Source organism: Pinus tabuliformis, chromosome 8 (assembly GCF_031772625.1).
Source record: "Pinus tabuliformis cultivar Carrire ecotype Pingquan chromosome 8, CPIR1, whole genome shotgun sequence".
NCBI lineage: Eukaryota > Viridiplantae > Streptophyta > Pinopsida > Pinales > Pinaceae > Pinus > Pinus tabuliformis.
The window spans coordinates 1,758,571,658-1,758,715,836 of NC_142294.1; the positions used below are offsets into that span (position 1 = coordinate 1,758,571,658).

General features: G+C 39.1%; 1 protein-coding gene and 6 long non-coding RNA genes across 18 annotated transcripts; all 7 read right to left on the reverse strand.

Annotated features, from left to right (window-relative positions):
- Nucleotides 1–6,870: 6,870 nt before the first annotated feature.
- LOC149243149 (protein TOPLESS-RELATED PROTEIN 2-like) lies at nucleotides 6,871–66,435 on the reverse strand. Of its 10 annotated transcripts, XM_089374442.1 has the most exons (24): nucleotides 66,354–66,435; nucleotides 66,189–66,251; nucleotides 65,838–66,032; nucleotides 65,451–65,697; nucleotides 64,772–65,320; nucleotides 64,305–64,665; nucleotides 64,096–64,158; nucleotides 63,096–63,171; nucleotides 62,313–62,389; nucleotides 61,314–61,370; nucleotides 60,874–61,205; nucleotides 60,654–60,735; nucleotides 40,538–40,646; nucleotides 40,289–40,397; nucleotides 10,197–10,305; nucleotides 9,987–10,094; nucleotides 9,201–9,433; nucleotides 8,985–9,102; nucleotides 8,387–8,720; nucleotides 8,068–8,230; nucleotides 7,733–7,910; nucleotides 7,554–7,644; nucleotides 7,289–7,459; nucleotides 6,871–7,061 (listed from the first exon to the last, which is right to left on the reverse strand). In XM_089374442.1, exons 21-23 carry the CDS (start codon nucleotides 7,799–7,801, stop codon nucleotides 7,356–7,358), a joined length of 264 nt encoding a protein of 87 aa, XP_089230568.1. In that variant the 5' UTR covers nucleotides 7,802–7,910; nucleotides 8,068–8,230; nucleotides 8,387–8,720; nucleotides 8,985–9,102; nucleotides 9,201–9,433; nucleotides 9,987–10,094; nucleotides 10,197–10,305; nucleotides 40,289–40,397; nucleotides 40,538–40,646; nucleotides 60,654–60,735; nucleotides 60,874–61,205; nucleotides 61,314–61,370; nucleotides 62,313–62,389; nucleotides 63,096–63,171; nucleotides 64,096–64,158; nucleotides 64,305–64,665; nucleotides 64,772–65,320; nucleotides 65,451–65,697; nucleotides 65,838–66,032; nucleotides 66,189–66,251; nucleotides 66,354–66,435; the 3' UTR covers nucleotides 6,871–7,061; nucleotides 7,289–7,355. The 10 variants fall into 10 exon arrangements, with proteins under 10 accessions (XP_089230568.1, XP_089230562.1, XP_089230560.1 ...); XM_089374443.1 differs by lacking the exons at nucleotides 6,871–7,061; nucleotides 7,289–7,459; nucleotides 7,554–7,644; ... (5 more) ...; nucleotides 9,987–10,094; nucleotides 10,197–10,305 and adding exons at nucleotides 37,847–38,026; nucleotides 38,184–38,347; nucleotides 38,504–38,614; nucleotides 39,318–39,550; nucleotides 40,075–40,182; XM_089374436.1 differs by lacking the exons at nucleotides 40,289–40,397; nucleotides 40,538–40,646; nucleotides 60,654–60,735; ... (9 more) ...; nucleotides 66,189–66,251; nucleotides 66,354–66,435 and adding exons at nucleotides 24,566–24,647; nucleotides 24,786–25,114; nucleotides 25,226–25,282; nucleotides 26,225–26,301; nucleotides 26,999–27,327.
- Nucleotides 66,436–67,341: 906 nt separating this feature from the next.
- Nucleotides 67,342–70,076, reverse strand: LOC149243150 (uncharacterized). Its single transcript, XR_016245777.1, has 9 exons — nucleotides 69,900–70,076; nucleotides 69,547–69,797; nucleotides 69,274–69,385; nucleotides 69,046–69,080; nucleotides 68,848–68,943; nucleotides 68,196–68,272; nucleotides 67,792–68,089; nucleotides 67,588–67,639; nucleotides 67,342–67,392 (listed from the first exon to the last, which is right to left on the reverse strand). It is a non-coding gene; the product is annotated as an uncharacterized LOC149243150 (long non-coding RNA).
- A 1,632-nt stretch (nucleotides 70,077–71,708) lies between these two features.
- Nucleotides 71,709–74,990, reverse strand: LOC149243151 (uncharacterized). Of its 3 annotated transcripts, XR_016245780.1 has the most exons (7): nucleotides 74,261–74,990; nucleotides 74,046–74,106; nucleotides 73,361–73,437; nucleotides 72,831–72,881; nucleotides 72,641–72,736; nucleotides 72,033–72,107; nucleotides 71,709–71,929 (listed from the first exon to the last, which is right to left on the reverse strand). It is a non-coding gene; the product is annotated as an uncharacterized LOC149243151 (long non-coding RNA). The 3 variants fall into 3 exon arrangements; XR_016245778.1 differs by lacking the exon at nucleotides 74,261–74,990 and having other exon boundaries at nucleotides 74,046–74,240; XR_016245779.1 differs by lacking the exons at nucleotides 72,831–72,881; nucleotides 74,261–74,990 and having other exon boundaries at nucleotides 74,046–74,240.
- A 72-nt stretch (nucleotides 74,991–75,062) lies between these two features.
- LOC149243152 (uncharacterized) lies at nucleotides 75,063–77,220 on the reverse strand. The gene is made up of 8 exons (XR_016245781.1): nucleotides 77,144–77,220; nucleotides 77,012–77,041; nucleotides 76,780–76,855; nucleotides 76,550–76,608; nucleotides 76,306–76,356; nucleotides 76,034–76,214; nucleotides 75,815–75,941; nucleotides 75,063–75,175 (listed from the first exon to the last, which is right to left on the reverse strand). It is a non-coding gene; the product is annotated as an uncharacterized LOC149243152 (long non-coding RNA).
- An 877-nt stretch (nucleotides 77,221–78,097) lies between these two features.
- On the reverse strand, nucleotides 78,098–80,580 carry LOC149243153 (uncharacterized). The gene is made up of 6 exons (XR_016245782.1): nucleotides 79,858–80,580; nucleotides 79,670–79,765; nucleotides 79,060–79,136; nucleotides 78,659–78,955; nucleotides 78,248–78,298; nucleotides 78,098–78,154 (listed from the first exon to the last, which is right to left on the reverse strand). It is a non-coding gene; the product is annotated as an uncharacterized LOC149243153 (long non-coding RNA).
- A 1,571-nt stretch (nucleotides 80,581–82,151) lies between these two features.
- LOC149243154 (uncharacterized) lies at nucleotides 82,152–84,267 on the reverse strand. The gene is made up of 5 exons (XR_016245783.1): nucleotides 84,017–84,267; nucleotides 83,797–83,855; nucleotides 83,363–83,603; nucleotides 82,753–82,829; nucleotides 82,152–82,647 (listed from the first exon to the last, which is right to left on the reverse strand). It is a non-coding gene; the product is annotated as an uncharacterized LOC149243154 (long non-coding RNA).
- Nucleotides 84,268–84,380: 113 nt separating this feature from the next.
- LOC149243155 (uncharacterized) lies at nucleotides 84,381–100,225 on the reverse strand. Its single transcript, XR_016245784.1, has 3 exons — nucleotides 99,920–100,225; nucleotides 99,700–99,751; nucleotides 84,381–84,457 (listed from the first exon to the last, which is right to left on the reverse strand). It is a non-coding gene; the product is annotated as an uncharacterized LOC149243155 (long non-coding RNA).
- Nucleotides 100,226–144,179: the final 43,954 nt, after the last annotated feature.

The following is a 144,179-nucleotide window of genomic DNA, read 5'->3' on the forward strand; positions in this document are numbered from 1 at the left end:
GATTCAATATCCAGAGAGTCTAGGAGTTTGAACTCGAAACTTCTTTCTTCATCGAAAACGATACCGGCTCCTGTGGATTTTTGCAAGAAGAGCTCCAGTTCTATTTAACTCCATTGCCTTCGACAAGCACATTGAAACCCCTAGACTCGAGCTCTGCAGCTGAAAGGACTGAGTTAGTTAAACTATGAATATTACTAAGATTGTTATGACACACCGCAATCTGTTGGAGCTTGAAGAGCTTCCCGCTTGCGCAGAGATCCGGCGACCTTGCATTTATTGGCGGAAACATAAATCTGGGCAATCTCCAGGTTGGGGAAATCGCTGATCCGTGAGGCATGCTTCCCCCGTTCAGATTAGTATACAGCAGGCTCACAAGTTTCAAAATCTTGAGATTAGAGAACCCCAAGGGAATCGAACCCGAGATCGTGTTGTTGGATGGATTTGTGTCGAACCCGAGATCGTATTGTTGGATGGATTTGTGTGTGGCTCAAAAACCAACATATTTCAAAGATATCCATAATGTTTCGCTTTGAGTGTGTTGGATTCCAGAACATTAAATATATCCACTGTTTTATGTTTATTTAAATTAGAATTTAGTAATATGAAAATGAAACCTAATAACAATGATTTTATTGGTCTACACATGTAGGGTGTTTATAATGTCTGTTTTGTTTTTTATTTTATTTATTTTATCAATTATTATTATTATTATTATTATTATTATTATATTTTTAAGAATGTTTATTATGTATTTTTTAAGTGTATAATTTTCTTTTAATTTTTATATTTTATTTTTCATTATTATAATTTAATAAATTAATAAACGGAGAAACTTTTAGCAAAATTTTCCAAACAAATAATTGACATATTTTTATCAGAAAATTTTATACTTAAAAAATGAAAATTTTGCCACTTGGCATACTTGCAAAACAAACAATTTGACTCTTTGATGCACACCATTTGGCATACTTGCAAAAACAAACAATTGGAACCTCTGATGGACACCGCTTGGCAAGATCTCATTAATATTCAAGTTATTATTGATTTGGAAAAAGATGAAAGAAAAATGTGTTTTGTGAAAGTCCAAACACTAATAAATTGTTTCGTATACTCCCTCTCCGTAGCCAAGCTTGTAAAGCTAGGAAAAAAATTGCAAGAATGAAAAAAGAATCTATAAATTTTATATTAATTAAAATTTTACTCTTTTTATTAAAAAAAAGAAAATTGAAGAATTTTATTGAATTATAAAAAAAATGAATCTCCAAATAAATTATTTTATTGAATTTTTGGACAAGTTGTAATAATTTTAAAGTTATCATTAATTAAAATTTTACTCTTTTTATTAAAAAAATAGATTTATTTGAATTTCCAAATAAATCGAATTTTATTGAATTATAAAAAAAAAATGAATTTCCAAATAAATTGAATTGTTGGACAAGTTGTAATAATTTAAAGTTATCTTTTAATTAGACAAATATTTTGTAAAAACTATTCACAGAAAACTATTATTTTCTTTTTGCTTAATAAAAATTACTTATAACAATAGCACAATTCAATTGGTTTGCATAACAGAAAACTATTCTAAATCAAGTTTTCTATTTTCTTTTTGCTTGATAAAAATTACTTATAACAATAGCACAATTCAATTGGTTTGCATAACAGAAAACTATTCTAAATAAGTTTTTTATTTTCTTTTTGCTTGAAAAAATTTACTTATAACAATAGCACAATTCAACTCACAAACATTCTAAAAACTTGCATGTATATTTTGTTTTCATGAAAAAAGGAAGAAAAGTTAATTTGCTTGTATATTTTGTTTTCATGAAAAAGGAAGAAAAGTTAAATTGCTTGTATATTTTGTTTTCATGAAGAAAGAAGATTGATATTTCATTTTCATGAAAAAAGAAAGAAAAGTTAATTTGCATGGATTCAATGTTTCATCAATTAAGATTATTTATCTAAACCACTAGAACACCACTCAATTAAGATTATGTATCTAAACCTGTAGGACATCCACTCAATTAAGATTATGTATCCAAAACCTCTAGGGACATCCACTCGAGGTGATGTATCGTATTTTCCATCTAGATTTATAGCCCCAAAATCATTAAAAATATGGTTCAAATGCAACATGGAATTCTCTCAGAAAGTCATAACCTCAACATTTAAAACCCTAGCCTAAAAAAATATATATGTTTACCGATATTAGTTACTCCTATTATGAGAGTTTTAAACCTAAATCTTCCTATTAATACAAACCTCAACTAGTTACTCCTATTATGAAAGTTTGAACCTAAATCTTCCCATTAATACAAACCTTATTACCTTGTTGGTAGTTACTCCTATCATGAAAGTTTGTTGATAAACTCTCCGAAAGTCATAGCCTCAACATTTAAAACCCTAGACTTAAAAAATACATGTTTACGGATATTAGTTACTCCTATTATGAAAGTTTTAAACCTAAATCTTCCTATTAATACAAACCTTATTACCTTGTTGATAACTAGTTATGAATGTTATGAATGTTTCGAACCTAAATCTTCCTATTAATACAAACCTCATTACCTTGTTGATAACTAGTTACTCCTATTATGAAAGTTTTGAACTTAAATCTTCGTATTAATACAAACCTTATTACTTTGTCAATAAACTCTATGAGGGTTAAGAGTTATTTTATTGTTTTTAAAATTATTAACACGTCCTGAATAAAGGTTATTTTATTGTTTTTGTACAAATTCATTATAGATGCTCATATATACATCATTAGCAATATGCCTCTTACCAAAATCAATTTAATAGTTACATATTTATACTTAATTCATTGTTTTTGTACAAATTCATTATAGATGCCCATATATACATCATTAGCAACCTGCGTCTTACCAAAATCAATTTTTTTAATAGTTACATATTTAGAATTTTTTTAGATAATATTAATGAATATTATTATTTTATTATTATAAGAGAAAATCAAATAAAATTCAAAAAAAATATCTATTTTTATTATAAAATAAAATTATATTTAATACATAGAAAGTAACTTATTAATACCTATCTCTTCCCTCGTTACTATACATCATTAGCAATATGCCTCTCACCAAAATCAATTTTTTTAAATCACTTTTTAATACAAACCTTATTACCTTGTTGATCTAAAACCCTAGTATATAAAAAAATATATGATTGAATAAATAAGTGTCCTATTAATACAAACCTTATTACTTTTATTACCTTCTTGATAAAGGAAAGGTAACATTTAAAACCCTGGCATATAAAAAAATATATGATTGAATAAATAAGTGCTTACCTACCATGTCTATTCATCTCTTCCCTTAATAAGTCCATAAAAGGGAAGCACATCTCTTCCCTTAGAGAGTCCATAGAAACAAAACACAATGGCTACAACAATGAAAAATATGAACATTATCCCATAACAAGTCCATGAAAACAAAACACAATCACAGATATCATAAAAAAAGTACATTACAACTTCTGTAAGTCCATAAAAGCGAAAAATATGAACATTATCCCATAACAAATCCATAAAAACAAAACACAATTACTGATATCCATAGAAAGGTACATTACAAATTCCGCAAGTCCATAAAATTCCACAAGTCCATAAAAGCAAAATATATAAACATTATCCCATAACAAGTCCATAAAAGCTATTCATCTCTTCCCTCAACAAGTCCATAAAAGGGAAGCACATCTCTCCCTTAAAGAGTCCATAGAAACAAAACACAATGGCTACAACAATGAAAAATATGTACATTATCCCATAACAAGTCCATAAAAACAAAAAAAAAATAATTATTGATATCCATCAAAAAGGTACATTACAAACTTTGCAAGTCCATAAAAGCAAAATATATGAATATTATCCTATAACAAGTCCATAAAAACAAAACGCAATGACTGATATCCATCAAAATTACAAGTTTCGCAAATCCATAAAAGTGAAGCACATCAAAGCCTTTAGATAATCCATAGAAACAAAACACAAAGACTACAACAATGAAAAATATGAACATTATCCCATAACAAATCCATAAAAACAAAACACAATCACTGATATCCATCCCTAAAAAAGATACATTACAACTATCCATCCCAAAAAAAAATACATTACAACTATCCATCAAAAAGATACATTACAAAAAAAGATACATTACAACTATCCATTAAAAAAAATACATTACAACTATCTATCAAAAAGATACATTACAAAAAAAAATACATTACAACTATCCATTAAAAAAATGTAGGAGGGAGAAAAATATGAAGATTATCTTATTAACTGAAAGATCTATTATCTCATTAACTGAAAGATTTTTGCTGAAAAATTTTGCTGCAAGATTTTTGCTAAAAATCTTTCAATATGAACATTATCCCATAATCCCATCAGAAAAATATGAAGATTATCTTATTAACTGAAAGATCTATTATCTCATTAACTGAAAGATTTTTGCTGAAAGATTTTTGCTAAAAACCTTTCAATATGAACATTATCCTATAATCCCATCAGAAAAATATGAAGATTATCTTATTAACCGAAAGATTTTTGCTGAAAGATTTTGCTGAAAGATTTTTGCTAAAAATCTTTCAGTATGAACATTATCCCATAATCCCATAAACAATATGAAGCCCGTTGTTACACTGATATCCATCAAAAACACACATTACAAGGAGAAAAATATGAACAATCTCATTAACTGAAATATTTATGGAAATTTTGCTTTCTATAGATATGGCTCAAAAATATTTTTGTCTCGATATGTTTAAACAATACGAGGTCTTGAGGTCTTGTTAAACTGATATCACATTATCCCATAAACAAATCAAAAAAAATTACAAATTCCAAAGGAAGAGAAAAATATGAACATTATCTCAAAAAGAGAGATTACAAATTCCAAAACAATACGAGCTCTTGAGGTCTTGTTAAACTGATATCACATTATCCCATAAACAAATAAAAAAAAATTACAAATTCCAAAGGAAGAGAAAAATATGAACATTATCTCAAAAAGAGAGATTACAAATTCCAAAACAATACGAGGTCTTGACGTCTTGCTAAACTGATATCACATTATCCCATAAACAAATCAAAAAAAAATTACAAATTTCAAAGGAAGAGAAAATATGAACATTATCTCAAAAAGAGAGATTACAAATTCCAAAAGTAAAAAAAATATGAACATTATCTCAAAAAGAGAGATTACAAATTCCAAAAGAATATGAACATTATCTCATTAATGGAAAGATTTTTGCTTTCCATAAATATGTCTCAAAAGATTTTTGTCTCAATAAGTCTAAACAATATGAGGCCTCCTGTTAAACTGATAATGTGACATTATCCAGTATCACACTATCCCACAAAAGATTTTTGTCTCAATATGTCTAAACAATATGAGGCCTCCTGTTAAACTGATAATGTGACATTATCCAATATCACACTATCCCATAAACAGGCCTCTGCCTCTTGTTGCACTGATATCCATCAAAAAGACACATTACAAATTCCAAAAGAAGGAGAAAAATATGAACATAGATTTTTGTCTAAACTGATATCACATTATCCCATAAACAATAAACAATATGAGGCCTCCTGTTAAACTGATATCACATTATCCCATAAACAATAATATCACATTATCCCATAAACAATAAACAACAATAAACAATATGAGGCCTCCTGTTAAACTGATATCACATTATCCCATAAACAATAACAATATGAGGCCTCTTGTTCCATCATTGTTCCGTTGATGGGCCTCTTGTTCCATTGATATCCATCTTGTTCCATTGATAGATATCCATCAAAAAGACACATTACAAATAGAAAAATATGAACATTATCTCATTAACTGTAAATTGTTGTAAATTGTTCCATTGATGGGCCTCTTGTTCCATTGATATCCATCAAAAAGACACATTACAAATAGAAAAATATGAACATTATCTCATTAACTGTAAAAGATTTATGAAGACACATTACAAATTCCAAAGGAAGGAGAAAAATATGAACATTATGTTATTAACAGAGATTTATGAAGACAACATTATGTCATTAACTGAGATTTATGAAGACACATTACAAATTCCAGGAGAAAAATATGAGCCTGAAAAATTTTTGCTTTCCGTGGAAAGACTTTTGTCTCAATATGTTTATTTTTGTCCCCATCAACTAAAAGATTCTTGTTTTCCATAGATATGTGTCCATATGTTTAAACAATACAATAGAGTCATTCAGTTGATAAATATAATATTCCCGAGTCTGACAATGACAAAGCTTCCGCATAAACCAGGCTGGTTTGAATGCACATGAACATATGGAAAAAGTTTCGTGGTAAAAAGAAGGGTTTTAAAAATACACTAAAACCCTTTGATAGAACATTCATGAATTATGCTCCAATGACAAATTTTCAATCTTTACACGACCGGAAAGAATGGTGACTAGGATTGCACCGAGATACTCATTTAGTATCATCTAAAGTGCTGAACAATATCCGATGAAAATTACTATCTTGATAGAATGCCTCAAACAACTGATTTCACTCACTCACAATACCATTATTCATGGTATTCTTGTAAATAAAGAGTCGGTTGACAGTTCCATTATCACTCCAACTGCACAATCACAGAAGCTCGCATAAACTAGGACGCTGTCACATGAGTATATAGCACTTAATAGGAGCAGAAAGTAAGTGACATTATTTACATAGAGCAAGCTTTCCAACTTGGAAGCATCATATATAGAAAGCTGGCTCTCACACACAACCAAGGTCATCAAATCAGATACAGAAGGTAAGTGTCATTACATAACTGTCTATGTTTGAATTGATCATTATGAAACTGTGTCCCCACTGGTGCTGATGATGGGCTGTACCGGTACAATTTTTTACTTTCGCTAGTCCCACCTATCTATGCCCCAGAGACAACTGCCAAAAAAACGTGGAAAGCCAGAAATATGGCTGCAGGAAGTGGTATGAAAGTTGTCATGACCTGCAGTGTATTACCAGAAATGTGGCTGCAGAAAGTGGTGTGAAAGTTGTCATGACCTGCAATGAATCACTAGTTAGCATTCCATCAAACCAGTAATTTAGATAACTTGGGAGCCTTTGAATTCTTAGCCTATAGTGAGGAACATTAGGCAAGAACCTAGAGTGATCCTGAAGTGAACCCCATTACGCTCATAATTTGAAAGTTGAAGATGAGACATTACAGAATAAACCCTAAGCAGAAACATTAAAATGAAACTGGTCTTTAGGTAAAAGGCTTCTCTTACCTTAAATGTCATCATATTGAATAAGGAGACCTTGCCACCGGACGCAGACATCACATAGGAATCATTCTCAGTAAGCTATACGAGCAGCGGCTTCTTCTGGATTTGTATCACCAATGTCATTATTCATAATAATCCCACTAGCTGGCTGCCACATCTGTGGTGGAATACTCGCTATAGATGGTGGAACAAAATACTAATTCTTAGTTACTCGTCAATCATTACTAAAATAAAAAGGAAATAAACAACAACTACTAAAGAACCCCACCTTTACGGATGGATTCCTGGCCTTTGAACTTAAGAACCCCACCTTTACGGATGGATTCCTGGCCTTTGAACTTTATTTTTACCTGTAAAACCTGTAAAAATTGCAGCAAGTTCAGAGCATGCCACAATGAAGGAAAAAGATAAGAATTTTAAATTCAAAGATATATTCGCAGGCAGCACCTTATCAACTCGAACATTGTATTTTTGAATTGATGAATCCTCCATGCCAATTGTTATCAACTCGAACATTGTATTTTTGAATTGATGAATCCTCCATGCCAATTGTAATGATGTTATTGCCCTGAGGGTGGAAAGCCAGAAATGTGGCTGTAGGAAGTGGCATGAAAGCTGTCATGACCTGCAATGAAAGTTGCCATGCCTTTGAATTCTTAGCCTATAGTGAGGAACATTAGGCAAGAACGTAGAGTGATCCTGAAATTAACCCCACTACGCTCATAATTTGAAAGTTGAAGGTGAGACAGTACAGCCCTAAGCAGAACAATGCCCTCTCTTACCTTAAATGTTATCATACTGAATAAGGAGACCTTGCCACCGAATGCAGACATCACATAGGAATCATTCTCAATAAGCGGCTTCTTCTGGATTTGTATCACCAATGTCATTATTCATAACAATCCCACTAGCTGGCTAGCTGGCTGCCACATCGTGGAATACTCGCTGTAGATGGTAAACAAAACACTAACTCTTAGTTACTTGTCAATCATTATTACATAAAATACGGCTGCAAATTATATATCCAAAATTATAACTATCAAATAAATTAATAAAACAAGCTAAAAAAAGAAACAAACCACTACTACTAAAGAACCCCACCTTTCCGAATGGATTCCGGTCACTCCCCGGCCATTTCCATAGCTTATGGAGAGCATTGGATGTCAGTGCTAAAACAACAACACCGGAATTGGTGTATATCAGTTTTACCACCTGCAAGAAATTGTAGCACATAAAATTGTAATGTCAGCCTTTAATGTTTTTTTTGTAATAAAAGGAAGATTGCATACCTTGCTCGCATGCATTGTGTTAGGCAACCTGAGAGACCTAACACTCACCCGAATCAGTGATCTCAGTCAATTTTCAATTCTTACTCTTGTCTGTGACCTCATTAAAAGCCTTGGTTTAACATCTGGGTCCTGCCGTCTATACTACTCTGCACACATGTTGTCTCCAGCGTCAGACAATCATATCATCTTATTCCTATAAAAGATATGCCAAAATAATGGCTAATAGAGCATTTGAAAGGGGAAAAGAACAAAATCCTACGCTATATGGAAACTTGAAAGCAACAATATCTGGACTCTGGAGTGAAAGTTTGGAAAATGATAAGATATGTGTAACAAACTAAACTGAAGAATATGACTGGACATAGCTCTTACAAAATTCTAAAGAAATAATTTTAGGAGAAAGCTCTTACACAATTGGTCATTGACAATGCAGGTGGAAGTCTATCCAAAAGTTCTATAGCACTGCTAAGGGAACCAAGAGCAGTGACTACAGGAGGCATGACAGGCATGACATTCACAATTTGAAGTCTGCATAGTAAAAATGATCTAGTTAGAGTTTAAACTTTGCTTTGCCATTAATTAGTAGTTCGTGTACATAGTAAATGTGCATGGAAGAAGCAATATACCTTTGTTGCCATTGTCTCTGGTGGCACCCTCCTTTCCTCAAAGGATCTACTCTCTAGCATGCGAATTAAGCGAAATCCCTCTATGTTGGCTAAGATATATTTGCCATTTCTGGTGGCACCTTCCTTCCCTCGAAGGATCTACTCTCCAGCATGCGAATTAAGTGGGATCCCTCTGCGTTGGCTAAGATTAAGATATTTTTGCCATTGTCATTTGTTGTGACTGCCCATCTTCACTGAAACGAAGGCGAAGATTATATACGTCAGAAAAGAGCCTAATAAAAATTGCAAATGATTATATACTTCCAAAAGGAAGTAGTCTTGACAAAGCAAATATGGAAAATTGGATAAAGTGAAACTCCGATCCACATGAAGGGACTTTACAAAGTAACACCATTAACATTTTACATTGTTCCATCAGTACCATAAGCTATTGTAGTGCATCAGAAGCCTGGAGCATTATAGTCCATCCTAGATCCCCCAAGATCATACAATTAGGGTTTAATCTTTCCATCAATAAGAGTACAAAAAATAAATTGTATTCGAACAAAGAATCATAATCCATCTATCTTTAGTGCAATAAATTATTTGTCATATGGCGAAAGATTCATAGGAAGCCAAACATCAAACAAAAATAGATTCGAACAAAGAATCATAATCCATCTATCTTTAGTGCAATAAAGTATTTGTCATATGGCCAAAGATTCACAGGAAGCCAAACATCAAACAAAATAGAATATGCAATGTAACTTCAAAACAACTAGAGATTAGAGATTAATGTTACTCAACTGCAATGCACATAAATTTTTCAGGTTTCAATGAACAAAGTACATGAATATTTTCTTATTCAAGAGGACAAACCGAACATATGGCTGCTTCATGACCTTCAAATGTGTACTGCACAGACAAAAAAAATCTTTCTTTTTTAAATTTTCATATACAGATAAATAAGCGACAACTATTAGAATGAGTCTTGACAGATATGATAAAGCGGATTACCTTGATGGTCTTATCATCCCCACGTGTAATTAATTATGAAGAGCTGGTAGAGCTGGTAGGTAGGGTGTGAAAAAACAATATCATTGACACCACCAACATATGCGTCGATCTGTTTAAATTACATCAATATTAATAAATATACTTTCCATAGAAACTTAAAATCTTTTCTTTTTTTTTAATTTTCATATACAGATAAATAAGCGACAACTATTAGAATGAGTCATGACACATATGATAAAGCGGATTACCTTGATGGTCTTATCATCCCCACATGTAATTATTATGAAGAGCTGGTAGAGCTGGTAGGTAGGGTGTGAAAAAACAATATCATTCACACCACAAACATGCGTCAATCTGTTTAAATTATATCAATATTAATAAATATACTTTCAATACAAACTTAATTTTACAGACCTACAAGAATATATAGGTTGGCCTTTAAGCATGCAAGCAAACAAGAATATATAGGTTGGCCTTTAAGCATGCAAGCAAACCTCTAGATGTTGTCTCAAATCGCCTACCACAGAATAAGAATATATGTGAACTATATGCTTGGAAAACGCAACTCCTATAACACAAAAGCCACAGAATAAAAATATATGTGAACTATATGCTTGGAAAACGCAACTCTTATAACACAAAAGCCTGCCACATAATAAGAATATATGTGAACTATATGCTTGGAAAACACAACTCTTATAACACAAAAGCAGGCATGTCAATATCTGAATAGAAGCAATAGCACACCATTGTATTGGTACGCAACCAAAAAAAACAGATGGCATTATTACAAATCACTCACATTGTTGTATAAAGAAGGAAATGATATCAAAACATCTTATTAATGAATACAGAGTATAGATTAAGTTACCAAGGACTGCCCCATATATAGCTGGATTTTTCACAAGAGCAACCTAAGAAAACATAATAAAACATTTATAAGAGTTTACACAAGGCCAATGCTAATGATCAACTCAGTAAGGAACCCTAAAATCTTTTCAAGATCAATTCATACATGTACATTTTTGAACTATTTTATGAAAAATCATCTACGTGGATGGGAATCGAACAGGCAAAAATTTCCCAAATCTTAAAGGTCCTGCACGCTAATTTTTGTCGAGATGCCACTCCCCAAATTGCAATGTCACCAACCGATCGAACCACTAGCCACTGTTTGTTCCAACTGATCTTCCGAATTAACTTGAGGAACTTATCTAAATGAAGAATTGTATTTAATGGAATTTGAAATCACCTAGCAGAATTGTTTGCTGCTCCGAATTAACTTAAGGAATTTAACTAAATGAAGAATTGTATTTAATGGAATTTGAAATCACCTAGCAGAATTGGAATTTATCTAAATGAAGAATTGTATTTAATGGAATTTGAAATCACCTAGCAGAATTGTTTGCTGCTTCGAATTAACTTAAGGAATTTATCTAAATGAAGAATTTTATTGAATGGAATTTGAAATCACCTAGCAGAATTGTTTGCTGCAGAGGATGGAAACCCATGCTCATAACATTTGAACCTTGTTTAATCAGATTTCTTGCCTCGTTCGAAAATGAAGAGGGCAATATGTAACAATGCTGCACCAAAAAACATTGAACATTCCCAGCTACTCAAAGGTACAAGGCCTTCGTTAATTTTCTTTGATCACATAATATTTACTCAAGTGGCCCAAGGCTATAATGTTGAGGTCAATTAGCAAATTACTTTGTATCATTAGGAGATGGAAAAGTCACTATTTCTTCTAATCTCGTATTAAGTATTTTCCATTTGTTCATTCTTCTAGTATAGTTCTATCTTTTACTTGTTTATCTAGCATTTCTTCTATCTAGAAGGAGTTGATCTTCTCCTGTTTTTGGAATAGGAATAAGGAGTACTCTGAGTAATTAGTTTTGTTCTCTTAGCAAGCAAAGCATTAGTTCTTTTTCTTTTCTTTTACCTAAGTATGAACTTTCATCTTTTCTAGCTGCTTGGATTATCACGGAAGCGATTGTTGATCTCACAGATTCAAGTAGCTACAATAGCTGGCACGTAACGAACCAATGCTGCAAACCATTAACTAAACTGGGATATCGCAACACCTACCCATTCTCCCATTGCTGTTAGTACTTGTGATGGTGGAATTATTGATCTTCGACCGACGTTGAATCAATGCTGCAAACCATTAACTAAACTGGGATATCGCAACACCTACCCATTCTCCCATTGCTATTAGTATTTTCGACTGACGTTGTTTTCTCGTTTGTCTTAGTAGTCCTACTTCTAGTGGTCATTGTTGCAGCTTACATGGTGACTCTTGTATTGTATCTTTTGGGGCATTAAAAGACTTTCCTCGGAAAACTTCATTAAGGAAGCATTGGAAGGCCACCCTGGGTTTACTTCACCCTTCGAGTTAAAATTAGAAGTGTTAATCAAGACTTGACTGGATTGACCTTCTAGTGCTTATGATGGTGGAATTATTGATCTTTGACTCACGTTGTTTTCTCGTTTGTTTTAGCAGTCCTGCTTCTTGCTTCTGGTGGTCGTTGCTGCAGCTTACATGGTGACTCTTGTATTGTATGTTTTGGGGCATTAAGTAAGGAGGCATTGGAAGGCCACCCTGGGTATACTCTTCGGGTTAAAATTAGAAGGGTTAATGAGAACTTGACTGGATTGACCTTTCATTCAGGACCTGATAATACCTTTCAAACACTTATTGTTTGCCCGTATTTCTTCCCCTCAAAGAAAGAAAAGGCCAACTTTTTCTACAATTATATAAACTGTGATCATATCTGTTAGATAAGGGGGCAAGACTTTACCGACCGGGTTGATTAAGACCGTACTGGACTGGGTTTCCCTTTAAGGACCTTACCTTCACAGAGCGCGGGTAAGACCAGGACCTTACCAGGTTCAAATTAGAAGGGCTGACCTTTCAAGACCTTTGGTTATGGTGCCTTTTCTTCTACTATGATTCTTATATAAGGGGAAAGCCTACTCCCGGTCTCAAGATGAGGGCCTATAATCCCAATGGCGAATGGAATTTGAAATCACATAGCATAATTGTTCGCTGCAGAGGATGGAAACCCATGCTCATAACATTTGAACCTTGTTTAATCAAAGTTCTTGCCTCGTTTAGAAACCCATGCTCATAACATTTGAACCTTGTTTAATCAGAGTTCTTGCCTCGTTCGAAAATGAAGAGGGAAATATGTAACAATGCTGCCCTCAAAGGTACAAGGCCTTCGTTAATTTTCTTTGATCATATAATATTTGTTTGATCATATAATATTTATTCAAGTGGCCCAAGGTTATAATGTTGAGGTCAATTAGCAAATTACTTTGTATCATTAGGAGATGGAAAAGTATCAATTGCTAATTATGATGGGCATTCAATGCTAGATGATCAAACTTAATTACTTAGGGCATCTGAGCACTCATAACAAGAGAGGGATCTGAGCACCAACAATGCCTTTGTCAACATTTTCTAGGTCAGCTTTGATTTTGGCACATTTTTGCTTGGTCTTTGAAAATTTTTCTTTCCACTTCAACACTTGTGCCTCCAGAAAGACTATCAACACATTTAGCCCTCCTTTGGGAGGATGTCCAGAACCTCAAGACTCGAGAGTTGTGGAAGATTTATGGGTGCTACTTGGATGCTAACATAGGGAATACTAGAAGGGAATTTAATAAATTGAATAACACTATTAAAGAAACTCGACATTGAACATGACTGAATTTAACACTATTAAAGAAACTCGACATTGAGCATGATTGACTTCGCTAAAACTAAAAAATTGAAGAAAATGCAACTGCTCTCAGCATCCACCACCAATCGCTGACAGAGTAAATCAAGCATAAAATAGATGGACAAAATGATGGAAAGGGTGAAGGAAAATGTTGAAAGAGAATTGGGATCTCTTTCCAGACTACAATTAAACCTTTATTTTAAACTCGAGTAAGGGAAAAAGCAAAGTTGGCTAGAAGTTTCCCAACATTTTGGTTTCATTTTTGCATGAAGCTATAATTGTGGAAGCTCTCAAGGAGGGGTTGCCAAAAAGAGTTCATTTCTGTTTCAAGTCCGTAGCATCAAGTATGTCCAATATGTATGTTAGACTTGATATGTTGTAACAAAAATTGCAAGGGGAAATTTTGTCCAAAGATGGAGTTTACTCTTGTCATGGTTATGCGCAAAATGAGCCTCATAAGTTCTGGTGGACTACTATCCAATTGCAGGTCGGTTGAGCGCCAAGGGATACAATAGGCACCATAGAGAGATTCTCACAATCTGATCCATCTGAAGGAAAGGCCCTAAACATTCAAGGCTCTGGATGGACTTGGTCTTGATGTTAATTAAGCAATCATAAGCTACTCAATGGATTTGCACGAGATGTATTTTGAGTACGAGGGAAGATGTTACAACCAAAGAAATCAAAGCATTGTTGCTAAGGGAAGATGTTACAAGCAAGGAAATCAAAGCATTGTTGCTACAGATTGTAGACAATCAAGATGGATTGTAGTAAATATAACCTACTATAGACCAATAAATGCCCTTTAATTGTTTCAATTAGAATTTAGATCAGAACACATTGAATTCAACAAATGCCCTTTAATTGTTTCAGTTAGAATTTAGATCAAAACACATTGAATTCAACAAATGCCCTTTCATTATTTCAGTTAGAATTTCGACCATAACACATTGAAATAGAAAATCAAGCAGACTTACTCTAGGAACTTGTGACAAGGGTTAGCTGAAGGCTATCCACATATCAAATTGTTTAGAGTAATTCAATAGCCGTAGTCTAACTAGCCGGAGGAATTGCCCGAAAAGTTATGGAAATTCCAGTCATATTTAGAGAAAATCCAAGTTATAGTTGTTAAAATTCAAAATTTTAGGTGTCCTAGACGTTTTTGATGGTGCTGAATCCATTTCCACCATCAAAAACATGATTCAAAACACTGTCTCTACAAGATTTTTTGAAATTCTTTTCCCTGCATTCCTGCCACTTTTGGCCGTCCGAGAAATTCCTCCGCCTCATTGTCATGTCTTAGTAATCTGGATGAATAATCTTTTGTGTACAAATGTGAAGACCAACATTTTCATAGTTTGTTTCAAAGATTCAAAGTGAAGAGACAATTTGTTATTACAGTGCCTGCCAAACCCAATTCAATACCTTCTAGGTGATCTCAGGGCTACTTCAATTGCCTATCATATGTCAAGGGGAAAGGGTTACTGGTTTCAAGCTAGAACTTTCGGGAGAGACATCGGTGCAACAACTTCTTATTTAGATAGCGGATTTGTGCTTGCCAAATCCAATTCGATACCTTCTAGGTGATCTCAGGGCTTCTTCAATTGCCTGTCATATGTCAAGGGGAAAGGGTTACCGGTTTCAAGCTAGAACTTCTGGGAGAGACAACGGTTCAACAACTTCTTATTTAGATAGCGGATTTGTGTACATAAGGTCGAGGTATGGAGATTTATAGCTTATTAAATTGTTGCATCAACAACTAGTTGTTTCAAGCTCACATGTAGAAGTTTTGGAAAGACATGTAAATTTCAATCTTATAACAAACTTCTATATTTTAGATGAAAGTCAAGCATAAGGTCAAATTGTTCCTGGGTTTGGAACAATTTGTAGTTGTGAACACGCATCAATAAAGCTATAGAGCAAAAAGGAGATCTAGTAATATTCAATAATACCCGTTGGATTTTCTATAATTGTAGTCACAATGTTCTTCAAGTTCTTTTGGCCACTAAAGGGGTAATAGAAATTGGAGAAACATTTGGTCCTTGAGTTTGATATAAATCTCATTGGTGATGATCCTATGTGGATTGGATGGGCATAAATTTATATTTAGTACGAGTAGAGTAGGGAAATTATCCGATAAGAGAGAGATTACGCTGGGTATGAAAGCTATCAGTGTTCGCACTTTTCGATCTAGGAATTCAACACATTTTTGTAGTGTCACAGGAGTGACATGCTGACAATTATATACAATAGCCAATCATGGTAGCTTACGGTTTGTTGTGTTTGATGAAAACAAAAGGGCCATGGAGCAGTGCGCAGGCTGGGTGGTGATATCAACAATATTTGGAGCCTACAGATTAGGCCACCCACGTATATGAGGAGAATCACTGCAAGAAATGTTGGTTTCTTTACGTTTGTGGACAATATAACTCTTGTACACCTTGCTAACCTTGCTAGTTACCAAATCAAACAAAATGAATCTCATAAAATAGGACTTTGGCAGTTTTTGTCAGCTGTTATCTTCTTCACAAGTTTTTCCTGACACTGATGTCACTTTGGATTGGTGATTATTTTTCATTGGAGATTGTTTTTAGCTTAAAAACTCCAATACAACAGTGGTCTTCTCATACCTATCGTGACTTCTTTCTTTGTTCGTTCCACGACTATAAAAATCATTTTGTTTTATATTTGTATGCAAACATTGACCTCCCATATCTTCCATTCTACTAGCAAGCATAAGCGATTGAAAGACCCAACGATGTATAAAGTCGCACAATTGTTTGGCCACAACATCATGTTTACGTCTGCACAACACAAAATTAAAGGGGTTGCGCTTATATAGAAAAATGTTTGGGATTTAAATGATTTCAGTGTAGACATCAGAGACAATCTCAGAGAGTTCTTTGGCAGAAAAATATCATTGAAACTTCTCAGCATATCTCAGATCGATTCCAACAATGGAAGTGCAAAGTTAAGTGAAATGCGCTTCTACAGGACTAGATTTCTACTAATGAAGGAGTCATCACTGTCATACCACCTATGCTATCAAATTTCATTGTGACTTCAACTTTGGAACCCCCGAGTATGCCGGGAAAGGTGCATCCAAGTGGTGGAAGAGACCTATGGAAAAGGGTCGAAAGTTGTTGGCTAATAGCAATGGTACTTCTGTGATCTAGCCCCAGACTCATGTACCTTATTGGAGGGTCGAAACACCTAGAATAAGGTTGTTTTGTTATGCTGTGAGGATTAGAGGAAAGTTGAAGTAACGACACATACCTTAGAGGACCAGCAAAGCAAGTACAGGGCTAGAAGTGTAGGTCTGAGGTAACCTTAGATTTGGGGCCACAAAGATTTGTAGCAAGGCCTATGATATCAGTCAAGAAAATGCCCAAAACCATGGTTGCTTGGAGGCTAAGTGGCAACATCCTCAAGGAGATAGATTGCTAAGGTTGGAGGGTTGTCCATGAAGTTTTGGACAACAATTTTGATATGCCATAGTTAGGGCTTCTTCCTGTGCAAAGATCCATCCTATGGTCTGTCCAAATCTTAGTGAAAGAATAGATGAGATTTGTGATGAATGATGAGGGTCAAGACCCTAGAAAGGGAGGTAGAAGACTCCTTGTTGTGGGTAGCAGTTTGAGATGGAAGGACAACGAGAAGTGTGACATAGAAAAGGAAGAGAAGGTTTGTTAAAAGGTTTGAACAACATTGTAATCAATCCTAAGAACAAGGATATAAAAGGCACCTTATCACTTTTGGTGGGTTGTTTGGAATAGCGTAGATCTGGACAATTTGAGATAATATGCAAAAGAAAGGGCAGTCTTGGAAGCCCTAGATTAGTCATGGTGTTGACTGTGTATGGGAAATTTTGGAAGCCCTAAGGGTTGACCTTTGAAGTATGAAAGGACAGGCAACCAAGAGGGCTAGATCTTGTGTGCCCTATGTTGAAAATTGGCAACTAGGGGATGAATTTCCTTGAATAAAATTTCATTTTTGACTATTCTAGAATGACTTTCTAAAAATAGAAAGACATGTCTATCCTTGCAAGGATGAGTTTCCAAAATTAGTAAGACACATTGTTTCATTGGGTAATCACTTAACTTACCATTAATCAATCTCAAATGTTTAATTTTTAATTTAATCATCAATATATATATTTAATATCGTTCTTATCCTTGTGACACCATAATATTATTATTAAAATGAAATTCCATGTCACCCTCTCCTACTTGGCACTCAATCATGCCAACTCCACATCTCTCTCTCTCTCTCCTTGATAGAGAATCGAACTCTCTCATTCAATGGTATGTTACTTCTTCCTTTCTCTCTCTTTAATGCTCTTACACACCTCTTACTCTCTTACACACTTTAATGACACGTCATAAAAAATTCCTCTTACACCTCTTTAATGCATATGTTACACTTCTCCTTAATGACTTGAATTACCAAGGCATGCGTACTCCCTCTTTATGGCCTGAGTTACTAATGCAAGCGTACCTCCTTTTGTGGCATAAGTTACACTCTTATTTTGTCATATGTAACTCAAGGCATGGGAGTCACTCCATGAATTCAACCTCCTTGCTCTTCCTATATATTTGTACCTCTCATCCTCTCTATTACTCACTCGTGCATTGCGAAAAGAGAGTATGAACTTGAGAAAGAGAGAGTTAGAGAGACCAAAGAAGAATTGTGTGTGTGAGAGAGAGAGAGTTGAAGAGTAAGAGCAGATCTTGATGAGCCTAGTAATTTAGTGTTTGCATTAGTTACAACTATCAATTTAGTGTTTGCATTAGCTACAACTATCAAAGATCTTCTTTCTCTCATTGTATTTTGTATCTTTGTTGAACATTTGATTTCTAATAGAAGAAGAATCTGATTGGGTTTTCCCCTTGTAGGTGTTGCCTTGGTCATTGGAACTAAATTCTCTGTGTTTCATTGTGTTCTTGGATGTCTTCTATTTTGCATATGGTTTATATGGTGTATGTTCTATCTACAGTTATTTAACAACTAGTGTTGCAAAAAATTGAAGTTTTGCAATAAGTAATTGTTGCAGCATAGAACTTTAGAAATTCAACATGTTATCATAGCTTTGGTGAAGACAAGCTCCATTTACAACTCTTTTTCTCCTGAAATATCTCTCGTTGTGCAGCTTCATTCATAGTTCTTTCTGCTAAAATATCTCTTGTTGTCCACTCTATTTGTAGCTCTCTTTCTACTGAAATATCTCTCGTTGTCCACTCCATTTGCAACTCTCTTTCTGTTGAAATATCTCTTGTTGTTCTTTCTACTTGCTGCTCATTTTATGCTGAAATATTTCTTCTCTTTTGTTGTTGAAATATCTCATTTACTGCTAAAATATCTTTTGTTGTTGATCAAAAATGTCTTCCTCTTATTTTAAGAATGAAGCGAAGTTGGTTGATGCTTTAAACTTCTTCCCTTGGAAGACCAGATTGGATATTACTCTTGAGGAACATGATCTTTTGGAGTATGTTGAAGGAGAGGTCGCAGAACGAGCTGAAAGCTCAAATGCTGCTATCAAGGCCATATACAAGAAAGGAGAAGTCAAGGCTAAAAATATTATCCTTATGTCTCCAATTTGAAGAAAGCCAAAGAAATGTATGACAAGCTAATTGGAATGTACTAAGTGAACAACTTGAGTCAGAGTCTTGCTCTGAAAAATCAGCTCAAGGATGTTAAGATGAACAAAAGATATCAAAAATCAAAGATCAGTTGTCAACTTCTTCTGCTGAAGTTATTTCTGATAAAGAGATTGTGTTGATTACGCTTAGAGGTCTTCCTTATTCTTAGGAAACTTGTATTACTACCATCAGTAATAAGGACATGTTTCCTACATTTGATGAGCTTTTGGGAAAGTGCAGTCAAGAATAGGCCAGAATGATTTCCGGAGGAAGAATTCCCAAGCATGAGGAGGGAGAACCTACTATGCTTGGAGGGTCTTACTTCTTCTTAAGAAACTTGTATTACTACCATCAGTAATAATGACAGATGCCTTCACTGTGGGATCAAGATGTGAAGGTTTGTATAAAGTCAATGGAAGACTTATTCATGCATTGATCCATGACAACAATCATCAAAGTGAGCTTTGGCACCGAAGGTTCGCTCATTTTTACTATAAAGCATTAGCTCATGTGAGAAATATGGTTTCCAGAATGTCAAGAATTAGATTTGATCTTTATGATATGGTAGTTGTCAAATCATCTACAAGCAGTTATCAAAGTAAGAGAAATCACCTACACTTGTTGCCCCCTAGATTTCTCAACACTCAAGCACGGTTGAAGTTGAGTACATTGTTGCTAGCATGGCTAGCTGTGAGGTAGTATGGATGAAGAAACTCTTTGGAGAGTTGTTTGAGCATGTTTTGGACGAAACAGTAATTTACTGCTACAATAAGAGTGGCATTTGACTGCCAGAAAAATCTCATGTTCCATGACAAGTCCAAGCATATTGAGATCAAATATCACTATATCCGGGATATGGTGCAAAGAGGAGTTGTAATACTCCATCATATAGCCACTAATGACTAGATCGTCGACATTTTTACCAAGCCTTTGCCAAAAGGAAAGTTCATGGTTTTCAGAGAGTAGCTTGGACTGACGGATGTAACCCTTTCTAAAGAGGGTGGTCATAGATGATGAGCCTCCGATGTCCGAGATCCTTGTCATGTGTTGACAAGTGGATCCTGCCAAGCGGTGATGAGCCTTAGATGTGCGAGATCCCTGCCATGTGTTGACAAGTGGATCCCCCCAAGCAGAGATGAGACTTGGTTGTGCGAGATCCTTGTTCGTAATGCCCCAAGTGAATATAGGATGATGGATAAATCTCCCCTATGATGATTCTTCTTCATTAGATTGTAACATCATTGTTCCAAAGCAAAGATCCATGTGTCAAATAAAAATTCCTTCCTAACTGAGAGGGAGTGTTGAAAATTGGTAGCTAGGGGATGAATTTCCCTTAATTAAATTTCATTTATGACTATTCTAGAGTGACTTTCAAAAAATAGAAAGTCATGTCCAGCATTGCAACCATGACTTTCCAAAATTAGTAAGTGTCCTTGTTTCAATTGGTAATCATATATATATGATGGAAAATCACTTAACTTGCCATTAATCAATCTCAATTGTTTAATTTTAATTTAATCATCAATATATAATATATATATATTTAATATTATTATTATCCTTATGATACTAAATATTATTATTAAAATGAAATTCCATGTCACCCTCTCCTACTGGGCACTCAAATTCCTTCCTAACTGAGAGGGAGTGTTGAAATTTGGTAGCTAGGGGATGAATTTCCTTGAATTAAATTTCATTTAAGACTATTCTAGAGTGACTTTCAAAAAATAAAAAGTCATGTCCATCATTGCAACCATGACTTTCCAAAATTAATAAGTCTCCTTGTTTCAATTGGTAATCATATATATATATATATATATATATATATGATGGAAAATCATTTAACTTACCATTAATCAATCTCAATTGTTTAATTTTAATTTAATCATCAATATATATATTTAATATTATTATTATTATCCATATGATACTAAATATTATTATTAAAATGAAATTCCATGTCACCCTCTCCCACTGGGCACTCAATCATGTCACTTCACATCTCTCTCTCTCTCCTTTATGGAGAATCGATCTCTCATTCAATGATATATTAATCTCTCTTCCTCTCTCTCTTAATGCTCTTATGCACCTCTTACTCTCCCTTAGACACTTTAATGACTCATCATAAAAATATTCCTCTTACACCTCTTTAATGCATATGTTACACTTCTCCTTAATGGCTTGAATTACTTAGGCATGGGTACTCTTGATGGCATGAGTTACTAATGCAAGTATGCAAGTGTGCCTTCCTCTTGATGGCATAAGTTACACTTCTATTTGTCATATGTAAGGCATGGGATTACTCCTTCATGAATTCAATCTCCTTCCTCTCTCTTTAATGCTCTTATGCACCTCTTACTCTCCCTTAGACACTTTAATGACTCGTCATAAAAATATTCTTCTTACACCTCTTTAATGCATATGTTACACTTCTCCTTAATGGCTTGAATTACTAAGGCATGCGTACTCTTGATGGCATGAGTTACTAATGCAAGTGTGCCTTCCTCTTGATGGCATAAGTTACACTCCTATTTTGTCACATGTAAGGCATGGGATTACTCCTTCATGAATTCAACCTCCTTGTTCTTCCTATATATTTATGCCTCACATCCTCTTTATTACTCACTTGTGCATTAGGAAAGGAGAATACGAACTTGAGAAAGAAAGAGTTAGAGAGACTAGAGAAGAATTGTGAGAGAGAGCGAGGGAAAGAGTCCTGAAGAGTAAGAGTAAATCTTGATGAACCAAAGTAATTCAGTGTTTACATCAGCTACAACTATCAAAGATCTTCTTCTGATTTGGGTGAACTCCTTTCTCTCATCGTATTTTGTATCTCTATTGAACATTTGATTACTAACAGAAGAAGAATCTGGTTGGAAAAAAGTTTGGTTGGGTTTTCCTCTTGTGGATTTTCCCCTAGTCATTGGACCTAAATTCTCCGTGTCTCCTTGTGTTCTTAGTTGTCTTCTATTTTACATATGGTTTATATGGTGTATGCTCTATCTACAATTGTTTAACTAATATTGCAGAAGAAAGAAGTTTTGGAGTAACTTAATAAGTAATTGTTGCAGCATAGTGTTGGAAAATATAACTATGTTCGGTCTTCAATAATGTACTTGAGTCATTATGTAATGTACTTGTCAAAAGAATAAAAAAAAGAATTTATTATTATTATTATTATTGTGACTTATTAAAGCGTGGGTTTCATGCTTGGGTTACCATGTGTTTTAGGTCAAAGTCCCCATTGAGGACTTCTAGGATTTATTATGAGTCCATACAGTTATTGTACATTTAAAGAGACCCTGCTTGGGCTTTTGAATCAAGTAAAAAGGTTAAGTATTGAGTCAAATATGAATTATGTAACCTCCACACCATGTTGACCTAAGGGAAGATCAAGTTGGCCTAAGGACCCCATTCAACCCCACAAGAAGCCTATAAAAGGAAGGTCATCGAATTCATTTGGAGCATCATTCTCTCATCAAGTTCGAATTCTCTTGTAGCTGGGAAGAAGTGCAAAAATCTCTTGTTGTTGGGCAAAAGTGCGAAGTTCTCTTGTAGATAGGAAAGTCTGTTGCCGGGAAGCCGAAGTGAGTGCGAGTTTGGGGAAGTCTAAGGAGACAAGGAAAATCAAAATTTTGGTGTCTCTCTCTCTTTGTTTCGTGTCTTGGATTGGGAGAACGAAGTCTTCCAAGTTCCATTGTTGTCATAAGTTGTCTGTTGTCGTAAGATGCTTCATAGTCGAAGTTGCTGGGAAGAGGTAAAAATTTTGGGAGGCTGACTTGGTGTGGAGGAAAGGTCTGGTCTAGGCTGAAGAATCTCAAAGAACACTATTGAAAGGAAGAATTATCTTCTCGAGGGGGATTTTGCCCTGGCATGTGCCTACATCTGGTGTTCATTGTTTTATGTGCTGCTGCTTTTGGTAATTGCTTGATGAACTAAAGAGAAGTTATAAATAATTGTAATAATAAAAAACATCACAAGTAATTATCAATATCAAGAAAATCTTTACTGCCTTTATGATTTTCTAACATAGAACTTCAAAATTTCAACACCCTAGAGCATTTAGGACGTTGACAAGTGGGCAGTTTAGAAGACGTAAAGTACAGTGTTCATGAAATGAATCAATGGGTTGTTAGGAGGTAGAGTAATGGAGCCCTAGTTCAGCTTATGAGAGGAGTCATATCATTGATAAGAGGGCAGATACAAAAGACCTAATGAGGTAGACTTCTTAATGGAGCTAGAAGGATGTGAATGAGTAGATCCGTGAACCAAAGTTCAATGACACAAAAGGAGTTGTGATCATTTATAGTGGTAACTGAAGATGCAGGTGCAATAATCAGTAGATTGGAAAGCAATAGAACACGCTAGATGTGTTCAAGCCTCAAGGTACGTAGATTGAAAGGGTTGTAGTGCGCACTACCAGCAAGTAGGTCAAGTGTACTTTGTTTAGGGTAGATTGGTGGTCATGGTAGTTGACACGGAGCCCTAGTTGTGTCATTGTATCAGGTTTGTATGTAAAGACCATGATCCCTATGGGAGCCCTAAGACTGTTGTATTATAATTTGTAATATAACAAGTGGAGGGTTTAGAAAGTTAAAAATTATCATGTACTCGCGGATTCTCCAATGTATGTTATTTTGTTGTACAAAGTAGAAGTGTTGTCGCATTTGAGTGTATTTGTGTTCATGATTTTAGACTCAAACCAAATTCCTAAGTGCCGTGGAAAAATCAACAAGCTTGCGCTTGAATTAACCATACACATACATGCCCTCCCTTGGCTAATATTATAGCAGCAACAATCATGAAAAATAAGCACTAAAGATGTGAACTTTTCCATTCCTTTCATATCAAAGTTTTAGGAAAAATCTTGAATCTCACACACATGAACAAGATCATACGACCTCAAAAGCATTAAAAAGGGATAAATTGTTGTGCAAAAAGCAAACATTTTAGTGTATTAAAGGGAAATAGTAATTTGTAGGAGAAAAGTATGGCGTACCCATCCTTTGTGCCAAGTTTGTGAAATTCCTAGTGTATCTTCACCACTTGACTTTTGTAGATTATACAATTGTAGTAATTCACTACATAAAGAAGATCAATATAGTTGATTATGAGAGCATAGATAACACATAATAAATTGAATAATAAACAAGTGGAACCACAAATTAGCAAAAGATACTTCTAAGTGAAATGCATTGCATATAGGTATGTTGACTCACTTTCATTTATGAACAATAAGCTCCATTCTCTCTGGTTGTTTCTTTCATTTCTTTCTTTGTCTGCTGCTTTCATTTTCTTTTCCACACCCAACAAATAAAACCAAAACTAAACTACAAAAAAATGTGCAAAACAAAGGAAAAAGAGTACAACACACCCAACAAATGAAGCTAAGACCAAACTACAAAAAAATAAGCCAAAAAACAAAGGAAAAATAATACAACACAAAGCATGGCCATGCTCAAACTTAGAAAACAAAACATGTGGACGAGAACAAAGAAAAATTGCAAATATCCCCTTGCACATCATCTCTCCTACAATGTGCTCTCCTCTGCTGAAAGGACAAAAAGTGGGTTGAATAATGTTAAAATATACACACAATTAGTAATGGTAAGAATATTTCAAAACCAATAATTATAATTATTCATAATAAGAAACGCACCTCCCCTAGAGTTTGTTTTATAATGATGGACATTCTCTTGTATTCCACTTGCTCGTGCTGATCAAAACAAGCCATTTACAACAAATACAAAATAAGATATTAGAATGGTTATATAAGTTAAACTAAAGAGTCGAACACAATAATTAATCGTAATAAGAAACACACATTTCTTTAAGATTGTTATATAAAAGGGGAGAGTCCATTTTGTATTTCATGTATTCATGCTCAATGGAACAAGCCATTTGCACTAGATATACAATAAAATATTAGATTTCTAATAAAATTTAAACTAGAGAGTTTGAAGGTATGAACTTGTCATGCAACTTAGTTCAAGTCCAATAATATTTTGTGCTATATCTCCAAAAAATATAAATTTTCTAAACTAGATGTACTTCTACTACGAGTAATACAAACAATGTTTTCATAAGATGTAAATTTTTCGAAAAAGAATCTAAGCATATCTAAACATATTGAACACCCAAAACCCTAGGGTCCACAAGGCAGTAGTGTTGTATTTTAGCACGATGGTTGATTATTGAAGGGTCAGTATGCTTGCATGTTTGACCTTACCAACCTCCTCTATAGGGCACATTGTGTGAGGGTGTGCATGTGATGTGGAGCAAGAAAACATAAACTACACCATCTCAAACACAACAGCTTGCATGTTTGACCTTACCAACCTTCTCTATAGGGCAGGTTGTGTGGGGGTGTGCATGTGATGTGGAACAAGAAAACATACACTACACCATCCCAGACACACCAACTATTGTCACTCACTACAAAAAGTAATATTATATATGAGATCACAAATAAACCATGAGAGAAAATGAATAACAAACAAAAAAATTGCAAACTTCCCCTTTGCACATTATCTCTACTACAGTGTCCTCTCCTCAACTGAAAGGAAAAAAAATGGGGTGAATAAGATTAAAATACAAACACAAATGGTAGTTGTAAGCATATTTCAAAACCAATAATTATTCATAATAGCAAACATACCTCCTCTAAAATTTGTTATATAATGATAGAGACTCCATTTTGTATTTCACTTACTCATGCTCACAAGAACAAGACATCTACAATAGATACATAATAAGATATTAGAATCAATAAAGTTGAACCGAAGAATTGAATGCAATAATTAAACATAATATGAAACATAGACTTTTGCTATATAAAGAGGGATAATCCGTTTTGTATTTCATGTATCCATCTTCTATAATACAAAATAAAATATTAGAATTCTAACAAAAGTTAAACCAGAGAGTTGAAGGCATGAACTTGTCATCCAACATGATTCCGGACCATCTATATTCCATGCTATATCTAAAAATATACAAAATTTCTATGCTATATCTAAAATAATATAAATTTTCTAAACTATATATTATTCTTCCAAGAATAATGCAACCAATGTTATAATAAGAGAAATAATTCTTTTTGTAAGAGAGATCTAAGCATATTTTAAATTTATTGAACACCCAAAATCATAGGGGTCACAATGTGGTAGTGTTGTCCATTAACACAGTGCTAGATTAGTTGAAGGGCCAGTAAGCTTGCTTGCTTGACCTTGCCATCCTCCTCTCTAGGGCACGTTGTGAGGGGGGGTGTGTGTGATGTGGAGCAGAAAAGCATATAAATTTAAACATATCATTTGATGTATATGTCAAACCACTAATTGAGTGGTACTACTCGAGAACCATGCTAGAAGGAGAAAACATCAAACAAACAAATAATAATAACACTATTTTGTTGGAAAACAACATGACTCACCCATCCTTTGTGTTGCATCTACATTGCCTCAAGTATCTTCTCCACTCAACCCTGTGAAACACTACAAATGTAGTCACTGCACAAAGTAAGATTTATATATTAGATAATGAATAAATCATGAGAGCTCAAATAACAAATACACAGAGCGATGAATCAACCATACACATACCTAACCTCCCTTAGCTAATATTATAGCAATGGCAATCATGAACAATAAGCCCTGAACATGGGAACCCTAGTATAACTTTTCCATTTCATTCATTGCTCGCAAATAACAAATACGCAGAGCGATGAATTAACCATACACATACCTAATCTCTTTTAGCTAATATTATAGCAATGGCAATCATGAACAATAAGCCCTGAACATGGGAACCCCAGTATAACTTTTCCATTTCATTCATTGCTCGCAAATAACAAATACAGCCCAGATCCGGCCGCTCTGACCGCGCCACATGTCATTCATCTGACGGCCCAGATCCGGCCACTCTAGTGGCTCCACGTGTCGTACATCCGAAGGCCCAGATCCGACCGCTCTCGTCGCGCCACGTGTCGTCCATCCCACGGCCCAAATCCTACCGCTCTAGTGGCGCCACGTGTCGTGCATCCGACGGCCCAGATCCAGCCGCTCTCGTCGCGCCACTTGTCGTCCATCCGAAGGTACAGATCCGACCGCTCTCGTCGTGCCACGTGTAGTCCATCCGACGGCCCAGATCCGGCCGCTCTCGTCGCGCCATGTGTCGTCCATCCGACGGCCCAGATTCGGCCGCTCTAGTGGCGCCACGTGTCGTCCATCCGACGGCCCAGATTCGGCCGCTCTAGTGGCGCCACGTGTCGTCCATCCGACGACCCAGATCCGGCCGCTCTGGTGGCGCCACGTGTCGTCCATCCGACGGCCCAAATCCGGCCGCTCAAGTGGCGCCACGTGTCGTCCATCCGACGGCCCAGATCCGGTTGCTCTCGTCGCGCCACGTGTCGTCCATCCGACGGCCCAGATCCGCCCGCTCTCGTCGCGCCTCGTGTCGTCCATCCGACGGCCCAGATCCGGCCGTTCTAGTGGCGCCACGTGTCGTCCATCCGACGGCCCAGATCCGGCCGCTCTAGTGGCGCCTCGTGTCGTCCATCCGACGACCCAGATCCGGCCGCTCTAGTGGCTCCACGTGTCGTCCATCCGACGGCCCAAATCCGGCCGCTCTAGTGGCTCCACGTGTCGTCCATCCGACGGCCCAGATCCGGCTGCTCTCGTCGCGCCACGTGTTGTCCATCCGACGGCCCAGATCCTGCCGCTCTAGTGGCGCCACGTGTCGTGCATCCGACGGCTCAGATCCGGCCGCTCTAATGGCGCCACGTGTCGTCCATCCGAAGGCCCAGATCCGGCCGCTCAAGTGGTGCCACGTGTCGTCCATCCGACGGTCCAGATTTGGCCGCTCTCGTCCCGCCACGTGTCGTCCATCCGACGGCCCAGATCCGGCCGCTCTCGTCGTGCCACGTGTTGTCCATCCGACGGCCCAGATCCGGCCGCTCTAGTAGCGCCACGTGTCGTTCATCCGACGGCCGAGATCCGGCCGCTCTATTGGCGCCACGTGTCGTCCATCCGACGGCCAGATCCTGCCGCTCAAGTGGCGCCACGTGTCGTCCATCCGACGGCCCAGATCTGGCCGCTCTACTCGAGCCACGTGTCATCGATCCGACGGCCCAGATCCGGCCGCTCTGACTGCGCCACGTGTCATCGATCCGACGGCCCAGATCCGGCCGCTCTAGTGCCGCCACGTGTCATCGATCCGACGGCCCAGATCCGGCCGCTCTAGTGCCGCCACGTGTCATCGATCCGACGGCCCAGATCCGGCCGCTCTAGTGGCGCCACGTGTCATCGATCCGACGGCCCAGATCCGGCCGCTCTAGTGGCGCCACGTGTCATCGATCCGACGGCCCAGATCTGGCCGCTCTAGTGGCGCCACGTGTCGTCCATCCGACGGCCCAGATCCGGCCGCTCAGTGGCGCCACGTGTCGTCCATCCGACGGCCCAGATACGGCCGCTCTAGTGGCGCCACGTGTCGTCCATCCGACGGCCCAGATCCGGCCGCTCTAGTGGCGCCACGTGTCGTCCATCCGACGGCCCAGATCCGGCCGCTCAGTGGCGCCACGTGTCGTCCATCCGACGGCCCAGATCCGGCCGCTCTCGTCGCGCCACGTGTCGTCCATCCGACGGCCCAGATCCGGCCGCTCTAGTGGCGCCACGTGTCGTCCATCCGACGGCCCAGATCCGGCCGCTCTCGTCGCGCCACGTGTCGTCCATCCGACGGCCCAGATCCGGCCGCTCTAGTGGTGCCACGTGTCGTCCATCCGACGGTCCAGATCCGGCCGCTCTCGTCTTGCCACGTGTTGTCTATCCGACGGCCCAGATCCGGCCGCTCTCGTCTCGCCACATGTCGTCCATCCGACGGCCCAGATCCGGCCGCTCTCGTCGTGCCACGTGTCGTCCATCCGACGGCCCAGATCCGGCCGCTCTCGTCGCGCCACGTTTCGTCCATCCGACGGCCCAGATCCGGCCGCTCCCGTCGCGCCACACGTTTGGCCCAGATCCGGCCGCTCCCGTCGCGCCACACGTTTCGTCCATCTGACGGCCCAGATCCGGCCCTTCTCGTCGCGCCACGTGTCATCCATCCAACGGCTCAGATCCGGCCGCTCTGACTGCGCCAGGTGTCATCCATCCGACGGCCACTCGCTGTACTTATAAAGAGTTCCCGACCAGCCAGTGGCTGTCATGTGGGATAAATGGAGGTATCAGCGCGTCCGCCTATATCGATATAGCAGCTTCCACGCTTCATACAGTCCTCATTCGTCTCCATAGATAGCGCAGTGCCTAAAAATGGTTTGCAGGGAGCGACTTTACTCTCAATGGCACTCTGAAATAGCAAGCTCCATTTCAAATCGAAAATCAACAAGCTCCTCAACGATTTTCTGGATTCAATATCCAGAGAGTCTAGGAGTTTGAACTCGAAACTTCTTTCTTCATCGAAAACGAGACCGGCTCCTGTGGATTTTTGCAAGAAGAGCTCCAGTTCTATTTCACTCCATTGCCTTCGACAAGCACATTGAAACCCCTAGACTCGAGCTCTGCAGCTGAAAGGACTGAGTTAGTTAAACTATGAATATTACTAAGATTGTTATGACACACCGCAATCTGTTGGAGCTTGAAGAGCTTCCCGCTTGCGCAGAGATCCGGCGACCTTGCATTTATTGGCGGAAACATAAATCTGGGCAATCTCCAGGTTGGGGAAATCGCTGATCCGTGAGGCATGCTTCCGCCGTTCAGATTAGTATACAGCAGGCTCACAAGTTTCAAAATCATGAGATTAGAGAACCCCAAGGGAATCGAACCCGAGATCGTGTTGTTGGATGGATTTGTGTCGAACCCGAGATCGTATTGTTGGATGGATTTGTGTGTGGCTCAAAAACCAACATATTTCAAAGATATCCCTAATGTTTCACTTTGAGTGTGTTGGATTCCAGGAGAACATTAAATATATCCACTGTTTTATGTTTATTTTAATTAGAATTTAGTAATATGAAAATGAAACCGAATAACAATGATTTTATTGGTTTACATATGTAGGGTGGTTTGTTTTGTTTTTTATTTTATTTTTTTAATCAAATTTTTATTATATTATTTTTAAGAATGTTTATTATGTATTTTTTAAGTGTATATTTTTCTTTTAATTTTTATATTTTATTTTTCATTATTATAATTTAATAAATTAATAAAGGTAGAAACCTTTAGCAAAATTCTCCAAACAAATAATTGACATATTTTTATCAGAAAATTTTATACTTAAAAAATGAAAATTTTGCCACTTGGCATACTCGCAAAACAAACAATTTGATTCTTTGATGCACACCATTTGGCATACTTGCAAAAACAAACAATTGGAACCTCTGATGGACACCACTTGGCAAGATCTCATTAATATTCAAGTTATTATTGATTTGGAAAAAGATGAAAGAAAAATGTGTTTTTGTGAAAGTCCAAACACTAATAAATTGTTTCGTATACTCCCTCTCCGTAGCCAGGCTTGTAAAGCTAGAAAAAAAATTGCAAGAATGAAAAAAGAATCTATAAATTTTACTCTTTTTATTAAAAAAAAAAAATTGAAGAATTTTATTGAATTATAAAAAAATTGAATGTCCAAATAAATTATTTTATTGAATTTTTGGACAAGTTGTAATAATTTTAAAGTTATCATTAATTAAAATTTTACTCTTTTTATTAAAAAAATAGATTTATTTGAATTTCCAAATAAATCGAATTTTATTGAATTATAAAAAGAAAAAAATGAATTTCCAAATAAATTGAATTGTTGGACAATTTGTAATAATTTAAAGTTATCTTTTAATTAGACAAATATTTGGTAAAAACTATTCACAAAAAACTATTAAGCTTTCTATTTTCTTTTTGCTTGATAAAAATTACTTATAACAATAGCACAATTCAATTGGTTTGCATAACAGAAAACTATTCTAGATCAAGTTTTCTATTTTCTTTTTGCTTGATAAAAATTACTTATAACAATAGCACAATTCAATTGGTTTGCATAACAGAAAACTATTCTAAATAAGTTTTCTATTTTCTTTTTGCTTGAAAAAAATTACTTATAACAATAGCACAATTCAACTCACAACATTCTAGAAACTTGCATGTATATTTTGTTTTCATGAAAAAGGAAGAAAAGTTAATTTGCTTGTATATTTTGTTTTCATGAAAAAGGAAGAAAAGTTAAATTGCTTGTATATTTTGTTTTCATGAAAAAAGAAGATTGATATTTCATTTTCATGAAAAAAGAAAGAAAAGTTAATTTGCATGGATTCAATGTTTCATCAATTAAGATTATTTATCTAAACCACTAGAACACCACTCAATTAAGATTATGTATTTAAAGCTGTAGAACATCCACTCAATTAAGATTATATATCCAAAACCTCTAGGGACATCCACTCGGGGTGATGTATCGTATTTTCCTGATGTATCGTATTTTCCATCTAGATTTATAGTGCAAAAATCATTAAAAATATGGTTCAAATGCAACATGGAATTCTCTCAGAAAGTCATAACCTCAACATTTAAAACCCTAGCCTAAAAAAATATATATGTTTACCGATATTAGTTACTCCTATTATGAGAGTTTTAAACCTAAATCTTCCTATTAATACAAACCTCAACTAGTTACTCCTATTATGAAAGTTTGAACCTAAATCTTCCTATTAATACAAACCTTATTACCTTGTTGGTAGTTACTCCTATTATGAAAGTTTGTTGATAAACTCTCCGAAAGTCATAGCCTCAACATTTAAAACCCTAGCCTTAAAAAAATACATGTTTACGGATATTAGTTACTCCTATCATGAAAGTTTTAAACCTAAATCTTCCTATTAATACAAACCTTATTACCTTGTTGATAACTAGTTACTCCTGTTATGAATGTTTCGAACCTAAATCTTCCTATTAATACAAACCTCATTACCTTGTTGATAACTAGTTACTCCTATTATGAAAGTTTTGAACTTAAATCTTTGTATTAATACAAACCTTATTACTTTGTCAATAAACTCTATAAGGGTTAAGGGTTATTTTATTGCTTTTAAAATTATTAGCATGTCCTGAATAAAGGTTATTTTATTGTTTTTAAAATTATTAACACGTCCCGAATAAAGGTTATTTTATTGTTTTTGTACAAATTCATTATAGATGCTCATATATACATCATTAGCAATATGCCTCTTACCAAAATCAATTTAGTAGTTACATATTTATACTTAATTCATTGTTTTTGTACAAATTCATTATAGATGCCCATATATACATCATTAGCAACCTGCGTCTTTTTTAATAGTTACATATTTAGACTTTTTTTAGATAATATTAATGAATATTATTATTTTATTATTATAAGAGAAAATCAAATAAAATTCAAAAAAAACATCTATTTTTATTATAAAATAAAATTATATTTAATACATAGAAAGTAACTTATTAATACAAACCTTATTATACCTATCTCTTCCCTCGTTACTATACATCATTAGCAATATGCCTCTCACCAAAATAAATTTTTTTAAATCACTTTTTTAATACAAACCTTATTACCTTGTTGATAAATAAAACCTCAACAACATTTAAAACATTTAAAACCCTAGTATATAAAAAAATATGTGATTGGATAAATAAGTGTCCTATTAATACAAACCTTATTACTTTTATTACCTTGTTGATAAAGGAAAGGTAACATTTAAAACCCTGGCATATAAAAAAATATATATGATTGAATAAATAAGTGCTTACCTACCATGTCTATTCATCTCTTCCCTTGATAAAGGAAAGGTAACATTTAAAACCCTGGCATATAAAAAAATATATATGATTGAATAAATAAGTGCTTACCTACCATGTCTATTCATCTCTTCCCTTAACAAGTCCATAAAAGGGAAGCACATCTCTTCCCTTAGAGAGTCCATAGAAACAAAACACAATAACTACAACAATGAAAAATATGAACATTATCCCATAACAAGTCCATGAAAACAAAACACAATCACTGATATCATAAAAAAAGTACATTACAACTTCTGTAAGTCCATAAAAGCGAAAAATATGAACATTATCCCATAACAAATCCATAAAACAAAACACAATTACTGATATCCATAGAAAGGTACATTACAAATTCCGCAAGTCCATAAAATTCCACAAGTCCATAAAAGCAAAATATATAAACATTATCCCATAACAAGTCCATAAAAGCTATTCATCTCTTCCCTCAACAAGTCCATAAAAGGGAAGCACATCTCTCCCTTAGAAAGTCCATAGAAACAAAACACAATGGCTACAACAATGAAAAATATGTACATTATCCCATAATAAGTCCATAAAAACAAAAAACAATTAATTATTGATATCCATCAAAAAGGTACATTACAAACTTTGCAAGTCCATAAAAGCAAAATATATGAATATTATCCTATAACAAGTCCATAAAAACAAAACACAATCACTGATATCCATCAAAATTACAAGTTCCACAAATCCATAAAAGTGAAGCACATCGAAGCCTTTAGATAATCCATAGAAACAAAACACAAAGGCTACAACAATGAAAAATATGAACATTATCCCATAACAAATCCATAAAAACAAAACACAATCACTGATATCCATCCCTAAAAAAAATACATTACAACTATCCATCCCAAAAAAAAATACATTACAACTATCCATCAAAAAGATACATTACAAAAAAGGATACATTACAACTATCCATTAAAAAAAAAATACATTACAACTATCCATCAAAAAGATACATTACAAAAAAAAGATACATTACAACTATCCATTAAAAAAATGTAAGAGGGAGAAAAATATGAAGATTATCTTATTAACTGAAAGATCTATTATCTCCTTAACTGAAAGATTTTTGCTGAAAGATTTTGCTGAAAGATTTTTAGCAAAAAATCTTTCAGTATGAACATTATCCCATAATCCCATAAACAATAAGAAGCCCGTTGCTACACTGATATCCATAAAAAACACACATTACAAGGAGAAAAATATGAACAATCTCATTAACCGAAAGATTTATGGAAATTTTGCTTTCCATAGATATGGCTCAAAAAGATTTTTGTCTCGATATGTTTAAACAATACAAGGTCTTGAGGTCTTGTTAAACTGATATCACATTATCCCATAAACAAATCAAAAAGAAATTACAAATTCCAAAGGAGAGAAAAATATGAACATTATCTCAAAAAGAGAGATTACAAATTCCAAAACAATACGAGGTCTTGAGGTCTTTCTAAACTGATATCACATTATCCCATAAACAAATCAAAAAGAAATTACAAATTCCAAAGGAAGAGAAAAATATGAACATTATCTCAAAAAGAGAGATTACAAATTCCAAAAGTAAAAAAAATATGAACATTATCTCAAAAAGAGAGATTACAAATTCCGAAAGTAAAAAAAATATGAACATTATCTCAAAAAGAGAGATTACAAATTCCAAAAGAATATGAACATTATCTCATTAATGGAAAGATTTTTGCTTTCCATAAATATGTCTCAAAAAGATTTTTGTCTCAATATCTCTAAACAATATGAGGCCTCCTGTTAAACTGATAATGTGACATTATCCAGTATCACATTATCCCATAAACAGGCCTCTGCCTCTTGTTACACTGATATCCATCAAAAAGACACATTACAAATTCCAAAAGAAGGAGAAAAATATGAACATAGATTTTTGTCTCAATATGTTTAAACTGATATCACATTATCCCATAAACAGGCCTCTGCCTCTGGTTACACTGATATCCATCAAAAAGACACATTACAAATTCCAAAAGAAGGAGAAAAATATGAACATAGATTTTTTGTCTCAATATGTTTAAACTGATATCACATTATCCCATAAACAGGCCTCTGCCTCTGGTTACACTGATATCCATCAAAAAGACACATTACAAATTCCAAAAGAAGGAGAAAAATATGAACATAGATTTTTGTCTCAATATGTTTAAACTGATATCACATTATCCCATAAACAATAAACAATATGAGGCCTCCTGTTAAACTGATATCAAATTATCCCATAAACAATAATATCATATTATCCCATAAACAATAAATCCCATAAACAATAATATCATATTATCCCATAAACAATAAACAATATGAGGCCTCCTGTTAAACTGATATCAAATTATCCCATAAACAATAATATCATATTATCCCATAAACAATAAACAATATGAGGCCTCCTGTTAAACTGATATCACATTATCCCATAAACAATAATATCCCATTATCCCATAAACAATAAACAACAATAAACAATATGAGGCCTCCTGTTAAACTGATATCACATTATCCCATAAACAATAACAAACAAATAGAAAAATATGAACATTATCTCATTCACTGTAAAAGATTTATGAAGACACATTACAAATTCCAAAGTAAAAGATTTATGAAGACACATTACAAATTCCAAAGGAGAAAAATATGAACATTATGTCATTAACTGAGATTTATGAAGACACATTACAAATTCCAGGAGAAAAATATGAGCCTGAAAAATTTTTGCTTTCCGTGGAAATACTTTTGTCTCAATATGTTTATTTTTGTCCCCATCATAAAAGATTCTTGCTTTCCATAGAGATGTGTCCATATGTTTAAACAATACAATAGAGTCATTCAGTTGATAAATATAATATAATATTCCCGAGTCTGACAATGACAAAGCTTCCGCATAAACCAGGCTGGTTTGAATGCACATGAACATATGGAAAAAGTTTCGTGGTAAAAAGAAGGGTTTTAAAAATAGACACTGAAACCCTTTCGTGGTAAAAAGAAGGGTTTTAAAAATAGACACTGAAACCCTTTGATAGAACATTCATGAATTATGCTCCAATGACAAACTTTCAATTTTTACACGACCCGGAAAGAATGGTGACTAGGATTGCACCGAGATACTCATTTAGTATCATCTAAAGTGCTGAACAATATCCGATGAAAATTACTATCTTGATAGAATGCCTTAACAACTGATTTCACTCACTCACAATACCATTATTCATGGTATTCTTGTAAATAAAGAGTCGGTTGACAGTTCCATTATCACTCCAACTGCACCATCACAGAAGCTCGCATAAAGCTCGCATAAACTAGGACGCTGTCACATGAGTATATAGCACTTAATAGGAGCAGAAAGTAAGTGACATTACGTAACTGTCTATGTTTGAATTCAACACTGCTTACAATTATTTACATAGAGCAAGCTTTCCAACTTGGAAGCATCATATATAGAAAGCTGGCTCTCACACACAACCAAGGTCATCATATCAGAATCCAGATACAGAAGGTAAGTGTCATTACATAACTGTCTATGTTTGAATTGATCATTATGAAACTGTGTCCCCACTGGTGCTGATGATCGGCTGTACCGGTACAATTTTTTACTTTCGCTTGTCCCACCTATCTATGACCCAGAGACAACTGCCAAAAAAACGTGGAAAGCCAGAAATATGGCTGCAGGAAGTGGTATGAAAGTTGTCATGACCTGCAGTGTATTACCAGACATGTGGCTGCAGAAAGTGGTGTGAAAGTTGTCATGACCTGCAATGAATCACTAGTTAGCATTCCATCAAACCAGTAATTTAGATAACTTGGGAGCCTTTGAATTCTTGGCCTATAGTGAGGAACATTAGGCAAGAACCTAGAGTGATCCTGAAGTGAACCCTATTACGCTCATAATTTGAAAGTTGAAGATGAGACGTGACAGAATAAACCCTAAGCAGAAACATTAAAATGAAACTGGTCTTTAGGTAAAAGGCTTCTCTTACCTTAAATGTCATCATATTGAATAAGGAGACCTTGCCACCGGACGCAGACATCACATAGGAATCATTCTCAGTAAGCTATACGAGCAGCGGCTTCTTCTGGATTTGTATCACCAATGTCATTATTCATAATAATCCCACTAGCTGGCTGCCACATCTGTTGGTGGAATACTCGCTATAGATGGTGGAACAAAATACTAATTCTTAGTTACTCGTCAATCATTACTAAAATAAATAGGAAACAAACAACGACTACTAAAGAACCCCACTTTTACGGATGGATTCCTGGCCTTTGAACTTAAGAACCCCACCTTTACGGATAGATTCCTGGCCTTTGAACTTTGTTTTTACCTGTAAAAGCTTTGTTTTTTACATGTAAAAATTGCAGCAAGTTCAGAGCATGCCACAATGAAGGAAAAAGATAAGAATTTTAAATTCAAAGATATATTCGCAGGCAGCACCTTATCAACTCGAACATTGTATTTTTGAATTGATGAATCATCCATGCCAATTGTTATCAACTCGAACATTGTATTTTTGAATTGATGAATCCTCCATGCCAATTGTAATGATGTTATTGTCCTGAAGGTGGAAAGCCAGAAATGTGGCTGTAGGAAGTTGCATGAAAGCCGTCATGACCTGCAATGAAAGTTGTCATGCCTTTGAATTCTTAGCCTATAGTGAAAAACATTAGGCAAGAACGTATAGTGATCCTGAAATTAACCCCACTACGCTCATAATTTGAAAGTTGAAGGTGAGACAGTACAGCCCTAAGCAGAACAATGCCCTCTCTTACCTTAAATGTTATCATATTGAATAAGGAGACCTTGCCACCGAATGCAGACATCACATAGGAATCATTCTCAATAAGCGGCTTCTTCTGGATTTGTATCACCAATGTCATTATTCATAACAAATCCCACTAGCTGGCTACCTGGCTGCCACATCGTGGAATACTCGCTGTAGACGGTAAACAAAACACTAACTCTTAGTTACTTGTCAATCATTATTACATAAAATACGGCTGCAAATTATATATCCAAAATTATAACTATCAAATAAATTAATAAAACAAGCTAAAAAAAGAAACAAACCACTACCACTAAAGAACCCCACCTTTCCGAATGGATTCGGGTCACTCCCCGGCCATTTCCATAGCTTATGGAGAGCATTGGATGTCAGTGCTAAAACAACAACACCGGAATTGGTGTATATCAGTTTTACCACCTGCAAGAAATTGTAGCACATAAAATTGTAATGTCAGCCTTTAGTGTTTTTTTTGTAATAGAAGGACGATTGCATACCTTGCTTGCATGCATTGTGTTAGGCAACCTGAGAGACCTACACTCACCCGAATCAGTGATCTCAGTCAATTTTCAATTCTTACTCTTGTCTGTGACCTCATCTAAAAGCCTTGGTTTAACATCTGGGTCCTGCTGTCTATACTACTCTGCACACATGTTGTCTCCAGTGTCAGACAATCATATCATCTTATTCCTATAAAAGATATGCCAAAATAATGGCTAATAGAGCATTTGAAAGGGGAAAAGAACAAAATCCTACGCTATATGGAAACTTGAAAGCAACAATATCTGGACTCTGGAGTGAAAGTTTAGAAAATGATAAGATATGTGTAACAAACTAAACTGAAGAATATGGCTGGACATAGCTCTTACAAAATTCTAAAGAAATAATTTTAGGAGAAAGCTCTTACAAAATTGGTCATTGACAATGCAGGTGGAAGTCTATCCAAAAGTTCTATAGCACTGCTAAGGGAACCAAGAGCAGTGACTACAGGAGGCATGACAGGCATGACATTCACAATTTGAAGTCTGCATAGTAAAAATGATCTAGTTAGAGTTTAAACTTTGCTTTGCCATTAATTAGTAGTTCGTGTACATAGTAAATGTGCATGGAAGAAGCAATTTACCTTTGTTGCCATTGTCTCTGGTGGCACCCTCCTTCCCTCAAAGGATCTACTCTCCAGCATGCGAATTAAGCGAAATCCCTCTATGTTGGCTAAGATATATTTGCCATTTCTGGTGGCACCTTCCTTCCCTCGAAGGATCTACTCTCCAGCATGCAAATTAAGCGGGATCCCTCTGCGTTGGCTAAGATTAAGATATTTTTGCCATTGTCATTTGTTGTGACTGCCCATCTTCACTGAAACGAAGGCGAAGATTATATACGTCAGAAAAGAGCCTAATAAAAATTGCAAATGATTATATACTTCGAAAAAGTAGTCTTGACAAAAGACAGATCCACATGAAGAGACTTTACAAACTAAACACCATTAACATTTTACATTGTTCCATCAGTACTATAAGCTATTGTAGTGCACCAGAAGCCTGGAGCATTATAGTCCATCCTAGATCCCCCAAGATCATACAACCAGGCTTTGATCTTTCCATCAATAGGTGTACAAAAAATAAATTGCTTTCAAACAAAGAATCATAATCCATCTATCTTTAGTGCAATAAAGTATTTGTCATATGGCGAAAGATTCATAGGAAGCCAAACATCAAACAAAAATAGATTCGAACAAAGAATCATAATCCATCTATCTTTAGTGCAATAAAGTATTTGTCATATGGCCAAAGATTCACAGGAAGCCAAACATCAAACAAAAATAGAATATGCAATGTAACTTCAAAACAACTAGAGATTAGAGATTAATGTTACTCAACTGCAATGCACATAAATTTTTCAGGTTTCAATGAACAAAGTATATGAATATTTTCTTATTCAAGAGGACAAACCGAACATATGGCTGCTTCATGAACTTCAAATGTGTACTGCACAGCCAAAAAAAAAAAATCCTTCTTTTTTAAATTTTCATATACAGATAAATAAGCAACAACTATTAGAATGAGTCTTGACAGATATGATAAAGCGGATTACCTTGATGGTCTTATCATCCCCACGTGTAATTAATTATGAAGAGCTGGTAGAGCTGGTAGGTAGGGTGTGAAAAAACAATATCATTGACACCACCAACATATGCGTCGATCTGTTTAAATTACATCAATATTAATAAATATACTTTCAATAGAAACTTAAAATCTTTTCTTTTTTTTTTAATTTTCATATACAGATAAATAAGCGACAACTATTAGAATGAGTCATGACACATATGATAAAGCGGATTACCTTGATGGTCTTATCATCCCCACATGTAATTAATTATGAAGAGCTGGTAGAGCTGGTAGGTAGGGTGTGAAAAAACAATATCATTGACACCACAAACATATGCGTCAATCTGTTTAAATTATATCAATATTAATAAATATACTTTCAATACAAACTTAATTTTACAGACCTACAAGAATATATAGGTTGGTCTTTAAGCATGCAAGCAAACAAGAATATATAGGTTGGCCTTTAAGCATGCAAGCAAACCTCTAGATGTTGTCTCAAATCGCCTACCATAGAATAAAAATATATGTGAACTATATGCTTGGAAAACGCAACTCTTATAACACAAAAGCCACAGAATAAAAATATATGTGAACCATATGCTTGGAAAACGCAACTCTTATAACACAAAAGCCTGCCACAGAATAAGAATATATGTGAACTATATGCTTGGAAAACACAACTCTTATAACACAAAAGCAGGCATGTCAATATCTAAATAGAAGCAATAGCACACCATTGTATTGGTACGCAACCAAAAAAAACAGATGGCATTATTACAAATCACTCACATTGTTGTATAAAGAAGGAAATGATATCATAACATCTTATTAATGAATACAGAGTATAGATTAAGCTACCAAGGACTGCCCCATATATAGCTGGATTTTTCACAAGAGCAACCTAAGAAAACATAATAAAACATTTATAAGAGTTTACACAAGGCCAATGCTAATGATCAACTCAGTAAGGAACCCTAAAATCTTTTCAAGATCAATTCATACATGTACATTTTTGAACTATTTTATGAAAAATCATCTACGTGGATGGGAATCGAACAGGCAAAAATTTCCCAAATCTTAAAGGTCCTGCACGCTAATTTTTGTCGAGATGTCACTCCCCAAATTGCAATGTCACCAATCGATCGAACCACTAGCCACTGTTTGTTCCAACTAATCTTCCGAATTAACTTGAGGAACTTATCTAAATGAAGAATTGTATTTAATGGAATTTGAAATCACCTAGCAGAATTGTTTGCTGCTCCGAATTAACTTAAGGAATTTAACTAAATGAAGAATTGTATTTAATGGAATTTGAAATCACCTAGCAGAATTGGAATTTATCTAAATGAAGAATTGTATTTAATGGAATTTGAAATCACCTAGCAGAATTGTTTGCTGCTTCGAATTAACTTAAGGAATTTATCTAAATGAAGAATTTTATTGAATGGAATTTGAAATCACCTAGCAGAATTGTTTGCTGCAGAGGATGGAAACCCATGCCCATAACATTTGAACCTTGTTTAATCAGATTTCTTGCCTCGTTCGAAAATGAAGAGGGCAATATGTAACAATGCTGCACCTAAAAACATTAAACATTCCCAGCTACTCAAAGATGCAAGGCCTTGTTAATTTTCTTTGATCATATAATATTTACTCAAGTGGCCCAAGGTTATAATGTTGAGGTCAATTAGCAAATTACTTTGTATTATTAGGAGATGGAAAAGTCACTATTTCTTCTAATCTCGTATTAAGTATTTTCCATTTGTTCATTCTTCTAGTATAGTTCTATCTTTTACTTGTTTATCTAGCATTTCTTCTATCTAGAAGGAGTTGATCTTCTCCTGTTTTTGGAATAGGAATAAGGAGTATTCTGAGTAATTAGTTTTGTTCTCTTAGCAAGCAAAGCATTAGTTCTTTTTCTTTTCTTTTACCTAAGTATGAACTTTCATCTTTTCTAGCTGCTTGGATTATCACGGAAGCGATTGTTGATCTCACACAGATCCAAGTAGCTACAATAGCTGATCTCACACAGATTCAAGTAGCTACAATAGCTGGCACGTAACGAACCAATGCTGCAAACCATTAACTAAACTGGGATATCGCAACACCTACCCATTCTCCCATTGCTGTTAGTACTTGTGATGGTGGAATTATTGATCTTCGACCGACGTTGAATCAATGCTGCAAACCATTAACTAAACTGGGATATCGCAACACCTACCCATTCTCCCATTGCTATTAGTATTTTCGACTGACGTTGTTTTCTCGTTTGTCTTAGTAGTCCTGCTTCTAGTGGTCATTGTTGCAGCTTACATGGTGACTCTTGTATTGTATCTTTTGGGGCATTAAAAGACTTTCCTCGGAAAACTTCATTAAGGAAGCATTGGAAGGCCACCCTGGGTTTACTTCACCCTTCGAGTTAAAATTAGAAGTGTTAATCAAGACTTGACTGGATTGACCTTCTAGTGCTTATGATGGTGGAATTATTGATCTTTGACTCACGTTGTTTTCTCGTTTGTTTTAGCAGTCCTGCTTCTTGCTTCTGGTGGTCGTTGCTGCAACTTACATGGTGACTCTTGTATTGTATGTTTTGGGGCATTAAGTAAGGAGGCATTGGAAGGCCACCCTGGGTATACTCTTCGGGTTAAAATTAGAAGGGTTAATGAGGACTTGACTGGATTGACCTTTCATTCAGGACCTGATAATACCTTTCAAACACGTATTGTTTGCCTGTATTTCTTCCCCTCAAAGAAAGAAAAGGCCAACTTTTTCTACAGTTATATAAACTGTGATCATATCTGTTAGATAAGGGGGCAAGACTTTACCGACCGGGTTGATTAAGACCGTACTGGACTGGGTTTCCCTTTAAGGACCTTACCTTCACAGAGCGCGGGTAAGACCAGGACCTTACCGGGTTCAAATTAGAAGGGCTGACCTTTCAAGACCTTTGGTTATGGTGCCTTTTCCTCTACTATGATTCTTATATAAGGGGAAAGCCTACTCCCGGTCTCAAGATGAGGGCCTATAATCCCAATGGCGAATGGAATTTGAAATCACATAGCATAATTGTTCGCTGCAGAGGATGGAAACCCATGCTCATAACATTTGAACCTTGTTTAATCAAAGTTCTTGCCTCGTTTAGAAACCCATGCTCATAACATTTGAACCTTGTTTAATCAGAGTTCTTGCCTCGTTCGAAAATGAAGAGGGAAATATGTAACAATGCTACCCTCAAAGGTACAAGGCCTTCGTTAATTTTCTTTGATCATATAATATTTGTTTGATCATATAATATTTATTCAAGTGGCCCAAGGTTATAATGTTGAGGTCAATTAGCAAATTACTTTGTATCATTAGGAGATGGAAAAGTATCAATTACTAATTATGATGGGCGTTCAATGCTAGATGATCAAACTTAATTGCTTAGGGCATCTGAGCACTCATAACAAGAGAGGGATCTGAGCACCAACAATGCCTTTGTCAACATTTTCTAGGTCAGCTTTGATTTTGGCACATTTTTGCTTGGTCTTTGAAAATTTTTCTTTCCACTTCAACACTTATGCCTCCAAAAAGACTATCAGCACATTTAGCCCTCCTTTGGGAGGATGTCCAAAACCTCAAGACTCGAGAGTTGTGGAAGATTTATGGGTCTACTTGGATGCTAACATAGAGAGTACTAGAAGGGAATTTAATAAATTGAATAACACTATTAAAGAAACTCGACATTGAACATGATTGAATTTAACACTATTAAAGAAACTCGACATTGAACATGATTGACTTCGCTAAAACTAAAAAATTGAAGAAAATGCAACTGCTCTCAGCATCCACCACCAATTGCTGCAGAGTAAATCAAGCATAAAATAGATGGACAAAAGGATGGAAAGGGTGAAGAAAAATGTTGAAAGAGAATTGGGATCTCTTTCCAGACTACAATTAAACCTTTATTTTAAACTCAAGTAAGGGAAAAAGAAAAGTTGGCTAGAAGTTTCCCAACATTTTGGTTTCATTTTTGAATGAAGCTATAATTGTGGAAGCTCTCAAGGAGGGGTTGCCAAAAAGAGTTCATTTCTGTTTCAAGTCTGTAGCATCATGTATGTCCAATATGTATGTTAGACTTGATATGTTGTAACAAAAATTGCAAGGAGAAATTTTGTCCAAAGATGGAGTTTACTCTTGTCATGGTTATGCGCAAAATGAGCCTCATATGTTCTGGGGGACAACTATCTTATTGCAGGTCGGTTGAGCGCCAAGGGATACAATAGGCACCATCGAGAGATTCTCACAATCTGATCCATCTGAAGGAAAGGCCCTAAACATTCAAGGCTCTGGATGGACTTGGTCTTGATGTTAATTAAGCACTCATAAGCTACTCGATGGATTTGCACGAGATGTATTTTGAGTACGAGGGAAGATGTTACAAACAAGGAAATCAAAGCATTGTTGCTAAGGGAAGATGTTACAAGCAAGGAAATCAAAGCATTGTTGCTACAGACTGTAGACAATCAAGATGGATTGTAGTAAATATAACCTACTATAGACCAATAAATGCCCTTTAATTGTTTCAATTAGAATTTAGATCAGAACACATTGAATTCAACAAATGCCCTTTAATTGTTTCAGTTAGAATTTAGATCAAAACACATTGAATTCAACAAATGCCCTTTCATTATTTCAGTTAGAATTTCGACCATAACACATTGAAATAGAAAATCAAGCAGACTTACTCTAGGAACTTGTGACAAGGGTTAGCTGAAGGCTATCCACATATCAAATTGTTTAGAATAATTCAATAGCCGTAGTCTAACTAGCCGGAGGAATTGCCCGAAAAGTTATGGAAATTCCAGTCATATTTAGAGAAAATCCAAGTTATAGTTGTTAAAATTCAAAATTTTAGGTGTCCTAGACGTTTTTGATGGTGCTGAATCCATTTCCACCATCAAAAACATGATTCAAAACACTGTCTCTACAAGATTTTTTGAAATTCTTTTCCCTGCATTCCTGCCACTTTTGGCCGTCCGAGCAATTCCTCCGCCTCGTTGTCATGTCTTAGTAATTTGGATGAATAATCTTTTGTGTACAAATGTGAAGACCAACATTTTCATAGTTTGTTTCAAAGATTCAAAGTGAAGAGACAATTTGTTATTACAGTGCCTGCCAAACCCAATTCAATACCTTCTAGGTGATCTCAGGGCTACTTCAATTGCCTATCATATGTCAAGGGGAAAGGGTTACTGGTTTCAAGCTAGAACTTTCGGGAGAGACATCGGTGCAACAACTTCTTATTTAGATAGCGGATTTGTGCTTGCCAAATCCAATTCGATACCTTCTAGGTGATCTCAGGGCTTCTTCAATTGCCTGTCATATGTCAAGGGGAAAGGGTTACCGGTTTCAAGCTAGAACTTCTGGGAGAGACAACGGTTCAACAACTTCTTATTTAGATAGTGGATTTGTGTACATAAGGTCGAGGTATGGAGATTTATAGCTTATTAAATTGTTGCATCAACAACTAGTTGTTTCAAGCTCACATGTAGAAGTTTTGGAAAGACATGTAAATTTCAATCTTATAACAAACTTCTATATTTTAGATGAAAGTCAAGCATAAGGTCAAATTGTTCCTGGGTTTGGAACAATTTGTAGTTGTGAACACGCATCAATAAAGCTATAGAGCAAAAAGGAGATCTAGTAATATTCAATAATACCCGTTGGATTTTCTATAATTGTAGTCACAATGTTCTTCAAGTTCTTTTGGCCACTAAAGGGGTAATAGAAATTGGAGAAACATTTGTAGGAATTTACAGGGTAAGTTCCTCAGAAAGAATACCAAAAGGACACCGCTCACAACCAGATCTCAAATCAATACACCAGTATTTTTGACGTGGTTAAAACCCTCAGAGTGCAAGGAGGGAAACAGTCCACGGCCTGTCCCAACGTGGGTACAGACAATTTATTAATCAAAGAATGAAAATTTACATAAGCTTCTCTCATGCACGGATTACCCGAACAATGACCCTCCATGCGCTTTAAATAGAACTCATGGACCAATCGGGTGTCAAGCCACGGATCAAGTGTCGGTAATACCGAGGTGAGAGTGAACCGTCGGATCACTACATATCGTGACCGTCGGATTGTAAGTTACAAAATGTACAACGGTAAAGAAACACACTTTACCTAACTCTAACCTAACTCTATACTAGACCAAGTTGAACTTAACTATATCCTATGTGTCGGAATATCCTAACATCCCCCCTTAAGAACAACTTGGGATAGGATTGAAGGATTTACAAATATGACACAATAGGAGAAGGAAGGAGGCACTAGAGCCTATCCCCCCTTAGTGACAACTTCCTGAACTCCAAGCATATATCGAAGTTTAGTGAACTTCGCCTCTGTGAGAGCCTTTGTGAAGATGTCTGCAACCTGATCATCCGTTGGACAATATTGCACTTCAAGAACATGGTCATGAATGAGCTTTCTGATGAAGTGCATGTGTAGTTCAATGTGTTTGCTGCGCTGATGCTGGACTGGATCTTTGCATAGCTGAATGGCACTTTGATTATCACACCAAAGTGTGGTTGGATGCTGCTGCTCAAAGCCAAATTCTGATAGGATCTGACGAAGCCACAAGGCTTCCTTACTAGCTTCCACGGCACCACGATACTCTGCTTCTGCTGACGAAAGAGAAATGGCAGCCTGTTTCTTACAAGCCCATGTAATAGGTCCTGAACCAAGAGTGAAGACATAACCGGCAGTAGACTTCCGATCATCAAGGTCACCAGCCCAATCAGAATCAGTGAAACCAACTAACAGAGGAGCTGCTTTGGCACTGTAATGAATCCCAAACTGTACTGTACCTCGAACATAACGAAGTATTCTTTTAGCTGCTTTCCAATGACTTTCACGGGGGTTTTGCATAAAACGAGCAACAAGGCCAACAGCAAAGGAAAGATCAGGACGAGTATGGGTTAAATACAAGAGTTTTCCGACAAGTTGACGGTATAAGGTAGCATCAACTTCAGGAGAAGTACAAGAGACTGAAAGTTTGACTCCAGACTGAAAGGGAGAAGGGGCTGGCTTACAGTCTTCCATGTGAAAATGACGAAGAATATCACAAGCATACTTGGATTGGGAAAGGAAAATACCTTCTTGGGATTGCAAGACTTGAAGACCGAGAAAATAGTGTAAGTGTCCTAAGTCTGTCATTTCAAATTTCTTTTTAAGGCTGGACTTCACATGGTTTATAAGGTTGGGATCACTACCAGTAAGAATAAGATCATCAACATAAAGAACAAGGATGATAAGAGAGTTGCCCACTTTCTTGGTGTAGACAGTATTGTCAGAATGACACCTAGAAAAGCCAGATTCTAAAAGAAAGCTATCCATTTTGGCATACCAAGCCCGAGGAGCTTGTTTGAGGCCATAAAGGGATTTCTTAAGTCGACAAACGAGGCTGGAGTCTGTTTGTATGAAGCCAATGGGTTGTTCCATATAGATTTCTTCCTGCAAGTCCCCATGCAAGAAGGCAGATTTAACATCCATTTGATGGACTTCCCATTTTAAAGAGGCAGCAAGGGAAAGAACAAGGCGGATAGAGTTCATTTTGGCAACTGGAGAGAAGGTTTCAGTGTAGTCAATGCCTTCAACCTGTGAAAAGCCCTTAGCAACTAGACGAGCCTTATGTTTATCAACTTTCCCATCTGGTCCATACTTGGTTCTGTAAACCCATTTGCATCTAACAAGTTTGCGTCCCTTTGGTAGAGGAACAAGATCCCATGTATCATTTGTCATCAATGAATGATATTCTTCATTCATAGCTGCTTCCCAATGTGGATGGCCTGAAGCTTCTGCAAAAGTGTCAGGATCATGATTTACTGGAGCTTGAGCCAGTAAAGAAGAGGCTCTTTCAAACTGAGAACGTGTACGTCGCTGATCTGTAGGATCACCGGCAAGATCACCTGCTGCATCCCGAGTAGCACGGACCCATCTTGGAAGTTGAGGATCCTGAGAAGGTGGGGGAGGATTATCATCCTCGCTTTCATCATCAGAAGAAGAAATGTTTTCAAAGATAGAAGAGATAGGAAGAGGTGGCACATCCGCCGGACTAGGCTCGCAGGCCGATTTATTTTCATCAAATTTTACATCTCTTCTAATGATAACATTTTTGGACTTAAATGGAATAAGTCTATAACCTTTTACATCTTCAGAATATCCAACAAAAGTACATTTCTCACTCTTAGGTTCTAAAGCTTTATGCTTTTCATCTGGAATATGGGCCCATGCTTCACTTCCAAACACACGAAAGTGACTTACATCTGGTTTAATGGAACTCCAAGCTTCTTCTGGAGTGATATTCTCTAGAACCTTAGTAGGAGTGCGATTGATTATATAATTTGCACAATTAATTGCTTCGGCCCAAAAACTAAGACTGAGTCCTTTAGATTGCAGCATACAATTAGCCATTTCCTTTAAGGTGCGATTTTTCCTTTCAGCTACACCATTTTGTTGTGGAGTGTATGGAACAGTATGTTGCATTTGAATTCCATTTTCGGTGCAAAAGTTGATGAATGCGTTTTTAACATATTCTCCACCATTATCAGTTCTTAGCTTAAGAATTTGATGTCCAGATTGTTTTTCAACAAATGCTTTGAAGGCCAAAAAAGTGCTAAATACTTCGCTCTTGAGTTTTAAGAAGTATACCCAAGTGCGTCTGGAGAAATCATCAATGAAAGTTAAGAAGTACTTGCAGCCAGAGAATGAAGCAACAGGAAGAGGACCACATAAATCACTGTGCACAAGCTGTAAAGGGGCTGAGGCGTGCCAAGAGGCACGTTTGTCAAAACTGTCCCGATGATGTTTTCCGAGTACACATCCGGAACAAACACCATCTTTGCAAGATACCATAGGAAGACCTGTCACCATATTTTCTTTACATAGATGCTGAAGGGAGCGATAGTTTAAGTGACCAAACCGCTCATGCCAAAGTTTGCTCACTTCATCATTATGAGCAACAAACACTGAGGGAAGATGGGATGACCCAAAGTTGTGAAACTTATACAACCTTTTGGAATCATCAGCAAGACCAGTAGCTAGAATCTGTTTAGGATCTTTTAGATCCTTGATTACAACATCATGAGGTGAAAATTCAACAATTTTACCTTCACCTGAATGAGTTATCTGATAGACAGATAGAAGGTTGCAGGATAAGTTTGGAACACATAATACATCATTGAACTGACCATTGTCTAGATGAACAGTTCCAGTCCCTACAACATTAAGAGATCTATCATCACCAACATATATATTTTTGGTGTTACAATCATTTAAAGAAGAAAACATGGCTTGGTTTTTGGCCATGTGACAAGAGGCTCCAGAATCAATGAGCCACTCATGAGAATGAGAAGAAGAAGAAGATACATTTAATGCATAACCAGACTGAGATGATTGACGATGACATGCAGAAAGTGCCGTTCCGGAAGTTGAAGTTGAAGTAGGCTCCAGATGGATGTTATGTTTCTTCATTGCGGCTTCCAAGGCTTCCATCTTCTTAAAGCATTTAGATTCTAAGTGGCCATCTCGATTACAAAAGTTACAATGTCTGTCAGTCCTCTTCCATTTGTTTTTATTGGTCTTGTCATTTTGCTGAAATGATCTTTCATCTTGAGGCTGAGTTGGTTTAGGACCATTCCTTTGAGGATAAGACTTCTTAGGATTCTTTGAATTTGGTTGCTGCTGGGCGGCTAACGCTTTCGAGGAAGAGTTTCCAAGATTAAGAAGACCAAGGTGTAAGAGTTTTTCTTGTTCTCTTATTAAGGAATCACAAAAGGAGTCAAAGGAAGGGGGTTGTAGTCTTTGCCTTGACAAATGAAAGCTTCCCTTGTAGAATGGAAAGTGGAAACAAATACAGAGTAGGCTGGTCCCAACTTAGTAAGGATGGAATAAATAAGGTTACCATCTTCTTTCTTAACTTTAACACCTTCCAAGAGATATCTAAGGGTCTTGAATTTGGACAAGAAATCTTCAATGCAAGAAAAATTATTAGGATCCAAAGTAAGCAACTCATTCTCAAGTTGATGGGCTCTAATTTCATTTTTAATCCCAAAAACTTTAGCAAGTTTTTCTAATGCTTCATGAGGAGTTTCAATTTCTGCAATGTGGAATCTAAGATCAGGAGAAACAGACATTCCTATCAAACCACGTGCTTGATCTTGTCTATTTTCCCATTTTTCGGCCTTGTCTTCATCTTTGGGTTTCTTCTCTTGGTCTGTGGCTATTCTGAAGAGACCTTACTTCTAAGTAAATCTCCCATGTAGGCTACCCATTGGAAGTAGTTAGTGCTGTCAAGAATGACTTGGCATGGACTTTCCATTTTTTGAAAAAAACCTGAAGCTGAAGATGCTGAAAGTAAGTGGTCCAATGGATAGATCTCGAAAAAATAGGCGGTTTTAAAAAAAACGGCTCTGAAAAAGGCTTCCGGATGAAGAAGATATGGCTTTTTGAAAAAAAATTGTTGACGTTGCCGGCAAAGTGCGCGAATGTGCGGGAATGAAAAAATCCGCCCCCACAAAATGGAGACTTGAACCCAAGACCTCTACTCTCTTAAAAAGTCTTTGAACCAATTGATCTATACAAAATATTTGAGAGAGAGAGAGAGAGAGAGAGAGAGAGAGGGGGGGGGGGGGGGGCCTCGATTTGCGTGCTTGCCTTGGGAAGGCTCTTTTCCCCTACAAAACACAAAACACAAAACCCAACACGAATATGCAAAGAAAAACGAACCTTACGGCTCAAAGTTAGCTTTAGCCGAAAAACTAAATATTTTTCTCAATGTTTCTGATTTTCCAAGATCACACTAAGGTGCAGGGAAAAGAGCATACGCATGAGAAAAATCCTTTCTTTCTGTTTCTGATTTGCCCAGATCGCACAGAGTCGCAGGGCAAAGAGCATACGCAGAAATGAAAGGTATAGATCCGGGAAAAAAAAAGGCTAAATAAACCGAAACCGAAATAAGCAGAGAGAAAATGACAGTAAACTGCAAAAAAAAAACTGTATACCTCCCGATCTGAAAAATGACGCAGCTAGGGCTACCGGAAACCTTTTCGCGTGAAACGAAAGGGGTTCCTCACTGAAACAGATGCTCCGAACGCAACAGAGCAGTCCTCTCGGCCCGAAAGCAGTCAGAAACAACAGATCTAGGAAACGACAGCCGCATGCAGTTCTACCGGCTTCAGATTTGGATCACCAACGGACGCGGCCCTCAAATAGCTCCGATACCATGTAGGAATTTACAGGGTAAGTTCCTCAGAAAGAATACCAAAAGGACACCGCTCACAACCAGATCTCAAATCAATACACCAGTATTTTTGACGTGGTTAAAACCCTCAGAGTGCAAGGAGGGAAACAGTCCACGGCCTGTCCCAACGTGGGTACAGACAATTTATTAATCAAAGAATGAAAATTTACATAAGCTTCTCTCATGCACGGATTACCCGAACAATGACCCTCCATGCGCTTTAAATAGAACTCATGGACCAATCGGGTGTCAAGCCACGGATCAAGTGTCGGTAATACCGAGGTGAGAGTGAACCGTCGGATCACTACATATCGTGACCGTCGGATTGTAAGTTACAAAATGTACAACGGTAAAGAAACACACTTTACCTAACTCTAACCTAACTCTATACTAGACCAAGTTGAACTTAACTATATCCTATGTGTCGGAATATCCTAACAACATTTGGTCCTTGAGTTTGATATAAATCTCATTGGTGATGATCCTATGTGGATTGGATGGGCATAAATTTATATTTAGTACGAGTAGAGTAGGGAAATTATCCGATAAGAGAAAGATTACGCTGGGTATGAAAGCTATCAGTGTTCGCACTTTTCGATCTAGGAATTCAACACATTTTTGTAGTGTCACAGGAGTGACATGCTGACAATTATATACAATAGCCAATCATGGTAGCTTACGGTTTGTTGTGTTTGATGAAAACAAAAGGGCCATGGAGCAGTGTGCAGGCTGGGTGGTGATATCAACAATATTTGGAGCCTACAAATTAGGCCACCCACGTATATGAGGAGAATCATTGCAGAAAATGTTGGTTTCTTTATGTTTGTGGACAATATAACTCTTTTACACCTTGCTAACCTTGCTAGTTACCAAATCAGAGAAAATGAATCTCATAAAATAGGACTTTGGTGCATAGTTTTGGTCAACTATTATCTTCTTCACAAGTTTTTCCTGACACTGATGTCACTTTGGATTGGTGATTATTTTTCATTGGAGATTGTTTTTAGCTTAAAAACTCCAATACAACAGTGGTCTTCTCATACCTATCGTGACTTCTTTCTTTGTGACTTATTTCTTTGTTCATTCCACAACTATAAAAATCATTCTGTTTTATATTTGTATGCTGACATTGACCTCCCATCTCTTCCATTCTGCTAGCAAGCATAAGCAATTGAAAGACCCAACCATGTATAAAGTCTCACAATTGTTTGGCCACAACATCATGTTTACGTTTGCACAACACAAAATTAAAGGGGTTGCGGTGATATAGAAAAATGTTTGGGATTTAAATGATTTCATTGTAGACATCAGAGACAATCTCAAAGAGTTCTTTGGCAAAAAAATATCATTGAAACTTCTCAACATATCTCAGATCGATTGCCAACAATGGAAGTGCAAAGCTAAGTGAAATGTGCTTCTACAGGACAAGATCTCTACTGATGAAGGAGTCATCACTGTCATACCACCTATGCTATCAAATTTGACTATGACCTCAACTTTGGAACCCCCGAGTATGTCGGGAAAGGTGCATCCAAGTGGTGGAAGAGACCTATGGAAAAGGGTCGAAAGTTGTTGGCTAATAGCAATGGTACTTCTGTGATCTAGCCCCAGACTCATGTACCTTATTGGAGGGTCGAAACACCTAGAATAAGGTTGTTTTGGTATGTTGTGAGGATTAGAGGAAAGTTGAAGTAACGACACATGCCTTAGAGGACCAGCAAAGCAAGTACAGGGCTACAAGTGTAGGTCTGAGGTAACCCTAGATTTGAGGCCACAAAGATTTGTAGCAAGGCCTAGGATATCAGTCAAGAAAATGCCCAGAACCATGGTTGCTTGGAGGCTAAGTGGCAACATCCTCAAGGAGATAGATTGCTAAGGTTGGAGGGTTGTCCATGAGGTTTTGGACAACAATTTTGATATGCCATAGTTAGGGCTTCTTCCTATGCAGAGAGCCATCCTATGGTCTGTCCAAATCTTAGTGAAAGAATAGTTGAGATTTGTGATGAATGAAGAGGGTCGAGACCCTAGAAAGGGAGGCAGATGACTCTTTGTTGTGGGTAGCAGTTTGAGATGAAAGGACAACGAGAAGGGTGACGTAGTAAAGGAAGAGAGGGTTTGTTCAAAGGTTTGAACAACAGTTGTAATCAACCCTATGAAAGGATATAAAAGGCACCTTATCACTGTTGGTGGGTTGTTTAGAATAGCGCTAGATCTGGACAATTTGAGATAATATGCAAAAGAAAGGGCAGTCTTGGAAGCCCTAGATTAGTCATGGTGTTGACTGTGTATGGGAAATTTTGGAAGCCCTAAGGGTTGACCTTTGAAGTATGAAAGGACAGGCAACCAAGAGGGCTAGATCTTGTGTGCCCTATGTTGAAAATTGGCAACTAGGGGATGAATTTCCTTGAATAAAATTTCATTTTTGACTATTCTAGAATGACTTTCTAAAAATAGAAAGACATGTCTATCCTTGCAAGGATGAGTTTCCAAAATTAGTAAGACACATTGTTTCATTGGGTAATCACTTAACTTAACATTAATCAATCTCAAATGTTTAATTTTTAATTTAATCATCAATATATATATTTAATATCGTTCTTATCCTTGTGACACCAGAATATTATTATTAAAATGAAATTCCATGTCACCCTCTCCTACTTGGCACTCAATCATGCCAACTCCACATCTCTCTCTCTCTCTCCTTGATAGAGAATCGAACTCTCTCATTCAATGGTATGTTACTTCTTCCTTTCTCTCTCTTTAATGCTCTTACGCACCTCTTACTCTCTTACACACTTTAATGACACGTCATAAATAATTCCTCTTACACCTCTTTAATGCATATGTTACACTTCTCCTTAATGACTTGAATTACCAAGGCATGCGTACTCCCTCTTTATGGCCTGAGTTACTAATGCAAGCGTACCTCCTTTTGTGGCATAAGTTACACTCTTATTTTGTCATATGTAACTCAAGGCATGGGAGTCACTCCATGAATTCAACCTCCTTGCTCTTCCTATATATTTGTACCTCTCATCCTCTCTATTACTCACTCGTGCATTGCGAAAAGAGAGTATGAACTTGAGAAAGAGAGAGTTAGAGAGACCAAAGAAGAATTGTGTGTGTGAGAGAGAGAGAGTTGAAGAGTAAGAGCAGATCTTGATGAGCCTAGTAATTTAGTGTTTGCATTAGTTACAACTATCAATTTAGTGTTTGCATTAGCTACAACTATCAAAGATCTTCTTTCTCTCATTGTATTTTGTATCTTTGTTGAACATTTGATTTCTAATAGAAGAAGAATCTAATTGGGTTTTCCCCTTGTAGGTGTTGCCTTGGTCATTGGAACTAAATTCTCTGTGTTTCATTGTGTTCTTGGATGTCTTCTATTTTGCATATGGTTTATATGGTGTATGTTCTATCTACAGTTATTTAACAACTAGTGTTGCAAAAAATTGAAGTTTTGCAATAAGTAATTGTTGCAGCATAGAACTTTAGAAATTCAACATGTTATCATAGCTTTGGTGAAGACAAGCTCCATTTACAACTCTTTTTCTCCTGAAATATCTCTCGTTGTGCAGCTTCATTCATAGTTCTCTCTGCTAAAATATCTCTTGTTGTCCACTCTATTTGTAGCTCTCTTTCTACTGAAATATCTCTCGTTGTCCACTCCATTTGCAACTCTCTTTCTGTTGAAATATCTCTTGTTGTTCTTTCTACTTGCTGCTCATTTTATGCTGAAATATTTCTTCTCTTTTGTTGTTGAAATATCTCATTTACTGCTAAAATATCTTTTGTTGTTGATCAAAAATGTCTTCCTCTTATTTTAAGAATGAAGCGAAGTTGGTTGATGCTTTAAACTTCTTCCCTTGGAAGACCAGATTGGATATTACTCTTGAGGAACATGATCTTTTTGAGTATGTTGAAGGAGAGGTCGCACAATGAGCTGAAAGCTCAAATGCTGCTATCAAGGCCATATACAAGAAAGGAGAAGTCAAGGCTAAAAATATTATCCTTATGTCTCCAATTTGAAGAAAGCCAAAGAAATGTATGACAAGCTGATTGGAATGTACTAAGTGAACAACTTGAGTCAGATTCTTGCTCTGAAAAATCAGCTCAAGGATGTTAAGATGAACAAAAGATATCAAAAATCAAAGATCAGTTGTCAACTTCTTCTGCTGAAGTTATTTCTGATAAAGAGATTGTGTTGATTACGCTTAGAGGTCTTCCTTATTCTTAGGAAACTTGTATTACTACCATCAGTAATAAGGACATGTTTCCTACATTTGATGAGCTTTTGGGAAAGTGCAGTCAAGAATAGGCCAGAATGATTTCCGGAGGAAGAATTCCCAAGCATGAGCAGGGAGAACCTACTATGCTTGGAGGGTCTTACTTCTTCTTAAGAAACTTGTATTACTACCATCAGTAATAATGACAGATGCCTTCACTGTGGGATCAAGATGTGAAGGTTTGTATAAAGTCAATGGAAGACTTATTCATGCATTGATCCATGACAACAATCATCAAAGTGAGCTTTGGCACCGAAGGTTCGCTCATTTTTACTATAAAGCATTAGCTCATGTGAGAAATATGGTTTCCAGAATGTCAAGAATTAGATTTGATCTTTATGATATGGTAGTTGTCAAATCATCTACAAGCAGTTATCAAAGTAAGAGAAATCACCTACACTTGTTGCCCCCTAGATTTCTCAACACTCAAGCACGGTTGAAGTTGAGTACATTGTTGCTAGCATGGCTAGCTGTGAGGTAGTATGGATGAAGAAACTCTTTGGAGAGTTGTTTGAGCATGTTTTGGACGAAACAGTAATTTACTGCTACAATAAGAGTGGCATTTGACTGCCAGAAAAATCTCATGTTCCATGACAAGTCCAAGCATATTGAGATCAAATATCACTATATCCGGGATATGGTGCAAAGAGGAGTTGTAATACTCCATCATATAGCCACTAATGACTAGATCGTCGACATTTTTACCAAGCCTTTGCCGAAAGGAAAGTTCATGGTTTTCAAAGAGTAGCTTGGACTAACGGATGTAACCCTTTCTAAAGAGGGTGGTCATAGATGATGAGCCTCGGATGTCCGAGATCCTTGTCATGTGTTGACAAGTGGATCCCGCCAAGCAGTGACAAGCCTTAGATGTGCGAGATCCCTGTCATGACAAGTGGATCCCCCCAAGCAGAGATGAGACTTGGTTGTGTGAGATCCTTGTTCGTAATGCCCCAAGTGAATATAGGGTGATGGATAAATCTCCCCTATGATGATTCTTCTTCATTAGATTGTAACATCATTGTTCCAAAGCAAATATCCATGTGTCAGATAAAAATTCCTTCCTAACTGAGAGGGAGTGTTGAAAATTGGTAGCTAGGGGATGAATTTCCTTGAATTAAATTTCATTTATAACTATTCTACAGTGACTTTCAAAAAATAGAAAGTCATGTCCATCATTGCAACCATGACTTTCCAAAATTAGTAAGTGTCCTTGTTTCAATTGGTAATCATATATATATGATGGAAAATCACTTAACTTGCCATTAATCAATCTCAATTGTTTAATTTTAATTTAATCATCAATATATAATATATATATATTTAATATTATTATTATCCTTATGATACTAAATATTATTATTAAAATGAAATTCCATGTCACCCTCTCCTACTGGGCACTCAAATTCCTTCCTAACTGAGAGGGAGTGTTGAAATTTGGTAGCTAGGGGATGAATTTCCTTGAATTAAATTTCATTTATGACTATTCTAGAGTGACTTTCAAAAAATAAAAAGTCATGTCCATCATTGCAACCATGACTTTCCAAAATTAATAAGTCTCCTTGTTTCAATTGGTAATCATATATATATATATATATATGATGGAAAATCATTTAACTTACCATTAATCAATCTCAATTGTTTAATTTTAATTTAATCATCAATATATATATTTAATATTATTATTATTATCCATATGATACTAAATATTATTATTAAAATGAAATTCCATGTCACCCTCTCCTACTGGGCACTCAATCATGTCACTTCACATCTCTCTCTCTCTCCTTTATGGCAAATCCATCTCTCATTCAATGATATATTACTCTCTCTTCCTCTCTCTCTTTAATGCTCTTATGCACCTCTTACTCTCCCTTAGACACTTTAATGACTCATCATAAAAATATTCCTCTTACACCTCTTTAATGCATATGTTACACTTCTCCTTAATGGCTTGAATTACTTAGGCATGGGTACTCTTGATGGCATGAGTTACTAATGCAAGTATGCAAGTGTGCCTTCCTCTTGATGGCATAAGTTACACTTCTATTTGTCATATGTAAGGCATGGGATTACTCCTTCATGAATTCAATCTCCTTCCTCTCTCTTTAATGCTCTTATGCACCTCTTACTCTCCCTTAGACACTTTAATGACTCGTCATAAAAATATTCCTCTTACACCTCTTTAATGCATATGTTACACTTCTCCTTAATGGCTTGAATTACTAAGGCATGCGTACTCTTGATGGCATGAGTTACTAATGCAAGTGTGCCTTCCTCTTGATGGCATAAGTTACACTCCTATTTTGTCATATGTAAGGCATGGGATTACTCCTTCATGAATTCAACCTCCTTGTTCTTCCTATATATTTATGCCTCACATCCTCTTTATTACTCACTTGTGCATTAGGAAAGGAGAATACGAACTTGAGAAAGAAAGAGTTAGAGAGACTAGAGAAGAATTGTGAGAGAGAGCGAGGGAAAGAGTCCTGAAGAGTAAGAGTAAATCTTGATGAACCAAAGTAATTCAGTGTTTACATCAGCTACAACTATCAAAGATCTTCTTCTGATTTGGGTGAACTCCTTTCTCTCATCGTATTTTGTATCTCTATTGAACATTTGATTACTAACAGAAGAAGAATCTGGTTGGAAAAAAGTTTGGTTGGGTTTTCCTCTTGTGGATTTTCCCCTAGTCATTGGACCTAAATTCTCCGTGTCTCCTTGTGTTCTTAGTTGTCTTCTATTTTACATATGGTTTATATGGTGTATGCTCTATCTACAATTGTTTAACTAATATTGCAGAAGAAAGAAGTTTTGGAGTAACTTAATAAGTAATTGTTGCAGCATAGTGTTAGAAAATATAACTATGTTCGGTCTTCAATAATGTACTTGAGTCATTATGTAATGTACTTGTCAAAAGAATAAAAAAAAGAATTTATTATTATTATTATTATTGTGACTTATTAAAGCGTGGGTTTCATGCTTGGGTTACCATGTGTTTTAGGTCAAAGTCCCCATTGAGGACTTCTAGGATTTATTATGAGTCCATACAGTTATTGTACATTTAAAGAGACCCTGCTTGGGCTTTTGAATCAAGTAAAAAGGTTAAGTATTGAGTCAAATATGAATTATGTAACCTCCACACCATATTGACCTAAGGGAAGATCAAGTTGGCCTAAGGACCCCATTCAACCCCACAAGAAGCCCATAAAAGGAAGGTCATCGAATTCATTTGGAGCATCATTCTCTCATCAAGTTCGAATTCTCTTGTAGCTGGGAAGAAGTGCAAAAATCTCTTGTTGTTGGGCAAAAGTGCGAAGTTCTCTTGTAGATAGGAAAGTCTGTTGCCGGGAAGCCGAAGTGAGTGCGAGTTTGGGGAAGTCTAAAGAGACAAGGAAAATCAAAATTTTGGTGTCTCTCTCTCTTTGTTTCGTGTCTTGGATTGGGAGAACGAAGTCTTCGAAGTTCCATTGTTGTCGTAAGTTGTCTATTGTCGTAAATTGCTTCATAGTCGAAGTTGCTAGGAAGAGGTAAAAATTTTGGGAGGCTGACTTGGTGTGGAGGAAAGGTCTGGTCTTGGTCTAGGCTGAAGAATCTCAAAGAACACTATTGAAAGGAAGAATTATCTTCTCGAGGGGGATTTTGCCCTGGCATGTGCCTACATCTGGTGTTCATTGTTTTATGTGCTGCTGCTTTTGGTAATTGCTTGATGAACTAAAGAGAAGTTATAAATAATTGTAATAATAAAAAACATCACAAGTAATTATCAATATCAAGAAAATCTTTACTGCCTTTATGATTTTCTAACATAGAACTTCAAAATTTCAACACCCTAGAGCATTTAGGACGTTGACAAGTGGGCAGTTTAGAAGACGTAAAGTACAGTGTTCATGAAATGAATCAATGGGTTGTTAGGAGGTAGAGTAATGGAGCCCTAGTTCAGCTTATGAGAGGAGTCATATCATTGATAAGAGGGCAGATACAAAAGACCTAATGAGGTAGACTTCTTAATGGAGCTAGAAGGATGTGAATGAGCAGATCCGTGAACCAAAGTTCAATGACACAAAAGGAGTTGTGATCATTTATAGTGGTAACTGAAGATGCAGGTGCAATAATCAGTAGATTGGAAAGCAATAGAACACGCTAGATGTGTTCAAGCCTCAAGGTACGTAGATTGAAAGGGTTGTAGTGCGCACTACCAGCAAGTAGGTCAAGTGTACTTTGTTTAGGGTAGATTGGTGGTCATGGTAGTTGACACGGAGCCCTAGTTGTGTCATTGTATCAGGTTTGTATGTAAAGACCATGATCCCTATGGGAGCCCTAAGACTGTTGTATTATAATTTGTAATATAACAAGTGGAGGGTTTAAAAAGTTAAAAATTATCATGTACTCGCGGATTCTCCAATGTATGTTATTTTGTTGTACAAAGTAGAAGTGTTGTCGCATTTGAGTGTATTTGTGTTCATGATTTTAGACTCAAACCAAATTCCTAAGTGCCGTGGAAAAATCAACAAGCTTGCGCTTGAATTAACCATACACATACATGCCCTCCCTTGGCTAATATTATAGCAGCAACAATCATGAAAAATAAGCACTAAAGATGTGAACTTTTCCATTCCTTTCATATCAAAGTTTTAGGAAAAATCTTGAATCTCACACACATGAACAAGATCATACGACCTCAAAAGCATTAAAAAGGGATAAATTGTTGTGCAAAAAGCAAACATTTTAGTGTATTAAAGGGAAATAGTAATTTGTAGGAGAAAAGTATGGCGTACCCATCCTTTGTGCCAAGTTTGTGAAATTCCTAGTGTATCTTCACCACTTGACTTTTGTAGATTATACAATTGTAGTAATTCACTACATAAAGAAGATCAATATAGTTGATTATGAGAGCATAGATAACACATAATAAATTGAATAATAAACAAGTGGAACCACAAATTAGCAAAAGATACTTCTAAGTGAAATGCATTGCATATAGGTATGTTGACTTACTTTCATTTATGAACAATAAGCTCCATTCTCTCTGGTTGTTTCTTTCATTTCTTTCTTTGTCTGCTGCTTTCATTTTCTTTTCCACACCCAACAAATAAAACCAAAACTAAACTACAAAAAAATGTGCAAAACAAAGGAAAAAGAGTACAACACACCCAACAAATGAAGCTAAGACCAAACTACAAAAAAATAAGCCAAAAAACAAAGGAAAAATAATACAACACAAAGCATGGCCATGCTCAAACTTGGAAAACAAAACATGTGGACGAGAACAAAGAAAAATTGCAAATATCCCCTTGCACATCATCTCTCCTACAATGTGCTCTCCTCTGCTAAAAGGACAAAAAGTGGGTTGAATAATGTTAAAATATACACACAATTAGTAATGGTAAGAATATTTCAAAACCAATAATTATAATTATTCGTAATAAGAAACGCACCTCCCCTAGAGTTTGTTTTATAATGATGGACATTCTCTTGTATTCCACTTGCTTGTGCTGATCAAAACAAGCCATTTACAACAAATACAAAATAAGATATCGGAATGGTTATATAAGTTAAACTAAAGAGTCGAACACAATAATTAACCGTAATAAAAGACACACATTTCTTTAAGATTGTTATATAAAAGGAGAGAGTCCATTTTGTATTTCATGTATTCATGCTCAATGGAACAAGCCATTTGCACTAGATATACAATAAAATATTAGATTTCTAATAAAATTTAAACTAGAGAGTTTGAAAGTATGAACTTGTCATGCAACTTAGTTCAAGTCCAATAATATTAGGTGCTACATCTCCAAAAAATATAAATTTTCTAAACTTGATGTACTTCTACTACGAGTAATACAAACAATGTTTTCATAAGATGTAAATTTTTCGAAAAAGAATCTAAGCATATCTAAACATATTGAACACCCAAAACCCTAGGGTCCACAAGGCAGCAGTGTTGTATTTTAGCACGATGGTTGATTATTGAAGGGTCAGTATGCTTGCATGTTTGACCTTACCAACCTCCTCTATAGGGCACATTGTGTGAGGGTGTGCATGTGATGTGGAGCAAGAAAACATAAACTGCACCATCTCAAACACAACAGCTTGCATGTTTGACCTTACCAACCTTCTCTATAGGGCAGGTTGTGTGGGGGTGTGCATGTGATGTGGAACAAGAAAACATACACTACACCATCCCAGACACACCAACTATTGTCACTCACTACAAAAAGTAATATTATATATGAGATCACAAATAAACCATGAGAGAAAATGAATAACAAACAAAAAAATTGCAAACTTCCCCTTTGCACATTATCTCTACTACAGTGTCCTCTCCTCAACTGAAAGGAAAAAAAATGGGGTGAATAAGATTAAAATACAAACACAAATGGTAGTTGTAAGCATATTTCAAAACCAATAATTATTCATAATAGCAAACATACCTCCTCTAAAATTTGTTATATAATGATAGAGACTCCATTTTGTATTTCACTTACTCATGCTCACAAGAACAAGACATCTACAATAGATACATAATAAGATATTAGAATCAATAAAGTTGAACCGAAGAATTGAATGCAATAATTAAACATAATATGAAACATACTTGTCTTTGACTTTTGCTATATAAAGAGGGATAATCCATTTTGTATTTCATGTATCCATCTTCTATAGTACAAAATAAAATATTAGAATTCTAACAAAAGTTAAACAAGAGAGTTGAAGGCATGAACTTGTCATCCAACTTGATTCCAGACCATTTATATTCCATGCTATATCTAAAAATATACAAAATTTCTATGCTATATCTAAAAAAATATAAATTTTCTAAACTATATGTTATTCTTCTAAGAATAATGCATCCAATGTTATCATAAGAGAAATAATTCTTTTTGTAAGAGAGATCTAAGCATATTTTAAATTTATTGAACACCCAAAATCATAGGGGACACAAGGTGGTAGTGTGGTCCATTAACACAGTGGTCGATTAGTTGAAGGGCCAGTAAGCTTGCTTGCTTGACCTTACCATCCTCCTCTCTAGGGCACGTTGTGTGGGGGTGTGTGTGTGATGTGGAGCAAAAAAGCATATAAATTTAAACATACCATTTGATGTATATGTCAAACCACTAATTGAGTGGTACTACTCGAGAACCATGCTAGAAGGAGAAAACTTCAAGCAAACAAATAATAATAACACTATTTTGTTGGAAAACAACATGACTCACCCATCCTTTGTGTTGCATCTACATTGCCTCAAGTATCTTCTCCACTCAACCCTCCGAAACACTACAAATGTAGTCACTGCAGAAAGTAAGATTTATATATTAGATAATGAATAAATCATGAGAGCTCAAATAACAAATACACAGAGCGATGAATCAACCATACACATACCTAACCTCCCTTAGCTAATATTACAGCAATGGCAATCATGAACAATAAGCCCTGAACATGGGAACCCTAGTATAACTTTTCCATTTCATTCATTGCTCGCAAATAACAAATACGCAGAGCGATGAATTAACCATACACATACCTAATCTCTTTTAGCTAATATTATAGCAATGGCAATCATGAACAATAAGCCCTGAACATGGGAACCCCAGTATAACTTTTCCATTTCATTCATTGCTCGCAAATAACAAATACACAAAGCAATGAATTAACCATACACATACCTACCCTCTTTTAGCTAATATTATAGCAATGGCAATCATGAACAATAAGCCCTCAACATGGGAACCCCAGTTTAACTTTTCCATTTCATTCATATCAAAGTTCTAGGAAAAATTTTGAATCTCACAACCATGAAGCATATCATACTACCTCAAACCAAGAAAAAATGAGAAATCTTTGTGCAAAGAACAAATATTTTAGTGTATTAAAGGACTGTAGTATTGAGTAGAAGAAAAGTACAATCCACCCATCCTTTGTTCCACATTTGTAGAATGTCTAATGCATATTCACCACTTCAACTTCATAGAAGTACGATTGTAGTTGTTCAATAAATAAAGAAGATCAATATAATTGGTTATGAGAGCATAGATAACACGTAATAAATTGAATAACAAACAAGTGGAGCCACAAATTAGCAAAAGATACTTTTAAGTGAACCATATCATACTACCTCAAAACCAAGAAAAAATGATAAATCTTTGTGCAAACAACAAATATTTCAGTGTATTAAAGGACTATGGTATTTTGTAAAAGAAAAGTACGACTCACCCATCTGAGTCTTCTATGCCACATTTGTAGAATGTCTAATGCATATTCACCACTTCAACGATTCTAGTTGTTGAATACATAAAGATCAATATCGTTGATTATGAGAGCATAGATAACACATAATAAATTGAATAACAAACAAGTGGAGCCACAAATTAGCAAAAGATAATTTTAAGTGAAATGCCCTGCATATAGTTAGGTTGACTCACCTTCATTTATGAACAATAACCATTTTCTCCATCTGCTTCCTTCATTTCTTTCTCTGTCTGCTTCCTCAATTTCCTTTTCCACACCCAACAAATGAAAACAAGACCAAACTACAAAAAACGTGACAAAAAAATAGAACAAAACGAGTATAACACACCCAATAAATGAAGCCAAGACCAAACTACAAAAAATGAGCCCAAAAGATTAAAAAAAAAAAAAAAACAACAACAACAACAACAAAAGTAAAAAGAGTACAACGAAAAGCATGGCCATGCTCAAACTTAAAAAAAACATGCAGACAAGAACAAAGAAAAATTGCAAATATCCCCTCTGCACATCATCTCTCCTACAATGTGCTCTCCTCTGCTGAAAGGAAAAAAAAGTGGGTTGAATAAGGTTAAAATATACACAGAATTAGTAATGGTAAGCATATTTCAAAACCAATAATTATTCATAATAGGAAACGTACCTCCCCCAGAGTTTGTTTTATAACGATGAACACTCTTGTATTTCACTTGCCCGTGCTCATCAAAACAAGACATCCACAACAAATACAAAATAAGAAATTAGAATGGTTATATAAGTTAAACTAAAGAGTCGAACACAATAATTAATCGTAATAAAAAACACACCTTTCTTTAAGATTGTTATATAAAAGGGGAGAATCTATTTTGTATTTCATGTATTCATGTTCAAGTAACAAGCCTTTTGCACTAGATATATGCAATAAAATATTAGATTTCTAAACTAGATGTACTCCTACTACGAGTAATACAAACAATGTTTTCATAAGATGTAAATTTTTCGGAAAAAGAATATAAGCATCTCTTGGCATATTGAACAAGGAATTTACGTATATCTAAACATATTGAACACCCAAAATCGTAGGGTCCAAAAGGCAGTAGTGTTGCACTTTAGCACGAAGAGTCAGTATGCTTGCCTACTCGACCTTACCCACTTCATCTACAGGGCACATTGGGTGGGGGTGTGCATGTGATCTGGAGCAAGAAAACATACACTGCACCATCCCAGACACAGCAACTATACTCACTCATTGTACAAAGAAATATTATATATGAGATTACAAATAAACCATGAGAGAAAATGAATAACAAATATACAAAGCAATAAAATAATCATACACATACATGTTCACCCTTTGCTCATGTTATACCAGCAACAACCATGAACAATAAGCCCTGAAAATGTGAGAACCTCAATATAACTTTCCCTTTATTTCATATAAAAGTTGTTGGAAAACGAATCGTCCAAGTTGTGTTGGTAGAATGTCTAGGGTATCTTCACCTTGACTTCATAGACTATACAATTGTGTTGGTAGAATGTCTAGGGTATCCTCACCTTGACCTTCATAAACTATACAATCGTGGTCAATCACTACACAACGCATATCAATATAGTTCAGTATGAAACCACATATAAAACATATAATAGATTGAAAAACAAGCAAAAGGATTCACAAATGAGCAAAAATTAATTATGAGTGAAATGCATGGCATATAGTTAAAGTGATTCACCTTCATTTATTAATGATAACCTCCAACTTATCTCTTTCATTTTCTCTCCTTGCTGCATTTCTTTCCTATTGCACATCCAATAAACAAAACCAAGACCAAACTACAAGAAATGAGAAAATGTTGTGAAACAAAGCTAAACGAGTACAACAACAAACATGACAATGCTCAAACTCAACTGCAGTGTCCTCTCCTCAGCTGAAAGGAAAAAAAGTGGGGTGAGTAGGATTAAAATACAAATACAGATAGTAATGGTAAGCATATTTCAAAACCAACAATTATTCATAATAGCAAACACGCCTCCTCTAGAGTTTGTTTGTTATATAACGATAGACACTCCATTTTGTATTTCACTTAAACAAAAAATTGCAAACTCCCCCTTTGCACATTATCTCTATTGCAGTGTCCTCTCCTTGGCTGAAAGGAAAAAAAGTGGGGTGAATAAGATTAAAATACAAACACAGATAGTAATGGTAAGCATATTTCAAAACCAATAACTATTCATAATAGCAAACATACCTCCTCTAGAGTTTGTTTGTTATACAATGATAGACACTCCTTTTTGTATTTCACTTACTCATGCTCACTAGAACAAGACATCTACAATAGATACATAATAAGATATTACAATAAAAAATGTTGAATTGGAAACTTAATGTAAAAATTAATCATAATATGAAACATACTTGTCTTTGAGTTTTAATATAAAGGATGATCCATTTTGTATTTCATGTATCCATCTTCTATAATACAAAAAAAATATTAAAATTCTAACAAAAGTTAAATTAGAGAGTTGAAGGCATGAACTTGTCATCCAACTTGATTCCAAACCATTTATATTCCATGCTACATCTAAAAATATATAAATTTTCGAAACTAGATGTTACTCTTCTAGGAATAATGCAACCAATGTTATCATAAGAGAAATAATTATTTTTGTAAGAGAGATCTAAGCATATTTTAAATATAATGCAACCAATGTTATCATAAGAGAAATAATTATTTTTGTAAGAGAGATCTAAGCATATTTTAAATTTATTGAACACCCAAAATCATAGGGGCCACAAGGCAATAGTGTTGTCCATTAACACAGTGGTCGATTAGTTGAAGGGTCAATATGCCTGCTTGCTCGACCTTACCATCCTCCTCCCTAGGGCACGTTGTGTGGGGGTGTGCGTGTGATGTGGAACAAGAAAGCATATAAATTTAAACATACCATTTGATGTATATGTCAAACCACTAATTGAGTGGTACTACTCGAGAACCATGCTAGAAGGAGAAAACATCAAACAAACAAATAATAATAACACTATTTTGTTGGAAAACAACATGACTCACCCATCCTTTGTGTTGCATCTACATTGCCTAAAGTATCTTCTCCACTCGACCCTCCCAAACACTACAAATGTAGTCACTGCACAAAGTAAGATTTATATATTAGATCATGAATAAACCATGAGAGCTCAAATAACAAATACACAGAGCGATGAATCAACCATACACATACCTACCCTCCCTTAGCTAATATTATAGCAATGGCAATCATGAACAATAAGCCCTGAACATGGGAACCCCAGTATAAGTTTTCCATTTATTTCATATCAAAGTTCTAGGAAAAATCTTGAATCTTGCACCCATGAACCATATAATACTACCTCAAAACTAGCACAAAATGATAAAACTTTGTGCAAACAACAAATCTTTCAGGGTATTAAAGCACAATAGTATTTTGTAGAAGATAAGTATGGCTCACCCATTCTCTGTGCCACATTTGCAGAATGTCTAACGCATATTCACCACTTCACCTTGTAGTTGTTCAATACATAAAGAAGATCAATATATTTGATTATGAGAGCATAGAAAACACATAATAAATTAAATAACAAACAAATGGAGCCACAAATTAGCAAAAGATACTTTTAAGTGAAATGCACTACATATAGGTATGTTGACTCACCTTCATTTATAAACCATAACCTCCATTTTTTCTGTCTTCTTCCTTCATTTCCTTTTCCACACCCAACAAATGAAACCAAGACTAAACTACAAAAAAGCATGAAAAAAAAGGAAAACAAGTACAACACACCCAACAAATGAAGCCAAATCCAACTACAAAAATTGATCCCCCCAAAAAAAAAGAGTACAACGCAAAGCATGGCCATGCTCAAACTCAAAAAAAAAAACATTCAGACAAAAACAAAGAAAATTTGCAAATATCCCCATTACACATCATCTCTCCTCCAATGTGCTCTCCTCTTTTGAAAGGAAAAAAAAGTGGGCTGAATAAGGTTAAAATATACACACAATTAGTAATAGTAAACTTATTTCAAAACCAATAATTATTCATAATAGAAAACGCACCTCCCCTAGAGTTTGTTTAATAATGTTGGACACTCTCTTTGGTATTTCTCTTGCTTGTGCTCATCAAAACAAACCATCTACAACCAATACAAAATAAGATATTAGAATGGTTATATAAGATAAACTAAACAGTGGAACACAATAATTAATCATAATAAGAAACACACATTTCTTTAAGATTATTATACAAAACAAGAGAGTCCATTTTCTGTTTCATGTATTCATGTTCAATGGAACAAGCCATTTGCACCATTCGCACTAGACACACAATAAAATATCAGATTTCTAAGAAAATTTAAACTAGAGGGTTTGAAAGTATGAACTTGTCATGCAACTTAATTCAAGTCCAATTATATTAAGTGTTATATCTAAAAAATATAAATTTTCTAAACAAGATGTACTTCTACTACGAGTAATACAAGCCATGTTTTCATAAGCTGTAAATTTTTCAGAAAAGGAAACTAAGCATATCTAAACATATTGAACAAGGAATCTAAAAGCATATCTAAACATATTGAACACCCAAAATCCTAGGGTCCACAAGGCAATAGTGTTGTATTTTAACATGATCATTGATTGGTTGAAGGGTAGGTATGCTTGCATACTCAACCTTACCCACCTCTTGTATGCTTGAATACTCAACCTTACCCACCTCTTCTAAAAGGCACGATGTGTGGGGGTGTCCATGTGATGTGGAGCAAGAAAACATGCACTGCACCATCCCAGACACTGCAACTATAGTCACTCACTGCACAAGGTAATATTATATATGAGATCACAAATAAACCACGAAAGAAAATGAATAACAAATATACATAGCAATAAATTAATCATACACACGCCTGCTCACCCTGTTATAGCAGCACCAACCATGAACAATAAACCCTGAAAATGTCAACCTCAATATAACATTTCCCTTTATTTCATATAAAAGTTCTTAAAAAATCTCAATTCTCACACCCATTAACAAGATCATACTATCTTAAAGCCATGACAAAAGGATAAAATGATTCGCAAAGAACAAATATTTTAGTCGATTAAAGGACAATATTCTTATGTAAATAAAATTATGGCTCACCAATCGTCCAAGTTGTGTTTACTAGAATGTCTATGGTATCTTCACCTTGACCTTCATAAACTATATTGTGTTGCTAGAATGTCTATGGTATCTTCACCTTCACCTTCATAAACTATATAATTGTGGTCTCTCACCACACAAAGAAAATCAATATAGTTCAGTGTGAAACCACATATAAAACATATAATAAATTGAAAAGCAAGCATAAAGATTCACAAATGAGCAAAAAGTAATTGTGAGTGAAATGCATTGCATATAGTTAGGGTGATTCACCTTCATTTATGAATGATAACATCCAACTTATCTCTTTCATTTTCTCTCTTTGTTGCCTTCCTTTCCTATTGCACATCCAATAAACAAAACTACAAGAAATGAGAAAATGGTGTAAAACAAAGCTAAATGAGTACAACAAAAAACATGACTATGCTCAAACTCAACAAAAACAAAACATGTAGACAACAACAAACAAAAAATTGCAAACTCCCCCTTTGCACATTATCTCTACTGCAGTGTCCTCTCCTCTGCTGAAAGGAAAAAAAGTGGGGTGAATAAGGTTAAAATACAAACATAGATAGTAATGGTAAGCATATTTCAAAACCAATAATTATTTATAATAGCAAACATACCTCCTCTAGAGTTTGTTATATAACGATAGACAAGCCATTTTGTATTTCACTTACTCATGCTCATCAGAACAAGACATCTACAATAGATGCATAATAAGATATTAGAATAAAAAATGTTGAATTGGAGAATTGAATGTAAAAATTATCATAATATGTTATATAACGATAGACACTCCATTTTGTATTTCACTTACTCATGCTCACCAGAACAAGACATCTACAATAGATACATAATAAAATATTAGAATAAAAAATGTTGCATTGAAGAGTTAAATGTAAAAATTAATCATAATATGAAACATACTTGTCTTTGAGTTTTAATATAAAGAGAGACGATCCATTTTGTATTTCATGTATCCATCTTCTATAGTACAAAATAGAATATTAAAATTCTAACAAAAGTTAAACTAGAGAGTTGAAGGCATGAACTTGTCATCCAACTTGATTCCAGACCATTTATATTCCATGCTACATCTAAAAAAATAATAAAAAATAAAAAAAAATTTCGAAACTAGATGTTACTCTTCTAGGAATAATGTTCCTAAGAGAAATAATTATTTTTCTAAGAGAGATCTAAGCATATTTTAAAGTTACTGAACACCCAAAATCATAGCGGCCACAAGGCAATAGTGTTGTCCATTAACACAGTGGTCGATTATTTGAAGGGTCAGTATGCATGCTTGCTCGACCTTACCATCCTCCTCTATAAGGCTCGTTGTGGGGGGGGTGTGCATGTGATGTGGAACAAGAAAGCATATAAGTTTAAACATACCATTTTGATGTATATGTCAAACCACTAATTGAGTGGTACTACTCGAGAACCATGCTAGAGGGAGAAAACGTCAAACAAACAAATAAAAATAACAATATTTTGTTGGAAATCAATGTGACTCACCCACTCGACCCTCCACTCGACCCTCCCAAACACTACAAATGTAGTCATTGCACAACGTAAGACTTATATATTATATCACGAATAAACCATAAGAGCTCAAATAACAAATTCACAGAGCAATGAATCAATCATACACATACCTACCCTCCCTTAGCTAATATTATAGCAATGGCAATCATGAACAATAAGCCCTAAACATGGGAACCCCAATATAAGTTTTCCATTTATTTCATATCAAAGTTCTAGGAAAAATCTTGAATCTTGCACCCATGAACCATATAATACTACCTCAAAACTAGGACAAAATGATAAAACTTTGTGCAAACAACAAATATTTCAGCATATTAAAGCGCAATAGTATTTTGTAGAAGACAAGTACGGCTCACCCATCCTCTGTGCCACATTTGCAGAATGTCAAATGCATATTCACCACTTCACCTTTGTAGATTGTACGATTGTAGTTGTTCAAAACATAAAGAAGATCAATATAGTTCATTATGAGAGCATAGATAACACATAATAAATTGAATAAAAAACAAATGGAGCCACAAATTAGCAAAAGACACTTTTAAGTAAAATGCACTGTATATAGGTATGTTAACTCACCTTCTATGTTGACTCACCTCCATTTATGACCAATAACCTCCATTTTCTTTGTCTTCTTCCTTCATTTCCTTTTCCACATCCAAAAGGATGAAACCAAGACTAAACTACAAAAAACATGAAAAAAAAGGAAAACAAGTACAACACACCCTACAAATAAAGCCAATTCCAACTACAAAAAATGATCCCCCCCCCCCCCCAAAAAAAAAATGTACAACGCAAAGCATGGCCACACTCAAACTCAGAAAATAAAACATGCAAATTGCAAATATTCCCGTTACACATCATTTCTCAACCAACATTTCCTTTACCACAAGGATGAAACCAAGACTAACTACAAAAAAACATGAAAAAAAAAAAAAAAAACAAGTACAACACACCCTACAAATGAAGCCAAGTCCAACTACAAAAAATGATCCCGAAAAAAAAGGTACAACGCAAAGCATGGCCACGCTCAAACTCGGAAAATAAAACATGCAAATTGCAAATATGCTCGTTACACATCATTTCTCAACCAATATGCTCTCCTTTGCTGAAAGGAAAAAAAAGTGGGTTGAATAAAGTTAAAATATACACACAATTAGTAATGGTAAGCATATTTCAAAACCAATAATTATTCATAATAGGAAACGCACCTCCCCTAGAGTTTGTTTTATAAACTTGGACACTCTTTTGTATTTCTCTTGCTTTTGCTCATCAAAACAAACCATCTACAACAAATACAAAATAAGATACTAGAATGGTTATATAAGTTAAACTAAACAGTGGAACACAATAGTTAATCACAATAAGAAACACACATTTCTTTAAGATATTATATAAAACGAGAGAGTCCATTTTTTTTTCATGTATTCATGTTCAATGGAACAAGCCATTTGCACCATTTGCACTAGATACACAATAAAATAATAGATTTCTAAGAAAATTAGAGGGTTTGAAGGTATGAACTTGTCATGCAACTTAGTTCGAGTCCAATTATATTAAGTGTTATATCTAAAAAAATATAAATTTTCTAAACTACATGTACTTCTACTACGAGTAAAACAAGCAATGTTTTCATAAGCTATAAATTTTTCAAAAAAGGAAATTAAGCATATCTAAAAATATTGAACAAGGAATCTAAGCATATCTAAACATATCGGACACCCAAAATCCTAGGGTCCACAAGGCAATAGTGTTGTATTTTAGCATGATCGTTGATTGGTTGAAGGGTCAGTATGCTTGTCTACTCAACCTTACCCACCTCTTCTACAAGGCACGATGTGTGGGGGTGTCCATGTGATGTGGAGCAAGAAAACATACACTGCACCATCCCAGACACTGCAACTATAGTCACTCACTGCACAAAGTAATATTATATATGAGATCACAAATAAACCACGAGAGAAAATGAATAACAAATATACAGAGCAATAAATTAATCATACACACACCTATTCACCCTTGGCTAATGTTATAGCAGCACCAACCATGAACAATAAGCCCTGAAAATATCAACCTCAATATAACATTTCCCTTTATTTCGTATAAAAGTTCTCAGAAAATCTCAATTCTCACACCCATTAACAAGATCATACTATCTTAAAGCCATGACAAAAGGATAAAATGATTCGCAAAAAACAAATATTTCAGTTGATTAAAGGACAATATTCTTATGTAGGAAAAAATATGGCTCGCCAATCATCCAAATTGTGTTGCTAAAATGTCTATGGTATCTTCACCTTGACCTTCATAAACTATATTATGTTGCTGGAATATCTATGGTATCTTCACCTTGACCTCCATAAACTATATAATTGTGGTCACTCACCACACAAAGCAGATCAATATAGTTGAGTGTGAAGCCACATATAAAATATATAATAAATTGAAAAGCAAGCAGAAAGATTCACAAATGAGCGAATAGTATTTGTGAATGAAATGCATTGCATATAGTTAAGGTGATTCACCTTGATTTACATACCTCCTCTAGAGTTTGTTATATAACCATAGACACTCCATTTTGTATTTCACTTACTCATGCTCCCCAGAACAAGACATCTACAATAGATACATAATAATATATTAGAATAAAAAACAAGACATCTACAATAGATACATAATAAAATATTAGAATAAAAAATGTTGAACTAGAGAATTGAATGTAGAAATTATTCATAATATGAAACATACTTGTCTTTGAGTTTTAATGTAAAGAGGGATGATCAATTATGTATTTCGTGTATCCATCTTCTATAGTACCAAAAAAAATATTAAAATTCTAAAAAAAGTTTAACTAGAGAGTTGAAGGCATGAACTTGTCATCCAACTTGATTCCAGACTATTTATATTTCATGCTACATCTAAAAATATAAAAAAAATCAAAACTAGATGTTGCTCTTCTAGGAATAATGGTCATAAGAGAACTAAGCATATCTTAAATTTATTGAACACCCAAAATCATAGCGGCCACAAGGCAATAGTGTTGTCCAGTAACAAAATGGTCCATTAGTTGAAGGGTTAGTATGCATTCTTGCTCGACCTTACCATCCTCCTCTCTAAGGCACGTTGTGTGGGGGTGTGTGTGTGATGTGGAACAAGAAAGCATATAAATTTAAACATACCATTTGATGTATATGTGAAACCACTAATTGAGTGGTACTACTCACCCATCCTCAGTGTTGCATCTACATTGCCTAAAGTATCTTCTCCACTTGAACCTCCCAAACACTACAAATGTAGTCACTGCACAAAGTAAGACTTTGCCTAAAGTATCTTCTCCACTCGAACCTCCCTAACACTACAAACGTAGTCACTGCACAAAGTAAGACTTATATACTAGATCATGAATAAACCATGAGCGATGAATCAACCATACACATACCTCCCCTTCCTAAGCTAATATTATAGCAATGGCAATCATGAACAATAAGCCCTGAACATGGGAACCCCATTATAAGTTTTCCATTTATTTCATATCAAAGTTTTAGGAAAAATATTGAATCTTGCACCCATGAACCATATAATACTACCTCAAAACTAGGACAAAATGATAAAACTTTGTGCAAACAACAAATATTTCAGGGTATTAAAAAACAATAGCATTTTGTAGAAGATAAATACGGCTCACCCATCCTCTGTGCCACAATTGCAGAATGCCAAATGCATATTCACCACTTTAGCTTTGTAGATTGTACGATTGTAGTTGTTCAATACATTAAGAAGATCAAGATAGTTGATTATGGGAGCATAGATAACACATAATAAATTGAATAACAAACAATTGGCGCCACAGATTAGAAAAAGATATTTTCGAGTGAAATGCACTACATATAGGTATGTTGACTCACCTTCATGTATGAAGTTACAATAAACTCCATTTTCTCTATCTTCTTCCTTCATTTCCTTTTCCACATACCCAACACCAAACTACAAAAAGCACGAAAAAAAGGAAAACAAGTACAACACACCCAACAAATAAAAACAAGTCCAACTACAAAAAATGATCCCAAAAAAAAAGTACAACGCAAAGCATGGCCATGCTCAAACTCAAAAAAAAAACATGCAAATTGCAAATATCCCCGTTACACATCATCTCTCGTGCAATGTGCTCTCCTCTGCTGAAAAGAAAAAAAGTGGGTTGAATAAGGTTAAAATATACACACAATTAGTAATGGTAAGCATATGTCAAAACCAATAATTATTCATAATACGAAACGCACCTCCCCTAGATTTTGTTTGATAAACTTGGACACTCACTTTTGTATTTCTCTTGATCTTGCTCATCAAAGCAAACCATCTACAACAAATACAAAATAAGACATTAGCACGGTTATATAAGTTAAACTAAACAGTGGAACACAATAATTAATCATAATAAGAAACACACATTTCTTTAAGATTATTATATAAAACGAGAGAGTCCATTTTCTGTTTCACGTATTCATGTTCAATGGAACAAGCCATTTGCACCATTTGCAACACACATTTCTTTAAGATTATTATATAAAACGAGAGAGTCCATTTTCTGTTTCATGTATTGATGTTCAATGGAACGCGCCATTTGCACCATTTGCACTAGATACACAATAAATATTAGATTTCTAAGAAAATTTAAACTAGAGGGTTTGAAGGTATGAACTTGTCATGCAACTTAGTTCGAGTCCAATTGTATTAAGTGTTATATCTAAAAACAATATAATTTTTCTAAACTAGATGTACTTCTACTACGAGTAATACAAGAAATGTTTTCATAAGCTGTAAATTCTTCAGTAAAGGAAACAAAGCATATCTAAACAGATTGAACAAGGAATCTAAGCATATCTAAACATATTGAACACCCAAAATCCTAGGGTCCACAAGGAAATAGTGTTGTATTTTTAGCACGATTATTGATTGGTTGAAGGGTCAGTATGCTTGTCTACTGAACCTTACCCACCTCTTCTACAAGGCATGATGTGTGGGGGTGTCCATGTGATGTGGAGCAAGAAAACATGCACTGCACCATCCCAAACGCTGCAAATATAGTCACTCACCATCCCAAACACTGCAACTATAGTCACTCACTGCACAAAGTAATATTATATATGAGATCACAAATAAACCACAAGAAAATGAATAACATATATACAGAGCAATAAATTAATCATACACTCACCCTTGGCTAATGTTATAGCAACACCAACCATGAACAATAAGCCTTGAAAATGTCAACCTCAATATAAAATTTCCCTTTATTTCATATAAAAGTTCTCGGAAAATCTCAATTCTCAAATCCATTAACTGGAGCAAGAAAACATGCACTGCACCATCCCAGACACTGCAACTATAGTCACTCACTACACAAAGTAATATTATATATGAGATCACATATAAACCACAAGAAAATGAATAACAAATATACAAAGCAATAAATAATCATACACACACCTATTCACCCTTGGCTAATGTTATAACAGCACCAACCATGAACAATAAGCCCTGAAAATGTCAACGTCAATATAACATTTCCCTCTATTTCGTATAAAAGTTCTCAGAAAATCTCAATTCTCACACCCATTAACAAGATCATACTATCTTGAAGCCATGACAAAAGGATAAAATGATTCGCGAAGAACAAATATTTCAATCGATTAAAGGACAATATTCTTATGTAGGAACAAATATGGCTCACCAATCGTCCAAGTTGTGTTGCTAGAATGTCTATGGTATCTCCACCTTGACCTTCATAAACTATACAATTGTGGTCGCTCACGGCACAAAGCATATCAATATAGTTGAGTGTGAAACCACATATAAAACATATAATAAATTGAAAAGCAAGCAGAAAGATTCACAAATGAGCGAAAAGTAATTGTGAGTGAAATTGAGTGAAATGCATTGCATATAGTTAAGGTGATTCACCTTCATTTATGAATGATAACCTCCAACTTATCTCTTTCATTTTCTCTCCTTACTGCCTTCCTTTCCTAATGCACATCTAATAAACAAAACCAAGACAAAACTACAAGAAATAAAAAAATGGTGTAAAACAAAGCTAAACGAGTACAACAACAAACATGACTATGCTCAAACTCAACAAAAACAAAACATGTAGACAACAACAAACAAAAAATTGCAAACTCCCCCTTCGCACATTATCTCTACTGCAGTGTCCTCTCCTCAACTGAAAGGGAAAAAAGTGAGGTGAATAAGGTTAAAGTACAAACGCAGATAGTAATGGTAAGCATATTTCAAAACCAATAATTATTCATAATAGCAAACATACCTGCTCTAGAGTTTGTTATATAACGACAGACACTCCATTTTGTATTTCACTTACTCATGCTCACCAGAACAAGACATTGTTATATAACGACAGACACTCCATTTTGTATTTCACTTACTCATGCTCACCAGAACAAGACATCTACAATAGATACATAATAAGATATTAGAATAAAAAATTTTGAACTGGAAAATTGAATGTAAAAATTAATCATAATATGAAACATACTTGTCTTTGAGTTTTAATATAAAGAGGTATGATCCATTTTGTATTTCATGTATCCATCTTCTATAGTACAAAATAAAATATTAAAATTCTAACAAAAGTTAAACTAGAGAGTTGAAAGCATGAACTTGTCATCCAACTTGATTCCAGACCATTTATATTCCATGCTAATCTAAAAAATATATAAATTTTCGATTCTAGATGTTACTCTTCTAGGAATAATGCAACCAATGTTATCCAGAGAAATAATTCTTTTTGTAAGAGAGATCTAATTATATTTTAAATTTATTAAACACCCAAAATCATTGGGGCCACAAAGCAATAGTGTTGTCCATCAACACAGTGGTCGATTAGTTGAAGGGTCAGTGTGCCTACATGCTCGACCTTACTATCCTCCTCTCTAAGGCATGTTGTGTGGGGGAAGGGTCAGTGTGCCTGATTGCTCAACCTTACCAACCTCCTCCCTTAAGGCACATTGTGTGGGGGTGTGCGTGTGATGTGGAACAAAAAACCATATAAATTTAAACATACCATTTGATGTATATGTCAAACCATTTCACACAAGAAACCATATAAATTTAAACATACCATTTGATGTATATGTCAAACCATTAATTGAGTGGTCCTACTCGAGAACCATGCTAGAAGTAGAAAACATCAAACAAACAAATAATAATAACACTATTTTGTTCGAAAACAACATGACTCACCCATCCTCTATGTTGCATCTACATTGCCTAAAGTATCTTCTCCACTCGAACCTCCAAAACACTACAAATGTAGTCACTGCACAAAGTAAGATTTATATATTAGATCATGAATAAACCATGAGATCTCAAATAACAAATTCACAGAGCGATGAATCAACCATACACATACCTACCCTCCCTTAGCTAATATTATAGCAATGGCAATCATGAACAATAAGCCCTGGACATGGGAAACCCAGTATAAGTTTTCTATTTATTTCATATCAAAGTCCTAGGAAACCCAGTATAAGTTTTCCATTTATTTCATATCAAAGTTCTAGGAAAAATCTTGAATCTTGCACCCATGAACCATATAATACTACCTCAAAACTAGGACAAAATGATAAAACTTTGTGCATATTCACCACTTCACCTTTGTAGATTGTACGATTGTAGTTGTTCAATACATAAAGAAGAACAATATAGTCGATTATGAGAGCATAGATAACACATAATAAATTGAATAACAAACAAATGGCGCCACAAATTAGCAAATAGTAATTTTAAGTGAAATGCACTACATATAGGTATGTTGACTCACCTTCATTTATGAAGCATAACCTCCGTTTTCTTTGTCTTGTTCCTTCATTTCCTTTTCCACACCCAAAAAATGAAACCAAGACCAAACTTCAAAAAACATGAAAAAAATAAAAGGAAAACAAGTACAACACACCCAACAAATGAAGCGAAGCCCATTTACAAAAAATGATCCAAAAAAAAAAAAAAATACAACGCAATGCATGGCCATGCTCAAACTCAAAATAAAACATTCAGACAAGAACAAAAAAAATTGCAAATATCCCCGTTACACATTATCTCTCCTCCAATGTGCTCTCCTCTGTCGAAAAGAAAAAAGTAGATTGAATAATGTTAAAATATACACACAATTAGTAATGGTAAGCATATTTCAAAACCAATAATTATTCATAATAGGAAACGCACCTCCCCTAGAGTTTTTTTTATAACGTTGAACACTCTCTTTTGTATTTCTCTTGCTTGTGCTCATCAAAACAAACCATCTACAACAAATACAAAATAAGATATTAGAATGGTTATATAAGTTAAACTAAACAGTCGAACACAATAATTAATCATAATAAGAAACACACATTTCTTTAAGATTATTATATAAAACGAGAGAGTCCATTTTCTGTTTCATGTATTCATGTTCAATGGAACAAGCCATTTGCACTAGATACACAATAAAATATTAGATTTCTAAGAAAATTTAAACTAGAGGGTTTGAAGGTATGAACTTGTCATGCAACTTAGTTCGAGTCCAATTATATTAAGTGTTATATCTAAAAAAAATATAAATTTTCTAAACTAGATGTACTTCTACTACGAGTAATACAAGCAATGTTTTCATAAGCTGTAAATTTTTCGGAAAATGAAACTAAGCATATCTAAACATATTGAACAAGGAATCTAAGCATATTTAAACATATTGAACACCCAAAATCCTAGGGTCCACAAGGCAATAGTGTTGTAATTTAGCACAATCATTGATTGGTTGAAGGGTCAGTATGCTTGTTTACTCAACCTTACCCACCTCTTCTACAAGCCATGATGTGTGGGGATGTCCATGTGATGTGGAGCAAGAAAACATGCACTGCACCATCATAGACACTGCACCTACAGTCACTCACTACGCAAAGTAATATTATATATGAGATCACAAATAAACCACGAGAGAAAATGAATAACAAATATACAACGCAATAAATTAATCACACACACCTGTTCACCCTTCGCTAATGTAATAGCAACACCAACCATGAACAATAAGCCCTGAAAATGTCAACCTCAATATAACATTTCCCTTTATTTTGTATAAAAGTTCTTGGAAGATCTCAATTCTCACACCCATTACCAAGATCATACTATCTTGAAGCCATGACAAAAGGATAAAATGATTCGCAAAGAACAAATATTTCGGTCGATTAAAGGACAATATTCTTATGTAGGAAAAAAATATGGCTCACGAATCGTCCAAGTTGTGTTGCTAGAATGTCTATGGTATCTTCACCTTGACATTCATAAACTATACAATTGTGGTCACTCACGACACAAAGCAGAGCAATATAGTTGAGTGTGAAACCAAATATAAAACATATAATAAATTGAAAAGCAAGCAAAATGATTCACAAATGAGCGAAAAGTAATTGTGAGTGAAATGCATTGCATATAGTTAAGGTGATTCACCTACATTTATGAATGATAACCTCCAACTTATCGCTTTCATTTTCTCTCCTTGTTGTCGTCCTTTCCTATTGCACATCCAATAAAATAAACCAAGACCAAACTACAAGAAATGAGAAAATGGTGTAAAACAAAGCTAAACGAGTACAACAACAAACATGACTATGCTCAAACTCAACAAAAACAAAACATGTAGACAACAACAAACAAAAAATTGCAAACTCCCCCTTTGCACATTATCTCTACTGCAGTGTCCTCTCCTCGACTGAAAGGAAAAAAATTGGGGTGAATAAGATTAAAATACAAACACAGATAGTAATGGTAAGCATATTTCAAAACCAATAATTATTCATAATAGCAAACATACCTCCTCTAGAGTTTGTTATATAACGATAGACACTCCATTTTGTATTTCACTTACTCATGCTCACCAGAACAAGACATCTACAATAGATACATAATAAGATATTAGAATAAAAAATGTTGAACTGGAGAATTGAATGTAAAAATTAATCATAATATGAAACATACTTGTCTTTGAGTTTTAATATAAAGAGGGATGATCCATTTTGTATTTCATGTATCCATCTTCTATAGTACAAAATAAAATATTAAAATTCTAACAAAAGTTAAACTATAGAGTTGAAGACATGAACTTGTCATCCAACTTATTCCAGACCACTTATATTCCATGCTACATCTAAAAATATATAAATTTTTGAAACTAGATGTTACTCTTCTAGGAATAATGCAACCAATGTTATCATAAGAGAAATAATTCTTTTTGTAAGAGAGATCTAAGCATATTTTAAATTTATTGGACACCCAAAATCACAAGGGCCACAAGGCAATATTGTTGTCCATTAACACAGCCTTCGATTAGTTGAAGGGTCAATGTGCCTGCTTGCTTGACATTACCATCCTCCTCTCTAAGGCACGTTATGTGGGGGTGTATGTGTGATGTGGAACAAGAAAGGATATAAATTTAAACATACCATTTCGTTTATATGTCAAACCACAACTTGAGTGGTACTACTCAAGAACCATGCTAGAAGGAGAAAAAACAAACAAACATATGATAATAACACTATTTTGTTCGAAAACAACATGACTCACCCATCCTCTAAACACCCAAAATCATAGGGGCCACAAGGCAATAGTGTTGTCCATTAACACAGTGGTCAATTAGTTGAAGGCTCAGTGTGCCTGCTTGCTCGACATTACCATCCTCCTCTCTAAGGCACATTGTGTGGGGGTGTGCGTGTGATGTGGAACAAGAAAGCATATAAATTTAAACATACCATTTGATGTATATGTCAAACCACTAATTGAGTGGTACTACTCAAGAACCATGCTAGAAGGAGAAAACGTCAAATAAACAAATAATAATAACACTATTTGTTCGAAAACAACATGACTCACCCATCCCCTGTGTTGCATCTACTTTGCCTAAAGTACCTTCTCCACCCGAACCTCCAAAACACTACAAATGTAGTCACTGCACAAATCACGAATAAACCATGAGAGCTCAAATAACAAATTCACAGAGCGATGAATCAACCATACACATACCTACCCTCCCTTAGCTAATATTATAGCAATGGCAATCGTGAACAATAAGCCCTAAACATGGGAAACCCAATATAAGTTTTCCATTTATTTCATATTAAAGTTCTAGGAAAAATATTAAATCTTACACCCATGAACCATATAATACCACCTCAAAACTAGGACAAAATGATAAAACTTTGTGCAAACAACAAATATTTCAGGGTATTAAAGAACAATAGTATTTTGTAGAAGATACGTACGGCTCACCCATCCTCTGTGTCACATTTCAAGAATGTCTAATGCATATTCACCACTTCACCTTTGTAGATTGTGCAATTGTAGTTGTTCAATACATAAAGAAGATCAATATAGTTGATTATGTGAGCATAGACAACACATAATAAATTGAATAGCAAACAAATGGAGACACAAATTAGCAAAAGATACTTTTAAGTGAAATGAACTACATATAGGTATGTTGACTCACCTTCATTTATGAACCATAACCTCCATTTTCTCTGTCTTCTTCCTTCATTTCCTTTTCCACACCCAACAAATGAAACCAAGACCAAACTACAAAAAACATGAAAAAAAAGGAAAACAAGTACAACACACCCAACAAATGAAGCCAAGTCCAACTACAAAAAATGATCCAAAAAAAAATACAACGCAAAGCATGGCCATGCTCAAACTCAAAAAATAAAACATGCAGACAAGAACAAAGAAAAATTGCAAATATCCCCGTTACACATCATCTCTCCTCCAATGTGCTCTCCTCTGCTGAAAGGAAAAAAAGTGGGTTGAATAAGGTTAAAATATACACACAATTAGTAATGGTAAGCATATTTCAAAACCAATAATTATTCATAATAGGAAACGCACCTCCCCTAGAGTTTGTTTTATAACGTTGGACACTCTCTTTTGTATTTCTCTTGCTTGTGCTCATCAAAACAAACCATCTACAACAAATACAAAATAAGATATTAGAATGGTTATATAAGTTAAACTAAACAATCGAACACAATAATTAATCATAATAAGAAATACACATTTCTCTAAGATTATTATATAAAACGAGAGAGTCCATTTTCTGTTTCATGTATTCATGTTCAATGGAACAAGCCATTTGCACTAGATACACAATAAAATATTAGATTTCTAAGAAAATTTAAACTAGAGGGTTTGAAGGTATGAACTTGTCATGCAACTTAGTTCGAGTCCAATTATATTAAGTGTTATATCTAAAAAAAATATAAATTTTCTAAACTAGATGTACTTCTACTACGAGTAATACAAGCAATGTTTTCATAAGCTGTAAATTTTTCATAAAAGAAAACTAAGCATATCTAAACATATTGAACAAGGAATCTAAGCATATCTAAACATATTGAACACCCAAAATCCTAGGGTCCACAAGGAAATAGTGTTGTAATTTAGCATGATCGTTGATTGGTTGAAGGGTCAGTATGCTTGTCTACTCAACCTTACCCACCTCTTCTACAAGGAACGATGTGTGGAGGTGTCCATGTGATGTAGAGCAAGAAAACATGCACTACTCCATCCCAAACACTGCAACTATAGTCATTCCCTACACAAAGTAATATTATATATGAGATCACAAATAAACTACGAGAGAAAATGAATAACAAATATACAGAGCAATAAATTAATCATACACACACCTGTTCACCCTTGGCTAATGTTATAGCAACACCAACCATGAACAATAAGCCCTGAAAATGTCAACCTCAATATAACATTTCCCTTTATTTCGTATAAAAGTTCTTGGAAAATCTCAATTCTCACACCCATTAACAAGATCATACTATCTTGAAGCCATGACAAAAGGATAAAATGATTCGCAAAGAACAAATATTTCAGTCGATTAAAGGACAATATTCTTATGTAGGAAAAAATATGGCTCACCAATCGTCCAAGTTGTGTTGCTAGAATGTCTATGGTATCTTCACCTTGACCTTCATAAACTATACAATTGTGGTTGCTCACGACACAAAGCAGATCAATATAGTTGAGTGTGAAACCACATATAAAACATATAATAAATTGAAAAGCAAGCAGAAAGATTCACAAATGAGCGAAAAGTAATTGTGAATGAAATGCATTGCATATAGTTAAGGTGATTCACCTTCATTTATGAATGATAACCTCCAACTTATCTCTTTCATTTTCTCTCCTTGCTGCCTTCCTTTCCTATTGCACATCCAATAAACAAAACCAAGACCAAACTACAAGAAATGAGAAAATGGTGTAAAACAAAGCTAAACGAGTACAACAACAAACATGACTATGCTCAAACTCAACAAAAACAAAACATGTAGACAACAACAAACAAAAAATTGCAAACTCCCCCTTTGCACATTATCTCTACTATAGTGTCCTCTCCTCAGCTGAAAGGAAAAAAAGTGGGGTGAATAAGATTAAAATACAAACACAGATAGTAATGGTAAGCATATTTCAAAACCAATAATTATTCATAATAGCAAACATACCTCCTCTAGAGTTTGTTATATAATGATAGACACTCCATTTTGTATTTCACTTACTCATGCTCACCAGAACAAGACATCTACAATAGATACATAATAAGATATTAGAATAAAAATGTTGAACTGGAGAATTGAATGTAAAAATTAATCATATTATGAAACATACTTGTCTTTGAGTTTTAATATAAAGATGGATGATCCATTTTGTATTTCATTTATCCATGTAAAAATTAATCATATTATGAAACATACTTGTCTTTGAGTTTTAATATAAAGAGGGATGATCCATTTTGTATTTCATGTATCCATCTTCTATAGTACAAAATAAAATATTAAAATTCTAACAAAAGTTAAACTAAAGAGTTGAAGGCATGAACTTGTCATCCAACTTGATTCCAGACCATTTATATTCCATGCTACATCTAAAAATATATAAATTTTCGAAACTACATGTTACTCTTCTAGGAATAATGCAACCAATGTTATCATAAGAGAGAATTCTTTTTGTAAGAGAGATCTAAGCATATATATAAATGTTAGAAACTAGATGTTAATCTTCTAGAAATAATGCAACCAATGTTATTATCATAAGAGAAATAATTCTTTTTGTAAGAGAGATCTAAGCATTTAAAATTGATTGAACACCCAAAATCTACATCTAAAAATATATAAATTTTCGAAACTAGATGTTACTCTTCTAGGAATAATGCAACCAATGTTATCATAAGAGAATCTTTTTGTAAGAGAGATCTAAGCATATATATAAATTTTCGAAACTAGATGTTAATCTTCTAGAAATAATGCAACCAATGTTATTATCATAAGAGAAATAATTCTTTTTGTAAGAGAGATCTAAGCATTTTAAATTGATTGAACACCCCAAATCTACATCTAAAAATATATAAATTTTCGAAACTAGATGTTACTCTTCTAGGAATAATGCAACCAATGTTATCATAAGAGAAATAATTCTTTTTGGAAGAAAAATCTAAGCAAATATATAAATTTTCGAAACTAGATGTTACTCTTCTAGGAATAATTCAACCAATTTTACTATCATAAGAGAAATAATTCTTTTGGTAAGAGAGATCTAAGCATATTTTAAATTTATTGAACACCCAAAATCATAGGGGCCATGTTGACAATGTTGGACCCGCCAACATGTCAAGGGGATCTCCCCGGTAAGCAGTCCCAATTAGACCTCAGACGATTTGGTGTAGGAGTCCCAGCATTGGGTCATAAGGTAATGCCTTGACCGCGATGTCGCACAGAGGCAAGTAAGATAACTCTGTTAGTAGCAAGGGTGTGACTGCTGCAGTGAGTCAAGGAAGGTGTATGAGAGGTTCTAACACTTCGAAGGGAGAAGAAGGTGAAGGTGAGTTCCAGGTTGAAAGGGATCAGTCCCAACTCGGCTAAGAACACACAACACAAAAGGACATGCACAGCTTCCGGCGGAGCAGTGCACTCGGATGCAGCAGTCACATCATACAAGGTAAGATAACACGTACAACACTCACAGATCAATCTAAGATGAGTGCGACAATTGTTACAGCAAGGTTCATGTGAAAGGTCTGTCTGATGTCCAGCAGAGCAGTCGTCGCGGACGGTGACAGCATTAACAACATATACAACACATTAACAACAAGATTCATATAATTGCGTGTGAATCAGTTCATACACAAGTACGTAAATTAAACAACATATATCATTAAGGCAATCGGAGCAGTCCAACTACAATAACAACATAAGCATGAAAATGTGATGGCTTTTATTATATAAAGAAGTGTAAGTCTGAATCATACAATACATCCATGTAAACCTGCTAGCCTTAAAAGTGGAACGTTTCAGCCACATCTACCTGCTCCTCCAAAGAGATGTACTAGCTTTGTGTAGTGGAGAAGCCAAGGCACATTACAATACTATCCAAGCTAAGTTACCAGGATACAGATACGGATCCGGATTCGGATCCGGATACGGATACGGATACGGATCCGGATTTTTGAAAAGCCAGGATCCGGATACGGCCAGTAAAAAAATATATAATAATATTTTTTTAAATTTTAGAAAATACATTTGATGTTTAAAATCAAAACCATTCATGAATCACAACATTAGAACTAAAATTGTTGGAACTAAAATTAAAAAATATTTTAACTTTTAACAACCAAACATAAAGTTATGACTTATAAAAACAAAAAATTTAAAATGAAATACAAAACATACGGTTTATTAAACATAAATATATTGATCTAAAATAAATAAATTAAAATAACTTTACTATATATATATATATATATATATATAACATCAAAATAAACTTTTTAATTAAATCAGAAACCTTTATATTGAAAGCTTATTAAAAAAACATTTAAAATAAAAAATAAAAAATAAAAAATTAATTTTATTATACATATATATTAACCTCAAAATAACTTTTTAATTAAATCAGAAATCTTTATATTAAAAGGTTATTAAAACAACTTTTCGCATAATTTTATTGAATATATATATATATATATATATATATATATATGCGGGAAGATGGTATTAAAAAACATGACACCTAAATAAATTAAAATACTTTATATATATATATATATAAACATCAAAATAAACTTTTTAATTAAATTAAATTAAAAAAACATATTGATTTAAAATAAATTAATTAAAATAACTTTATTATACATATATATTAACCTCAAAATAAACTTTTTAATTAAATCAAAAAAAATTATATTGAAAGGTTATTAAAAAAACTTGACGCATAATTTTATTGAAATCCTATATATATATATATATATATATATATATATATATATATAGATCCGGTAAGATGGTATTAAAAAACTTCACGCATAATCTTCATAAAATCTATATATATATATATATATATATATATATATATAATCTTTATATATATATATATATATATATCTGCCAGATGGTATTAAAAAACTTATATATATATGCCAGATAGTATTAAAAAACATGACGCGTAATTTTATTTAAATCTTTATATAACCAGCTAACCAACCGTTCTATTAACGCTAACCAACAGTTAATCTAACCGGCTAACCAGCAGTTAATCTAACCAGTTAACTAAAGATCTGTGCGGCATTATCCGCCTCCAAAACCCACCAGAACTGCAGTCAACCAGAAAAATGCCCACGACTGTGTTAACTAAGTCACTAACTGACTGTATGCGGATCCTAGCGTATCCGTATCCGTACCAGTTTCGGATTCGGGGATCCGCGGTTCCACCTCTTGCCCTCAGCGGATCCGGTAACATAGTATCCAAGCCTTCTTCAAAATAGTCTTAGTAAAAACTTGGCCGACCAAAAGCCTATACAATGAGTTATGAGGGACTATTTATTGCAAAGGGTGGGGTGACCCTTAACATTCCCCTTTGTGACAGTTCAACTACCCTCATGACTCTTCACCTACTCTGACTATTACATGCAACTATTGACACTTGACTTACACTTAACATGACTCAACATTACAATGCACATGTACTCATGTGAGACAACATGGCTTGAGCAAGCCTTGCAAGACATCACTGACACTCGATCCGTTGTGGTGAGACCAACTCTTTGACATGCTTGTGATGGTGAAGCTGGTGAGCTGATGCCAAGCTTGGTCGTCCGTGATGGTGTGCATGCACCTCATGGTGACATCTTGTTGAAGCGAACTCTTGCTTTCGTTGCAACCAGTGCATTGGTTTGGCCCCTTCATCCAACTCGTCTATTAACACGCGCATGGTCTTCTTTGGTGCGACTGAATCGGCAACACGCTAATGCATAGTGTCCGTGCTAATCTTCAAGTGTGCGTTGGTGGCCATGCGCATCAACTTGCCGAAGTACCCGTTCGGCTTTAGATGGACTTGCTCTTGTCTTCGCCTTGGTGAGTGTGTTGAATGGGTTGGATTGCATGTGTGCGCTATTAAGGCCTAAATCTACCTCACGCTGAGAAAGGTAGGATCTAGGATAACATCAAACCATGCTTAACCTGGTAGCTATCCCTGCCAGGTCGGGAGAGGGCTCTCTCCTAGTCAATCTCAGCAAAATATGATCAATGAGCCTTGAGATGACTGGTGCGAAGACTAATTTTAGGCTAGTTATGTGTGCAGAAGAGTTTGATTAAATTTGATGATGTTTTGTTGGCTCAAATGAAAAGGTAGATTTGGGTCTGGGAATGAAGCTTAGTTTTGCAGAGATCTCTATGGGGCAAGGTAGGCAAATAATTTGGTACTTCAAATTGAGTGAGATGGAGAGCTTTTAGACAAATGAGGAGTTGAAGAGGGCAAGAAAGTCTCAGGGATCCTCTTCAAACAGCTGAAAACATAAATAACTAAAAATCCCTAGGTAGAGCACTGCAATTTCAATGGATTCTACCTTTATCCTTGTTTTATTTAGTTAAGATGAGGCAAAGAGAGATGATAGCATACATAAAACACATGTAAACTTACAATTACAGAAGGAAACACAATACCAAAGCAAGATGCCACATGAATCCCATAAAGTGTTGCAAACCCTGGTCTATTAGCCAAACTGTTGAAATGTGTATACAATGAAGCTCCAAGCTTTCCCAAAAGTCCAACCCTTGAAAATGACTAAAAAATTACAAGATATAGGCAACCAACAACTCATCTTAACCTTTGGGGATCGAGCTCATAAGTTTAGGACATGTTCCAACAAACTCTAAACTGAAAACTAAAAAGTAGGCAGTGGAATAGCTTGCCTCTAAAAACTAGGGAACTGATTGATTCAGTTGCAAATTACCTTTTCATGGATGAATCTACCTCTATGAGTGAAAATTTAGCATAATTACATCAAAATCCATCAAGTCGCATTAAATTACATCATGAGTTTGACAATTAGAAAGAGAAAAGTCAAACTGTGAGGAAACTAGGCAAAAAAACAGAGTTTTTTTGGGCCAAAATGAGCAAAATTCCTCCAATGCGCCGCGTTGATTTCCCTATGCGTAACGCCTTTTTGCAGCTAAGTTTGGAGGCCTCCCTGTGCACCAAATTTGCTCCAAGTGGGCTTGTTGGAAAGGTTTGCCTGTCTACTTTCCAGAACAAGTGGAATTTCTGAATTTGACCTCCATTTGCCCCTCCAAAACTGAATTCTCCCAACACTACTTCATGTGTATCCAAAAAGGGGCAGAAAGGTCATTTTTGAGGTGTTTTTGACCCTTTTGGAAGCTCAAAACCTGTCAAAATTTCTTGGCCATTTGTGGGCATGCATATTTTTCCATGACAAATCCAAAAATACTGAGTTTTACTCAAAAGGATGTCCCCATCAAAAGCGCGCGCCAGGTGGCGCGGCGCATTAGGCAAAAAAACCTGTTTTTTAGGCCAAAAATTCCAAAATTGCAAAAAAGTGTCCCAAATTTCTTGAAATTTGGGCTGAGTGTCCTCCATTAAGTGTTGTGTTTGGCCAAGGAAGCCTCAGCCAAGATCTGGAGTCTATCTTGCTCTTTTCGCTTCCTTGATGCTTTCTTCAACTTGGACTTCAAATTCCTGATTCGTGCCTTGCAACTTTTGTTTCTCGCCAAGTAATGGTAGGCCATGTGCCTCAACATAGTTTTCTCTCTGTTGGCCTTCTCTAGCAACTTTTCTAAGTGGATATTTTCCCTCTCAAGCCAAGACTCACAATCAGCATTAATTTCTTGTTCAAGTGGTGTCAGCTTCACTTTCCTCTTCTTGGCAGCTTGTTGGTTTTCTCGTATGTTTTGTAGCCCTATAATGGTTTGTTGATCCTCTAGTTGTTTGTTCCTTTGCTCCAAGTATTTGATTATCCACTTGGCTCTTTCTAGGTTGAGAGACATATCATTAATGTTCGTTTGTTGCTCTTGAATGATCTCCTTGAGCTTTGAGCTTTGTGAGCCCAAAACAGTGTCATCATCTTGAATAAGAATGAAATCTGTCTCCTGCCCTCCTGAAGGCCCCTCATCATGTAATGGCCGCTTGCCCGTGTCCTGTACCTGCTCTACTGATGGAGGAAGCGAGACCCGTTCCACCCCGGGTGGAGATAGTACTCGCTTTGCTGCTGCAAACAACCTTCTAGTGCCCTTTTGGTAGGTGACAAACACTGGCATACTATTGGTTTGTGTTTCACGAATCTCCTGCCGATATGAATGTCCTTCTGTCTCATGAAAAGCTGCTGGAGGTACTTGAGGACCTGTGAAGACCTCATGTGAAATGAAATCCTCCCATGAGATGTTCTGTAAACCAAGCTGATACAAGACCACAATTTTGATTAGTGCAAAATGGTATATGTTGTTATACTGTTGCTGTGGAGGCTTCTTGTGCACTAAGGTGGTCATCTTCTCAATGTTCCGGCAAATAAAATAGGGGAGATTCATCATTCTCACCCTAGTAAAGTGCATCAACAATCTGATGTGATAGGCATATAGGCGAGAAAACCGGCCCTCACAACTGAAACACTTAATTATAAGTTTCATCAAGGGAACATATGTCTTTCAGATACCGGAAGGGAAAAACTCTACTGAGATGTCTCTGATAACCAGCCTTGATGTAAAGCTCATAATGCTCTCTATCAATCTGCTGCCTTTTATTCCACTGCTCACTGACATTTGGAATGCTAGTTGCTAGAGAAATAGCCTCCAGTGTCAAGGTGAATGTCACACCTGCTAGAGTGACTTGGCCATTTTGAAGATGGAGCACAAACAACCTAGCCAACTCATGATGGTACTGGACTCTCTCTACCATCTCACAGAACTGATAACAAAATTGGTGTTGAAAGCATGTGACAGCAAGAGGACAGACCTGTAGCTCGGCAAGTGAAGTAGGCTACTCTCGTATATGTTTACCACCCTTGTGAGGTCTCCTTGGTGCATGCACTTCTCTAGAAGAATCACTGAGTGTCTCCTCATCTCGGTCATAGGAAGGATCAGACTCCATGTTTGCCAATGTTTGAGCTTCCTTAGACGAGTATGAAGAGATTTATGGTGTCTTTAGGTTTTGCTGCCAAATGTATGAGGGACTGTGCAGAGAATGTGTATGAGGGGTTTTGGGAATGTTGCTGACAAGTTTTTGGGGAATAGAAGGGTTTTAGGGACAGTAATTAGGCTTTGGGACAGCAATTAGGGTTTGGGAATTTTTAACTAGGGTTTGGGATAGTGGGAGTTAGGGATATGGGGTTAGTAAATTTAGGGATATGGGTTTTAGGGAGTGGGTTGATGAAAATATGATGAGAGGGAGGGAATGAAGGAGTGAGGGAGCGAGAGATAGCTAGGAGTGGAATTGGCAGCAAAAACACAAATTGTAAACCTTATGCACCTGTTTTTGACAAAAATTGCAAGGAGGTAGGGTTTCAAGTTTTTCTCATTAAATCACCATAAACTTTAAGAGAAACTCATTCACTGGCCATGGAAGAATGCTTGACTTACTTGAACACCTAAGGATTGAGCAAATTTTGCAATTTGGGAGAGTTTGTGGGTGAAATCAGGCTTGAAGCCCTGTGCGCCGCGCCACAAACCCAGTGCGCGGCGCCACTTCAATGCGCCGCGCCAATGTAAGTTTAACACTGCAAAGGACGGCCCAATGCACCGCGCCAACCCTATGTGCCGCGCCCACGACCCAATGTGTTACGCCCCTAAAATTTGCCAAAGTTGCTGCGATTTTGCTCTTTTTCTCCAACACGACCTTTCTCTTGTTCACTCCTCCTTTGGATGCAAATGAGCTCTTTGAACATGACAAATGGTAAATATACAAAAGATTTTAATTTTTCACTTATCAAAAACCCACTTTGTAATGTTTGCCTTTGTCTTGCTTTTAAAACTCTGTTTTTGGCAATTTGCTTTATTTTTTCCTTTGATGAACTAAATGCTTTGACTTTTTGTTTGCCTTACAGGTGATGGAGTTGCTGAAGCTTGGCAAGGTGACCAGGGTTGCCACTGAAGTTATTACATACGAAAAAACTAAAATTACATCAAATTTACACATGAAAACATAAAATACTCTGTAATCACTAAGTATGTGATTGTGGAATTTATTGTTACTGGAACTTTATTTGACCTCCTCATGCGCCTGTTGACCGTTATTGAGCATTTTGAAGACCTTATGGACAAAACCCTAGACCTAATGAGACCTAAAACCCTAAAAATGACTTTTACAACTTTAAAGACAAAAATGACTGCAGATGATCTAGATGAATGGAAATGGGCTAGCAAGTAAAGGACATGAGGGAAATGTGTAATAAGCCACTACTGTCAGATGATCCATGATCCTAATGGAATGCAACTGACCGAATGAGACGCCTAACATGCAATGCAACAAGAGAATTTGATCACTGACGGAGGGATGAAGATACTGACACTAACATGCGCACAATGACATGCATGTTTTTGAATCCCTTGCATGCGATCAACCACAGTGCTCACCATGTCTGCTTTGTGTTAGTTATTTGGATGGATCTTTAACTTGTTTGGGCGCAGTTTCATCCGAGAGCGCACGTTGTGCCCACTATTGTTCCTGATCCTGCTGTACTCATTCATCTTTCTACGCAACTTCATGTTCTTCCTAAGTTGCTGCTTCAACACATGCAACTCCTCCAACTCCTCCTTTGTTACATCTTCTGCCTTCGCGCGATCTTCATGTCGTGCCATCACTCCATAGCTGAAGTCTCGAAAGTTGCTTTCATAATCAATGGACCTGTTTGAGCTTGCAACCTTGTTCCGCCTCCATGTTTTCAACAACCCTCCTCTTGCATACGTTGCATTTGGTATGTTGTCTTCAGTTGTTGTTCATGATGTTGCTTGCTGTGATTCTGCCACTTGATGTCCTTGACTAAGAACATCTTGATGTCTTCGTGAGTAGGCAAACTCATAGACACTTGATCGACTGCATCCCCAAGTGTGCTCTAAATGATGTCCTCATCTCTGCTCTACTGGAAACCATTGTACCTATACTGCTGAGAGGCAGATGAACACCTGCGATACCTAGAGACATGGAAACACTCATAGCAAGAATTCTGTCAGTCGAAAACCAAAATGAACATGAGAACTGACTTGCAACATACCTACGTGAATGAGCATGAAGGTTGTGCAATTTCGGCTGGGAGGTCGGGAGACCGACTGCCAAGACTGCTCAAGGCACAGTCTGGGTTGCTAGGAGACTGGCTGACTGCTGGAACTGCGCAATGCACAGTCCAGTCTGGCTGTTGACTATTGGGATTACGCAATGCGCAATTCCAACTACGAAGGACTGTTGGCCTAGGGACAGATCTGCGCAATTTCTTGGGCCAAGCAGCCACTGTCCTCCAGAAATGCGCAAAACAATCCTGAAGGCCAGTACCAAGCAGGAATGCGCAAATCTGGAGAGGAAGGTGAGCCTTCCTTTCCCAGATTGCGCAATGCAGCCTTGGTAAAAGGCAAAGCCCAAGCCAAGTTTGACCCGACTCGCCGAAGGGCGACTAAAAGCAAGTCAGTTAGTGAATGAATGGCAACACTAAGTGATAGCAGAAGTGATTGATAGTGCATGCAAAACATGAATGAAAGATTCAGCAAATAGATCAGCATGCATGTGGGTGGGGCAATTCGCCGGTTGGGCGAATGTCTGTGCAAAACAGTTTCATTCATGCGACAGTAGTGAGATAGCAACGAAAACTGAAACAGAGCTAGGACATGCTAGTATATATGTAAACAACAACAAGCGTTCAAAGAAATCAAGCAAGCAGTACTCCTACAAGCAAAAACACAAAAAGCGACAGAAATGCAGCACAAGGCATGGGAAGCGAGCTTACCCCAAAACAACTGAGCTGAACGTGTCGACTGCTCCTAGATGTAATGTGGGATGTCAAAGCTGCAAGGTTGATGTGAGGAATGAGCTCTGCAGCATCCGGTTGATGAGTTTTGGTAACATCGAGGTTTTGAAATGCATGCCACGAATCTAGAGGAAGCGACACTTGGTGGGAGGTTTCAGAATGGCTCCTTGCATGTAACCTCCAACTACTAAACATAGACCCCTGAAACAAGGGATGCCTTTGCATGTTGCCTTGGGAGAAGTAGCCCATGCATGCAAGTCTGTTTTGCTTAGTCCCAAAGGGAACCGGTCAACTCAGCTGCACATGCAAGAGACTGCTCAACTGCTGGAGAAAAATGCGCATTTCTAGCTGGGAGCTGGGCTGGCTGCCCGGGAGATTTGCGCAATTTCTGAGCAGAGCAGCTGACCGCTGCCCAGATTTGGGCAAATCCTGGGCTAAACAGCCTGCTGCTAGGAAAATTTGCACAAATCCTGCTAGGAGGGTTGGCTGGCAGGATTATGCAATCCTGGTTGCCCTCCTGAAACACACAATTTTCAAGGGGAAGTTGTTCAACCTCCAGCTAGAGGTTCGGGTGAGCAGCCTATGAGGGGAATGGACCAACTGTGATCGACAAGCTGCCTTTGTGTGAGGAAAACACTTGAAGCTTGAGTACTTGACAAAGCAATACAAAGTGCTATGTAAGGTTGGTAGAGAGGGTCCAAAACAAGCTAAGGCAAAATTTTGGAGGGTGGTTGTAGCCGCTACAACACTTAGGCGACACACTGGTAGAACTTCAACTCTCTAAATGGACCTTGTTCGTGGAAAGCAAGTCTAAGTTCCATAGTTTTAGAACTCCAACTCCGACTCCGACTCGGCTGAGGATCGACTCCGACTCTGAAACGGTAATGACTCGGTCGGCTCGATTTCAATGACTCGGTCGTTGTAAAAAATACATTAAATATTTATTTTTTTTATAAAAAAACATCATTTTAAAGATTTTAAACATAATTTTAAAGATTTTCATTCATGTTTCCAAACACACAGCATTATAATATAGATGGAAGACAACATATGATCAAAGTAGGCTCATGAACCAATCCATTATATCAAAATGGTACCCAATGGCAATACATAGTCAACTGTCATACATGATCAAAGACTCAAAGCAAAAAACACATAACCAAGGAGGCTAGAAATGGCCTCTACAACAAAAGTAAATTGTGACCAGACTCCAGTACTAGTACTATAGCTACTGGCTAGTAGCTACTGCCAGAGGAGCCAAGATCATGTCGATCAATCTCTGGATCATAATCAGACTCTCAGAGTCAGACAGGGGGCCCCATGGCTCCTCATCATCATCATCATCTCCAACTGAAGCTGTAGAAGTGGTACCACTAGCAGGCTGTGCAACTGCAGCAGATGCAAGCTGAGATAGAGTAGATATGTGGCTGCGCTTCTGTCGTGGCTGAGTAGAGGAAGCACCTACAACTGGAGTCCTTACTAGCTGTGAGACTGAGGCTGGTGGATTGGGATCTGCATTCAATTGAACAGCATGTTCAAGTTCAACTGATGTCTCGATATCTAAATCTAAATCAAGATCCTCATCAGGATCAAACTCTGCTGGACGACTCTCCACTACCCAATCTGATGTTAGATCAATGTCTTCCAACACAATGGGATCTGAATCAGGTCTTTTGTTCAGCAAATGGTTTCGTCTGAGCCGGAGGTTGTATTGGACATAAACTAGATCATTTAACCATTTTTTATCCAAACGGTTTCTCTTCTTTGTGTTACTTGGGAGTAGGAGCGAAAACGGGAGCGGGAGCGACATTTTTAGAAGCTCCTGGTTTGGGAGCGAATCCCAGAGGAGTTCGACAACCAATGTCACTAACATCAAAGTACATAGAGGGATTGGTGCTCTTGATTAAATACGAGTTCCATACCCTAATACATGACAAAATTCAATGGAAACATTGCAATCCTCCAATCCTGAAATCCTGAAAAACTGATAAGTCTGCTGGATTTTGAATGAAATCTAAAATTCTACTTTCTCCATATGAAATCCAATGAGGCTGAAACCACTCCCAAACATCCTGAGTCATTTCATGGTAATGTTAAAAATTTAAGTAAAAGGATGAAAATGAGGATTAAGGAGAATGTCACTTTTACTTTAAGAATTTAACATTACCATGAAATTTAAATAGCATATCAATAGTAGAGAGCATTTGAGTGTGTTAAATAGGGTTTGGGAGGGGGAAATGGACCCCAAATAACATTTAGCTAATTCATAAAACACCTTGAAGTCCAAACCAATCAACAAACCCCTTAAAATTTCATTAAAATAATGTTAAATTGTTGTTTTAGTGGGTTAAGGGCCGTTGTTTGTGACTTGGCCAAGTCAGTACGGGAAACGGCCGAGTTGGCCGAGTTAGCCATGACTCGGCCAAGTCATTCAATGACTCGGTCGAGTCATGGCTGACTCAGCCAACCGAGCCATTTTTTGTACCGAGTCACTCCGGAGGGCAATGGAACGGACCAACTCGGTCGTTTCCGTTTCGAAACGGCCGTTTTTTAAAACTATGAGTCTAACACCTCTGGAAGTATTGTTCAGCTCTTAGCTCATCTTGGCTTCACACTAGTTTGATTATAAAATGTAGCATCTGCCAAACTCTTGGTCGATTGACTCACATTCCAAGCCAAGGCAACACAGTTGTTTCAATTAGGGTTGAGGGGTATATAGGTGCACAAGTAGTATAGTCGTCAGAGTCTTAGTTTCATTTCTGGTGTTGCTCCACTTCCAGCAGGCCTGGACAGTACCCCGGTGGTGGTCATGCGCATCAACTTGTCGAAGTACCTGTTCGGCTCCAGTTGGACTTCTTGTCTTCGCCTTGGTGAGTGTGTTGAATGGGTTGGATTGCACACACAATGACATGCATGCTGTTGAATCCCTTGCATGCGATCAACCACACTGCCCACCATGTCTGCTCCGTGTTAGTTGTTGGGATGGATCTTTAACTTGTCCGGGCGCAGTTTCATCCGTGAGTGCACGTTGCGCCCACTATTGTTCTTGATCTGCTGCACTCATTCGTTTGTCTGCGCAACTTCATGTTCTTCTTGCGCTGCTGCTTCAGCACATGCAACTCTGTCTTTGTTACATCTTCTGCCTTTGCGCGATCTTCATGTCGCACCATCACTCCATAACCGGAGTCTCCAAAGTTGATTTCATCATCAATGGACCTGCTTGAGCTTGGAACCTTGTTCCACCTTCGTGTTGTCAACAACCCTCCTCTTGCATTCGTTGTATTTGGTATGTTATCTTCAGTTGTTGTTCATGATGTTGCTCGATGTGATGTTGTCGCTTAATGTCCTTGTCTACGAACAAATTGTTGTCTTCGTGAGTAGGCAAACTCATAGACACTTGATCGACTACATCCTCGAGCATGCTCTGAACGGTGCCCTCGTCTCTGCTCTCTTGGAAACCATTGTACTTGAACTGCTGAGAGGCAGATGAACACCTGGAGACATGGCAACACTCATAGCAAGCAATCTGTCAGTCGAAAACCAAAATGAACATGAGAATTGACTTGTAATATACCTGAGTGAATGATCATGAAGGTTCGCAATTTCACCCGGGAGGTCGGGAGACCGACTGCCAAGACTGCTCAAGGCACAGTCTGGGTTGTTGGGAGACTAGCTGACTGCTGGAACTGCGCAATGCACAGTCCAGTCTGGCTGCTAACTACTAGGATTGTGCAATGCGCAATTCCAGTTGGGAAGGACTATTGGCCTAGGCACAGATCTGCGCAATTTCTTGGGCCAAGCAACCACTATCCTCCAAAAATGTGCAAAACAGTCCTGGAGGCCAGTGTCGGGCAGGAATGTGCAAACCTGGAGAGGAAGGTGAGCCTTCCTTTCCCAGATTGCGCAATGCAGCCTTGGTGAAGGCAGAGCCTGGGCCACAGTTGGCCCAACTCACCGACGGGTGACTGAAAGCAAGTTAATGACTGCATGGCAACACTAAGTGATAGCAAAAGTGATTGACAGTGCATGCAAAACATGAATGAAAGATTCAGCAAATAGATCAACATGCATGTGGGTGAGGCAGTTCGTTGGTTAGGCGAACGTCCGTGCAAAACAGTTTCATGCATGCGACAGCAGTGAGATAGCAACGAGAACTGAAACAGAGCTAGGACAGGCTAGTATTTATGTAAATGACAGCAAGCAGTACTCCTACAAGCGAAAACACAAAAAGCGACCGAAATGCAACACAAGGCATGGGAAGCGGGCTTACCCCAAAACAGTTGAGTTAAATGTGCCGACTACTCCTACATGTGATGTGGGATGTTAGCGCTGCAAGGTTGATGTGAGGAATGAGCTCTGTAGCATCCGATTGATGAGTTTTAATAACATCAAGGTTGTGACATGCATGCCATAAATCTAGGGGAAGCGACACTTGGTGGGAGGTTTCGGAATTGCTCCTTGCATGTAACCTCCAACTACTAAACATAGACCCCTAAAACAAGGGATGTCTTTGCATGTTGCCTTGGGAGAAGCAACCCATGCATGCAAGTCTGTTTTGCTCAGTCCCGGAGGGAACCGATCAACTCAATTGCACATGCAAGAGACTGCTCGACTGCTGGAGAAAAATGCGCATTTTTGGCTGGGAGTTGGGCTAACTGCCCAAGAGATTTGCGTAATTTCTAGGCTGAATAGCCTGCTGCTGGGAAAATTTGCGCAAATCCTACTAGGAGGGTTGGTTGGCAGGATTGTGCAATCCTAGAGCCCAACCTATGAGGGGAATGGATCAACTATGATCAACAGGCTAACTTTGTGCAAGGAAAACGCTTGAAGATTGAGTACTTACTGAAGCAAGACAAAGTGTTGTGTAAGGTTGGTACGGAGGCTCCAAAACAGGGTAAGGCAAAATTTTGGAGGGTGGTTGTAGCTGCTACAACAGGCCAGAAGGCAATAGTGGTGTCCATGAATACAATGGTCGATTAGTTGAAGGGTCAATATGCCTGCTTGCTTGACCTTACCATCCTCCTCTCAAAGGCACGTTGAGTGGGGGTGTGCGTTTGATGTGGAAAAAGAAAGCATATAAATTTAAACATACCATTTGATGTATATGTCAAACCATTAATAGAGTGGTACTACTCGAGAACCATGCTAGAAGGAGAAAACGTCAAACAAACAAATAATAATAACAATATTTTGTTGCAAAACAACATGACTCGCCCATCCTCAGTGTTGCATCTACATTGCCTAAAGTATCTTCTCCACTCAACCCTCCCAAACACTACAAATGTAGTCACTACACAAAGTAAGATTTATATATTAGATCATGAATAAACCATGAGAGCTCAAATAACAAATACACATAAGTTTTCCATTTATTTCATATTAAAGTTCTAGGAAAAATCTTGAATCTTGCACCCATGAACCATATAATACTACCTCAAAACTAGGACAAAATGATAAAACTTTGTGCAAACAACAAATATTTCAGGGTATTAAAGCACAATAGTATTTTGTAGAAGATAAGTACGGCTCACCCATCCTCTGTGCCACATTTGCAGAATGTCCAATGCATATTCACCACTTCACCTTTGTAGATTGTGCGATTGTAGTTGTTCAATCCATAAAGAATATCAATATAGTTGATTATGAGAGCATAGATAACACATAATAAATTGGATAACAAACGAATGGAGCCATAAATTAGGAAAAGATACTTTTAAGTGAAATGCACTGCATATAGGTATGTTGACTCACCTTCATTTATGAAGAATAAACTCCATTTTCTTTGTCTACTTCTTTCATTTCCTTTTCCACACCAAGGAACGAAACCAAAACCAAACTTCAAAAAATGTGAAAAAAACTAAGGAAAACAAGTATACAACAAACCCAACAATGAAACCAAGACAAAACTACAAAAAACGAGAAAACAATGCAAAACAAATGAAAATGAATACAGGAACAGCATGGCCATGCTCAAACTCAACAAAACAAAACATGCAAACAAGAACAAAGAAAAATTGCAAACATCCTCACTACACATCATCTCTCCTACAATGTGTTGTCCTCCGCTGAAAGGAAAAAAAGAAGTGGGTTGAATAAGGTTAAAATACACACACACAATTAGTAATGGTAAACATACTTCAAAACCAATCATTATTCATAATTGGAAACACACCTCCCATAGAGTTTGTTTTGTAACAATTGACGCTCTCTTTTGTATTCCACCTACTCGTGCTCATATGAATAAGCCATCTACAACAGATACACAATAAGATATCAAAATCGTTATATAAGTTAAACTAGAGAGTCGAATGCAATAGTTAATCATATTAAAAAACACACATTTCTTTGAGATTGTTATATAAAATGTGAGAGTCCATTTTGTATTTCATGTATCCATGTTCACTGGAACAAGCCATCTACAATATGTACACAATAAAATATTAGATTTCTAATCAAAATTAAACTAGAGAGTTTGAATGAATGAACTTGTCATGCAATTTAGTTCGAGTACAATTATATTGTGTTAAATCTCAAACGAATATAAATTTTCAAAACTAGATGTACTTCTAAAAATAATATAAGCAATGTTTTCATAAGAGGTAATTTCTTTCAGAAAAGGAATCAAAGGTTATCTAAACATGTTGAACACCCAATATCCTAGGGTCCACAAGGCAATAGTGTTATAAGTTAGCATGATGGATGATTGGTTGAAGGGTTAGGATGCTTGCTTGCTCGACCTTACCTACCTTCTATATAGGACATGTTGTGTGGGGGTGTCTGTGTGATGTGGAGCAAGAAAACATACAAATTTAAAGATACCATTTGATGTATATGTCAAACCACTAATTGAGTAGTACTACCTGAGAACCATGCTAGAATGGGAAATAGTCGTGCAAACAAAAAATATAATACTATTTTGTTGGAAAACCACATGACTCACCCATTCTCTATGTTGCATCTGCATTGCCAAATGTATATTCTCCACTCAACCATCCCAAGTACTATAATTGTAGTCACTCACTGCACAAAGTATTATTATATATGATATCACAAATAAACCATAAGACAAATTAAATAACAAATATACAGAGCGATAATTGATCATACAAATACCTACACGCCACTAGCTAATGATATAGCAACAACAACCATGAACAATAAGCCCTAAAATGTGAACCCCAGTATAAAATTTCCCTTTATTTCATATCAAAGTTCTTGGAAAATCTCAAACCTCACACCCATTAATAAGATCGTACTACCCTGATGCCATGACAAAAGGATAAATTGTTTTGCAAACAAGATTTATTTCAATGTATTAAAGCACAATATTATTATGTAGGCAAAAAATATGGTTCACCAATCATCTGCATCCCTTTATTTCATATCAAAGTTCTTGGAAAATCTTAAACCTCACACCCATTAACAAGATCATACTACCCTGATGCCATGACAAAAGGATAAATTGTTTTGCAAACAAAATTTATTTCAATGTATTAAAGCACAATATTATTATGTAGGCAAAAAATATGGTTCACCAATTATCTACCCTGCGTATGTAGAATGTCTATGGTATCCGGTAGGCCTCTCCTTAACAGTCGAGCCGATGGCAGCCTTATTAGTCGAGCGTGCTACGCACCCTGCCGGTCCTCACCATCGGAATGGTGAGCCCCTACCGGGCCTCTCCTTGACAGTCGAGTGTGCTTACGCACCCTCACCATATGAATAGTGAGTGACTCCGTCCCTACGGGCCTGTTGGTCGAGCCCCCTACCGGGTCGTCTCCTCACACGTTACCTCACCCTTAGGGCCTATTGTCAGGCAAGTCACTTAACGTACCTCTCCCGTTGGTCGAGCCCTCTCCTTTTAGTCGAGAGTTCGTTACCTCACCCTGCCGGGGGCACGATGGCGGCCTTACTCGACTTACTTACCGGGTTCAAATGATAGGGTTTGGAGAACCTTACCTTCGCAGAGCTCAGGTAAGACCTTGAAGGACCTTACCAGAATGGCCTTGCACTGTATCAAATAGGTCCGCCTATAACGTTACAGGGCCTTGCCATGCCTGCTACTTTTCGTATTCGCCTAACGACTTTGATTGATGGGCTAAAGTAGTGTAGTGGCGGAATATGGAGTTATGTTTTCTCCTTATGCTATCCCTAGTTACCGAAATGGGATAGTCAAGTAATACGTGAAATAAACACTTCTTGCCAATTACCTATGTTATAGAAACACTTCATTGCCAAGTGATCTATGGAGTTATGACTTCTTTCATGGTGGGGATAACCCTTCTTTCTAGCGCATCTCCTGCCAAGTACTTATTGAGAGCTGCTCTCTCGATCCCCCTTTCTTCCTTCCGCAGTCAGTCGGCTCGAACTGGGTCAGGGAATGAATGTATTATATAAGATACCAGAGCTTGTGAAAACGCCCTCTCAGCTCCTTCTACCGGCCCTACTCAGCCCCTTCTACCGGCCAGTGAGTGGCATCTCGGCCCTAACCTCTTATATCGGCCCCATATTCTTCAGCCCCTAGCGCCCTACCAGCCTTCCGGCCTGTTCCCTTCTACTGGATGGAAATACTCTGGAATAGGGGAAAGTGGATAACCTTAGTGAAGTGAGAACCTTTTCGTTCATTATAGTTAAGGCAGGCCCGCCACATGACATGAAATGAATGGACCATACTTCCTAACCTTACCTTGGACCCTAACCTGACTTTGGGATTTTTCACCAGAGTCTAGTCCTATCTTCCTACAGAGGCGTATATCATTCTGGAACGGGTCTCAGAACCTACTACACAGGGCCAATAGGTTACATTCGAATATATCTCTCCCTCCTTGTCCTTTTCCTCCTCCCTCGTATGCTATCTTTCCTTACCCCATGGGATATGCCGCAGCAGAGATTTAGTATGCGCCCAGGAATAGAATATGGGTTAGGAAGAATTGGTATTTTGCTGTATACCGATTTACGTAAGGGTGATCAAGCGTAAAGCTAACCGGTGATTCGGTGAACAATATAATTAATGAACACGATCTTAGCTTAGCCGGTCTAACTCAATAATAGTGGACCAGGAAGCGGAAGCTTTCTATGTGGTGGGGCATTATTACGCCTAATAACTTGACCGTATTCCTAACGCCAAATACATGTTAGCCGGCCGCCGCTAGTGGACCGGTTCCCGATGGATGATTGACCACCGCTGATCGACCATTAGATAGTGAAACGGGGTGCGGCTGAATGGATACGATTGAAGCGAAAGAAAGCGTGAGGTAACAGGTCCCGAGCCCTCATGGGCAGGGAAAGCCTGGTCCATCTCGCTCGTGGGGCCCTCCATATTCATGTAGGCACTGGACCGGCCGATCACGTTCACTTACTTCTTCGATATCCCCACCTGGAGAGAGAAAGGTTCCCTCGATATTATGGGCCTTTAGCGCTATCACTGTTTCTAATCGAAGAGCCCCCAACAATACTACATCAACGGGGCATCAACGGCGGATCGTTTTTGCATAAAGTGCCCTTGCTAGAGGCCTTTATTAGACACCTTCCATCCTATTGGAATAGGAAATAAGTGTTGCTGCCGGGGCTTCTTCAAATACGCCTTGCCTCGCTCGCTTATATCCTTGGCTGGGCTGGGCTTGGCTCGAATCGGCTGTTCTTATCTCCTTGGCTCGAAGTCCCACCGCCTTAACATTCTCTTCCAACGATTGATTAAGGTGTCGCTGTCACGGTTCACACCCAGGAGGAAAGCTTCTTTTCTTAACCAGCTGGCTTATATTATTATATGATATTTCGCACGATACGATCGATTATTATCAAATTCGACCCTTCATGAACCTACCTCACAAATAAGAAAGAGTACCATACTGAACTTATAAGGTAAGCCCATCAGACACCAGCTATCTATAGTAATCTTCTTTATCGCTCGATCGAATGCTTTCAATGTCTTCCCGAACCAATTATTCGCCTGAAGCGAAGTCAACCCTCCCTCCATATCTCCCTTCGAATATCTATCTCTCTCGACATTCTCTCTCCAGCAAGAAGGCAAGCGTGCCTTACCTTACGATGCCCTTTGGGCATCCTATCTATACTATAAGGGAAAGTACCTTCACCTTCCTGGCTAGCATAATCGCCTATATAACAAAACTCTCTGATAGAAATAGTCAGTCCTTCCTTCCCCAATCTCAAGACAAAATCCTCTCCCGTTGGTCGAGCCCTCTCCTTAACAGTCGAGCGTTCGTACCTCACCCTGCCGGGGGCATCCTCTCCTTAACAGTCGAGCCGATGGCGGCCTTATTAGTCGAGCGTGCTACGCACCCTGCCGGTCCTCACCATATGAATAGTGAGTCCCTACCGGGCCTTGCCTTTCACCCTTCCGCAAAGGTATGATCAGTAGTTGGTAGAGAGGGTGTTGCCGAAGCCCTTAACCCTTCCGCAAAGGATAGGTCTTTCCTTCCCATCCCTTACCAATTTCAATCACTCTCTCATCCATTCATTCAAATTCAATCAACAGATTCATATCCAAGATTCTCGTCCCTTCATCACCCGACATTCCCGGACCCATGATCAGGCCCGGAAAATGCACCTTTTCATAAGCGATACTACAATGCCATAGACATCATGTTACCTGATAAGACAATAAGGTCCTGTTAGGATGATCTGTTACCTCGTGAAGAACCTATACCATACTTTGTATTTCATTAGCTGAAGAGATCCTGTCATTAGTGGGAGAGATCCAAGTGGGGAGAAGGTTCCATTAGTAGGGATATTTGGTCAATCAAGAAGAAGGAAAGGAGATAGGAGAGAGGGTACTGGGATACAACAAGGAGGGATAGGGCTTCTGGTTAGGAAGTTATCATGCTTGAGTGCACTTTCTCTCATAGAGTTCCCTTTCTCGGGCTAGAAGTGAGAGGTTAGGGTTGTGTTGTGTAGCCTACCGGGGTGCGGCTCATGAACTTAACGGAGTATTTCCTCTCCTTATCAGTCGAGCCCCCTGTCGGGTCCTTGCACTAGGAAGCGCAAGCCCCTCCGGGACCTTCCTGATTGAGTAGTAAAGACAATTCCAGGTTGACCATTAATTCCTAAATAGATATAAGTAGTAGGGTTAGTTCCAATTTTTATTACCACTTCGTGGCTGTTGACTAACTATTGATTCAAACCACTGAAGATATATTGACCACTGGCTTTCAATACGTTATGCCTTACCCATCTACGAAGCCCAAAGCCTTCTACGAAGCCCCAGAGCCTTAGGGTGGGCAACCCGAACGAAAGAGATCTCCTGCCTTCCTTTTCACGCACGAAAGAGAACGTACTTGTGGGGAAGCAAAGGCCCCCTGGCAGGCATAAGAATGAAGTACTATTGCTTACCTATCTTTTTTTTTATTGTAGGGAAACTATATAAGAATTCTATTGCTTACCTATCTGGCTTGGCTAGGCGGTCTGATGCATGCCTATCTTTCGGGGGTAAGAACCAAATACTACTTTCTTCCCTCAATCGCTATCTCAGGCTTTGAGGGTAATAAATATAGGGGAAGTGCATTATCTCCTTGAGTTAGCGGTAGAGCATTCTCTCTCTCCTTGCGCTAGGGTGAATTTGGTACGTTTCACGAAACTCGCTCGTATACATACAAATGCATTCTCCCCTCCCTCCGCTCCTGCTTTGGTTGGGTTTAACAAAATAGAGTATATATATTATACCCTCCGCTCCGTAATCCGGTTTGAACCAAATATCGTACGTCTAGGATCAAATGCATTCTCTCCTTATTTCGTTCTTTTTCCGCTCTGTAGCTTCATGAAAAGCTCTTTTATTCTCCGTGCATCTGTAATTCAATATTTCCTTTCCCCGTGGACCATATATAAGCTGCTTTGAGGGGAAGATGAGTAAGGTAGGTATCGGTCCGATAGGGCCTATAGATAGGGATGGATAACCTTCCGAATCAAAAGGTAGGAGAAATCGGAAATCGTCCATCGCATGACCTGATTCTCTGCATGCATGTGTGGTATTTTTTCTTTTTCAGAAAAACCCTAAATTACATATATAATGTACCTTCCATCCGGCTGCCCAGTATAGAAGTAAAGTAAAGGTGCTTTCGTCTGGTGAATCCTGCCCTTCTCACTTCTTCTTTGCTCAGTCCAGCCCGATCGGATCGGCCTTACTTTTCGGCCCACCTAGGGGCAACTCCCTATTCTACACGCACGAGTCGGCTCACATGAGTTACCTAACCCACCCATAGATAGATGGAGGGAGATTGATAGGTAATTAGATGCCTCTCGGTGGTAAGTTCTATTTTATGTCCAGGTATGATATTCTTATACACATTCTCTTTGCATTAAATACAGAGGCGAAGCTATCAGTTCAAAGTCCAGGTGCATCAAAAGCAGGAGCAGGTGCATATCCAGGTGCATAACCCGCAATTGAAGATAGATCTTGGGCATGCTGAATGACGTTATACGGTACTGAGCGATGGCCTGTTAGTAGGTTTTCGGCCGATTAGTTAAATGACTAGACAGAACAAGTAGCAGCAAGTGGATACATATGGAAGCACAAGTTACATCGCAGAGCTAATTAGGGCACTATGCATTCAAGCATCAAGCGATTGGAATCGGGGCTTAGATAGCACCAGAGACCTATACCTATGGCCTCGTCAATGTACATCCCACTAGCACTTCGACGATTAGGTGACTAGGCCTAGGTGTGGCTTAAGTATTTGGCTCGTTAGGTTTGATTCAGGATTGTACGGTGCATCATCGATGCCAGTATGTGGTTGGATTGGTTTTTCGCAAAAGTATTATCGTGGGGGACATCAAGTAGAGCAAAGGCAACTATAGCAGGAGATCCTCCAGGTGCAGAGGAAGGAGCAGCGGTTTAAGCAGCATCCGTTGAAGAAGCACCAGTGGATTAAGTTTAGATAGTGTCATATTTCGATTTCACTCCAGTATCAAAGGGAGTGGCACCCATAAGGAAGGTAGCAGGGGCGGAGGCTAGGTTGGAGTTGAACCAGCAATACCAGGAGCAAAGACTAGAGAGGCAGCATAACCTATCCCAGAGCAAGTTCAAGTTTAAGCTTCACTAGTTCCTTTTAATGGACCAGAAGCTTGACGAAGAAAAGGCGGGTGTTGGTCGTAAATGGAATGAAACAGGGGAATAAAGTCAAGATATAAAGGCCCAGTAAGGTGATACCTTCTATGAACGGAGAGATCAGGTCCATAGGTTATGCATTTGGATTTGCATCTGCTACTGGTAGCTTTACAACGAGATCTGCATCCACCACTTCTGCTGGTGAATCAATGGGTTCTGGCATGAGATCTAAATCTCGATCTTGAACTGCGGCTACCCCTATCGCTGATGGCGTGGTGGATATGCAATGGGATCCGCGGGATCAAAGAGAAACGGTCAATCAGATCATTCCCCAGCACAACCTACATGATCAGTCGAACCTATACATCGGTAGGATAGGAAAGATAGGGGCGGTAATACAGAACAGGAAAGGCAGTGACCGGAAAAGAAAAGTACAGGCAGAGCAAGTAATATGGTAAAAGGGAAGGTCATGGGTTTTATTCTGCTGCGATTGATCCTTTACGGGATTAGTAGTTCCAGTGCACCTCCCCACTATTATAGTTCTGATTCCTGCCGAGCCTTTGATACTTATGAGCTTGGTTTATGCTCTGACTTCAAGTCCTAGCTACGCTTCTTCTCTCGCCTTTACCTACGATGCCTATGCCTTCGCTCTTAATGGAATGAAACAGGGGAATAAAGTCAAGATATAAAGGCCCAGTAAGGTGATACCTTCTATGAACGGAGAGATCAGGTCCATAGGTTATGCATTTGGATTTGCATCTGCTACTGGTAGCTTTACAACGAGATCTGCATCCACCACTTCTGCTGGTGAATCAATGGGTTCTGGCATGAGATCTAAATCTTGATCTTGAACTGTGGCTACCCCTATCGCTAATGACGTGGTGGATATGCAATGGGATCCGCGGGATCAAAGAGAAACGGTCAATCAGATCATTCCCCAGCACAACCTACATGATCAGTCGAACCTATACATCGGTAGGATAGGAAAGATAGGGGCGGTAATACAGAACAGGAAAGGCAGTGACCGGAAAAGAAAAGTACAGGCAGAGCAAGTAATATGGTAAAAGGGAAGGTCATGGGTTTTATTCTGCTGCGATTGATCCTTTACAGGATTAGTAGTTCCGGTGCACCTCCCCACTATTATAGTTCTGATTCCTGCCGAGCCTTTGATACTTATGAGCTTGGTTTATGCTCTGACTTCAAGTCCTAGCTACGCTTCTTCTCTCGCCTCTACCTACGATGCCTATGCCTTCGCTCTACCTGACTTTGTTCTTGGGGGGGGAAATCTATTGCTCAAGGCTGCCCCTTCGTTGTGGGTTTCACCGCCTAAACTGATGTTACCCTTGATGCTGCGTCTTTCTATTTAATAGGAAGGGACGCTACTGACTATTGAACTGCGACTGGAACTGGTTCAAATGCCACCCCTATGTTACGTTCACACTAAAAAGTCGTAATTTTTAGGGAGGATGCATGGCTAGAATTCGTTGAGGGAATAAAGAAAGGGCACGTACCGGACCACATAGTAAAGGAATTGGATTCTCCCCTGATTAAATGGATAAGAGGATACCCCTGCTTTAACTTCACCCAAGCATCTCGCTCTTTTCACAACCAGGCTGAGCCACCTTCACCCAAGCTCGTAAGGGCACGCTCTATGGATGCCTATCGGAGCTACGGGAAAGGCAGGCTCTCTTGCCCATCTTGCCCGATCTTTCCATACCAGAGATCTTTCCCCCTGATGGTTTGTAGCCTGATGGTCACCCTCCTACTTATTTCCTTCCTTCTTACACGGATGGACTCTGGCATGACTCACTTTTATAGTGTAGCCAGAGTAGCGAGGCCTGTGCCAACCTACCCTGGGGGAGATAGATAAGTAGGTAGAAAACACTATTGAAATAACGTAATAAATAGTATCCCTATACATTGTCCATAACGATCATTTCAAGTCCCTATCTATAACGACTGGTTCAAGTCCCTAGCCATTTCAAGTCCCTATCTAGCCTTCCCACACTGTATCCATTTCAAGTCCATCCCTCGCTACTAACAGCACTAACTAACTTTCCCTATCTAGCCATCCACATGTTCTCTTCTCGCCTAACAACCCAGTAAGGTCCTGATCAACCCGGTCAAGTCCTGCCCCCTTATCTAACAGATATGATCTCAGTTTTTCTCACTGTGTCAAATTTTTTGTGAAATTCAGAGTTGGCCTTTCTTTCTGGAAAGGTAAATCCTTCGACAATGCTGCTATGGGCATATGTCATTATGGTTTCATGCATGATCCATCCAACCTGAGATTGAATGAATGAGAGGCCATCCTGAGCCTGAGATAGAGAGAGTTTCAGCCACGACATTATATATGTTGCTGTGGTTTGGTTGCACGTTGATGCGGTGGTGGCATCCGCGGGGGTTGCACAGCCGCGGTGGTAGCAGCCAATTACATGACTAACTCTCTCCTTATCGAATATGAGAAATTATGATATGGCATAATGACATATATAATATATGCATTGTATCAGGATTGACCCGAAGGTGCCGTAAGGCCTAAAGACCATAAGCCCCCCCACCCAATAAGTAAATTGAAAGGTCCGGCTGCTCTTCTGGAACATCTGACTCTACATCTCGATATCGATCACGAACATCATAGTCTCGATCACAAAGGTCTTGACCACGATCATAAGGTCTAAGTGGATCTTTTTTCATGTCCACCAACGGAATCACGAGCACGAAGGGCTTACTCTCGATCTTTCACATAAGAATCCCTATCACGATAACGAACTGGATATCTTGGAAGAGGGAGATATCAACTGGCTAAAGCCGTATCTGTAAATCATCCCTCTCCCTAGTCCTAGCATCCAAGTCCTAAGACAATCTCGTGCACCTAACCTCCAATCCCGCAATCCTATCCCTGTACTTATAGAGCTCTTGATGAAGCCTGGCTAGCTCCTCGTCACTCACTATGGGAACAGATGTGCTAGGACCCTCTCTAGCTTGCATCTGTCTAAACCTATCCTCATATATATCACGCTGAGTATCAAACTGCTGCCTTATCTTATCCCTCAACATCCTCCATCCCCGAGGAGTATTAGGATCTGTAAGTCTGTGCTCTGGATCTACTCTCAGTAGTAACCAGCATCACCCCTATTCACTCTGCCCTCACGAAGAAATCTGATATAGTCTTTAGTCAAATCTTAGGGCGAAAGCTTCGAGCAACCTCTACCTCACTAATCTCAGAGATGATATCCGCCTCCTCCTCAGTAGGACTCTCAGGACCCTTATCTTGGCCATCTCTAGGCTCCTAAACCCCCTAAACAGGTATAGCTCTGTCCATATATCGAATGCCTAATTTCTGAGCACCTGCTATGCGTTGTCTGGCTGCAACCCCCCGTATCTGAGCCAATCGAGCCTCATCTTGAGAATCTGCCATGACCTGGAGCCACACTCTATCCACTCGCTGCCTAAACCAGAGAAGTATCCTCTCTGCCTGTGGCCAATCAGCAGGCTGTCTACCACCACTGATAGTAGGAGGTGCTCTAACTCTAGGAGTGGGTAAACGAGTGGGTCTAATTCCCCTTTGTAATGGAAGTCGAGCCACAGTATGAAGTAACTCTCTCTATCTGTATCTCCCGAAGAGTATTTGGATGCTCTGAGCCGTCGTACAATTTGCACACTCTCCTAGGGCTGGGTAAGCACCTCGCTAAGTAATGTCCTCAGGAGGATACTGCTCAATATGAGGCCAGTCATCGCTCCTCATTGTATGCCCGTGATATCTCCTCATGATAGGTTGACTGTAAATATGAGGACCTCTTTCTAGTCTCCACCTGGCTAGTCGCTCCCACCAAAAGTGATGAGAAAGCTGCCATAAGTGATCTTAACTGATCTACACTTAGCATATGCATCAAGCTCCTCATACTACGTCCCCTGGAATAACTGACCCAAGGCATACTGTCCTCGCTCATGATATATCTGCCTAATGATCGGCATAGCTCCTAGAAGAATAGTATCCCCATAGCACATCTCTTCTTTAGACTATAGCCGCATTGGTTCATGAAATTCATTCTCTTTGGCCCAGCTGTAGCTATATAAACTATATGTACTATCGACCTCTTGACTAAGGGCACTGCACTATTACCCATGCTATAAAACTTTCTCCTAGTATAACCCTTCTACGCTATATCTATATCTTATATTCCTATTAGATTATTTACATTTGTCCTCTCCCTATGCTCACTCTACTATGCTGTCTCTCTCTTGAAGGTATTCTCCTCTGCACGGAGGACCATGATTTGAAACATATCCTCTAAAGCATGACCTTTGAGAAGGCTTTCGACCAGTTACTTTAGCCCCATTCCATCCAAGCTGGTCGTTCAACTACCTCTGCTACTGATGGTAATACTGGTACTGCTGGTAGATAAGCTGCTAGGACAGGAAGGGATACCTTGCGAGGTCCTGGCTTTGGATCTGTATCAAGGTACGTGAAGTGACTTTTTTAGTTACTTATTTGAGAGGGGCCACCCAATAAGTCAAATGAACGGAGTACTCGACCATAAGGACCTTTAGGTGCTCGACCATAAGGACCTTTAGGTGCTCGACTGTTAAGGAGAGGGAGAGGGAGAGGAAGGGAATTGGAACCAGTAGCAACCTTTTCATTGCAAGAAACCCTCATTCATTCAATTGCCAGCCCATTTTGTTTCTAGTCTTATTTTGGCTTTGTCTTATAGGCTGAGTGAGAGGAGGTGCAGATGAAACTATGGCTATTTTAGGAGTAGACTCAAGAACACCATCACTTACTGCATTCCTATCTCTATGATTGCCCATAAGACAAGGTGTAGATAAGGACACTGAACTTGACTCATAAGATGGGATGGGAGGATTTCACTTTCTCAGGTTGTGATGAATGTGAATGGTATCTGTATTTCATACTTTCTCTATAGCTTCTTCATATGCTGTGGGTAAATGATTTGTATATTGAAACTATAAATCACTATATAAGGCTGATCAAAATATCTTCTTTAGCTCATCAGGAGAGAACTAGGTAGTAACTCAAGATAAGATTAGAGAATCATCAAATCAAAGTGGTTCAAACTTGATTCCCACCCTGTGTAACATGAGCAAGGGAAACAATTTGAAAATTCCTATAGAGAGAATTCGAGAATCAATATCAGTTGTTGCACGCGCTTTACGGTCCACCACTGCAAAAGATACATCGTTTATTAGAAAGATATTCACTTCTCCCCTAGTCTCCCCAGAGAGTACTTCCACCGTACTATTTCCGCTTGGAAGTAGAAAAAACTACAGTGAAAACGTTGAGTAGGTTATGATTGTCAAGGTCAAAGGCACGTAGAGAGAGAATTCACTGGGCTTAGTCACTGAGAAAATCTATAGAGACTCGTTTCGCTCTGCTTATGCTCCTGTATTAGGATGGAACCAATTACCAAGGTGCGACTATCAGTTTGGATCCTACGGGCGTTTCACCATCTCTTTAGTGCAATGTCCCGGTGGCCACTGAGCTCGTTTTGGCATCTTAGCGTGTGTTATGCCATATGCCAGTTTTTATGCGGTTTTTATTGCCTTAGACGATCACTGAGCGGGGCGTGCTTGTGTTTACTGATTCTTCCCATAGCAGATCCCGTCAAGAACCTGTAGATCATAGTGGCGAGGCTTGGTACCGAGGTGGGAAATTCCTCTGCATGAACATAGGTCACATGTGGGTAGGCAGTGTTTATGCTATGCAAGGGGTAAACTATCCTATGCACGGGGTAAACTATCCTTTGAAAGTTGTCATTTCTCCTCCGCGAACCTTATTGATAGCATTAACTAGTCTTGTTGATGGTAAACTCGGTCAACTGCGATAATCTTAGTAATGAGAATCACCTTCTTATTATTACTGCCCTCATTTTGATCGGGGAAAATTTGTCACACACACCACAAAATCCTAGGTCATGACTTGTCAAAGTGTGGGGATTCATGAGAAGCTTCTTGCTAAGCATCAGACTATGTCAAAAGCTGATAGGAGGTTCATACCTAGTCAACTTACAGAACACCTAGATGGGCATATGAGTCAAAGTAAGTCAAGGAACAAACCCTAATTTATGGCTGGTTTGACTAAGGAGGTGATTGAACCTGAAGTTATCATAATGACATGTGTGTAAAAGGGTGCTGAGAGTGCCAAATATGATACTCATCTACCTCATCTTGATCCTTCCTTAGCTTCTATAGTTATGCCACCACCCTTAAGTAGTGCGGATCATGCCAAGCTCAATCCTTATGCTAGTAGGCCCATTGGTAGACCCTTGTGTAATTAGTGTATCCCTACTCTGTAGTAGCAAATCTTACTCATATCAGAGTCAACATTTCCCTATTAGAGCTCCTTTTATTATCCCTTTTGGTCTAAGTAAGTCGGTCCTCCTTTATCAAGTGCTGTTGTGTTATCCCGTAGCCTATCTGGTCTCCCAACTAAATATCTCTAGGGCTTCATAATCGCATTCTGGGCTACCGCTCTTGCTGTATTGAAAATATCTTATTACCTGTCTCTGTCTTTACCGCTAGTTAGTCAGTGATAAGCTGTTACCAAACCCAAGCAATTGGTTTCCATTCCATCTGTCGGTGCTAGTTGGTCTAATCACTGGGACGTTACCCTACCTACCTCGCTAGCTAGCTCTTGGGTTGGTCATCCCTATCGCTTCTCTCTATAGAGGGGGATATGCCCTAGCGCTTATGGGCTGCTACCTCGTCCCGTACTGATATTTATGGGCTGATAAGACCTATCGCTTAAGCTACGAGATGATAAGATAAGCCCTATCCCCTACTGATATTCGGGTGGGGTGTTCCAGCCCTACCCCCTAAGCTACGTGTTGGGGTGATATGCCCTATCTCTACCCTCTTATCTTATTCTGATCGGCTTGTTTACTCTTTTCTTCTTCCGGGCTCATCATTCACCGGCTATTGAGTGAGTGTGTGTGGGTCGAACAACCAACTGGCATAGATAGGTCGGAGCTCCCCATGAAGCGTTTAAGCTCTCCAAACCCCGAAACCCACCCATATTACTATCACCAATCAATTGAGTGGGGTTTATTGGAAGAATGGTTCACCCGACCCCCCACTTCAAGTTAGCATGGCCCCCCACTTCAAGTCACTTAGGAAGGAGGGCTCCCATGACATAAGGAATGGGAGGAAGGAAGCTGGATTTTCTTTCTTCCTTTCTTAGCGCATCCTCCTTTCACATTCATTTGTTGCAATGCCTTCTTTTGACCAATGTTTTTCTCCCACCAAGCGAAGTGAACTCTCCCTCTATCAAAGGGAATCTTTATGAGAAATGGTAACTCCTCCAAAAGAGAAAAGATTGCTTCTCATATGATGTTGCATGAGTCACTGCACACAAGCACCATTTCAAATGGATCAATAAGCAAGGCAAAAGCACATGAATACATGAATTGAAACATGAAATAAATCTAAAGGTGAAAGGCATCATGCAAAGATCATCATAACTGAAAAGAGCAGATAACAAAAAGATCATCTCGAAGAATCAATGAGGGACATCCTCAATCCGAGGACTGACCAGATACAAGCCAACTCGGGATCCGATCAATATTTACTTCTGGATCATTTGGTTTGGGAAAAGTGTGCTGCAAGCCGAGAGAACACTATCCTGCTTTCCCAATCCAGCTATCCGGAACCTTGCAGAGAAAGATGAGTACGGGAATCGGTGTGAGCGAGGCCATTTCTGGTTGTTGTGGGCCGCGAGTTCCGACCCCTCCTCTTTCTCGATGGTAGACACAGAGAACAAGCACGGATTACGGAAATAAGTGGACTGCTATCTCTAGATAACCTATTGTTGGGCGACTCTTATATGTAATATGCTGTATCTGGAACATACAGGATGTGCTGTAGCCAAAAGAGGCGGTTTAGTTTAGGAATGGCACCAGGGAGGGTAAAGACTGCTGTAAGGCATGTCCAAACTGCTGAGTGTATGGCGGGGGTTTTCGCTGCAACTGCTAGAAAGATGGTGTCTGCGCTGGATGGTGGTGCTGGACCATTGCTACTGCTCCTGTGGAGACTAAAAACCCTGTGATCAACGTTTTTGCTAAGTTGAAACCCGCCGTGAGAGTTGAGTGGCTGATGAAGGTTGCCAGACATGTGAGAGATGGTGGTAACAGAGCTGCGGGTTGGTTGTATAATGTTTTATCCTGTAGTTTGCAAAAGAGAGCTGAGTGGGTGACCATAGTTGGCTGAGTGAGCTGCACATAAGCCATAGTATCGTCATCCCTGAAAGACTCTGGACTTATCAAACAACATAGCTGTGTGGGTTGGAGAGGCGGTTTTGCATAGAGCGGAGTCGGCTCCCAGGAAGATAGAATCATGTGCATATAGAAAGGAGAGTTGCTGAAGAGGGAGCTGGGGGAGGCTGAGCTTGAGATGTCCAGCGTAAGATATAAATGGGTGGCTGAAGGCAGATAGAGGGCGTTGGATAGATGTAAGGTGGTATGACAAAGTCTAAATATAATACGGGTAAGGGGTCGATCCAGCCATTCCCGAGAAGAGAAAAGGGTTTTGATAGCAGTACTGACTCACTAAGCGCCTCATTCATCAAAGTGGTGTAGGGGAATAGGTCCATAGGTGGGCAGGGCGGAACGGAAACACTGAAGTAAGGGAGGAGGAAAGGGAAAGGAAGGGGTTGTATCATGCATGCCATACCATCTGGCCCCTATAAGTTAATAGCTGTACCTTGTTTCTTCTCCTAATTGCTTCATTCAGTAAGTGATCTAGGTAGGGCTAACAGGTGCTAGGTCTTCCGGTGGGCAGGTCTATTGATGGCGGCCCCTTGTCGAGCCTGTTTCCGCATCCTGATAGGGGTTACCTTATCAGGAGAATGACCCAGGTTCGTCCCAGCCATATGGTTGTAGGTTTGCGTAGCCGTGATGCCGGTGAAATGGTCCGCAAGGGTGCAGATACCGATCAAGGAGGTTGCCTTGCGGTGTGTCCTTGTTATCGTCTTGGGGGCACGAGGATTAGGAGTGTAGTGCATGATGAGGGTGAAGGGAAGGAGTATCCAGTGTTTGTTGTGTGTTGGTCGATAAGGCTTTGCTTGCTTGTTGGCATCCGATGGTTAGCTCCTTCTTGGTTCCTTGGTTTCCTTAGCGTTGATCTTGACCGGATCCATGATGAGTGTCAGATTGGGGGTCGAAGGAGTGGTTTCGATCAATGTGTGAGTGTCATTCGATGATCCCCAATCCGGTAGGCGGGCAATCCCGACCAAGCTAATTTCTGCCAACCTGGATCATGGTACAGTGACCGCGACGCTCCGGATCGCGATAGTAAGAATGATTTTGATAGCTTTCCTCGACCTCGTAACCTCGGCCGAGCCCCTCTCCTTATTAGTCGAGCGTGCTTACGCACCCTAACGGGCCTTTGGTCGAGCCCCCTCACCATATGAATAGTGAGCCCCTACCGGGCCTACCGGGTCCTATCCTCACACGTTACCTCACCCTTATGGTCGAGCCTGCTTGCGCATCATGACTGGAAGCCTCTTACTTCTTGGCTTGGTCGGAAATGAAATAATTCGTTGCTCAATATTGCAAACCTCCGCCACGGTCAAATGGCTAATTCCCTTGGCGGAGGTTTGCAATATTGAGCAACGCCCCCACCCAATAAGTCAATTGAAATGCATAATTACATATATAATATATTTCATTCATTATATATGTAATTACGTTGTTGGTTTCTAAATCTCAATATATAAGCTTCATTTACCATAATATAAATAAAAGAAGGTGCGAAGCCGCTTGTCCCTCCGGGGGCAAGGAATAGGAATTCAATTCCCATAATATCAAATGAAATGAATGAATAGGAACACACTGTGCTTTACGAATAAATAAAACGTGAGCTGGTCAAATACGAAGGCTGGGAGAACACAGCTGCTTTAACTGGATCAACTGTTGGTGCCTATACCCTGGCTTCTTACTCTCCTCTACTGGGCAGACTACTCTAGATCTTATAAAGCTGCTTGGTTGTTAAAGCTGGCTCGGCTCCTTTCTTTCTCGGCTTTGCTTCTGGCTCTGATGCGAATAGAACCGACCGCTGCTTATGGATTCGGATCTTTTGATAGGGATTTGGGGTAGAAGGAACCGTGTGAATGGAAGCTGGCTAGTGAGATGGTGGTGGGTGCCGAGAACGATAACTGGCTATGGTAGTAGTGGCTGCTTCTGGACCTTTAGCTCTAGCTACTACTGCTGCTGGCTATGTTGTTGGCTCTATGAATGGAAGGGATGTTGCCTTCGAAATGGAAGGAAAGCTACCTAAGCTACTGGTGGCTCTGGATCTCTACCTGGTGGTGCTGGAAGGGGTGTTGGAAAAGGTGCGGGCTCTCTAACTGGAAGGTACGCTACTAGCACTACTGGAAGGTACGCTAGCTAGGCCCGATATGATGGCTTTTGAACTGGGAGGGATGCTGACTCTGTTCCTACCTATGCCCTTGACTCTCCCGCTCTTGGGGGTGTTGCTCCCTTAGGCCCAGGTTGGATACGAAAACCGGTTGGGTAGGGCAATCAAGCTCCAGTCCGCCCTGGTTAGGCATGCTATAGCGGGGTGAAGCACGACGATACCCAGCCAGATCTTAGGGACAAAGGGAAAGCTGATCTACGGATGGATTCATTTTATTGAGTGATACGTGGAACCGAACGAAGAAAAGTAGCTATTGATGGATTTGCCATAAAAATGTCATTCCAACACTACTAGGTGCTAATCCTGGAACACATAATCTAGGAACACGTGCCAATGTTGGAACATCACACGCGCAAATGGGAAACTTTACTACTTGGAACAATGGCATATTTCGGAACAGGGAGACTGACCGGAAAAGGAGCTATTATATAAAGGGGTGCTACACGCTATGGAACCCGAAAAACAGCTGCTCGATATCAATCAATTGGCTCTGCCTTTGTCCCTTAATGTATAGGCACCACCCCCTCGCCTAGATTCAGATCCAAGTCCAAATAGGGATGGTCGAGAGCCAGTAGCTTATTCCGCTGATCCAATCGAAGAAGCGCTAGTTTGAACCGTTTATGAATAACCAGCACTTTTTCCCCCTCCATTAGGTATCTTAATCCTTTCCTTAACGGATCGCCTCCATGACACTCATTCAGTCTATTGCATGAGCTTGTGATTTGTGAATATGTCATACGGCCAGCGGTGGGTGTGTCCAAATATCTACTATTTTATGTCCCGTGTGAAAATGAAAATATAGCCATGCTAAATGTGCATGTGATCGCCACAGGTGTTACGAAGGTGGGTCGAACCCTCCCTACGTAATGGTATATAAGGAAGCATCCAAGATTGAAACCCGGTAGATGCCCGGTATAAGCCCTGTCCCGCGATATGGAGTATGCACATAAGGTGTATGCCTGGCTCCGATGTGATGTCTCGCTTAGGTGTCTATCCGTACTGTATGAAAGAATAGCGGAATGTGAAGGTTGCAGCAAAGCCATTTCAATAGACCCCCCTATGCCACGGAGGTTGGGACCAGAAAGAGCTTTGTATATACAAAGGTAACTTCACACCGGGGAAGAAAAGAGAGCTTTCAATGTGACTGGTCGACACAAAGACCTAGTAGGAGATCCATATGAAGATACGGGTGCGGGGCCAATTGATGGGGGGGAAGTTCCAATTGCAATGATTATCTGCAGTCTTTGTGAAAGCAGCATAGTCAGTCCTACCATAAGCATAGGCGGTTGAAGCAGCAAAGTCAGAGCTAGGAGCATAGCCATTTCTAGTCGCAGATCTACCACTTCGCTATGCATCCCTTCCTATTCGATAGGGAAAGGCAGAGCCTATGGACTTCATTGCAATTATTAGATTCCTGGGCAGTTCAAAAGTATTTTCTGAAGTTCTTGCCCTAGATCCTTGGCCAGTCATCTCTGAATTGACATTCTTTCCTCTCCTTATCAGTCGAGCCCCCTGTCGGGTCCTTGCACTAGGAAGCGCAAGCCCCTCCGGGACCTTCCTTCTTTTCAGTAAGTAATAATGACTCGTATCATGTAGATAGCCTAAAGATGAGGACACCATAACACGTGAAACAGGGTCTAGTTGAAAGCCCGGCATGCATGCGTAGATTAAGAGTGCCAGAATCTAGGCAAGCAAAGGCCCCCACTTACCTGCCTGTGCTCGCAGGAGTGTCGCAGGAGATGAGCTATGTGAAGGATTTGAAGAGCAGAAATATAGGGTTTAACCTCGACGTTTCCCCCCTCCGGTTCAACTACCCTCTCCTCGGGGAGCCCATCATCAAGTAGAGACGGGAAGGGCGCCTTTGGTTGGCCTGCTCCAGGATACGACTCAGACTTTCACTCAATTCAAGGTGGAGATGCGCACTTGCTATTAGATACGATGCATGTGATAAGTATGTGATCGATCGATAGGTGGATTCGTTATGATGGCCTGCTACTACTTGGTTGTGCATGAATAGGTTAGGTCTATGCTGCTTCATACTCTTTACCGCTCTAGTTTGTGTATCCCATAGCTTGTACCTTGCTGTTTAGAGGCGCTTATTGGTCATGTGCAAGTTAGTTTACTTTTTTTTGTCAGGTCTAAGTGTCAATTTGATCTCCACCGGCCTTGTTAGAGATCGTCTGCTTCTTAGGCTCGTCCCCCGTACAAATCTCAGAGAATCGACCTTGCCCCTCCTATTTCTTCTCTGGCGGCTTTGCACCTTGTTTTATAGTGCTGAAGGGCGAAGACCCCAGTTGTGCTCCCAGCATCTAGGCTCTTAATTGTCATCTAAATATTGAAGTTTTTTATGTTTGTGCTCCTGCCATAACAGCTTGGAGTCCATATCATGGTTCAGATCACGCTGCGGTACTATTGATTGTTATTGCTCCAAGAACTGACCGAACGCTAATAGGGCATTTTCTTTTATAAAGGCCTCTCAGACGCTTTCTATACGTCTGCCTTGAATTAAATGACCTTTTCTACCTACGCGACACTTCTCCTCTTTTTGGTGCTCGGCCGGTTGTACCTTTCCATATAGATTTGGCCCGTCAACCGGCTTTGAGGAGACATGCTTAAGAGCCCTTACTGATGCCCACGAAGTGAGGGAATGAGCTTGGTGCCGAACGAAGTGAGATCAATAATATGTTAGTTTGTTGTACTATTAGTCGTCAAGGGGCTCTCAATATACCTGTGTAGCCTAGCTTTCAATATGCGTAGCCTTACTTAGGGGCGTGACAAGTACATAGGCTCCTTCCCCTCTACCCGGCACTCGCCAAGTGCTTTCCTATTGCTAGGTCCCTTTGGGGTGGGCGGGTGGTATGGCCCTCTGACCCCTTGCTATCGCGCAGAGCACGCTGGGAGGATCTCACCGTTGTTTCCTACACGGCTTGTCCGGCGGATCGGACGCCCTGTGTTAAGATGTCGTTCAGTGTCTCGTCTCCAGTAAGATGGGTGATCGGCTCTATCCTTTCCCCTACCCGAGTGAGTAGGTCGAGGGAAGGCTAGCCTGATCGATCAAGACCCTTGGTAGGCATAGAGCCCACAAGGCAGCGTGCGCACCTCTCCATTGGCTCCGCTCAAGCGCTAATTGTTAGCTTAGCTACCGGGCGGGTAGCCATCCCCGAAAGACACTTCGATTCGCCATTGGGATTATAGGCCCTCATCTTGAGACCGGGAGCAGGCTTGCCCCTTATATAAGAATCATAGTAGAGGAAAAGGCACCATAACCAAAGGTCCTGAAAGGTCAACCCTTCTAATTTGAACCCAGTAAGGTCCTGGTCTTACCCGAGCTCTACGAAGGTAAGGTCCTCTCCCTTATGGTCAAGCCTGCTTGCGTATCCTTAAAGGGAAACCCAGTCCAGTAAGGTCTTGATCAACCCGGTCGGTAAAGTCCTGCCCCCTTATCTAACAGATATGATCTCAGTTTATATAACTGTGGGAAGAGTTGGCCTTTTCTTTCTTTGAGGGGAAGAAATACGGGCAAACGGTTTGAAAGGTATTATCAGGTCCTGAATGAAAGGTCAATCCAGTCAAGTCCTGATCAACCCTCACCATATGAATAGTGAGTGACTCCGTCCCTTCTAATTTGAACCCGAAGGGCGAAGTAAACCCAGGGTGGCCTTCCAATGCCTCCTTACTTAACGAAGTCTTCCTGGGGAAAGTATTTTCATGCCCACAAATTGCTCCGCCTTGACAAAGTATTGCTTTAACATATTTACTCGTATCATTTCGGTAACTAGCATAAAGAGGAAACATAACTCCATAAACGTGTACCTTTCTCGTTTCGTTAACTAGAGAGAGAAGAAGGCCAAGGTCCCAGAGGGGCTTGCGCTTCCTAGTGCAAGGAGAAAACAAATAGTAAGTTACATAACTCCATAGAATAGAAACCCTCTCCTCTCCCTTATGGTCGAGCACCTAAAGGTCCTGGACAGTCGAGTGTGCTTACGCACCCTCACCATATGAATAGTGAGTGACTCCGTCCCTTAGAAACCCTGCTATTTTTCACCCGAGTTAGGCGAAGTAAACCCAGGATGGACCGGGGAGGTCCTTAAATAGCCCTTACTATACGAAGTGTTTCTTTCACGTATTTACTTGTATTACTTCGGTAACTAATAGGGGGGGATAGAATAAGGCCAAGGAGATAAGTACATAACTCCATAGATCTTGCCCCAGGAATTTCTTTTCATAGCCCATACTTGAGAAGTAAATAGTCTCTGAATTGACGTCGGCCAAGCCAAGGTCCGGAGGGCTTGCACTTCTGAGGGCAAGGAAATAAGTACTTCGAGAAGGCCATTTGAAGAAGAAAGGTTCAATTTACTTATTGGGTGGGGGGGCTTATGGTCGAGCCTGCTTACGCATCGTATTTTCAGGTCGCTCAATACTTCGAACAATAAGGCCTTGAAAGGAAGTCTTATTTTCTTCTGGCCCTGCGTCGGCCTTATTTAGGTCTTGAAAGGCTTTCACTGGGTTGGTCCTAAAGGTAAACCCTCCCTTTTCAAGTAAGGTCCTCTCCCTTATGGTCGAGCCTGCTTGCGCATCCTGAAAGGCCCTATTTGGTCCTTGCCCGATGTGGACAAGCGGGTCAACCTCCTCTCCCTTATGGTCTTTAGGCCTTACGGCTCCTTGCTCTCCTTTTGTCGAGCAAGCAATCAATTCCTTACCCTCTGCGGACAAGCGGCTTCGCTCCTTTTTTGCCTATCTTTCTTCCCCTAAAAGCCTGAGCTCAAGACCTTTCCCCCCCTTATCAAGAAGGGCAGGACCTTACCGCCTGAAAGGACCCTTCGCTATGCTCAGATAAGGTATATTTTATATCTTCCCGAACTCTAACTCAGTTAAGTGAACAAATACCGGTTTCCAACGGAGCTTCTTGCACATGCTTCGGTCCTCGCGTTCGTTACCGAACAAGAGTGAGTGCAACGCCTCTGACATACATAAATAATTGGGCTTGTACAATGTGTTCGTGCAGGAACTAGACCGGTCGCCCTCTTGATCTGCCGCGTCGTTTCAGTCGTCGTGGTCGACGGGGAAGAGATAGATGAATGAATGTCCTTTTAGGAGAATGATGAATAATACACCTACCGAGACGGAAGCCAAAGGTTTTTCTCGTAGGTGGACGTATCGAACCGGAATGATCTCTGAGATTGACATCTTGATACACCAATTTCCCATAATGATAAATAGAGTCGATGGTTACTCCGTGGGAAGAGTCGGGGGCTTCCATTCACCAACGCAGACTACAAGTGCTCTCCGAACCGTGCTGGATAGTAACCCATCACATGGCTCTTCAACCCAACCTATATTGTTTGTGGTGCCGCATTGCATTGGGGGACTCAAGGCGCTTGATCCTTTGCCTGCCCCCATGTGCACTCCTCCCCGCAAGCAAGCAGCGATGCTACTCGATCCGTTCCGCATTATACCCCACCCCCTATAGATAGTAAGTAGCGAGGGGAAGGTATAACCGATAGGGATCACGGGAAAGGAAGCGCTTTAGTGTTTGTGTAGGATCTATAGTCTATAGTTACATAATTTGTGCATGCAACTTCAATCAATCAGGCCAAAATGCAACCTTGCTATAGTGAGGTGAGCCGTAATGAAAAAATTATGTGCTATACTATAGGGCATGCTACGGTCCCTCGAGTCTCTCGACTAAGTGGGCAGCAGCGATAAGAGATAGATGCCCAGCAGTTAGTGATAGAATTTGTCGTAATTATGGATAACACAAATTCACAAATGAAACTACTGCTTGCTATAGTATAGTGCCGTAACAAATTCTGGAAGCACGTTTAGTGGGTGCTAATTTGTTACGGCAACTACGATAGTGACAGAATTTGTCATTCTGCACCTGCCACGGGCTAAGCTAAGTTAGCTTGCGTTGATCGTTTTGCATAATAGGTTGGAGTGATGGTATTCTTTTCCATATCTCGCCTCCTCCCCCCCCCCATGAATTCGCTAAAGCCACATTCATTCGTAAGACGGGGGCTCTATTCGTAGAGGGTGGGTTGGGTCGGATAGATGAAGCTGCTTGGCGTCTCCAGTTCGGTCGCCTACTCAATATCGATCGTAGAATTCGAAGTGGTGATATACTGCCCGCCCTTAAAGAAATGCAGTGATGACTTGATCAGGTAGGTAGGTAGGCTAATAAGCAGTAGCTGCTTAGTATCATCAATCTCTTCGTACTGCTTGCTTGATTGATTGAGTGTGCAACCCTTCCCTTACGCAAAGGAAAGGGAGAACCTTGAATGAATAAGAAAGGGTGGTGGGTCGATTTAGGCTCCTTCCCTTCCACTGCATAGCCTTTCCCCGAGGTCCTAAGCAGCAGCAGGTACTACGGGCCCTCTGTCCCACGCATATAACCTCAGGATGTGTGGTTCACCGGTTCCACCGGAAACTCTCATTTGCCGAAGCACAGTGCGCTTCAGGTTATCCAATTCCCAAACTTCTCTTCATTCCGTACGTATAAGATAGGGTATGGGATAAACCGATCCGCAAGGTTATACCCCTCGACTATAGGTGGTAAGGTATAACCGATAGGTTTCACCTCAAAGTGCCTAGTCCCAGATCAGGTTTTCTTCTTGATTATTAAGGTGCGAAGCCGCCAGAGGAGAAAAAGGAGGGGCAAGGTCCCGGAGGGGCTTGCGCTTCCTAGTGCAAGGACCCGACAGGGGGCTCGACTGATAAGGAGAGGGATTTATCGCTCTATTTTCCCAAAATAGAGGGCCCTTTCCTTTGCGTAGAGGGAAGGGGAAGGGAGCGTTATTTGAATGGATAAATGAAAGACTCCTATCTTCGTTCGAAGGAAGTGCTTAGCCCGGATCGGGATAACCTTAGCGGAGCTGCCGACGGCAGGCCCCCCGTCCGAAAGGGTACATGCGCTAGCGATCAGCGCATGTACGTACAGGGGAGTTGTTGCCTTCCCCCCCGGAGCCAGGCGCGCCCCTCGCGTTCATGATATCTACATTCAACTGTGCCCCGGAGACACGGTCGAAGCACGCCCAGTGTGCTCCTTTCGCGACATGCTCTGGTCCCCCACCCAAATGAATGGACCAAAAAGAAATGAAAGGTTATCCCAACCCCGGTTCAAATTAGAAGGGCCCTTACTTCTTCATAGGGGTCACTCACTATTCATATGGTGAGGGTGCGTAAGCACACTCGACTGTCCAGGAGAGGGTTTACCAGGACCTTACCTGAGCTAGATAAGGAAGGGATAACCTTATCTAGCTCTTTGAGGGGAAGAAATATGAGTCATCCCTTAGAGCTCAGGTAAGTGCTTCCATCGGGTCTTTTGGCGGGCGAATAAGTCGTGTCCGTCCTGCCGCATCTGCAACGTCCCCCTATCTATCCATACGAAAGAGCAATTCACTCGGTGACTTTCGCGATCGCCCTCACTAAACCGACTTGGATCTGAACTACGATTCAGATTCAGTCTGACTGAAATCGGATTGACTTTTCGTGCCGTATTTTACCTTTTCCCCTTTCTCCCCGGCCCGATATAGGTTCTCGGAGGTTTTCGTTTCCGTGCAGAGGCAAACTCTCCAGATTTATGCCCAACCTTTCCTTCAGTGATCTTGCAACGAGCAGGAGTTTTTCCGTTATAAATTTGTACAAAGCAATCAACAGATTCTGGCAAAATGGGAGATCTACGTCACCGAATTTTCCTGCTAGAAATATTCTCCCTCTTGCTCCTCATTTTCGACGAGAAAGCATCGACGAAACTGCCCTTCCATATAGATCGTTGTGGCGCAAACTGATTTTTGCGTCTCCCCACTACTATTCGAAATCCAGCTTTGGTGGGCTTTCCCCAAGGTGACACCGAAGGTCTACCTCCTTCCATGCGTCCTTCACCTCCTCCATGGGGATGATCCATCGAATTCATAGCAACACCCCGAACAATGGGGTGTCTGCCTAACCACCGGCTTTGTCCTGCCAAGCTTCTCTTCCGTGCACCATGGTTGGGATTGGGAACTATACCAATAGTGGCTCAGCATCGGGGATCTATGAGTTTTTCAACACCTGGAGGTAACTGCACAAGACATTGTGGTGCATTCCCAGGTTTCTTCATTGTTTTAGGAAGGTTCCCGCAGTTCGAGTCGGCTTTGCACCTTGACCTGGATTACATTCAATATTATGTACCCATGTTCCTATACGTATATCGGCGGATGGTATGCAATTTCCTACTTGATAATGCGGATCGAGTATGTCGTATCTATAAGCCTAGGGGCGTGGCCAAGAAGCAGCCCGCTGACTGCTACTATGACTATGACTGTTCTCTTTCCCTTCCACCCGGCCTTCATTCGCTGCTGTGCGAACAAGGAAAGGTAAGGTATGGGCTATCAAATGATGGGGTTGGTGGTAGCCGCCTAAGTTGAACGAGGTCGAAGGTTTGGACCAATCGCAATTCGTCACCATCTTGCCTGCTTCCGATTGATGACCAGCTAATATATAAGTGTTGACCTAAGCCGCCGCACCATCACTGTGTGTGCTGGGGCTCGGCTCCCGGACCGTACGTGGGCTGCCTCATACGGCTCTTCCTAAGACCTAATTTGTGTGTGTAGGTTCATAATTTCTTACGGCAACGTAGATCTATAGTGACAGAATGGAGGTGATCCCATAATGAACTATAGATCTGCATTGCTTACCTGAGCATAATGTAAGGGATATCCTTGCACTCGGAAGCTCAACACCCTCCAGACCTTCCCAAGGGATATCCTTACCTTGGGTAGGATAACCTGACCTCCCTTCGCGGGGGCAAGGATGAGGGGACGAACCGCTTTCTCCACCTACCTTCAAATGGCAGGCGCTCAAAAAGGGACGGAGTCACTCACTATTCATATGGTGAGGGAAGGTGAGCGGACCACCCTTAGACGCACGCTTGAGCATGCACACTCTACTGATGAGCACGAGAGAATTGCTCTCCGCTCCTTGCTTGCGGATCAAGAAGTTGATCGGGTCTTTCCGGTCAGATTAGTGAGAATCTTACCCGCTGCTTCGCTCCTCGCCCTTCTTAGGTCGGGTGAGCGCTTTCGCTCCTCACCGGGGATTGGGGTGGGTGGGTAAATGGTAGGGGGGGTGAGCGGCTTATCGCTGATGGCGGCCCTCACCCATATGAATTGGCGAGTCGATGGCGGCCTTGCCTTTATGGTCGATCGCCCAAAATCGCTGATGGCGGCGCGGCCTTTTGATCGAGTGTGCTAACGCACCCATCAATCGATCGATCACAAAGGATGCGCAAGCAGGCTCGACCATAAGCCCCCCCACCCAATAAGTAAATTGAACCTTGTCCTCTCCTCTCCCTCTCCTTAACAGTCGAGCACCTAAAGGTCCTTATGGTCGAGTACCTAAAGGTCCTTATCAGTCGAGCCCCCTGTCGGGTCCTTGTATGTGATTCCAGTCATTTTTTATATACGTAATTACGTAATGACTCAATAGCGGTAATTTGATATATGTCTGCCGAGCAGCCGATTCTGCTTCATATTAGAGCCATTAGAGACGCTTTAGCAGATCATGCATGCATATATTATATATGTAATTACGCTTTATCGAATCCAATCACCATACTTATCTATTTGTTCCCCCACCCAGCGGCACTTCAATGTTCAATGGCGGAGGTTTAGGACCTTCTCCCTTACTTCTTCTACCTGCCCACCTTAAGAGCTAGACGCCCTATACCAATCGCTGAATGAATCTTAGTAGGCCGTATGTCTTCTCTTGTAGCAACGAAGATTCTCCCTTACCTTGTTTCCAACCCAACACCTTTGGCCCTAGACCATGAATTGAGTGAGTCGGGCTCCCCTTCCCTAGCAGTCGAGCCGATGGCGGCCTTGACAGTCGAGTGTGCTTACGCACCCTGTCGGTCCTCACCCTGCCGGGGGCATCCTCTCCCGTTGGTCGAGTCATGCTTATGCATCCTCTCCTTAACAGTCGAGCGATGGCGGCCTTATTAGTCGAGCGTTCGTTCATTTTACTTATTGGGTGGCCCCTATCAAATAAGTAACTAAAAAAGTCACTAACGTACCTCTCCTCTCCTCTCCCTTATGGTCGAGCACCTAAAGGTCCTCTCCTTAACAGTCGAGCCTGCTTACGCATCCTTATCAGTCGAGCCCCCTAAAGGGTCCTCTCCTTAACAGTCGAGCCTGCTTACGCATCCTTATCAGTCGAGCCCCGTTGTTGGTCCTTATCAGTCGAGTCACTAACGTATTCATTTTACTTATTGGGTGGGGGGGCATAGGTCGAGTCACTTAACGTACCTCACCCTGTCGGACCTCTCCCGTTGGTCGAGTCATGCTTATGCATCCTCTCCTTAACAGTCGAGCGTTCGTACCTCACCCTGCCAGTCCTCTCCCGGTGGTCGAGCAACTAAAGTTTCAATTTACTTATTGGGTGGCCCCTCTCAAATAAGTAAAAAAAGGGCGATGGCGGCCTTTTAGTCGAGCGTTCATTACCTCACCCTGTCGGACCTCTCCTTATCAGTCGAGCCCCGTTGCCGGTCCTCATCACCGCACTGCCTCAACCGAGAGAACCTCATTCCCGGGAGGTACCGATTACCGCTACCGCTAGCCAGGGAAAGAGAACATGCCATACCCGGGAGCCATGGCTAGCCGCCCGTTTACGATACCTGGGAGAGTGACATTACCAATCATAGCACATAGCAGCTATTGCCCTCGAACCATACCTCGATCTCAACCTCACTTAGCCATACAGAAAATCGCCAGTCATATCTAGGCTGGGATAAAGGGCTGGGCTCCCGGGCTGCTTGCTGGCTGGAATAATATAGAGGTAGGTTCGCTTTCAATTACCTATTTCGCCTATCCATCTATCCATCTAGCCACCGTCCCTATCTAGCCTATCTTGCTTGCCTATCTTCCTAGCTTCCAACCTAGTTGTCTTCCCTATCTATATCGCCTTAGGAAATCGGTAAAAGAAGTATACTATTGGCGTTGTGAAGTGAATAATGTAACGAAGTATCCTATTGGGAAGGAAATGAGTGGTACCTATAGTACTTGCACCGGAACCCGCAGAGGAAGGCGTAGCTTTACAGGATATATTGATTGGTTTTATTAGCTGGGAAAGAATCGATACCATGGCAAGACCAAGGAAACTAGACCAAGGACCAGAGACCAAGGAAAATAGACCCTTTATAGATTGATTAAGTGGTTCTCCTCACTGTCATTATATATGAATCTACACTAATGCTTGCTCTAATGCTTGTGCTCTCTGGCGCTATAACGAATGATCATACGATAACCTATGAGAATCTAAGATGATATTGCCCTCAGATGAGAAGATAGATTGATTCGACTGAATAGCCTTTTCACCCGAATAGACTTATGGTTGTTCGTCAACCACTTGATCGCTTCAATTCATTCTGGCTCTACCTTAAAAAGTGCTTGCCGGAGACCGTCCCCATTTCCTAAAGATGAGACCTGCATAAAGATCGGATTTTAGGAATACTAGTGGTTTCGGAGAAGTACCTATCTACCTACCCGTCTGAAGGTCTTCTTTCACTTCTCTCCCCTAAGAGTCAATGGGGTGGGTAAGCCCCAGTTTATCCCGGCTACTTTTTGTTGTTCCCAGCTCCTCTCCTCTCGATGGCGGCGATGGCGGCCCTCTCCTTAACAGTCGAGCGCCTCCGGACCTTATGGTCGAGCGATAAATCCCTCACCATATGAATAGTGAATGACTGTCCCTATGGTCGAGCGATAAATCGATGGCGGCGATGGCGGCGGTGGTGGCCCTCTCCTTAACAGTCGAGCGCCTCCGGACCTTATGGTCGAGCGATAAATCCCTCACCATATGAATAGTGAGTGACTCCGTCCCTTATGGTCGAGCAACTAAAGTTCCTCTCAACAGTCGAGCCCCTCCGGTCCTTATGGTCGAGCGATAAATCCCTCACCATATGAATAGTGAGTGACTCTGTCCCTCACCCATATGATGAGTGAGCGTTAAAACCCTCACCATATGAATAGTGAGTGACTCCGTCCCTTATGGTCGAGCGGCCTAACGGCACCTCTCCCTCTCCTCTCCTTAACAGTCGAGCCTGCTTACGCATCCTTAACAGTCGAGCATGCTTACGCATCCTTATGGTCGAGCCTGCTTGCGCATCCTCTCCTTATCAGTCGAGCCCCTAACGGACCTTATGGTCGAGCAACTAAAGTTTCAATTTACTTATTGGGTGGCCCCTCTCAAATAAGTAAAAAAAAAGGGCCCTCTCCTCTCCCTCTTGGTCGAGCACCTCTCCTTATTAGTCGAGCGTGCTTACGCACCCTCACCATCGGAATAATGAGTGACTCCGTCCCTAAAGGTTCAATTTACTTATTGGGTGGGGGCGCGTTGGTCGAGCGTGCTCCGCATCCTCTCCTCTCCCTCTCCTCTCCCTCTCCTTAACAGTCGAGCACCTAAAGGTCCTCTCCTTAACAGTCGAGCCTGCTTACGCATCCTTATGGTCGAGTACCTAAAGGTCCTCTCCTTAACAATCGAGCCTGCTTACGCATCCTTAACAGTCGAGCACCTAAAGGTCCTCTCCTTAACAGTCGAACCTGCTTACGCATCCTCTCCCTATGGTCGAGCACCTAAAGGTCCTCTCCTTAACAGTCGAGCCTGCTTACGCATCCTTATGGTCGAGCACCTCTCCTCTCCTTATCAGTCGAGCCCCCTAAAGGGTCCTCTCCTTAACAGTCGAGCTTGCTTGCGCATCCTTATTAGTCGAGCGTGCTTACGCACCCTCACCATCGGAATAGTGAGTGACTCCGTCCCTAAAGGTTCAATTTACTTATTAGGTGGCCCCTCCCAAATAAGTAAAAAAAAGGGCCTGGTTCCGCATCCTCTCCTCTCCTTAGCAGTCGAGCCCCCTAAAGGGTCCTTAACAGTCGAGCCTGCTTACGCATCCTTTTAGTCGAGCGTTCGTTACCTCACCCTGCCGGACCTCTCCTTATCAGTCGAGCCCCGTTGCCGGTCCTCTCCTTAACAGTCGAGCCTGCTTACGCATCCAGGTGTTTCACCCAGTTAGTTTATCCCGGCTATAGATATAGTATACCTGCCTTAGGTTAGGTGAGACAGGTTCATCGTACAAGGGTTAGGAGGTATACCTGCCTTAGTTAGGTGATACCGTCTAATCGTACAAGGGTTAGGAGGTGATCTCAGCCTTAGGGGAGACCAGATAATCGTTCCGGAGCTACTTCCTACCTCTCCTCTGCCCAACTCAACTAGTAAGGGTCATTGGCAAGAGACTCTGTGTCCCTTCAGTGCGTAGAGTCAGTTGTTCCCAGTTCTTGTCCTTATATATGCATGTTTAGGAGCTCTTGTCCCAGCTTGTCGGCAGGGTCTGTATTCGCCAATAAAGAGTAGAACGAGGTAAGGGCGAACTAGCTATCCCCTGAACCATTCCCCCGACCAACCAATTGTTAGGCCCACAACCCGGCTAGGCAAGGTCAAGTTTAGGAACAACCCAGCTAGGCGAAGTGAGAGAGTACCGTAGTTAAGCACTGCAGGGTCAAAGAGAGAAGGTGAAGGGTTGGATGCCTCACCGATCAATGGGCTAAAGCAAGGGTTGGGTGCTTTGTCAAGCCCCCCCCCCCCCCCCGCTTCTTATTCACCAGTGTCGTGTCAAGAGCAAGGAGCATTCTGGCAAATTCAATATTAAGCATCAATCTGCGATGAAACAGGGGATTCCTCTATAATCGGCTATGGGCTTATCTATAAGGGCACCTCCTGGCCTTATGACTGGCATCTAAATCTCCTTCCTTCCATATGCTAAGGTCAGTGGTGAAGTGGGTCTAATCTCTTGCTATGGAACTTCATGCATGGACAAGGAATCAATATCTACCTACTATGCCAAGGGGACTATTAGAAGGGTACTAAATAGGACTAAAGACTATTGGCTATTGGAATGGCCAAGTTATACTAGATCTAGATCTTTATCTCGGTAGAGAAGAGAGTAAAGAAGTGAAACATAGAGATGCGAGTATCATATGTCTAGACGAGTATAATATGTATAGAGCGATCACGTATAACTCCTTCCTGGACACTAACAACTAACTGAGTATAGGGGTTGTATAGCACTGGACCTTATAGCAGCACTGACTACTTGGCACCGACCAGAGTAGTTTATTCATGCATCGACCGGAGCTTCTAGGCAATGAGTATCAAGCCCATCCTGGTAGCCCAACTGCCCCATAAGGTCTCCGGCCATAGAGTGAAAGATAAGAAGCTAGTCCCCCTTCCTTTCCTTCTTAATTCATGGAACTGAAAAAGGCAAGTAGTAAAGCAAGTAGAAAGGCAAGTGTCGGGGACCAACCGGAAGTTTTTATAGATGGAAACTACAGCCTTTAGAGCTAGTACTGATTGCCTAGTACTTATTGCTAAGACCTACCCCGGAAGGAGTCCATAGTGAGATTGGAAGACTAACAAACCTATGGTGCCTGGGCCGAACCTGGTACTAGCCCGGCCCGAGTATCCCATCTGAGTAACCAAGTGGAGTAGCCAAGTATAGTGGCCAAGGAGAGTAGTATCCAAGCCCACCCAATAAATCCATTCAAGTTGTGTATTTAGAGAATGGGTTCTAATTCAAATGGCACATTTTCACTACTATATGCCAGTCCAACCAACAAGCATGAAGCTGCTGCATGGACTGCCCTATAGGGTTAACTGGCTAGAACTACTAGAACGGCAAGAGATTGATTTCACTCTACTTAGTTGAGCAATGACTTTCTGGCTCTGCCTGTCTATGATTGATTTTCTATCGGAAATTGATCTGTTTCCAGCCCCTTATTCCAGCAGCCCAGATATGAACTGGCAATTGGAAGTATGGCGACAACAGGCTATGACCTACCTTTTGCTTGCCATCTTAGCTGTAGGTTCCATGCTCCCGGGTCTATAACGGTATCCACTTGCTGATGAAGAGGGAAAGTCATCATACTGCCCAACATACTACAATGTCTTAATAATGACAGCATCCTTAATAACCTTCCTGACATGGGGAATTATTCAGGAATCAAAAACAAATGGGAAAAGTTCAACAACGTATATATGCAAGTTTGGTCGAGCCTCTCAATCGACAACATGGCTCCTAAGGTTCATGAAATGGCAATGTTCAGAAAGAAGAATCTACATTTATCATATTTGTATGACCTATACCGGTATTATATCCTGTTACTTACAATGAATGGACAAGTTGAATATACCTGGACAATCCAATAGAGGTCTCGACTACGCGATATAGGCCTGGACATGGAGGTCTGGAACCTGATGAGGAGGTCTGGACACTGGAAGTCTGCAACTTTAGGTCTGGACATATACCTGGAACAGCAAAAAACCTGGAGGCTGCTCTGATTCAAATGGCAAGGACGTCTATATGCGCTATATCATATGTGAAAACGTACAGGGAAACTGAACAGTAGGGGCTGATTAACTCTAGGCGGGCAGGCAGTGACTGTGTGGGGATGGCTAGTATCATCATCTAGCGGGAGCTCGCTATTTGCATAGAAAACTTTCAGTACTCTTTTGCCAGAATGTTCCTTAATATAGGCCTGGAACACTTTGTTCCATGGCAATAACGAGACTAGTCAAGGTAAGTTGTGTCTCCCTCCAGGGAAGGGCTAGTCCAGTGTCCAATAGGCAACTTACTGCTTGGACTAAGGCTAAGAGGAACTACAGAGATAGGGCTAAAGCTAAGGCTTGTCTATAGAAGAGGCTAGAACTATGAACTGGGCTATAGCCTTCAGAGTGGGCCCTATGGAACTGGACTGTTAAGGAAGGGTCTTTCCTCTCCTCTTTAGTCGTCCCAGGAGACAAGTTCAACTTCTCCATGCGAGCTCATATATAAATAGAGTTCTCTGGTTCTGCCACTGTTGAAAACAAGCTAGTTTAACTGGACTCAACAAAGAGAGAACATAGTTGTTAGAGATTGATTGTCACTTACTACTAACTACTGGATGCACAGAGCTAGTCTGGCAATAGGAGAAGTTTTAGAGATCGAATCAGAACTAGAGAGATTTCACTTACGGACTGGGAACTAAGGCAAGAAGGGCAAGACTAACTAGTGTCCTGTCTTGAGGAGGCCAGGGAACTAAGGTGCCGTAAGGCCGCTTGACCGTAAGGGAAAGGAAGGGAACTAGTTTCTTTTTCAAAGAATGGGATACTGGAAAGGCTAGCCTAGTTGTTTACGGGGCTTGAACTCTATGGAACTCGGTTTCAGGCGCAGTATCTAATAAGGCCTTATTCCATGGAACTGACTAAGGCTAAAGCTATACATTATAGCTTCACTCCATGGCTTGTTTCTATAGGCTAGAAGTTGTTGCTCTAATTTGAACTAACTTTATGGGAAAGGTGCACCTACCTCTTCGGAACCTAATGGCAGCTTGACTACATAGGCCTGGATACTGACTGGAGGTCTGGAACCGTCTTGACACTTGAGGCATGCATGCAACTTCACTTTAGGTCTGGACCATTGTAAACCACAGGGAATTACTACCTGATGTGATACACGGGCTATTGACCGGATAACAATGACCTCCTGAGCACTTACTTATGGAGGAAGACGTACCTACCTACCTACCTGGGCTCTTATTACTACTCCCGGGATGAAAGTGCAAGAAAGTAAAAGAGCTATACCCCTTCTTACTGCTTAGGTCTGGTCCTATTTAGAACTAGAGTTTCTCTGGTGCATTCCAATATAGTAGCTTAATGTGTATGTGTGTGTGTGGATGCAGTAATAGCTCCGTGTAGCCTATGTAGTAAACCTTACGTAAAGCCTCCTTCACTTGTTGTATGGGAATATGGAATTGGGATCAAAACAATGGACAAGGTAAACGTCTCCATGGGCGATATCGTAATTAATAGGTTGAGTGAGTGTTGTAGTAGGTCCACCTGCTATGGCGAGGTCTACAGGTTAGGTTTCCCAGATAAGAGGTCTCTTCTCCTTATTTCAAAGGACACAACAAGAAGCTTTCTTTTATAGAGCAGCTCTAAGAAGCAGTTGTTCTTATTTCTTTTTCATTGGCACATTTCAACCCATGGAGAGCTAGAGATGTAAGGAGTGCATGGGCTTTACTACTCGGAGGCTCTAGCAGAGATAAATACTATAAAACTACAGCTTCTTCTATTGTAAGGTGGGAACGAACATGGGTTAATGAGGCCAATGTGGAAAAACACCTAAAATGTCTCTCCCCGGGCCCAGTTTCCGGAACCTCAGCAGCGGGCAAGGTCGGATCGGTCAGTCAAACTAGGCAAGAGCTGAACTGTGGACTTCCTCTGAACTGTTCACTTTTCCCGTTGCGCCACCCCGTCCCGTGTTGATAACTCCGAGTGCACTCACTGTGAGGGTGTCCAGATGGGTATGTGGAGTCCGCAGGTAGGTAAATGCTACTGTTTGTAGAGGTGCTCTTTCTGGTCTCTTCCTCATACCTCCTAATCTGTCCGCTCAGTAAGGCCAGGCAGTTCTCTAATCGTTTCCAACCCCGAAACATGCAACATATATATATCTTCTTACCTCGTCCGGTGTAAAACGCTGCGCGCCATCTCCATCTAGCCCGCAAGCCCGCAAGCTTGGGTGAGGAGAGAATAACTTATTCCGTTTGGGCAGGTTGATGATAGAACAGCAGCAGATGGAACTGAGCATTTGGCATAAGATTGCAATTGGGACCGGCTGGGTGTGAACTGGTTGACTCAATAACCGTGGGCGTTAGGTAACTGCATTTGGTAACAGGGTGAAAAGAGAACTTTGGGCTGCTGTTGGTCCCCGACCGGTTGTGTGTGTAGGCTTTAGGTGATACCCCTAGTTCTGGGTGGGCTGTTTCTCCAGGTCGAAAGAAAAAAGAGGGTAGAGATATAAGATATAAGGCATCATTAGATCTAAGGCAGAGATGGAGAATATATCATCAGGCAGTTAGCAAGAGAGGTCAATACGGGTAGATCGATACGCAAGAGATCGATCAGCAGGTCAGGTCTCCGGTTCGTAGCTCTTGTCTCTATCGCGAAGCAGAATACTAATATAGGTTCTATTTTATCGCGAAGCAGAATAGTCGTGGGTTGGGTTAGTCAAGCGAAGCTGAATCGTCGGCAAGTTCAATCGATTAGCAGGTAGGTGTGATTCGCAGTGTCTGTCGATCATTGCGTACCGTATCCGTGTTGGTTAGATGTGCCCCGTATTGGTGCTTGACTCAATCTATTATGGTGGGAACTTGGGAAACTCAATTCATCTCGTTCGGTGGAAACATGGTCTCAATGGGTGTGATGTTATTGCTCACATAGTCGTTCGTTGCACATAGTCGTTGTATTCGCCCCTAGCCTCACGTGCTAGTCCCACTCTCTCTAGCCACACACACACGTCTAGCCATCCATTGTCTAGCCGGTTCATCAAGCAGCTGACTTAGTCGACCCATCAGCACTTGGTCATTTGCACTTGGTCATAAGACCCAGCCAGCAGCACTACAAATAGCTGCTCCTTAATTGGTATTTCTAGTAAGCGAACTGCGAGGGCCAACAGCGACGCTTTTTAAGAGGGAAAATTGAGATTTCTGGTAAGGCAACTGCGACGGCCAACTGCGACGCTTTTACGGAGGAGAAAATCACCCTTATACCTTAGAAATAAGTAAGCGACTTATGTGATCTAATAATTGATCGAATTGACTTTCTTTCGATCACGCATCTCCGACCGAGTACTTTCCCTCTACAGCTCCGATTAGTTCATCAAGCCAAAGTCTAGCCACCACAGGTTCTAGCTAGCCTCACGGTTTTGACCCCTTCCCTCTGGTCAGACAACCCCTTTCCCCTTTCCCTCTGGTCTGGTCAGGCAACCCCTCGGGTCTGGTTTGGGGCCCCTTTCCCTTTCCCTCTGGTCTGGTCTGGCTCAGTCAGCCTATCGGGTCTGGCAACCCCTTCCCTCTGGCATCCCCTTTCCCTTTACCTCTTGTCTGGGGCCCCTTTCCCTTTCCCTCTGGTCTGGTCTGGTTCCAATCTCTCTATTTATCCAGCAGGCACCGGAAAGGCCAATAGCGAGTCGCCAGGCTGCCGCTTCACCAGGAAAGGCAGGCAGTGTCAGGAAGGGAGAAAGAAGGTCCCGGAGGGGCTTGCGCTTCCTAGTGCAAGGAGATGAAGCCGTTTATTATGTTCCAGATCGTGATCCAGAGTCTTATCTTCGTGATCGAGTTACTTACCTTCCACACAATAGGGAGGGAGGAATTTATTGCTCAATCAGATTGGACAGCTGGATCGGGCCCATTAACCCTGTGGATCGGATCGGATGGTTATATTGCGGATTATAAAAAAAGCTCACTGGCTTGGGATTGCTGGGAAGGTTCTCTCTAACCACCTGATATGACGAGGCAGTTACTCTCCAACCAGTTTAGATGCAGCGGGATATGGGTGATCTCAGAAGAAGAGATCCTGGGCGAGCTTCTTATGAACTAAATCAACAAGAGCTTCAACGTAAGCGCTGGACAGCGCAGTCTTGAACGATTGCCCATGCCCTAACTCAATGGGGTGGGGCATGCTGAGGACTACTTCCCTTGATTCCAGCCATACCCAGTAAACGATATATACCTGGTATGACATATTGACATATATAACCTACACACTAATGCATTGAATGAAAGGATTGACTTGAACCCGCCAGTGATACGGGACATACATAGATAGCAGTGGATAGTGCGGTCTAGAGAGCTGGGCAAATAACGCAGTGGAGATAGCTATAGTGCGGTCTATAAAGCTGGGCAGATAAGCCTAATAGCGGGGTGGACCTTATACGGGGGTTAGCTAGGAAGAGGTATACGTGGTATAGGTAATGCGGGGTATACCTAGCCAGTTTCTCTCTTGGTCAAGCCTATCCTGGCAGTCCTGGGGTTACTGGGTATACGTCTAAGTAAGAGCTTATACGAGGTATACGACCTATACCGTACTAGCTATACCAAACAGGCCCTGATCGGGCATTTGATTATATAAAAACTAGCCTTTCAGAATGACACTTTCCTACTTATCATTGGGCAGTCTGCGGACCCTGACCTCTCAGTGTAATGAACATTGCGGGAATTTTATATTAGATCCTTGCTTCTTGACTTGCTTCCTCTTTACCTAGCAGTGGCACGAACATTCTGGGAAGATCATAAAGCCGTCTTGCTTCTTGACTTGCTTCCTCTTAGGGGCTTGGGCTCGCTTAGCAAACTTGGCTGGCTTACTCAACTGAACGGATGCCGAGTCTGAGTCTGGCTTTACTGACCTTGGCCGGCTCCCTACGCAACCCATCTCCTCTAGTTGGTGCTTGGCTTAGCTGGGTCCTATGCCTCACCCTTTTGGGGCTTCTACTTGACCAAGGTAGGCGGAGCATCGGGTTGTTACGGACCTTGCCTACTCATGGGGGAATCAAACCCGGGCCTCTACGTGTTTGGAAGTTCCCAACCTTGACTACTTCTTTATGATTGGGGAGTCAGCGAACACATACCTAGCTATGTTACCACACGTGGTGGGGTGGGATGGGAATGTTTCCTTTATTTTATAGGCTAGTCCCTTCTCTCATTCGCACTCGATATTCAATTAACTAAAATAGATAAGGGTGGTTCCGAGTAGGCATGCTCCTGCACCGAGAGATGATTCGGGAATAGCGGAAAAGGATACTTGCTTCCTTGGGTGGGGCAGGTGTTCCTCTTTCACTGCTTGCGGGTATAACCTCCTTTGCACCGACCGGACAACCATCATGACGGGAAAGGCTTGATAGATTCGGCCGCAAGATAAGCCGGTTAGGAGTCTCTTTCCGCTGTAGGAGACAGCTTTTCCATAAGTGGTAGAGATTGATTTCTGAGGTATGCTTGTCTTCCTCTGGTTGAGTCATGTAAACCTCCTCCAATGGGCTCATCCATTTATAAAACCCCAGCTGATAGTACCCAGGAGGGGGAAAGACATAATAATGGCCCTAAGATCTCTAATGAGTACTCATTTCCCTGCCTGTCATGCTGCTGCAACCAGTTCTCTGGAGCGTTTGAGTTCCACAACTTGGGATCTAGTAAGATCCTCCTAAAAATATCCTGCTAGGGAGGGATAATATACTTCGCTTGACCCGGAGAGCCTGTGAGGCATGTCACCTGCTTACCTGAACCGGATTCAAAGTGTATAATCTGATTTTCACCAAGTATCTCTAGAGTAATATCATGGAGATCAAGGGACGGAGTCACTCACTATTCATATGGTGAGGGTTTATCCGGTTGCATGAGGTCCGGGGATGGGAAGGGTGAGGCGCGAAGCCCTTGCCTTTAGATTGTTCATCTCCCCGGCACGCCTAGTATGCTCTTCTACAAGCTTGGCCTGCACTACTTCCTCAACCGCAGCAAGAGGGGTAGGAGCCCCTTCCCCGAACGACTTGTGCCCAAGAATTCATGTCTCAATTTATTGTTTGAAGGTGGAATGTTGAGTTGAAAACTCCTCCCTCTCCCTATTCAAACCAATCCAATGCTCCAGGGCTTGCTTCTAGGAGGACTATATATAAAAAGACTCCATCTTCAGGTTCTTTGAAAAATAAGGCTCCAGGGCTTAAGGCTATGGATCTTCCAACCATATTTCACTTTCATACAAATAGCATTTCACAACGTTTAGAGCTATTGCGCGGGGGCATGGATAAGCTAGAATTGCTGCTATTGCTGGTACGGCTGGAATTGCTTTTAGGCTTGAGGAACCCGGCTGCTGCTGGCTTTTAGTTAGTGTAGGCATCGTTCGTTACTTGCCTCGTTAGTTACTGGCAGGCTGCTGGTTGAATTACCCCGGGCAGGAGGGTCGAACCCATAATGCTAGAACCTGTGACTAGACCCACGATTATGGTGCTTCGCGAAACAAGAGCATTGAACCCACCAGTAGTAGATTGACCTGGCTTGACATCCCACCCATTGTAATCAATACACAGAACGATATAGATTGAGATGAGTTCCCCCATGTTCCCATCAGAAGACATTGAGCCATGCTTGTTTACTTACGCTATGAATACCTAGGGATTTGAAGAAACGATAGGACACAGTGGACCTGCTTCGAACTTGCTGCTTGCTGGATAGCTGGACAGAATGATTGATGGTACCGCTGCCTAGAATAATGAAGAGGGTGCCTACAATACAAATATGATTCTAAAAGGAGGGGGGGGAAGGAAAATCATATTAATTGCTGAGCTTACTTTTGGATAATTACGTGTATAATAATAGAATTGAATTAGTACTGCTTGAGTTACTTGCTTCGGTACTGGAGATTCTTTTACTGCTCGCTGGGACAAGAAACTTGCTTGTCGATGAAACCCCGGCTGGCAGAAGAAATGACACGAGCTAGGTAGGAAAAGAAACAATTCTATATTCCCCATCCCTCTATCTCTACCTCTCTCTACTGTAACAAAACCAAGAGCAAACTACAAATAATGAGAAAAAAAATGCAAAACAAATGAAGATGAGTACAACATAAAGCATGACAATGTTCTAAGAAATCATCCACATATAATACTAGGATTAGAGGCTCGTTCTCTACAACCAGATAGTAGAGATTTGGATCTGCATCACTCTTGACAAACCCCATCTTTTGCAAGTAGCCATCAATTCGACCATACCATGCTCTAGATGCCTGTTTGAGCCCATAGAAGGCTTTCTTCAATCTGCATACATGAGACTTCTTCTCATGTGTCTCAAAGCCTTTTGGTTGTTCAATGTATACTTCTTCTTATATCACCCCGTTCAAGAATGTTGTTTTGACATCCATCTGATGAATCTCCCACCCCATCTATGCTGCAAGAGATATCACGGTTCTAATAGATGTATACATGGCTACTGGAGCGAAGGTCCCTTCGTAGTCTATTCCTTCCTTCTGAGCATAACCCTTAGCCACAAACCTGGCTATGTATTTTTCCACACTGTCGTCTGCAACATATTTGATCTTGTAGATCCATCTCAAACCTACCACTGATCTATCCTGAGGCCTAGGCACTACTTCCCAGACATCATTCACCATTATAGAGTTGTATTCCTCCACCATCACATCCACCCAAACTTGATGTTGAGCGGCCTCCTAAAAACTGGAAGGGTCCCCAACTTGAGCTACTAAGGCCTGATATCTATCTGGTTGTCTTTGCTCCATTTTACTGTTCCTGGGTGCACCAATGAAATCTTCTGCATCCCGCAGAATCTGCCGAAGTTCCATGCTCGTCCTTCCTCTGGTAATAGGTGCATCTGTTAGCTCTTCCTCTTCCTTCGATTCCTCATGTTCTGAAGAAGAATTCCTGGTACTGGCTTCTGCTGGTTGAAGAGGTTTGACCAATGGCTCGTCTTTTGACTACTCCTCGGAAGGCATTTATCGAGATTTTCTAAATTCCCTATCTTCCATGAACTTCACATCTCGCCGGACTACTACTTTGTTGCTCCCTGGAAGATAGATTCTATATGCCTTAGCATTCTCACTATATCCCACAAGATATCCTTTCTCTACAGTCTGATCTAACTTCATCCTCTTCTCCTCAGGGATACGACAATATGCTAAACTCCCAAATATCCTGAAATGACTAACTCCAGGTGTCTTCCCGGTGAAGACTTGCTCTAGAGTAATCTTGCCCAATGCCCTATGAGGAGTTTTGTTTTGGACATAGACTATCGTGTTGCATGCTTCTGCCCACAGGAATTTTGGCATATCCTAATCATACATCATAGCCCTAACTGCTTCCACAATAGTCATGTTCTTTCTTTCTGCTACTCCATTATGCTCCGGATTGTAAGGAGTTGTCCACTCGCTTTTGATGCCCTCCCTAGCGCAAAAATCGGTGAAGTCCTTGTTGACATACTCTCCACCATTGTCTAAGCGCAACACTTCTATTTTCTTTCCTGTCAGATTCTCCACTAGAGCCTTGAACTCTTTGAATCAACAGAAAACCTCATCCTTGTTTTTCAGAAAATAGATCCAAGACTTCCTAGAATGGTCATAGATGAAGGTGACAACGTATTCAGCACCACTAAGAGCTTTTGTGGACATCTGTCTGCAGATATCTAAGTGTATCAGTCCTAGTACACTCTTGGCCCTATTTTTACTTCTAGGAAACACTGCTTTGGCATACTTGCCTAGAACACACCCTCTGCATACATCATCTCGTTCTGTACTAAGATCTGGAACTCCTGTTACAGTTTTTCTGAGAATCCTCAGAGCCCCATGGTGCAAATGTCCCATCCTTCTGTGCCATGGTTCATTCAAATCCTTGTCTCCATTACTACCTATCAGTGCCATTGGTGATGCCAACTGCAAGCCTGCAACCTATTCCTTTGATTCCGATCTGTACCTTCTTTTTCCAACTCGGGTGTTTGACGTATACTTTCTCCTTAATGAAGAAAAGGTCATAGCCCTTGCTTTGAAGTTGAGATATGGAAAGTAATTTCATTCCCAGTCCTGGCACATGCAGCACATTGGTAGCTCGGAACCGCTCTCCTATTTCCGTTTGGAAAACTATAGTACCCTTCCCTGTTGGAGTACACTTTGCCTTATTCCCCATGGTTGATCTGAAAAATCATTCTTTCCTCCTGATAATCTGAGAAACATTCCCGAATTCATGTCCTGTGCCAGGAGGATACATTGTCTATATACAAACCCACGATGATGCAGAGCTTGCTACGCAAGCAGCTTCTTCTTCCAATCTAGAAGCTATCATAGAGAAATCAAAATTTCTATCTCTTGTGCAAAATCTTCTGAAAATCTGCACGAGTCTCCAAACGTGGATGCCTCTGCATCATGATCTTAACCCATAATTGATTTTCCCTTCCTGTCTCTGAATCTTTCCTCTGATACCGTGTGAAAATTTCTAAACATAAATTCTATTGCTACAATAACTGATTTATTTTACCTACTTTTTTCCAATAAGTTATTTACGAAATCTCTTCAGTAAATATTAAAACAATTTATACTGTAGATATCACACCATTATACAGAAACAAATACATGCACAAAAATCAAACACATCAACACAGTTACTTTTGGACAATTGTCCCTGGAAAAAGAAAATCGATGCAATAGAGGAGGGTTTTATTAATCTTCAGCAACAATCGCTTTTATAGAAAAAAATTTACATAGACATTGGGAAAGAACACCTAAGACTTCTCTCCGAGACTTTCTAACAGCCTGGAGGACTTCCTTTCCCAACTGCATCAGCTCTGAATCATCCTGCTTGGCTCTGCGCTGCTCAGTCCTTCATTGTGTCATCCACTACGTCTCTGATCTGCGTCTCCCTTTACGCTGTCTCTCAGAGTCCCTGCATCACCCCTTCTAAGCTTCTTGATTGCTGCTAATCACCCCCTCTTACTCCACCCTGCAACTCTCCCTCTCCCTCTGAAATCCATCTTTCTTCTCTCTGAAAAATCGATTTTCCTTGGAATACTGAGTATCTGCTGGTGTATCTCCAAATAACCCTCCAGTCTTCTCTTATACTTTTCCTGTTGATGAATCAACGGCCGAGATTAAGTCCCTAATCAATGGCTAACATTAAAACAGAGTTGATCCTTGTCTCTTAGAAGCTTCTCATCCTTATCTTTATTAATGCCCATTAATATTTTTATTTTCCTAAGTTTAAACTTAGGAACCCATTAAAAATATTAATTATTTTAATAACTCCTCATCCGAATGGAATTTCCGGAAACGATTTCTGGGTCTTGGAGATCTCACGTGTTTCAACCTCTCCGCCAATTTTCATGGCTAGAGCACATCCGATGCTACCCCAAATCAACAGTACAAACATAAGTACATTTATTATTCAATATGGTCACTAAGGAAATATTTACAGTGACCATACAAGTGCAGGGTGCCGAGACAACCTTTACATTATATACATGAATGTATCTTGACCAGGGCCATCTACATGTTATGCGAGGTGACTAGGGTCATTACAACTCCTCCCCCTTAAGGGGAACACCGTCCTCGGTGTTCCATTACCATATAGAGTAAAACAAAACATGCAGTGTATTAGACATATTGTTCAAGGAGCTGGTTGAGAGTTTAGGTAGCTTGATCTAAGGTTCATATGAAAAGTTCATCACTCAAATTTATGGCATGAGTGATACACCATTAGCCTTGCTTTCTTTGTGTTCGTTGCTGGTTGAAATATTATTTTGTGCACCAAGCTCTAAGTGACATCTTCCTGAACACATTATCTGATCTAGATTGTTCATATTTTTCATGTATTTCTGGGACAAGAATTATCATAATGACCAATTTCATGAGAATTAATCATAATGACTAATTTTTCATGGATTTCTGGGACTTGCACGTAATAACATAATAACAAACTTTTGTTTTAAATTTTTGGAGCTTTGGGATGGTCAATATATGAAATATCATTTTTGGGATTATCTAAAGCTACCAAATTGGTCATGAATATGTACATCCCTCTTAACAATAACTAAATTTCTGATGAATCTAAATAGTTGTCATAATATTCCTATAAGAGTGAGTGCCTATCTTATGAAGCATTCAAGGGCATGCTAGTAACCAAACTTTATTACA

Coding starts and splice junctions, on each gene's coding strand:
- LOC149243149 (XM_089374438.1), bottom strand. CDS start 8,175: ATGACATTGGTGATACAAATCCAGAAGAAGCCGCTTATTGAGAATGAT. Junction 7,911..8,067: donor TCAGTATGATAACATTTAAG/GTAAGAGAGGGC, acceptor CTTTCATTGCAG/GTCATGACAGCTTTCATGCC.